Source organism: Brachyistius frenatus, unplaced genomic scaffold (assembly GCF_029030835.1).
Source record: "Brachyistius frenatus isolate BFR_SWC_R1_liver_20210118 unplaced genomic scaffold, ASM2903083v1 Contig_6, whole genome shotgun sequence".
Taxonomy (NCBI): domain Eukaryota; kingdom Metazoa; phylum Chordata; class Actinopteri; family Embiotocidae; genus Brachyistius; species Brachyistius frenatus.
The window spans coordinates 7,269,882-7,411,908 of record NW_027210605.1 but is presented as its reverse complement, the minus strand read 5'-3'; the positions used below and the strand labels follow the sequence as shown (position 1 = coordinate 7,411,908).

Below are 142,027 nucleotides of genomic sequence, written 5' to 3'. Positions count from 1 at the left end.
GAGCAATTACACAAAAGTTGCCACGCTAATACAAGAGTTTGTCTCACCAGAGTACTCGGGGTAGCAGATAGTGAGTGGACTCCTGCTGATCTTCTCTTCAAACAAGTCCTTCTTGTTGAGGAAGAGGATGATGGAGGTGAGAGTGAACCACTTGTTGTTGCAGATGGAGTCAAAAAGCTTCATACTCTCATGCATCCGGTTCTGAGGAAAGAGCACATGGGTTCTTACAGAGGACATGTTGACACGTCACCTGCTGAATTCCATTTAGCTGCTTTGCTTTCAGGGCCTGCGGAGCGCTTCAAAACCCGACCAGCACAGAGCTAGTTCGCTCCAACTGGTGTCACGGACACAGAAACACACATGCAACCAAAGACCCACTGTGGCACATACGCGAACACTTCGAGAACAAACAGCACTGTAACCAAACAGACTAATAAAAACATACTTTACAAATCTTGGAGAGGCTGAAGTCAAATGTCTGCCCCACCAGCTGTAAAATATAGCTCGTAGTCACAGTGTTTTGACTTCTGTCACACACACATTACATGACTTTAAAAGTCATCAGAGTGCTGTGCTCTTCACACTGCACAACTTTCTGTCTTGTAAATGGAAATCTTGGGAGTCAGTGTAGCACATTACATTGCTGATCGGCGGTCACACATTACAATTACATCTTTGGGCACAAAGATTCCCTGAGGACTGTCTGGTCTTCAAAGTACGTGAGATGTGACACAGGAAATAACGCAATAAAGTGCTGAAGACAGGATTTTAACATTTACAGAATTATTTTTGCTTTAGAACTATTAGGAAAAAGAAAGAAATGAAGACGAAGGTTGTTTTGAGTCACTTGGTCTGAAGAAATTAACTGCTCAATCTGTCTCAACTGCTCCCCCATGTTTCCCTGTTTCTTGCGTTCTCATTGGCTGTAGCTCGTTGCTGCTCTAATTAGTCAACCAGGTCACAACACTTTTCACAGTGCAAGGTTTGAACTCCCTGACAGGTCCAGATATTTAACCTGCTTGATATCTTTTGGGCATCTACGATTCATCGGCAAGTCTCTACGATGGCGTCTTTGAACAGTTCACACACAGCATTCGAGTGCCAATTTGGGAGCACTGAGCAAACACTCATTTGCCTCAGATCTCCAAAAACATGTCGGCAAGTAGAAAATTAGGGCTGAAATCATGTGGTGTGAACTCAGCTGGCACCTTTTAATAGAGCATAGCCATTGTTACTGTGATGAGCAACACCTGTGTCCTTCCTGCAATGACATGTAGATATTGGATGTTTTGCAGCAGACATTTTGACAAGATACAGACAGTGAACCATAAACACACTGTTCATCATTTACCATCTCCTCATCCTCAGCCAGGACGAGGTCGTAGTCACTGAGCGCCACACAGAAAATGATCGCTGTGACTCCCTCGAAACAATGGATCCACTTCTTCCTCTCTGAGCGCTGACCCCCAACATCAAACATCCTGAGGAGACACGCACGCACGCACGCACACACACACACACACACACACACACACACACACACACACACACACACACACACACGAAGAGAGAGACTCAGTAACTGCATAAATAAACAAGTGGGTTCACATCAGTTTTAATGTGATTTTAATTTCAGGGTTTTATAAGGATCTCAAATCCAGGGCAAGAGCATAAATACACAGACACACAGACAGACAGACAGACACACGCACACACACGCTCTCTAATCCCTTGTTTGTGTCTGCTGCCTCTGCCTTCACCTGAGCCCCTCGGAGGCAAACTGAATTTATACCGAGCTGCTCAACTCACACCAATGAAGTGACAGACCGCTGTGTGCTCCAACAACAATTCAGTTATTACACACCTCCAGACTTTGGGTATGTTTATGGCTATACACTGGCAGGCCCGGCAGGCAATTATAGTTAATGTTCCACCAATATTTATAAGTAAAGGAGCGAGACAAAATCATGTAAAAGGACTGAAGTGATGTGATTACATTAACTGCCATAGAGGTGGGTCGTATCGGGGTGAATTCCACCAGTATATCAGTTATAAATGAGGACTGAAAATCAGGGCTGCAATATACAAGCTGTCAAAGCAACATCAACCAAGCCGAATCAACAATCAATACCATGTTATTACATAAGAGACAAGCAGCATGTAGTCATTCCAGCCAGGACTCGAACCGGCTCACTGCTCAGAGCACATGGCTCATTCAGTATGAGCTCTATGGATAATGTATGAATAAATTTGAAATAATATATATGCAACATAATATAACCTGCCTCCATGCATGTATTTGCCAGTAAGATGTAGTTATTTCAAAATGTATTTTAAATAATTGAAAAACAAACTATCAAAGGGAAGGAAATGTTTTTTCTCATTCGTTAAATAATAGTGTTATTTCACTGATTCTTAACTTAATTTAAAGTTTAATATAAAGTGGTGCCTTCTTGCAATCAGTCATGACAATTTGCCTATAAAGAGATAAAAAAAAAAAAAAAAAACACACCAATGAGTGGAGAAAATCCCACAAAACAATCACAGTTTCTACCCCAGTAATAACTCCCAGGTTGGGGGTGAGGACCAATACAATGAACCAACTCAGGCTCCGACTGCCTGTTAAGGTTAATAAGCTGATTTTATGGCACCGACAGCCCACGTGAGGCCAGGGCCCTTCATGAGCAGATTACAGCTGTACTAACTTGAAGTAGAGATCTTTGAAAGTGAAGTGAGTTTCCACAATGCCAGTGGTCTTCACGCGAGTACGCAAAACGTCCTGCTGAGTCGGGATGTAGTTCGGCTGGCAGATCCTGTCCAAGTCGTTCAGGTAGCTGAGTGGCAGAAAAAATAGTACGTGAGGATGATCTGAGAGGAAATGCATTGTGATAATTTAATTTTATTGAAAACCCATGAGATAATCTACAGCACAGCCAGCTCCCAGTATGTTCTTTATTCAAATAACGTGGTAAAATTGTCTTACCAGCCTTACAGTGTACTGTACAGCAACAAAATGTCTGTCAGACACTTACATCTGGTCATGTGTTGGTCTTGTTCTGCATGCACACATCTGAGGACGCCACAGAATGATACTAAATATGGGCTCATATTTTCGAGGATAATAAACACGGGCTCCTTGTGGGTTGAGTAAAAACAGACTAACTCCACTGGTTCCCCTCGTCTCAGTGTGGACAGAGAGTCATGACAGCTCGGCTGTTTTCACAACAAAGAACATGCCCTTCACACTGAGCTACTTTTTCTTTCAGGATGAGTTTGAAGTAAACGCTACAGAAACAGAGATCCTTGAGATTTATCCTTGTCTGATTGGTCGAGACAAGACAGAACTATATTTAGCTCAAACCGTTTTGTTTGCATTTTTCTCTCAAGTCCATCAGACAGTTTCATTCAGTGGTTGACTATTATAACAAAATAAAACTATTTGGTCAAATCAAGTGATATATAAATGAATAGAAGTGGACAGAAACATTTTGCAGTTGTCAGTTTCTCCTTCGTTTCTCGCCTTTTTCAGGAATGCGATCAGCTGTGCAACAAGCTGACACAGGACCTCGAAGAGCAAGACACGTCTTGCTTCCTAATTGTTCCAGTAAAAATGTTGCAGACACGAAGTAGCGAAACTACTTTTACTCAGAGTTTGCACCCTCCATATGATGAAGAAAACAAGATGACAAAAACGTCTCTTAAAAAGTAAATTAAATAAAATTTATCATCAAACAAAACAGAAAAATAAGTACCCACTTGTTGACCTTTCACAGTAAAGAAGCTGGAACCTGAAATTCAATTTTTATGTATTGAATAGCTGCCAAATATCTATATATTGATACAATAATTGATGATTAGACTAATAATTGCTTTACAATCAAATAAAATCATTACTTGTGGATTATTTAACTTCTTTAAAAGAAAAAAATTGAGGCTGATTGCCACATTAAAAGTTAGTTTACTATTATTTTTGCAGACTTTTTTCTGGAAATAATTGAGACCGCTAAAGACCACAGTCATCTGCAAATCAGCTCATCTAATAATTGTTGTTGCGTTGTTGATAATTGTTGAGTCAGTGGTGCTCTTTATCTAAAGTGAGTTCTCACTATGCAGCAGAGTCGTTGAGCTGATATTCCCGCGATCGATCGAAGCAGGCCTGAACGCCGCTGTCGCTCCACAGCCTCCGAATCACGCCGGTCAGCTCTCCAGACAGCAGTCCTTCCTCTGCCGAGCTCGCCAGGGCAAACAGCTGGCGGGCATCGTCCTGGCAACAAAATCAATAACTGCTGACAACGTAAAATTATTCTTGTGTTGCTTCATGTGTCTCTTTGAATGTTTACATTTTCATGTAGAATAAGTGTAGTAAGTTTACCGCCCGCGTAGCATCCCCAAAATCTATCTTCAGCTGGCCCATCGCCCGGATGATTGCCATGATGGACTGGATTGTGTTGCTGTACACCACCACTTTGTACTGGTTGCACTCTTCTTCTGAGTAGCCATCTTCGTGAATGATTCTGACACAGAAACAAAATCCAAACAGGCTGTTCAAGTTCACATAAATATTTTTTAAGTGTGAACAATCGCCTTAACAAATGTGGGACAAATCACACTAATGCACCACTGTCATTAGGGCTGGAATTTGAGCTTCAGTGAGCATACAGCATGCCTAATGTGGGAACCGGGGGACTCTATTCAGGTCCTGCCAGGCTACAACTGGCCTCTGTGGTCATTGTTTGACATGTTATACAAAAAGGGGGCTTCCTCCTCAGCATGAGCAGAGTGAAACGAGGCTCCGACTCACAGCATTTCCACAAAAATGAACTCAACGAGGCTGCAGCTAAAACAGGGAGGGGGACTGTGTTTAATCAGTGCAATACAAAAATAGCATTTCTTACAGGATGTAGGAGTTTGATATAATATGATGAGCACTGTTATCAGGACTGTGATACAAGTTGTAACTTACTTCATCTGCTTTACTATTGTGCTTTTCCCAGATTCCCCGGCACCTGAAAAAGAGGGATTGCAGTTACATGAGGCCATCATATCTGGAGAAAGCACAGCAGTCACATAAACATGTCTTGCAAGTTTGCACCCTTCACATGGAGGATGGCTGATGGCTGAACTTAAACTGATCTCATTTAATCAAATATCATATAAAATTCCAAAGAAAAAGCTGCCATGTGATGAATTTCAGTGGCAGACATTTAAGTGGGGCCTGGAGGAGTACATACAGTCATTAAGTACTCCATCGCACGCTGCAGTAATCAACAATCTGATGCATGAGTCAGTGGTTTGAGTGCAAGAGCACATTTAATTTGCCTTAGTCAGGAAATACAGTGTCTTGTAGAGGAGTCAGATAAAATTTACTGCTTACTGTAAAATGTGTATAAGGCAGCTTGAAGCTAATGAAGTGCAGAGGAGAAGGGAACATAATGGGATGCAGTGTGATGACATCTGTGACAAATGATGAGTTGATGACTGGCACCTGTGATGTCAAAGCCTCACAATACCCTCGTTACAATAGAAGATACTGTAATAATGATGAGTAGGAGGAGGATTTCACACGAGCAACTTTTACTGTACTTCTACCACAATCAGCCCAAACAGGAAACAGTTGTCATGCTTCTGGCTGAAACCGTGTTTTTCCACTGGAGAGACAATCCCAAATATCAGGCTGTTCTGGGCGTCAGAGAGCAGAGGGGCCATAAAAATATCGCATATGATTCAAAGAGTATGTCAGCAATTTAAAGCCCCCTAAAAACAAACACCAACTTGTTCTATCCCAAACCCAATTCTGCAGCATCAGATAGGCCGGTCCCTTTACTTATCTTTTTTTTTTTTTTTTCTTTTAACATCTAACCCCCTTTCTTCAATGTTAATTGTGACATATGAAGTGTTGTGAATAAGCACAGCGCAACAAATACCAGAAAATATGCAATAACATTTTCTCATATTCACCACAACATTCAAATATGTGAATACGTTCTTTCTGCGGTCACTTTATGACCTCTTGTTTCCCTTTTAACAGAATCAGAGGGATTGGAACGACTTTAGTGACAACAAACCCGAACAATTTGGGTCCTCATTAGGATGTTGGAAGGCATTTGTTTTTTATCAGCCAAAAATGAGTATCACAGCAAGGACTCATGCTATCTCATCTCTCTGTCTTTTAAGAAAGCAACTTAAATGGCCATTAGGATTCACTACAGCAGTGACACTGAATAACACCAATAGCAATGACTTCAATCATGGCTGTAGGGTCGCCTGCAACTAACAATTGTATTTGTTTTGTTTATATATTGATTTCTCATTTAATTGTTTGGTGTGTAAATGTCACTACACAAATGTAACTCTTTCAAAAAACACAGAAAAGCAGAGTCATAAACTGGATAACTGATCAGTTCAGAGAAACAGTGACCTCAAAAATCAAATCTGCAATCTGGGTAACGTGGGGAGGAAATTCTGTCTGCAAAAGTGTACAGGAAGTAAGCCAAAATGCTGTTATCGCTGTAGCCTGGCCCTGTCCAAACAATGCTCACACTTTCAGTCTTTACCATGATAATAGTCTGGAAACTCTGCTTGCATTAAGGTTTTCTCAGCAATTGTGAAGGGTGGATCAATAAGCGACCAGTCTTGGTGGGTAACGTTGCAGGAGTTCCAACGATGGCGGTGGTAGAACAGTTTTGGTGCTGCTCCAAAAGTTTCAAAATGAACCCGAATTTTGTCTGGTAATACCCTCACTGTTTCCTTAAAATACATGTGTGATCCACTACTGGGATTTGAACCCAGGTATCTGTGGTAGCAGGTCAGTGCTTTGGCCCTGTGCTACCAGCTGACTCACTATAGAATCAGCGGTTTGCTGAAGTTTAATTAAAGAGGCATGAAAACATGTGTATACACTGGACCTTAGATGTCACTCTCAGACAACTGGTAAGAAGTTATTTCCATAAACATCCGGGCTGGGGCTCTACTGGCAGTAGAACCTTCTTTTGCTTAATGTAACCACAGTAATTATCAGAAACCACAGGATGAATATGTTTTCAACCTCTGGAATCTGAACTATGAATGAATGCTTCTTTGTTTAAAGAAGGGAGTTCAAGCCTTGATGGAAGCATATTTCAAAATACATTGTCTTAACATTGTTGATTGCCCTGAAGACACAGTCACACTTGACAGTCAGGAGTCCTCAGTGGATGGTTTTTGTCAAGGAGGCTTACAGCAGAGTAAAGTGTTCAGATGGCCTGCCAACACAAATTAAATCCATGAATTCTTTGGATAAGCTGTCAGCAGCAGAAGACACTTGTCACACAGACAGAGAGGAGAGGTTAATTTGTGTTTGTCTCTCTCCTCAATTTTGTCAGACACCAGTTCTCTCATTCATGCTATTTTTGGCTGATCACCAGCTGTGGCCTGCTGCCAATTCACAAACCAACTTTACACAGACATTCACGGTAGTCCAAACCCATGCAGGAGTCAGACTCCAAACCAAGCTTCATTTAACAAGAATCTCAAATGCAGATTTTTTTTTTTTTATGAATCACTGTTTGTGGTCAAACAGACCATTTTCATTGGAAGGGTGCATTGGCTCTAAACCTCTGTGGCTTTGAATAGAGAACGGAACTTTTCTTTGTTTTTCCCCTCTAACTCTCTTGTTGCAGCACAGACGGGAAGTGAAGGGCACTGCCTGGAAAAATCTCTGTGGTCGGAATTTGAAAATTAGATTTTAGCCTGCATTGTAGTATTGCACCATCACATGTATCAGCCTAAATTTATTCCTCATACATCAGTTAACTGCTGGCAGGATTCGGGTGGGTCCAAAAAAAAACACATGTACGTGACTTAATTTCAAATCTTCACTACCTAAAGTAGCTCATCTTCCACGCAACAATCCTGCTGTAATCTGTTAGCAGAAAAGTGGAAACACTCTTTTGCTGACAAGAGTCACCTCACTGTTGTGGGTACAAGTAGCTCGAAAATAATAGGAAGTATATTTAACTGACATAGTTTTGTTCTGCCATATCTTCTATGTCAAGCTAAGAGAAAACTCTCTGCAAACATAGAAGACAAACACACTGTTGGGAAAGCTGCCTTTCATTGAGAAAAATAACTCTACCAGGAATGTGATCCAGAACAACAAGTGAAAACAGGCAGGAAAATAGATAAAGAATTAATAAATCCATCACATATCTGGAGATTTGGAAAGCATGGAAATCATCTTCTTGACAACTTTGAGAAGTCATAGTTCCTGTTAGTGTTATGTTTACGTGACACTTTGTACTGATCTCTTCAAGAAAAATACTATCTTTAGCATTGATTATCCTGGTGATTTAGCTCCTCTGCAATCATAATCTGCAATTTGTTTCTTTCAGACATTTTTCACCAGTATTATAAAACCCTGTAGCTTGTAGAGACACAAAGTCTTTTGCATCGAATGCAAGCAGTGCATTCTGCTGCAATTTCTTCAGGAAGTCCTGCTGCACGAATTAATTTATTCCATTATATCTGTACGTGGAATCAAACATCTAATTACACACTTGATACTCTCATTGACTCTGGTAATATGTCTCAGGCCAGCTCTCATCAGATCTTATGAGATAATGTTACAGGGAAACTAAAGACACTCCAGGAAGAGCTCAACAGTCTTACATTTTCTGGTCAATCAATGCTCAGTTTATTTTCATCTCCACCAGACTGCTGCTCACAGTTTCAGATTGCTGTTATTACAGTCTGGAAACCCTGTTTGCATTCACATTAGCACAGCCACTTTGATGGGTTGACCAATCAGAGGCCGGTGTCAGTGGGTAAATGTGTAGACGTTAAAGTCAAGCGTTTTTTTCTAAATGTAGTTACAGCAGTGGTGGAGGTTCGGCCGGATACCACACACCGATTGGTTAAAGCTTTTCCAATAGTTAAAAAATTAACCTGAGGATTAACCCGAGGTCGACGCCCACCAGGATGGAACAACTGCAAATTATTTCCTATGGAGTGTACCCAGGCCCAAATATTTACACAATGAATTTGGGTCTGTGAACACTAAGCCATGTTTGAGTCCGTGTATCTTCATAATATACTTCTTTTGACTAGAATGGTAAAAATCCAAACCTGTATCAAAACGTAGTTCACACTTGGTGCAAAATATTTTAGAGGTGACGCATAGTTTATGTTCAGACCATTTTTACAGATATCTCAACCTTTGTGTTCTTTTTTTACTTTCAGCGTTGATTCACCCGACATGTTGGTAAACAAAAAACTGTGTTTAAGGGCTGGACTTCCAAAAAAACGATCCTTTTAAGGTGCTCAAAGAGAAGCTTTGGTAAAAGAAGGTCATTCAGCTATTACATTTTTTCCAGTGAATATAATTATATACATGACAAAGGTCAGTTGCAATGAAACACAGAATTGGGTTGCGTTTCATTGCAACTGACCTGTGGCGAACTGCCACAGCTCTACAATTTTTTTTTTCATCTTTCAGCTCATTTCTTTGGTTTTCTGACCAAACCTTTTCTGCTATGCTCCACTATATTTCCATAATGGTGTGCAGTTGTTTTTAGTAAAAAAGCTCTAATGACCTACTATAAACTAGCGAATGGAGCATTAAGCATTTAAAGTTCCAGATATTAAGCTAAGAAGATGGTGGAGAACAAAACTGAGCTAAATGTTGAACTCTGATTTATCAGTTTGTCAGTAACACAACAAATAAAGGCTAATATTTCTCTGTGTCTGCAGGATGTTTAAATAGACAGCTGTTTGCGAGCACACACGAGAAAATTATTGTGGGTTTAAAAGTGATAATCTCAAAGATTTCATTTAAACAAACATCTGTTAAGTCCCTATCGCAGATATGAATGCACATGTGAAAACCTTTGAAAATAATTAATGGCATAGAAACTGTAATAAAGTAATTCACCGTTTTCTTTACAAACAGTAAATCTGTAGTTTCACTGACAAAAACTGTAGATCAGGCCAACAGATGAACAGTGTACATTTTAATTAAACTTTCTGATGTTTGTTTGTTAATTTTTCAAAAAAATAGTCCACCATATATTGTATACAGTATTATGTTATATATTTGTGAATTTTGGACTGTAGGTCTGACAAAACAAGGAGATTTTAAATTGGCAACTCGCCTTTAGGTAAGTCTGATGGCATTGTTTTTCTTTTAGACATCACAATCAAATCATCTTGAAGGCAATGGGAAATTTAATCGATCAAAATAATCGTTAGTTGCAGCCCTAAAATAAACACATTTTTGACTACAAAATAGGGTTTACACTTTGATAACTTTGTGAAAATTTGATCCTTACATTTACCCTTTGAGGGACGTTTGCAGTAAAGGGCGCTAAACATAATAATGTTGAGAGCTGCTGGATTAAATGGATTTAATCCCCCTGGCACGTCTGTGCAGTCCACACCCACAGTGACAGTACTGCTGAGTGAGTGTCAACATTCAACAATATAATGTTAAATCACTGCAGGGGAGGTCTGACACCAAGTCACTGGTGTCACACCAAAAATCAAGACTCTTCACGTGTTTGGGGGGGAAGTATGATCTACCTGAAATCTGCAACAACTGAACTAATTTGATTAAAGGAAACAAACTCTGAACAGATGGAGTCCAGATGGATGAAAAACACTCAAAACCAATAGAGTTGAAACAATAAGTGGAGTAATTGCTTAGTTGATTAATTGAAACTTAATTGGCAATGATTCTAGCATATTGATTAACTGGTTATGATATTTTTTATAATGTGTGACAAAATACTATTTTTTTTGCCAAATATCAAAGATTTCCCTGTGCTCAGGTCCGTGTTGACCCAGAAGAGTGTGACCATGGTCAGTTTTAAGTTTGTCATAGAAGTAAAACAGAGTTACAAGCGCTTTGTGCCAAGTAACAACACTTATCAACATGCTCCCTCCATTTCAACACTGATAGAAAACCATGAGACAGCTCAGGACTTGCAGTTGCCCTCTGACCACCAACATCTGGTTTACTTCTGAAGTTCAGTCAGAGCAGAAATGATGAGCCACAGCTGCTTTAAAGCAACAGAAGGAGGAGGGGGAGGAGTGTTTGGAGACACTCAAACTAAACACTATCCTGCAGTGAAACAGTGAAAATTCAAAGTACCCAAACAGACTGGTCATGGCAGCTACAACAGAGTCATTAAAGAGAGCCAGTAAATGTAGTTCCTACCGAGCAGAAGCAGTTTCACCTCTCTGGACGATTTGTCTCTGTCCTCTCGCAGGTTTTTATCAATGATTTTACTCCTCTCCACTGCAGCTTTGTCTTCGGCGCTGATCGTGCAGCCCATTTTTGCTCTGGAACAACTTCTTGGTGTCGGATTGTAGTTTCAGCAGCTCATAGGTTGAAGGGAAACACCGTCCAGCAGCTCTCGGGGTCGGTGTGAGCTGAAGTTTCCCAGCCGGGGGACAAGCGGAGAGAGGGGAAAAGGCGTTGGCACCGGAGGCTCTGTCCAACTAAACCCACAGTCTGATGCTGCTGAGCTCACACAGCTGCTACCCATTCACTTCTGCAGGTGGTTCAGGATGGGACTTCAAGCGTAAAAACTTCGCCGAAATGGAAGTCAAAATCAATGTACACCTAACTTATTCGTAGTTTGGACGCACAGAATATAATAAAAGTTAAAAAAAAAAAAAAAGAAAAAGGAAGACAACACAATATTGAATGTAGACTTCTGTATAAAATTGGACGCTCAGTCCAGCGTTTTTAGAGCTGATGCGCAATAAAATAAATTACCAAATTGTCCCCGTTAAACTGTGTGCTGCTGCGCAGTGGCGAGTCCATCCAGCTGATCCAGCTGCAAACCCAGAAAACTGTAATGAAACATGAAGATTGACGCGTTCCTACGGGCTGATGGGAAATGTAGTCATCTCAACGATTTTCTGCCTATGTTGCATTTATATTGCTCACATTCGAGCAGACGTCAAAACATTCCTCTAAAACGTCTGCGACCTGAAGATTAATATTGTTTAAAACAAGCTGAAGACACATGTGCAAGTTTTCCCTGCAGTCCATTCTCGTTCACAGTCAGAAGAGTTTTGTGTGGTGTGAGAGTTCCCCCACAGGACTCACAGCTGAACTGCAGGTGTGGATTTGAATGACATCAAAATCATCCGATCTGCCTTTATAGATTTTTTTTTTTTTTTTTATGGTTTTAAAGGATTTGCACTCAACAGGAAATTTGTCAAGGTATTTCAAATATTGTATTTATTGTATATTGCTATCATTTGTATATTTATCATTTTGTTTTTGTTTTTGTTGTTTTAATTAGGGCCCGAGCACTGATGGTGCGAAAGCCCTATTGTTATCCAAGCGATTATGATTTTCCGTAATCAACTGCATTTTTGGCGGCTTTATCATATTCAAAAACTCCTGAAAGTTGGTACATCAGTCTCTCCAGGGCGAAAATTTAGTATTTTAGCGGAGTCGTGAGTGGGCGTGGCCAAATAGCTCGCTAGCGCCCCCTAAACAGATACCCCGGCGGCTCCATTTACCTACATGCACGAAATTCGGTGAACACGTGTATCACACCGAGACGTACAAAAAAGTTACATAGCACCATTACGTCAACTCAACAGGAAGTCCGCCATTTTGAATTTAGTCATCATTTTTGGCCATTCGCACATGTTGTACTTTTAAAAACTCCTCCTTCAGATTTTGTCGGCTGACTTGAAATTTCGTCTGTGCACTCTTAACATGTTTGGGATTAAAAGTTATCATAAGAATTTGTTTTCGTCGATCGCCCGTAGTGTGGCAGCCAAAAAGTGACCCAAAAGGCATGCTGTAGCACGTCGTCCAAAAAGTGACCCAAAAATGACTTTAGGGTCACTTTTTGCTGTATTTTGACTTCTTTTTTATTATTATTATTTTTTTATTTTATTTATTTATTTATTTTTTATAATTTGGATGACATGCTATAGTATAATTTTTTTTAAGTCATAACAAAGGGAGGAATCAAACCCCCACCTGTCTTACTGAGAGATAAAACTGCTAACTACTGTGCCACCAATCTTCCCAGGTGCATTGTGACAAATCTTTGGCTCACTGCAACCTATAACTCCACCGTCCACAAATATTCATTGAAATGGACCAAAATTGCCGCAGACATTCTTTGGATAGTAGATTTTGAATTTAGTCGCCATTTTTGGCGATTCACACGTTGTACTTTAACGAACTCCTCCTACAGATTTTGTCAATCGACTTGAAATTTAGCCTGTGCACTCTGAACATGTTTGGAATTAAAAGTTATCAAAATAATTTGTTTTCGTCGATCAGCATGCCCGTGGTGTGGCGGCCAAAAAGTAACCCAAAAGTCATGCTATGGCATGTTGTTCAAAAACAGACCAGCATTTTCAAAGTCAAAAATTACTTTTGATTTTTTTTAAATCATGACAAAAAGTGGGAATTAAACCCTTATCCTTCTAGTTGAGAGGCAGCAGTGCAAACCACTGCACCACCAATCTTCCTGAGAGTTAGACAGCATTGCTCACTGCAATCTATAACTCCACCGTTCATAAATATTCATTCAAATGCGACCAAAATTGCCACAGACATTCTTTGGATAGTAGATATACGTGTTTTCAAGGGTGTCTGCAGTGATATTAAATATCTTCCTGTAATGTGTAGTGTATGCAAAACTTTTTCAATTTCTCCAAACGTTTCAACTCCACTAAAAGTTGAATCACCATCAACAAGCCAAGGTGGAATTTGAACCATTAATAGCAACCTTGGTGAAGAAGAATCTTTTACCTGTTGAGTTAACCAGACTGTCGGCTGAGTTGCTGGAAGCTCTGAGTGAACTCATTTTCAATTTCTCCTGCCTCGGTTTGTCCTCTGGCGCCGAAGATAGTCCAGTGTTCTACAACACTGACACCGAGCTGGAAACGACCTCATGAAGACACGGGTTCGAGCTCTGCTCAGGTATCACTCATGGTTATGGTTTATGGAGGGCAAGTCCCCTTAATAAGCCACACAGTTCACAGAGAGCAAAATCCCTGTAAGGGTAAGCCACGTGGTTCACAGGAGGGCAAGTCCCTCTAAGGGTAAGCCACTCGTGTTTGTAGGTGCAGTCATACTAATACCAAACCAAAGGTCAACAACAATACAAAACTCAAATAAAAAAAAGTCCAAAAGAGACTTTTGTTTTTTTCATTGTGCACTGGTTAGAGCAGTTGCCTCACAGTGAGAAGTAACTTGAGTGTCAGTTCAGAAAAAGGTCATACTCCAAAAAGTGATAAAAAAAAGTCATCCAAAATATCCAAAGTATGTTGTCCAAAATATGATAAAAAAAAAAAAAAGTTATACTATGTCATCCGAAAAAGAAAAAAAAGTCATACATACATACATGTCCAAAAAGTGACATGCTCCATCTTTCTATCAGTTTGGGGGTCCTTGGCCTGAAAAACATTGAAGATCCCTGGTATAGAGTATAGAGTATAGAGTATATAGAATGGCCAGGGCGATGCGGCTAAGTTTGATGTTTCGCCATGACATAGGAAGTTGATGTTTAAGGTCAAACGATGCTCCAAACCTCATAAAACTTGCGTCAGGCACCAACTTTTGAAGATGTTAAAGCTGCCAAAAAAAGGCTTTTAAAAAAAAAGAAGAATAAGGAACGAGATTGAGAAAAAAAATTATAACTGCAAGGGGGAATATGCGGATTTCAGAGAAGTCAGGGTTTGAAAGTAAGTAAGAAATGTATGTGATTAAGTTCATCTCTGGTCCATTGAGGGAGACTTTTCACTGCCATCAGCCACCATACTATGTCTTGTTTTGTAATGTCTTGTCTGGGAGCTGTGTGCCTGTTTGTGGCATCTCATATGATCACAGTTATCTGTTTAAGTGTTTGGTTTGTGAGGAACGATCAACCTCATCCACCCAATGAATGTGTAGTGCACCCAGTGATCCTTCGTGTTGACATGATGGTGGCATCTGTCCGTGAGCATTTTTCACTGGGCGTGTCACAGCCTGTCACAAAGGTCAGGCTGTTTGAACTGTTTCTGTGCACCCCAGGAGGCGCCCTCCACTGCGCAACATGAAAGCTGTTAGTCACTCTGTCCGATGGGGTATGAAAATTAGGACGATCAGAAAATAGAGAAGTCTCAGATGGAATCTGTGTTTGGATGACAACTACAACTATGTTCAAAAACTAAAATATTACAGCTCCTAGCTATATTGAAAATAGGCCTACAGAAGATAAAAATCAAGAGGGCATAATGATTCACTTCAGCAATATACAGTACACTTCCCGAATTAAGTGAATGTTCCCAATGTTTGTGCATTTAGTGAATGAGTTGGGGTGTTAAATACATTATGCTGTACCTGAAGTTGTGGTAAATGGCATTGGTTCAGATATGGAGCGTTATAGTGACGAGCTTCAGCATCCCGCCTTCCTCAAAATGTCACTCCTCTTTCATCCTGCTTTCAGTGCTTCATTTCACCTCAGCGACACAGCACCCCCTACCTGCAACACGCTCACATGCAAGGACACAGAGATTCAGAGAGCAAGAGGCAGCTAGAGGGCAGGAGAGGAAAGAGATGATTGATTGGATCACTCAATTATTGATCTGAAAATGTCTGCCGCAACAACAACCACAACAACAACAACCACAACAATTCGTGTTAATCTTCTTTCTATGTCTTTAATAATTTCAGCTGATGGGGAATACACAGGGTAGTCTTAACAGAGAGAAAAACAGAACGAAATAATGAAGAATCCTAACAGTCTTTTTTAGCTCAGGCACAAAAAAAGATGAAACAGAGAGGAAAATGAACTGTACTAATGATTTACAATTAACAAATTATAGTTAACAATGTCCATGAATATTCCTGAAGCTGAAAATATTATCTGCCTTTCACCTTAAGAACAGGTTATTTCTCCATGCTCGTAATCAACAGATGGCAGCAAAAATAGAGCTTAAAGCGTTTAATGAGATTGGTCTGGGCAATTTTTGTCGCTGCGGTAATGGAAGTCCAGCTGATTGAATGGTAGGTTGATGTACACTCAGCATAATGACTGTGTGAAATATCAACGAATTTATTCCAGCATTGAACCATAAAAAGGAGATAATCAATAATGCTCAATGGGGAAGAGCTCAGATTATCTAAAGAGATTAAACCCTTGTTCCCAGGAGCTGGTGAAATAAATCAAGGCAGTTTTATATGAATTTGTGACATGAAATTCTCTAATAGTTTTATATTCTGTAGTTAAATTACACACGGCACTGAGGAGGATGGCAGCAATTTCATCTCACTAACTGTTCACCGTTGTTTTTGACTTTATGCCTAACTACATTTGGGCCTCACGTTGGTGCAAAAGAAACATTTTAAAACAAGACGATATGGCAACGCTGCCTGAAACAGTCTACAACAAAGCCATATCTAAGAAAATTAAGAACATTATGTCTTCCCCTGACAAAGGGACCTTTTTTTGTTCTGACTCGCAGCAAACTATGAACCTTCCCTGTTCGCCTTGTGTTGAGTGTCTTGTGATCATGCCATCCAGTATAAGGCAGTCCAAAATAGATGAAGGCAGCAAGAAAGAGCAAGTAGAAAAAGAACAAAAAAGGAGTATTAGTGAGAGATTTGTGCCTTGTAGTTTTCTTTGGAACATTTGTCACTGCTCGTGTGACTCGTGCAAACAATATTCCACCTGAGATCAGAGGAAGTATCACTAGTGTCTTCCATTTCTTGCTAAATAAGGCCAAAGGCAAAGCTTTCCATATGTAAGCATTGTCACACCTGTGTGCTGTGTGTAGCCACAATAAGCCTGGTTGTTTATTGCACAAACACTGGAGCGCTCGCACTGCTCCTTGTGTTTACCTGTAAACAGCACAGACATTGAGGGGTAACGGGGACTCGGCTGCAACGTCCCGATCTGTTCACACCGAGCCTTATTTCAACAGTTTTAATGTGCCGTAGCCTTAATCCTTAACACCGCCGCTATCAAACAAATGAAACCAATCACAATGTTTTTCTTTGAGAGGAAGAAGAGGGTGAAATCACGAGCCTCCCAATGTGAGATGATTTTGGTGAGGAGGTGATAATCACAAGACAGATAAACAGGATAATAACGTTCCTGGAAAATGGTTAAAAATACACCAGCCTGTTTATGATAAATATCACCAGCAGCACCAGCTGTGAAATGATCGTGTTCAACACAATGAATATTTAACACTGAGAGACTTTTTGAAAATGGCTCTGAATATTCCCTGCCATACTGAGGAACATTTTTGCATTAAATCCATGGTGGTATGAGATGTGCAATAAATGGAATAAATACATGATGAAACAGATTCTTTATTCACCAAACAAATTGGCAGCGTCAGCTACATTAACTCACTTTACTCTTAACTCCATTTTTCTTCCAACAAGCAGTTCTACAGACACTTTGTTGGTGATGTTTTAGTGCCTGATGTGTTTTTAATGATCAGATTGTTAGTTAAATCTGTAACAAAACATCTGTTTGGTTGTAAAGAACCTGTTGTATCACGGAGTCACTTTGAACTGATTGTCAATGGCTTTGTCGAGTCTGAAAACACAAACATGAGGGAACATTTTGTCCTGTAGTTTTAGAATTGAATTTAAATTGAAACATTGATTGAGAGGACAAAAAAGCATATGGAATTAAAGTGTGATGAAATAGCAAGTGTGACATGACAAATTGTATATTGTACATTGTCCTGTCATGTTTGAAGGAAACTAAAAGAGAAATGAAGGAGTAAACTAAATTGGACATGTCACTGAGAATTTGCCCATGAAAAGATCCTTTGAGCGGCTCCTAAAGTTTGAAATAAAACTATGAAAACTATGCTGCCCCTAAAGTTATGTTTATGTGACGTTGTCACTTCACTGAACTGTGATTAACACAACAAGGGTTCGTTATCTGTCTGCTGATATGACACAGAAACAGCCTGACACCGTATGGCTCTCAAAATGTGTGAAGCTGCAGCGCCATGACTGTAGGGGACATGAATGAGAGGATGTACAAGATATATTCAAATGTGTCTTTTAAAGACAGTTGAGTTCACCGGATTTATAGATTTAAAGCATGTTGTAGCTTGAACAAGAGATGAATTAATTGAAGAAATACTAGAAAATATCAATAAAACTAAGTGTATTTATTGGATTATTCGATGGCAAAAGAGACAGTACACGAGGCAGCTACAGCTCTGGTACAGTTTTGCAGCAGTTCTCTGATACATGTAGCTCATTGTTCAGCTGTTGCTGCTGTATGAACTCTGAGGTTTCCTCAAGGATCTGCCCTGGGATGTGGAAGTCAGCTGGCGTGTTCTGCTGAACAGCTGATTCCTGAAGGCCCTCAGTCTCTGGCTCCTCTGGGCTGACTCTGTCGTGAGAGTTGCAGGGCTCCAGATTGCATCCAGTGCCCTGGAGGAACTGCAAAAAGTTCTCCTCAATAGAGGCCTCACGGCTGGGCAGATGCTCCACTTCACTGGGCCCAGCCCGCTTGAAAAAACAAGTCAGGTGGCGACCTAGCTCCTCGCGAATCTGCCGGTTCAGGCAGCCATAGAAGAAGGGGTTGGAGGTGAAGCAGAAATAGCCAATCCATGTGACTACGTCCTCCAACTGGGCCAATGAGGAGGGAGAGAGTGACACCACAGCCGAGTAGAGATGAAAGGAGAAATATGGCAGCCAGCAGCAGCAGAACTGGCCTCCCACTGCCACCAGAACCACTGCGGCCTTCCCACCGCTGAAGGTCCTTTGAGGGGTGGTGCGTGCACCAGTTCCTCCCAGGCTGGCCGCCATGGTGGAGTGGCTGCTCACAGAGTCGGACCGTTGTCGTGGCGTATCCATCCAGGTAGGGAGGGGGCCATGCTGCATGGCGGCTACTCGGGCCACCTTGAACATGTTGCAGTAGACCACCAGAATGATCAGCATGGGGCACAGAAAATAGATTAACGTAAAGAAGACCATGAAAAGCAGGCGTGTGGTTCTGCCTCCAGTCCAGTGAAGGGAGCAGTGTCTCTGACCAGGAACGAGCACTGAAGGAGTCCCCAGACTCTGGTTCCCCTGGAGCAGCCACCCCAGGAGAGGCAGCAATGACATGACAACGGCTTTAATCCAGATTCCCACTAATACCATCACCACCACCCCCACTGTCATCTTCACCTCATGACGCATGGGGTGGATAATGTAGTAGTAGCGCTCCACGTTGATGGCACAAATGGTGAGGATGGCAGCACTCACTAGACACACACTTAAGCAGAGGTAGCTCCGACACAGCGCCTCGTCCACCAGGATGCGGTCTGACAGCATCCCCAGAGGCATCAGCACCAGCGCTGCCAGCAGGTCCACCAGACAGAGGTGGAACACGAAGGCAAACTTCCGCAGCTGCGTTGTTTTGGTGATGACAACCATCACGGCCAAGTTGCCCACCACTGCCAACACGTCCATGATGAGCATAGCACACAGCGCCAGGGACTGATTCAGATCTATCCCACCAGGGGTGCTTGTGATGGGCGGGGTCACGTCAGAGATGTTCAGCTGCAGTGAGGCTGGAAATGGGGAGAGAGAAGAGTTCCAGGAGGGGCTCGGTGTGACAGGGCGCTCCATGAGAGGATGGGATGAAGAGGAGAGAGTCCGCTGACTTTCACGGGCCCATCACCCATCCTCCCCTGTCATAGGGTGTCACTGAGAAGCTCAGGCAGGGGTTTCTGTCATGGCAGCAGGACCCGTGTAGGCCCTGACCCCCATAAACTTTAGCCAGGAGCTCTACAGACGATCACACAAGCTTTCACTGACTTCCATGAATATGCCACAACTTTCATTGAAGGCGTCCTGCTCTTTCCAAAAAGCCGTTCAGTTGGAAAGATCTGAAACAAAAGAGAGAGTCCAGTTAGGTCAGCCACTGGTAAAGATAAACATTAGAGACTTTTACACTGAGAGAAAGCCTTTTTTTATTTTTATTTTTTTATTGAAGTCTAACAATGCCTAATACTTGTTGTCTGATTCTATTTCAAAAGTTGCATGATATTCAGTGCCGTCTTAGAGTTTTAGGCAAAATGTTTAAATTCTTATCCATTATGCAATACCATAAGAGAGACACCTGATCAGTGCTATATTGATTCTGCAGCATGATATCAAACACAAACTTAGACCCTGAGTCATAAAGAACTATTTTCAGCTACAAAAATAGCAAGAAGTCCTGCAACAGTGTGGCAAGTTCTCCATGATGCTTGGAACAACCTACCTGCCTAAATAATGATCAGATTTCAGTTTTTTGGGGGGTCTTTTTTATGTTTGTATGAAGTTAACACATTACTAATTATTTACGGTATTATTTTTGAAAGCATCCGCACTTTACCTGCAGTTCCTAACATGTTTGCACAATACTGTATAAAGGAAAATGATTATGTATATGATCGAGATGTCGTTGAAATATAGATTGGACAATTTTATAGATTTGTCATTCTTAAAACCATCAAAAATAAATATTTTAACCCCCTAAAACTATTCCTTTGTCCATGTATACACCATAATCAATTCAACACGTCTCAGATGTATCAAAACGCAGTCCTTTGTGTTGCCATGATCCTTATCTGTCAAGTACAAGCAAAGTCGTGTTACTCTTGTTCTGTAGCTTTAAAGCTGTCAGACTGGATGCACTCTGCTCTTGCTCGTTGCCAGGGTCATAATTTGCAACATATTTGACATCTGCATCCTCAGATGTGTGATTTCAGGGCAACCGGCACCCCAGGGAGAGGCTAAAAGCACAGAGTGGACCATATGTCCCCCTTAACCGAGTGAAGAAGCAAATTGGATGAGCAAATAAACTGCAAAACTCTGCATTAAAGAGCTCCCCGCTGTCTGAAGTGATGGGAGGAAAAGATCAATAAATGTTCTTCATATTCGAAGCTTACAATCCTCCCATGAACATTTAATATGTTAAGCTTCTTATGATTTCCTTATTTATAAGAAAGCATTTTGAATGACTGGATGTGCCGATATGGATTCTTAACAGCTCACGGTATGAACTAATTCTGAATAAAAACTATGCAGCTCCATTAAATGACCTAAAATGTATGTAATGCTTGTGGAGCACCTTCAGCAGTGAAGTGTTTGCTGGTAGAGTAGGCCCTGCGTTGTGTTTACTGTCATAACCTCACCTGGACACAACCCCACACACTGTAAAAGCTGTGGAATGAACACCCAGCCTTTGGTACATTTCCATATGCTGCACACCTGCAGGTGCAAGTTTTCCATTTCACAAGTGTGACAGGCTTCATCCCTGTAAGGCGCCTCTTCTTTTCCTGCCCACGTATGCACATCAAGCACAACAATCACCTGACAGAAGCAAGTAGGTGGCCTTTGCTGAATAGGTCAAAGGGTTACAGTCACCTTCAGCCCAATTAAATAACCTATAAATACGTCCCAACAAGATGCAGCAACAGCTGTGGAGAAGCCCTTGGGGGATTCTTCGTCTGATCAGCATTGATTGTTTTAAAGAAACATATTTTCACTACCAACTCCCCAAAGTGAAGTGGTTTCAAATCTCAGAGGGTCTTTCATAACACAAAAATCCAATTAAAAAGCCTTGCCATTTTAAAATGCTCTGTGTAAACCACACAAAAGATTTTTTTTTTTTTTATTTTTTTAATGTTGACAGAGTAAAATAGGGACTTCCATACAGCGCAGTCTCCACGTAATCAAACCAATGACAACAATTCAAATGTATGTTTAAACTCAGCCTCAAAAGCTACAAAAAAATGTCACGTCAAGCTCCAAAATAAGGTCGTGCGGAATCTCGCTGCTGACTGGAAACCATATGACCCTATCATATGCACATGACACTGTGTTTACTGTGAGGCGAAAACTAGCCTGTTGTTCAAGTGTCTGCCTATTACAGAGCACTTTCACTCCTCGGCAGCAACATGCGAGCGACGAACATGATTCCACGTCAACAAATGTGAAACGAAGCATCTGCCTCCACATATGTTGTCCTTTGACATGGACACAGCGATACAGTGATGTGCGATTTGGTGAAAGAACACGCTGCCTCCTGAGTCAACAATCTGTCCAAGTCCCACCTTTTCAGCATCCTAATTTCCACCTAAAACTCGCGCGTCTCCCCACGCGCTCTGCTGACAGGGCAGCTGTGGCTGGAAATGTGTGTGATGATAAGTCGGGGACATACCTCAGTCTGGAGAGGGTTGCTTCCTCCTGTGCAGGTTCACAGAATGCTGAGGCAACGGCGACCTGTTTCGGTCTCTCCCACACACACACACACACACACACACAGAAAACACACACAAACACACACACACACACTGGCACCACGTCACGGGGGGGGGGGGGGATGGGAGGGAGGGGGGGGAGAGAGAGAGAGAGAGTGAAGGAGGAGAGGTGCGTTCCTGTGTCTCCTCCTCACCTGGCCTCTTTTATGCCGTCATCACGCTGACCCCCCCCCCCCCCCTCCCTCCCCTTCACATACACAACACACACCTCCGTCCACTCAGCTCTTTCCCAGCCTGGTCTCCGAGGTGGGAGAAGCAGAGCAGGAGCAGACAAATTTGAAACCAGAAATAAAAAAAAAAGAGGAGAGGGGGCCCTGTCTTCCAGAGTATAGTGCACAAAAAGGAGGACACTCTTCCACCTCACACTCACTTCCACAAACACGTGTATTGGCTTCGGCATGCGCCCAGAGAAACTGCAGAGCCGTGCCGAGCCGATAGGCAGGCAGCGGGCGGGCAGGCAGGACCCAGCCACCCTTGCTCTCCACTGGGTCTTAGTGCCTCGCCACCTTGTGGTCTACACGTGAAGATATGGCTTTGCTTTGCACCCCTCCCTGCAGGTCACATCAGGTCCCACTAATAAGGCCAGGAGTACCCAACAATTAGGAGAGAAAATCACTTCTATCCTCAGGATCAGCATTTCTCTAATTCTCTGTCTCCTTATCTCAGCTGGCCAAGATCTACCCTGATGCTCAATCCTGCAAAAGCTCTCTCACGAGGCTGGATTATTGATTTGTAGAGAAGAAAAGAATGTGGTTTATGTTAATGAGCCGAGATTAACATTTACTAGTGCCGGCCCACATATATACCCACATACTCACTGAGCTTTTTCAGGAGTGAGTTTGTTTACCACTGCAGTGTGTGAGAACAAGGACCCATTGGATTGTGCATTTAAAATGTTTGTTTATGAATTCTATATTTTTCAAATATTAGTATAAAAACAGTTATTATTTACACCCGTCAAACAATACAAAAAATAACCTTGGTAAAGAATAGTTGTGTTTTACAGTAGATTACTTATTTAGTATTTTTGCACAGAATATCTTTTGGAGTGTTTGTTGCTACTTGTGTTTTGGATATTGCAAGTAAAAAGTATTAAAAAAAAAAAATCAACACATTAACTGATATTGGTAATACGTGTTAGTTGGAGTCCTACAAGAGCAATAATAGCTTCGACATTCCATAACTTACTTTTGTATGACATGTTGATTCATTGAGGACATATACAAACTGAGGACGGTAAGAAAGATGAGACCTAAGACTGGGACAGAGCCTTGAGATGCATCCATAGACGTAGGCAGAAGTGTGAGAGGTAGTCATTGTGCATCCTCCTGGGTCGTGAAGGTGCAGACTGTACATTTTTATTTTAATTGTTAAAATGTTGTTATTGAAAAAAGTAAAAAAAAAAAAAAATCGTTATGCGTTAGGTAATTATTGGATAAACCCTAGCCATACTATTTCAGTAAGACATGGATATCCTTTTGCAACAGAGTAATTTGGAGTCTGTTCCTTCATGTTTCTATTATCTTTGTGCTTTAAATTCATTGGGTCAGTGTTGCTGCCTCTGGAAATGTCCTCTGCTGGGTTTTTTTTTTTTTTTTTTTTTTTTTTTTTTTTTGGGGGGGGGGGGGGAATTATACTTTTGGGAATAATAGAAGTGAAGCTCTATAAACCCTGATTAGTTAATGAGTCATTGCTTCTTTTCTGGTAAATCAATTGCTAATTTTAACACCTTCATCAATTGATCTAATTACTATATAACTGTTTATAAATTAAATAGTTCTGCTTTGTCTTGTATATAACAGGTTTTGTGTGCATTTTGTTACAGGTACAGTTTGGTGATCAGACTGGGTACTGCTGCTGCTGAGCAGCTGTGGTCACTTGTATGAACTGTAAGAAAAAGACAGTATCAGATATTCAGTTTTTCCCTAAAATGTATTTTATCAGTAAACCATGTTAGTGGGTACTGAGGCACAAACGATAACTAATACCCTGAGACTCTAATGTATAATAATCCAAGATATGATGATAGCACTACTACTGAGGAATTATCAGGAAGGAAACTGGATATAGAGGAGTCTTTGTTTGTATTTTTGTGTGTCTTGTGACTGAGCTCATGTCTGAGGTGTTGAATATTGACAGAAATAGCAGATACTTGCTCATGCCAGCAGCACCAATCACAGGAGAGGGAAATACAATGGTTTCCATGGCAACCCCGACTTTATCCTCCCTGCCTGTCCCCCCAAACCTCCACCCCACCCCACATCAACCTCAGGGCACAAACATTCACACTTTCATACTCACTGCATGCATTACCTGTTATTTGGAGTAGTGCTAATTGTGTTCTGCAACCATGCTTGGATGTTGGTTATTCTCAGATTCCCTCTTCTCTGTTTAACTGAACACAGGTGGGCTGATTCATGCTCAATTACAGCTGCTGATCAAATTCGGTTTTCCATTGTGATCTCAGATCTCATCAATAGGGGGAGCTCTCACATTTAACAAGTAACTGCAACATCTAAGATGGCTCAATATACACTGCTCAAAAAAAAATAAAGGGAACACTTAAACAACACATCCTAGATCTCAATGAATGACATATTCCAGTTGAAATTCTTTATTCATTACAGAGTGGAATGTGTTGAAAACAAAATAACATAAGAATAATGAATGGAAAGCAAAATCATTATCCCATGGAGGGCTGGATTCAGAATCATACTCAAAATAAAAGTGGAAAAATCAGATCACAGGCTGATCCAACTTCTGTGGAAATTCCTCAAGACAGGTCAAAATGAGGCTCAGTAGTGTGTGTGGCCTCCACGTACCTGTGTGCACTCCCTACAACGCCTGGGCATGCTCCTGATGAGATGACGGATGTTCTCCTGAGGGATCTCCTCCCAGACCTTGATCAAAGCATCAGTTAACTCCTGGACAGTCAGTGGTGCGACGTGGCGTCGGTGGATGGAACAAGACATGATGTCCCAGATGTGCTGGATTGGATTCAGGTCTGGGGAACGGGCAGGCCGGTCCATAGCATCAATGCCTTCATCATGCAGGAACTGCTGACACACTCCAGCCACATGAGGCCTAGCATTGGCATGCATCAGAAGGAACCCAGGGCCCACTGCACTAGCATATGGTCTTACAATGGGTCTGAGGATCTCATCCCGGTACCTAAAGGCAGTCAGGGTACCTCTGGCTAGCACATGGAGGGCTGTGCGGCAACCCACCGCCAAACCGGTCACGCTGGAGGATGTTGCAGGCAGCAGAGCGTTCTCCACGGCGTCTCCAGACTCTGTCATGTCTGTCACATGTGCTCAGTGTGAACCTGCTCTCATCCGTGAAGAGCACAGGGCGCCAATGGCGAGGCTGCCAATCTTGGTGTTCGCTGGCAAATGCCAATCGCCCTGCACGGTGTCGGGCTGTAAGCACAGGCCCCACTTAGGGCTCTGGCAGTGCTCCTCCTGTTCCTCCTTGCACAAAGGAGCAGATAGCGGTCCTGCTGCTGGGTTGTTGTCCTCCTACGGCCCCCTCCACGTCTCCTGGTGTACCGGCCTGTCTCCTGGTATCTCCTCCGTGCTCTTGACACTGTGCTGACAGACACAGCAAACCTTCTTGCCACAGCGTGCATTGATGTGCCATCCTGGATGAGCTGCACTACCTGAGCAACTTCTGTGGGTTGTAGACACCGCCTCATGCTACCTCTAGTGGTGAGGGCACTGGCAAAATGCAAAAGTGACCAAAAATCAGCCAGAAAGGATGAGGACAGAGAAATGGTCTGTGGTCACCACCTGCAGAACCGTTCCTTTATAGGGGTTGTCTTGCTAATTGCCTCATTTCCACCTGTTGTCTGTTCCATTTGCACAACAGAAGGTGAAATTGATTCACAATCAGTGTTGCTTCCTAACTGGACAGGTTGATTTCCCAGAAGTGTGATTGACTTGGAGTTACATTGTGTTGTTTAAGTGTTCCCTTTATTTTTTTGAGCAGTGTACTTTTATTCTGCACATCAACACCACTGTGCTCCAGAGCACAATGATTCATGCTTATGGAACAGGACTTTTAGTGACTTTTATGCATATATATAGTTGTACAACGGTGTCATCATCATAACCTTTAAATTAATGTTCCACACACTGCAGGCAAATGACTTAATCATTGGTCCAGGCAAATGCCTTCAGTTTGTGAATATATCTGAGGCAAAAGGTGCAAGATAGACTGTATTTGTTTATGACTGTATCGCTCAGTGCATTTTAGTCTCATGTATGATGCAGATGTGCAGTGTTCACACACATTCCAGCAAGAAGAGGTCATGTTTGGGGCTGATGTCAAACACACAGGGATAACATGATCTGCAAAGATCCTTTAGTATTATTCTATATGGAGCTGAACTGTTTCAAACAGGTTTTTTTTCCTTTACTGAGTGACATACCAGGTAGCAGGGCCAGGAATATATTGTACACATTATTATCTAAGGTAAATTATTGGCAAAATGAGTTATTTATTGATTCATTCATTTTCATTCATTCATTAATATCTGTATTATACATGTTTTCAATATATTTGGATTCTTTCCTCACCCTCTTTAAATCCTAAAAGTAAATCTATAAAATATGTGGGTAGCCAGTATCTGACCACAATTAAATCAGATTAGCTCCAGTTTTATCCTCCCACAGAAAACCAAGAACAACATCCACCTGGAAGGTCACATCTGACTGATAACTAACACCCCACCAAACAGGAGAGGGTGCACACACGTGATAAAACCCTCTGAGCTTCATCCTGACATATTTCAGCTAAACTAATCACAAATATACCAAATATAATTTGTGTAACTGCAGGGAGAGAAGCAATGATCCAAAGTAGACTTTTAGGGTGTGCTGAGTCAGTTTGTTTAAATTTGAGATGGAAAGAAAAAAATGTCACCAAATGTTGATCTACATGCTCCACTAACTCCTTCTGAGTTATTAGAGCATGTAGATCATAACAAATCTTATCCTGCCTGTTTTTAAACAGTTACTCTGCAGCACTGAGGAAACAGCACCTCACCATTTCAGACATTTAATTCCCAAAAATGTTTTTTTTTATTCGATTTTTTTCAACATATTTTCCTGCAAAGTTTTGATCACAAGTGAAATGTACTTTTTAAAGAGCTGACTGAACCAACATTAAAGATCATTGATGCAAATTGGAAAAGCTTGCTTGGACTCCAGGGACAACCTGTTCAGTGTAGGCAGCCAGAGAATACACTAATCATTTTGTGCTGTTTGATTTCCCAGAGTCATGCATCGGAGTCCAAACAGACACAATTAGCACTCTCCAGGTTGGCACCTTCATTGTGACACACTGAGTCACTGATGAGCACCGATGTCCCGAGCTGCTATCTGTCTGGGGATGTATGATAACACTGAAACTGAAAAAAAAAGAGCTAAGTCTGTTATAAAAAATGAAAAAGTGAGGATAATGTGGCCACTTGCAGGCATTTGAGTCGGAGTTCTTGCGGCTGCTTCCTCATTATTTTTTTTAAATTTTATAGTACTCTCTTAATCCCCGAGGGGAAATTTCTTCGCTACAGCAGGGGGGCTCTCAGGGGAGAGCTGCTGCAACAGGCTGCCACTGGCACGGTGCCAGGTAACCTGACCTGAGGTGCATGTTTTTGGATGATTTATTTCATTAAATGCTGGTAGTATTTATCTTATCTTTTTCAGAAAGTTAAGATTTGCAGTGATTCTGTGATTGACATAAAATGTAAATTTTTATCACGTAATTCCTAGAACAAAGAGGCTCAATGCTTCTTTTCCTGGTCACGCTTTTTACTGTGGGAACATCATGACTCACATCCAAATTACTGTTTTTCATTCTCTTCTCACAATCTGTAGTAATTGTGATGTCATTTGACAAATTCACTTTCTGATTATCATAAACAATTATCTTTCCAGTAAAGGATTCATGAATATGTACAAAACACAAATTTGCATTCTGACATCAGAAGTAAAAGTAAAATTCTTCGTTCTGACTTTCCGGAGGTGACAGCATTCATGAATAAGAACATTCAGTTGGCTATGTAGCATGTGGCTGGTTGTGCAGTGAGGTGAGATGTCCTTGGTTGAGTCACAAATGGCCTGCAGGAGCTTTGCTGCTTTAAAATGCGGCAAGACCCAACCATCATCAGTCAAAAGGACACGCAGCTCAGAACCAAACGGACCTGGTGGACCTAAAATACAGAGGAGGACACAATGACGTGAACACTATAATTCAAGCCAATAAATCCAACATAGGTCAAACTTTCCCTTTATTTTTGTCAAAACTACACCAGAGATGTGTGATTCTTTTGAGAACAGTTTGTAGCAAAACTGTACATGATTTGTTCCTATTATTTTGACCATTCCCTGTACTACATGTTCATTGGGTGAACAAAATAACAATGACTTCCCTGCCTGCAGTAAGCCTTTAAATAAATGTCTCTTAACCCATCTAAATCACCCACGCAATTTTAGTACACATTGTGGTATAATTAAAACATTTATGGTGTGTTATAAATTATGTTAAAAGCACAAGACTGTATATAAATTGAGACCTAACATGAATTTGTGAACTTTAGAGTCCCTTGATTGATTGTTTTGTTAAGGTTAGATGGAGCCAGGTTCGTGGTTTCCCTTTGCTTCCATTGGCTTGTTTTGACCAAGTCTAACTCAGAGCATAAAAAGACAACAAGCTTATTGGCTAAACTCTCCAACTGTTCATTTAAAGCTAAAACCAGGTGCATCACATTCTTCTCTCCATTAGCCTGAAGCAGCACATTAACACTAAGGTTATGTATTTAACTGCTGTCAGTCTCTTGTAAGAGGAAAGCACTTACAGTATAATACAAACAGCAAACTCCCTCAGCCGCAGTGTAATGTTCAGAGAAACCAATCAGTGCTGTCAGTCATCTGATTAATGGCTACATCATCAAGCAGAACCGAGGCCGTCACATCCCCGCCCTGAATTACCCTACAACATCACAAATCTCATCTCTGCTCATAAAGACAGCATAGTGTTTATTCTCGACCGTCTCTCCCCTATTTACCAGGAAGCTTGGACAGTATTAAATGTGACATCATAGCTGCCACAAATATGAAGCATTTCCTCTCAGTGAGCATCTACCATAAATGACAGCGCAGATGAGCCCCGGCAGGTCTTCACTTAGCCCACCTCCCAGTGTTTCGGCGAATCCATTTTGATAATATGGGAATGGGTGTAAACTGTAACTTTTTATATTTCATAAAGGGGATTCTTGCCTCTATCTCTTTAGAGAAAAGCCACTATATAACAAATCCGCTCATTCTTTAAAAAAAAAAAAATGCCTAAAGACCACTGACTTTATTAAATGAATATGTCATGTGTGTTTATCAATACCAACATGAAACTTTAACATGAATTAAAACATTGCTTGTTGAACAAAAATATTGAATCCATTTCAGTCAGCCAATTCTGGGAACAACTTATGATGTGAATAAGTACAGAGTGGATGGCTGCACCTCGACTCTGACCTTGAAAAAACATGAAAGGGTCAGCCTACAGAGAGTGAGGAGTGATGAACATGGAGGCTTGTAAGCTCAGGGCCCGCAGGTGGATGCAGGGGTGGAGGTGGGCTAATGAAACATTTACTGGAGCAGTGTTACTGCAGCGTTGGCAAATTAGCTGCTCAACAGCATCATATCAGCGCAAACTAGCAGATAAAACACAAACAACATGAAAAAACATTTTATGGCAAAGAGTGTATCAGATGAATGTTGCAGTGACTTTTTTTTTTATTATGCGAGTGTCAAGTTCTTAGCCTGAAGTGCAGAGTTTACTCTCTCTTCACTGATGTATGTGCATTTAATGTCATGGAAAAATATGACCCCACAGGTATATGTTTCCAAACAACATAATGAATAAACCAACTTTTCAAGAAATATGAATGCAGTGATGGAAAAAGAGTCTACAACAATCTGCTTTGTGAGGCTGCATAGTCTCAGCGGAGCTATGAGCTAATTGTTCATTCTCAGAGTATGCTGTTTATCATGTGTAGCTTAGTTAGCATGCTAACAATTGCTAATTAGCATGGCACTCAAAGTACAGCTAAGGATGATGGGAATGTTGTTAGTTGTGAAGGTATTTGGTAATAAACCAAAGTCATTTGATTTAATCACGGTCCTAAAACAAAATTCAGGTGCTCGCCAAACGTATTACAGTTCATACCGCAAGAAACATGAATGTCTGCTCATGAAGTCATGACAATATATTCTGTATTATGTGGAGATACAGTATTTCAGTCAAAACTTAAGAATTCAACCTCATGGTTGCGCTACAGCAAAATTCAGGGGATCTCCAAAGCCAGTTTGATTCATCTTCTGAGGTCCACAAATGAGTGTTCATAACAAAACAACCGATAGTTGTTGAGATGTTTCAGTCATATTACCAGCATAGCTGGCCCTATAAACATAGAGGCCATGATGTAATATGGACCTTTTTGTCAATTCTGATAGAACAAGAGTTTTTGCCATGACAGTAGACAATGCAGCAAATATGGGTGTTGCTGCAAAGATGCTACAATTTCTAAAATGTGGATGCTTCACACATCTTCAACCTGACAGCACAGGAGATATACACAATCAGCACCGTTTCAAGATGGACACCCAAGATTAGTTTCACCAGTTCAGTGTCTGACCAAATTAAATGTCACAATGTCACCTGTTCTTGAGTTATGGCATCACGTTTACAAGAATGAAACAAAGATTAGGCAACAGTGACCTTTGACTACCAAAATCTAAAATGTACATTCTTGAGTCAAAGGGATTTTTTTTGCAAAATTTGAAGAAAGTCCCTCAAAGCGTTCCTGAGATACAAGAATTCACAAGAATGGGATGAAAATGAGGTGCCACCAATTCAGTACTTGACCAAATGTGAAATATGTTTCTGAGTTGTAGTGTTGGACAGAAAAGCATTTGTGAAGAACATTTTGATGTCAAAGTGGAGTTGACCTTTGACCTTTTGGATATAAAATGACCTATTAGACAATGTGAAATTGTGACATAATTAGCATGTAAAATCAGGAGTGATGCCTTTTGTGAGGGTAACGTTAACTTTAATCTTCAACCACCAAATTGTCAACCCATATTTGATGAAAACTGACCATTTTTGACCAAGTTTGAAGACATTGCCCCAAGGCTTTCCTCAGATATTGCGTTGACAGCTATTGGGGAGAACTTACAGACAACACAAAAACACACAATGACCACAGCTGCTGTTGATGCAGAGGCATAAAAATGTTTTCATTGGAATGATCTGCCTTTTGTTGAATGACTATTAGACCACTTTGAAAACAACTGGAAAAACACTGTGAATAATAAGACTAATGACATGCCAAAATTTAAATGGTCACATCTTTTTCTACAAAGCTGTTAAATGAGATTAGATTTAAAATGGCAAGAATGCCATGTAGTGATTGCTGAAATAAAAAGTTATTGTGTGTCAATATCACAGTACAACACATTCTTTGTGGTTTGACAGCTGATAAATTACTCAGTCTAACTGTTGACATGAACATTAGGTAACAGAGATAGTCATGACATACATATTTATGAGAACATTACAAATGCCAGAGGTCTGCAAAAAGTGAAACATTGACACGACAGCACGTCACGTTTTCAGTGCAGTTTGTGAGATTTTCTATCAGTGTGTTGGGATGGAGTGTGCAGCTGCTGCTGCTGGTCTGGTGTGTCCCACCAGATCACATGAGACAAGGGAAATTCAACTATCAGGACAGACTGCATGTCAGAAACAGAACAGTACGTGGACTAGCTTTTTCTATTCTCAGACCTTATTTTTGCATTTTCTTTCCACTGCCCTCATTAGAGCCATAGTGCTGACTCCTGCAGGCAGGATAGGGAGGAGGAGGAGGAGGAGAAGCAGAAGGAAGGGGAGGGTGATGTTGTGAAATCCAGACAGATGGTGTGTGTTTAATAATGTAAGCCAGCTGTCAGCATTCAGAAGGGTGACAAACTGAAGATCAGCCAAGCAGCCTTCAAGCTAGTCGAGCACTCCGACGCAGTTGTTCATCAGCAACTAAAACACATTTTGACATCTTCAAAAGCAGCACCTTCACAACCTCACGACAGAGAGAGCTACAGTTCAACATGCATGGAAAATATGCATATTTGCTTTCTTGCTTATCTTAAATGATAGAAATGTAGTACCACTTTCATCTGTCAATTAACAATAAAGCTGCAGCCAGTTTAGATACAGGGGCTGCATAATGGGCCAGCATAAGATGATTAAAAATAATTTTGAACTGCAAATCATGCAAAGCTAATCAAGTCCCAGAATAAAAATTTAAAAAAAACCTGTAAATGAGCATAGTAGGTCCCATTTATCACGAACACTGTTATCGGGTTAACAAGCTAAAAGCTCTTAGATTCGTTCTTTATGGTTTTTGCAGGAATTAAACAAACAAAATAGAAGTGCTGGATAGCAGAGTTTTTGCTACTAGAAAGAGCCAGGCTTGCCGTTTGCCTCCGTTTCCAGTCTTTGTGCCAAGCGACGCTAACTGCTATACCCTTTCATTTTGTATACAGATGTACAGTAATATCAATCCTCCCATTAAACTCTCTGTCAGAAAGCAAATGAGTGTACTCATTGGCAAAAATTGTGCACCTATTCCTTTACTTTGTCTGTTTATTGTCATCAATCAGGAGACAAACACAAGATATCCATTAAATCTTTGTAGGTGCTGGGCAACAGAAATCCAAACAGATTAAAAAAACAACAACACCTGCATACTGCTCTTTTCTTCTTAACTCCTCTGTTTCATGTGCCTGTTAACTCAAAAATGATCATATATCAATTAAAGAGAAGCCAGAGCCATCTTTAAAAGTCATAAGCATAAATCCAATGATATAGTAAAACTTAGGATAGTTTAGTGCTTAAGGGAAGAAAAAAAAAACTTCAAATGTTGTTTCCATTGTGTGTTTGTGTAACAGGAAGAGTTGTATTCCAACTTATCACACAAGTGTGACAATGGCTGCGGGGACCGGATGGAATCATGATAATGACCCTGCATTAAACCCTGATTCCCAGAAAATGTCCGCAAACTAGAGAGAGCAGAGATCTGTGATTAATAGAGGCAACAGCAAGAGAAGCAGAGCCTTTTAAATCCCTTAAAGCTCACTACAAGACTGTTCCCAAAGCAGAAGATTATTATAGAATGACACAGGCTGGAAACAAATCTGTTTAATTTACAGTCATGCACTCCCTCTCAAATCGCCTATGGCACCAGGCTTTTTCTATTCATTGTGGCTGTTTTGGTTGCAGTGTGAAGGATGTCCCCTTACCCTGAGTTAGTCATTATCGTGATGCAAATGTCAAATCTGATGGTATCAGGATTGCAGTAGCTTTGAATGAGTCATTCAGTGAATCTCAAGAATGAAGAAATCTGAATATAATCACTGAAAAAGTGAAAATGGTGTGGATCAGCCAATGGTGAAACAAATACTGTATTCAGATCCTTTACTTGAAGAGTACAACAGTGTAGAAATATTATTTTAGAAGTAAAAGTTAAAGCTGCTCTAACTGATGAAGAATAGATCAAATGACTACATGTAATGTGAAAGGTCGACCGCAGTGATAAACTTGTTATCCAACCACACTATCTTGTGACTCTACAGTTCCTTTCAGCTCAACAGCAAACTGTAGCAGTTTTTTTTGACTCACTGTTCCAAACCTACCTTTGTGGTCGACTCTCTAGTCCACCTTCAGTGTTGTTTCAGCAGGAGGATCTAAAAATCCACCGTACGCTACTTACACAGCACCAAGTGGCACAGAGACAGAGTTAGCAACTAACTGGTGAAATAGTGGAACATTTGGCAGATAAAGAGCTAAATGGGGAGTAAATATTAGACATACATCTGTCAAACAGCCCAGACTCCAAATGATTGGTAATGTTGCTCCGTAACTGCTATATGTGTGAAGAGGCAGCTGTTTGCTGACATGTTGCCCGAATCAGCTTAAAAGACACTATGTCAGTTCTGTGTTCATGACTTTTTTCTGCAGCTCCCCAAAAAAACATTTAATGCAGGTTAATGTAAAATTACAGTATTATTGAATTATTTTATGTTCATTTATTGGATTAATTTTGATGCATTAGCATACTCTATAAGCAGCATTTTAATGTTGCAGTGGAGGTAATGCTAATTGCTTTTTTAAAGTAAGTATATAGTGTCAATACAGTTAATACAGGTAGATAATTGGCACGATGGAGCATTTATTTTATGGGCCCGATCTCACATCCTGAGTTTAACTACGACCTTTCGTAACGCTCAAAACTTACTATTCTCTCTTCCAATGCAGAACCGTTAATAGAGGAGTGTGACTGGACTCTTAATTTTGTATTGTATAGACATAGATAAAAGTACGTGTGTTTGAGTTTTGTTTGCTTTTCTCTTGTACTGTGAGATCTGAAATGTCCTGAATAAAGAGCAAACTAACGAGGCCTTTTTCATATTAGACATTTTGAGAATAGGAAAAATCTCAAACAAATCAGAGCTGAATTTCTTTGAGTTGGTTTAGTTTAAGGGTCAGGGTATACTGTTAATTCAGATTCACCATCACACTGTCATGGCTTACTTTAAATTTGACAGTAAATTGCGAAAGAATAAACTTGAATTTCTATATCTGAAACAGAGCTGCACAGTGCTGGAGGCACGGTGCACTGTCACGGCAAGCTCCCTCATCTCTCATGCTTGTGTGTCACCAGACCTGCTGACTGACTGTCCAGTATTTGATGTACATGATAAATTGGGCACAAAGGAGAGCACCTAAGGGTGAACCCACACCTGAATAATAGATACATGCTGCAGCACCGAAGGAACTGACTCATTCACTCCATCATTATAGACAGTCAAGGACATCAGCAGCCATTATATAATAACTGCAAAGGCCATGTTCCAGCTTAACAGGAGGCTGAGTCTGTCTGCCAGAGCTGCAGCTGACTTGGCTTTTTGGGCCAACTTCCTACCAGTGCATTGTGGGATTGAACAATCCACATTTTGGCAGGATAGAGCTAAGAATGAGGTGTGATTAGATAGGGGAAAGTCCAAAACATGTTTATAAAATCCTCTTACTCATATTGGAGTCACTGCAGTGCAGTCAGGCATGAGACATTGGTCTTATGCAATCAGGGCAGTCAGGTTTTGTTTTGGCTGGCACTGTGAAGGCCAGAGTTCTGGGGAAATGAGAAGTGATGCCAAAGGGAAACCTCATTCCTGTATCTGATGATAGTCAAACAGCTAATGATGGGAATCCAGATGGGCTGTCTGAGTGCTTTGAGCATGATGACTAATTTCAGAAGCATCTGAGAGAATTGATGTGTCTATCAATTGAAGAAGCGAGCTGTCTGGCTTGTTGAAATTTACATGCAAGTAAAAATAGAGAATTGTCTCCTCTCAGCTGGCTGTGTCTTCACCTCTGCTGATGGGGAACCTCCTCATGTGTGCTCCATTTTTATGATTGCATGCTGGTGACAGCCTTGGCATGAGGTATTACATTTTAATGTTGTTCGCCGCATCCTTGTGAGTGGGATATCTCAGGAACGCCTGATGGGAATTTCTTCAAATTTGGCACAAACATTCACTTGGACTTAATGATAAACAGAAAAGCTTTTGGTGCTCAAAGTTCAAAGGTCAGGGTCATTCTGGCTTCATGTCTGTCCCATGCTCATGAATGCGAAATCTCAAGAAGGTCTTGAGGGAATTTCTTCAAATGTGGCACGAATATTTGCTTTACCTCAAGAATGGACAAATGCGTTTTAGAGGTCAAAGGTCACTCTTACTTCATGTCCGTCCCATTCTTGTGAACACGATGACGTAACTGAGGAACAGAATTGGGAAGACTGTGAGCATATTTCACATTTGGCTGGATTCTGAATTGGTGACACTAATCTTGGGTGTCCACCTTGAAACTATGGTCTTCTGTGCTGCTGGACTGAAGATGTGTGTAGCAGCCATGTTTTAGAATTTGTAGCTTCTTTACTTGAAACATTCATGTTTGAAGCATCAACAACTTTGTGTTTAATCTGAATCAGATTCATTGACCAAATTCCTTTGAAGTCTTTATTACATATATTATACGAGTCTGGACAGTCATGGATGTGATCAGTAATGGCTGGCAGACGCAGACAACCATGAGGTGATAATTCTAGTTTTTTAAAGTAACTTCAGTTGTAAAACAATTAGCGGTGGAATTGAATAAATACACTTCATTAATTACCACCACAGGGCAATTGAATGACAACATATTTGTCCTAATCATAGTCCCGTAGAATGACCACAACAAGAAATGAGAGCACAACACACAGAATAAGTGGCTCTATTTGGTTCAAGTAACCTTTTTTTTTTTTCTCTTGGGCTACCAGGATAATCCAAACATTTGCATTCATTCACTTAAAATCCTTCTTTGACAAAGGACCTCTTGCAGTTCTGCAGATGATTGTATATGCATTACTTACATGGAGTCAAATGGTTCAAACATGTAAAATGTGAGCACTCCAAAGCCCCCCAAAAAAATTATTTTATGAAACTCAATACTCACTAATCTCTCTTCAAATGTCAGAAACTTTAAATAGATTTAGATAAAAGTACACAATTTGCTTCCCCTCAGCTGGCTCTGGCTTTAACTCTGCTGACAAGGAAGCTTCTCATGTGTGCTCAATTATTCACAGCCCAGAGATGAATAAATAAAAGGCACACAGTAAACACCCCTGATCTAATGATGCAACGGGACACTTGTCTCCGTAGCCAAAGGACATTCCGTCCAACTCTTACTCGCTTTGCCTCCCTTCCTTCTCTTCCCCTTAAGGATCTCTCCTTTCAGCACTGTATTTCTCGCCTGTCCTTCCTGGTTCCTTTGCGGCCCACCAAACATCGCTCTCCATCCTACTCGGGATCAGGCCACTGATTTGTGGCTTGTTGGACATTTCATTTTATGCTAAGGTGCAGAAGATTTATGTTTTCAGCCTCCTTAATCTTCTCTTTGTTATGACTCTAGAGGTATAGCCACTCAGCCTCTCAATTACACTCCCTTCCTGTATCATATAGTGCTGAGCCCATTATAATGTAATGTCTCTGTATTTATCTTTCTGAGGTTTTGGAGAAGTACATGTTGTCCAGTTTCATTCCTGTAAAAAGCGTCTGTATTCCATTTTGTTTTAGCACCATTATATTCACCATTCAAACTGATTTACTGCGCTACATGCGAAAGATAGTAGCTACGCTCAGTTCTAAAATGGAAAAAAATTGTATATGACCATAACATGATCATTTTCTGGAGAAATTCAGGACTGCACTATTATTTCTATGCATAGTTTCCTTTTGGCCTCATTACAGCGCTACACTCCAAAACGCAGATGCAATTTTCTGTCTCCCCTGGAGCACAATCATTGCCGTTTGACTGGAGAGCTGCAGAGAAGCCCTGTTAATCCAGGCTTGATGTGCCACCAGTGGCCCCAGACACAGGCACAGGAAAGTGAGGGGAAAAGTGCTCAGCAAACAAGCCTTGCAAGTCAGTGCTTTAACCTGTCCACTCAGGCTTGAAGGAGTTTTAGTAAAGATAACAAAAGGGACAGAGGATTTTACAAAGTGGGACAGGGGTTTTTATCTGCCAAGTAAAAGGTTCTGTGTTGATGGCTGCTGCAACAAAATGGCTCGAAAGCAGAGAGTTACAAAAGATGCTTAGTTAAATACTGAACATGAATGATGAGGACAGGTGCAGGTACATACATATAGACTTAAACTAATACTGTAATTTCGAAACAGCAGAAATTCCATTTGAGTTTTTGTTTCTGACACAAGGAGCCAAACATTTTCATGATGATGAGTCATTCAGACTATTTAGAGCTTTTTTCCTGCCTTCTCCAGGAGACCTCATCTCATTGGCCGAGTGCAGGGGCAAGGCTCTTATTGCAAAGACAGAGGATTATTATTATTTTCCTACCTAGTTAATTAGTTGAGAATCATCTGTCTCCTTTGGGAGCAACCGACATGCATCAACTCCTTTATCTTCGCCCTGAGGAAGGGCTTAATAGGTATTAGAGGCAGAGCCTGGGAAATGCCTGATCTTCCAATATCTCTCTCTCTATTCACAATATCAACTAACAAAATTATATTGAGTCATTGGTAGGATATTTGATATTTCCCACAAGATTTAAATAGATCTGTAATGAGTCGTGCCAGTTTCACCTGACAGAGGTAATTATGCCCAGTTATTACAGTAAAACTTATAACGGTAGTAGTGATGGCTGTAATTCGTGAGTGAAAACAGCGTGTGCCATGCCTTCTGATTATATCCATTGTTAGTGCTCACAGTGCCTCAGTGAAGGCAGACACCTGCAGCTCTTTCTCCATGATTTAGAGTAGTCTCTGCTATCAGAGCGCACATGGCTAAAGCATGGCCTGTTGCTAAGCGATGGGAGAACAAGACATGCCAAGATTACAAACAGCTGTGCTTTCACTGAAGCATGTGCCATCCCATGTGGGCTTCTTCTCTAAGATATGATTGTCGAGTGACCTTGTCTCATCCCTGCACTTCTGATCAAACACAAAACTCTACGTTTTACCATGGAAACCAAGAGCAGTCCAGACGTAGGCTAAACAAAGATAACGGTTATATTTATTTTTCTCTCTCTCACTCTCTGTCTCTCTCTTTCCTCGTGAGACCATTCCTGCGTCCACATGTCTGATTTTTTCTAGCTTTAGATCAAAGTGATACCGCAAGAAGGGCAACTTGACCCCTGAGGAGCTAAACACCTCACATAGCTACAGTTACCTGCGTCAGTCACACCACTGTTTGACCAATTTATTTACCTCTAATACAATATTAACAATGTCTTTAGGGCAAGCTGTCCTACTATTTGCCTGCATGAGCAACACCAGATGTATGAAAAAAAATTACACTTCAGCACAGTAACACCTTTAAGTGAGAAAATTAACCATAAATTCATCAGAAAGTCATTTTCAGTGTTTACTACACATCAGCATGAGTGCATTCAGTATTTCACACTTCACTTCCTTTAAAGCAGATTTAATAAAAAGTATTTATAATAGCAACGGATTAAGTTGAATGTAAAAGAAATGTGACAAAAAAGGCATTGCTTGTACTTATGCACCTACACATTATCACATTATGTCTGCATCTTACTGAGCATCATAGTGAGTTTCAGTTTATTGTTAAACTCTCTAGTCAGGATCTCACTGTTTTGATTCTCTCTCACTGCTCTCATATCTTTGTTTTCAGCAGTAGCAGGCATTTTTGTCAACATAAAAAGCTCTACTGTACGATACCTACAGACATGCTTACTAGGTGGTGAACACAGCGGAGCGTTTAGCAGCTAAAAAGCCAGATATGTCCCTGGGGAGATGGAAAAGACCAAACATGGAGCTCAACAAGAGGAAGGTGGACATAGACTACAAGTATCAGGTGGACATAAACACTGCAAGAAGAAATTTGCCATATTTAGCTATAAATGTCATTATTCAGAACTTTATTCGTCAAAAAGTTAATTATTGCACCTTTAAAAACTACTATCTTAACAGTTTGACAATGAGAGTAAGTAAAGTACAGGCAAATAACAAACCTTTGTATTTTGTCCTGTGCTGTAGACCCAGCTGCAGCTGCAACATGGAGTGTAGTTGCTTCCAATTGTGTGTTGTGTAAACCATTTGGCTCCGTGACAAGTGTGTGTGTTTATCATTTCAGCATAGAAGCCAGATGTAGCACAGGAATAGGCTGTTATGTAAATATCATTTATATTTGTGTGATCAGGCTATGAAATGAAGATTTCACTGATTCGTGGGCACAGAAGATTACAGCTCTCAGAGTTGTTCATGTTATCTTTTCTGAAATATGATCGGGTCATCTCAGGTAAAACAAAAGCTTACTAGTTTCTTTGAGTGCTGCTTACAAGAATTACTAAACAATTCTGCAGCCACTTAATGATTGATAAGTGGTGGGTTTCTGTTTCCCTTAACTGCCCACTTTGCAGAGAAAGATAGGTGCTTTGTCACATTTTTACACCTTAAATATTTGAATACATGCCGATAAGATAGTACATTAGGTAAACCGTGTTTCTCTTTCAGTGCCAGAGCTCATGCACCAGAGAGAGAGCCTTTTTTTTTTTCAGATATCGATACATCGAGCTCTGCTCGAAACCCCATATGAGCAGGTACATGCAAGAACAAGAGAAGGCAAGGCGACCTCAGATTTGCCACGGAGCCAAAATAGTCAACGAAAGGCCGCAGCAGTTGCCAGGCAACACTATCCCCATCACAGCAGGAAGTGGAGTCGAACAGAACATTAATCACTTTCAGCTCCATCTCACAAGAGTCACTGTGCTACAGCGCTTTGGCCAGACAGAGGTTTAACGCTATGTTCATACCTGTATTTCCTAAATCTTTCTATATTTTACATAAAACCTATATAATAAATAAAGTACATCTCAGAATTAAGAGTCTAATATGAGGGAGTGTATTGTCTAAACACTGTGTGGTTTGGAAACAAGTTAAACCTGTTTCAAAGGATATATCCCATGCTTGGAGAATGTATTTGGCACTGAATATCTTTAAAGCAATTCATGGGGAGTTTTTAGCTGCAATTCTATGCTTCAAATCAGTTTGTTTCACCTGCCAAAGCATATCTTTTCAAGGCAACTCCAGCTCCAACAGAGCTTCTGCAATTACACTCTGCTGGGCTTTACTGTCTCTCACAGATGGGATCCAGTTTTGCACTAAGACAGAAAAAAGACTGAAGCTAATGTCGGCCGAACAAGGGAAATCAGTCAAATGACAGCAAGTCACAAAAGGTTAAAAAAAAAAAAAAAAAAAAAGAAGTCTCACATGGTATGTTTTTTCTTCCATGTGCAATTGGACATATATTTTATAATGGTGTATTTTTTTTTAGTTTTTGGTGTACAGTACATGATTAATATAGACAGACAAAAGAGAAAAGAGTGAAATGGGGCACATACATGACAGGGATGCCATTCAAATTGACCCAAATTCCATCTGTCTTAGATATTGATATGATGTTATTAATTCATTTATTATAAATCAAATCAACAAGGACGCAACAGATGTGACCACATGATGCATTAATCTAATGTATCTCTATCTAATTTTTATGAACATGGTCACACATTAATATATCATTTTATAATGCGGTAATAATTCACATGACATTAAAATGATCACATATCCCTTGGTGCCATAATCTTTATACATTAAAATGATTTCTGGTGGCATTCCGAGTAGGAGGCTACAGTGGTGTAGCAGCTCATTGGCAATGCACAGGCTGTCGCAGCTCTGCCAAAGCTAAGAATCGCTGCAGCCGATCTGTGAATCGAGGAAAACCCGAAAGAAAAATCTCAAAAAGCAGCATGTGGGTGGATTCACTTGAGTAAAAAATGACAAGGTTTTCCCCACTCAGTCGGCACTCAGAAACAGACCTAATCAAATACATAAACAGAGCGTGCACACGAGTAAGAATAGTACAAGCTATGTGAGGGGATCATTGTAATGTTGGACAGGATGGTCATTGGCTGCACTCATGCACAAAATAATGCAGTGAAGACTAAATATGCACAGGAAATATTATTTGAAGAGTAGATCGTATATATTTCTTCAGTATTAAAGGCCCTCAAGGACTGGATATACAACTGAGCTGCCAGCGTTTACAGAGACACCTGGAGACATAGTAATGACTGTTGAATCACATTCATCAATCATATAATAGACAACACATCTATGACAAAGATTTGTCACTGCAGAACCAGAATAATCACTTGGATGTAGTCCACTGCAAAAAAATAGGAACCCACTTATATGGTGACAAAATAAAAATAGTAGCACTATTCAGAACATAGTCACTCCTAACACACTCAGCTGTCAAATGGTAAGTGCTGATGATGGACTGGAGTGAGGAGAGAAAAATGTGTGACAGCCTTGTATGGCCACATTCAGTCACGTGACTGAAATCTAGGTCTTATTTTACCAGACGGGAACATCCAGGCACCAAGTACTTATCTGACCATGTTGTGCCAAAAAAAAAATCTCACAGGAATTCAGGCAAATCATTTGAATATGTCACTTCTGGTTGACTGTGAGACTGCAATAGCATCTAACCAGAAGGGGAAGCAGAAGTCTGAATCACAATGACCAACAAAATTTCGATTTAGCACATGTGTTAAGAGCCTGTGGACAGAAAAAAATGTGATCCCTGTATCAGTGAGGGGTCAGGATATGAAGATTTATAGTTTGGCCAACAGTAATGATGGAGCTAGGGAAAAGTCAATATTTTCGTTCTGTGAGCATGAATGTGCATGCTTTGGGTTCGATAAATAACAACCTCAGTCCGAGTTGATCAAGTGCTAATGATTATTATGAAAAAAAAAACCTTATGATATTATAGATATTATAAACGTAAAACATGTTTCAGCTTGATAATATTTCATTTGGTTGGTTGGTTTGACTGATCCCTTTCCTCTTATGGGTTTTCAGTGCGTCTTTGAGTAAACAGCGCCTTCTGGGTTTGAGCGCGCTGCCTCTGCTGAGAAACACGTCAACCACTGCAGCAGCAGCAGCACTGCACGAAGACAGCAGCAGGCCCACAAGGAGCGACAGGAAGCTTGTCAGCTACAGACTGCCCATTCTTAATTATCTCCATGGCGGCTGATGAGACTCGACAAGAGCCGGACCTGCTCAGAATGCGCCAATTATCTGCAGAAGACGGATGTGCGGTCTTGTGTACGCAGAGCAGTATGTTGCGTTGAAATAAAAGACAGCTGATTAAAACGGGCTCGCTTAGCGATGTTTGTCATTTAAACGCGTGTTGTTGTCCGCTCTTTACGTAATCGTTTTGCGTAATTTTGGTGTTGGATGTCTCGTGGACCCGGATTATTTTGGCGAGGAGATCTCGAGAGGCTCTCCCTCCTCCCTGCATCCGTTGCTACCATCAACAGCAGACAGTCACACGGGGGGGGGTTATTTGTTTGTTTGCAGCAACATTGTACACAAACGAGGAGCAGTTTTATTGAAATTCAGCGCCGCTGCATCCCGGTTGAAGGTTAGTGTCTCTCGGTTTCCCTCTCCCATCTCTCGGCTCACGTTTCCATGTTGTGCTCGTTTGTTTTCCGACAGAATGGTGCAATGCAACGTTTGCACAGCTCTTCCACAAATGGACAAGGGCATCTCAGAATATGACATAACGTAAACATTTGCATTATTTTATATCTCTATCTTTTATTATTGTTGTTCTTCTTTATGCTATCAACTGTAGGTTATTTTTCTGTGTGCCAGGGAGATAAAGATGGAGAGACAGGAAAATGGGAAAAGGAAGAAAATCAGTGCCTGTCTTCCACGAGTGTTAATGCACATGGTTTAGCGTGAGTACCAAGTGTGTGCGTGTGTGTTTGCTTTAAAGGAAGACGCGCACTGTGCAAAGCACCAGGAGAAACTTTATGCTGTGTACAATATATGCGTGAGGACGATATGGGCAAGAAGGAGACTGTGTTTACTGTACATGGTACACTGCATGTTGATGCTGGTAAAGAGGTGGGAAACATGAGGACATTTACTCAGTATGCACTATGCAGGTCATTTATTGTTAATATTGTCATTTTGTAGGGATTGTAGCCATTGCAGTCACTATTTCAAATAATATAGCCTTAACAAAAAGAGTAATCATTTCTCTTGTCAAGTGTCAAGAATCTATAACTGAACACAGCCATGTTTTATGAGTATTACAGATGTAAACAAACGGCATCTGAAACCAGCAGAATCAGCATCAGTTGTCCAGTGTTAGTCCCTGTGTTAAAAGACCTGTCGTTCAGTGAGGAGGAGATGGCAAGCGGAAGTTTTTTAAATTGCTGGGGCGATCCTTTTGTTTACATGTGTCACAGATGGTCTTTAAATAATTTTTTGAATGCAAGATTTTCCATCGTGGTATTGTTGTGATTTGAATACTTTCCTCTGCTGCATGAATTTGTATCTTTGTGTCTACAAACAGTACACTTATCTAAAAATAATAGATATCACTCTGCTTTTTGTTTTTTTTTTTTTTTTTTTTTAGCCTTCAACCAGCGATGTGCCTGGGAATCCTCCAGCTGCTCTTCCATGCATTTTTTTCTGATAATGGGATCCTAGTAAACCTCTGTGGGATTTAGAACAACTGCTAGCATGTTGCCACCCTCCACCAGAACAGGTGACAGCCTGTTGGAAACATTACCTCACTGGAGTAAGTGGAAGAGATGGGCTCTATCCCTCAACCTCTGCTTGGCTCTCCTCTGGCTCCCAGAGGCAACAGGGTCCACACTGAACTGCCATAAGACATGCATCTGCGCCTCAAACATAGTGAGCTGCTCCAAGATGAATCTGACCACCGTCCCAACTGGTCTACCGCTCTACACTGCTGTGCTGGATCTCAGCTATAATGAGATAATGCGACTGCGATCTGATTGGACCACAGTCAAGCTCCCAAATCTGCATAACCTCCTGCTCAGCCACAATGGTCTCCACTTCCTCTCCTCAGAGGCATTCATATATGTGAAGCACCTGCGCTACTTGGACCTGTCCTCAAACAGCCTGCGGCAGCTGGACGAGTTCATCTTCGAACCTTTGGTCAACTTGGAGGTGCTCTTGCTGTACAACAACCAAATTTCACAGATTGACCGATCAGCCTTCATTGGCATGATCCAACTTCAGAAGCTGTACCTCAGCCAGAACCAAATCTCCCGTTTCCCTGCGGAGCTGGTGAAGGAAAAGTCCCGCCTGGAAAAACTCAGCCTCCTGGACGTGTCCTCCAACAAGATCAAGTTCCTGCCCATCGATGAGCTCCAGGTGCTGCCTGCCTGGATTAAAAACGGCCTCTACTTTCACAACAACCCTCTGCTGTGTCACTGTGATCTCTACACACTCCTGGCACACTGGTACATTCGAAAGCTCAACTCTGCCGTGGACTTTAAAGACGACTTCACGTGTATTCTGCCTGGCCCACAAAAAACCCAAGTGGGTGTTTTTGATCTCAGTGGTGACAGTATGAACTGCAGCACATTCAAGGAGGCGGATGAAGAGGCTTTCCTGGAGCAAACACTGATCCTTGGCTGCGACACCAAACACAGGTACATGTTAAAGACCTGGACAATGCCTGGTAATGTGCTGGTGACGTCTGGAAGCAACCAGACAGCCAAAGTCTTGCCAGATGGGAGACTCCAGATCAGTCCAGTGAGGTCTGAGGACTCTGGGACCTATACTTGTGTTGCCATGAGTGAGGCCTTCAATGAGACTATCTATGTAGTGCTCAAGGTTCACAACTTCACCATGAATGGGGGCGGGGAGTCCCTGAACACAGCATACACCACCTTGGTGGGCTGCCTGGCCAGTGTGGTGTTGGTGCTTATGTACCTATACCTGACGCCATGTCGCTGCTTCTGCTGCCCCAACAAGGGTAAAAATCTGGGTGAGGACAGTATCCACTCCTCGATGCTCAGTGTGACACCGACCCACGAGGACCCAGTACTCAAGGCTGAGCTGAACAGGCATGTGGCGTTCATAGACTCCAAGAACTTGCAGGGCCAGAATGGAAAGCTGAACGCCAATGGGGATGAGGACGATGATGATCTGGATGCAGAGGCTGGTTCTCTTATGAAGGTGAAGAGGAAGAAGTCAGTGGCAGAGTCCATTAGCTCTGTCTTCTCAGACACTCCCATGGTGGTCTGAGAGGAGACTGGCAAAGACAGTGGATGCCACATGACTGGATGTATATGATACGACATGAGCCATGTTTTAGGTAATGTAAACTGTGACTGACCGCAGAGGGACATTCATCTGTAGTTGCTGGCAAGTGGAAAGAAGGATCTTAAAGGGAATACAAAAACTGTCTTGTTGTCGAAAAAGGACAATAGGCAGGACTTTTCCAGCATTTTAATGTGTAGCACTTAATATTCATACTGTGAAGGAATGGCAGAGTGCATGGACAGTGGAAGCTGCAAGTCTTATGCGAGTAGACGATATGTTGTCAATGTCAGCACTCAGGAAGTGAAATATTAAACTGCAAAAGTGTGGGAAATACATATGATGTAATGCAGATTGAAATTAGATTAAAATAAACAATAGTTCACATCTAGTATATATTGAAACTGTGGCTGGCTCATACTTATATTTACTATGAAGGATTAGAATAGATTGCATCTTACATAAACATTAGAGCATAGATACATTTACTCCTCCTATAACAGGGACAGACACTTAGATTGACAGACTGACGTCACCAGGCAAATGAGTCCATGACATTAACCTTGAGTCATCTATAGTGAAACAGCATGCTATAAAACTACATTAAATGAGATCCCAGGCGCATCTAATGGGATAATGGAAATGTGTATTCTTTAGAGCCGCAGGCCATTTGAATCCTATTTCATACCGGATACTTAGTTGCACTCAGAGACAGTTTGTCAGACGGATTCTTTTTTATATTCGTAGTCATATGCAGCGATATATGATAGAGCTGTTTTTCCCTCGAACACTTTAAGGGATCAGTTTACATGGATAGATGTATGGGGCAAAACTGTAAACCAGCTCGAAGCAGATCATAGTTTAAAGATGAATCAAAGTCGTCACTGCACATCTACAGAGTAACTCAAAAGAAACTTTACAGCCTTAAACAATTACCAACCTGGAGTGTCTCTACCAGATACACATTAGGTGCCAGGGAAGGGTTTTCTTTAGACTGATTATCAACATATTGTCTCAATTCTGCATACAGACGGGTACCACAATACTTACAGGGACAAATCAGCTTCTGTTCGTTGTCCAGAGGTGCCCCTTGCTGTCGACTTTGACTCTTGGCTTTTAGCCTTATTTTCTGTTAGTTGCAACAAAAGCAAGTTAAACATCAAGCTATTGATAAAAACTGCTACGTTAATTTATTTGTTCTGTATGAAAAAATGCACCTCATAGATTGTTTAAAAAACCTAAACTGTATTAGAATGTCAGAAATTTTGTCATAGAGTTAAGTATTTATTTTTGCTCAGACGGACAGTTCATGACCCCTGTGTCACCCCTAACATGTAGCTGTTTACACTGTGGTAGTTAGAAAATATGGATGTTGTATTAGCGGGTGAACATTAGAGTCTGAATAACAGTAAAAACTTTTGGGTTCCTTCAGAAAATTAGGCTTATGAATGAAACTGATAAAGCTGTACCTTATTTGACAGCAAAGATCTAATAATAGTGTTTAAAGCAGCTGACAGCACATTTCCAGCAACACAGGGAATCTGAGATCTTTAAAAAAAAAGATCCCTTTGTCTCAGCATTCATTATTGAATCTATTGTAAATTGAATTTAACATGCAAGACACCTGGTGTGCTGCACATATTTCATTACCAATGCTAAAATATGAGACTATGTCTCGACAAACAAGAAAGCGATTTCATTAAATCTTCATGTCATAATACAAAAAGGCTAGCCTGTCGTAAATGCTAATTACCTCGTTTGATGGGTCTAGCTTCCCTCTGTTTTCCATGTCTTTGTCTCTCTGAGCAGGAGGGCAGTCGGTGTGTTATCATGAGTCACAGCAACACAAAGCCATTCCCTCTGCTGACAGCCTCATTTTAACCCAGATGTGTTTGCTTTGTTTGTGTGCCTCTGTCATTATGAGACTGCCCCTACTTAGGTTCAAAAGCAATTATTCAACCAGGCGCTGAATGTGATGCCCTGTAAGTAGTCTGCAGTTTGTTTATGAGGGAAACGGCTGGAGCTTTCATCGAACATGTGCGAAAGCTCCAGCTGTTTCCCTCATGCGTTTGGAAAAGTGCTGTATAATATAAGAACTTATCATGTTTTTGAGTTCCAGTTCAAAAAGCATCACATAAGAATACATAGTTATGTTAAAATCACAAAAATCTTGCTACTAATGATCAATTTAGCTTGCCAATGTTAAGATTTACACGTTTATCGGTGCAATAGGTTTTTACACTAAATTGGTGGAATATTCACAGCGGCTGCGTGCAGCGCAGCATTTCTTGTGTGGGTGAGAAAAGGAAGTCACACTTATTAGAGAGGTGGTGTGTGAATCATTCCACTCTCACACATTGGAATACCAGGTGGGGAAATAGAGAGCAGCAAAAATATCACGTGCTTAAATCAAGACACATTTAGCACGTCTGCAGACTGGTTGGATTGGGCCAAGAATCTGTCACATTTGAAAGGATGCTGGTTTTACATTTTACCCTCTAGACCTGAAGGATATGAGCTGTTCCCTGCTAAAACTCGTTGGATTTTGATGCCACACAGGACAGCATGAAAAAAAAAAAAAAAAAATCATACACAGATAATATAGCCATACTGAGTAGCTCACTATAAATTACCAGACCATTATGGAATAACATGTGTTTTCCCTACAGAAACCCAGTGTCAATCCAGTTAAATCTGCTGTGGCTGATGGGTGGTCTACTCCTCTCTGTTGTCACTCAAAATACAAGTTGCATTTCTGTGTAGAGAGAAACTAAGCGCTATTGAAAGGTCCTAACACTGAGGAGAAGAGTGGCATTGTTCTCTCCAAAGCAAATCTGCCTTCCTATATCTATATCTATATATAAAGTATATATCCATGTATTGAGACTCACTTTCTGTGTTCAGTATTGATTAGTTGTGTGCTGCTATGTTCTATCAGTGTACCGACTGTATTCTTGTATAATCCAATGTTGTTTTTCATTTTGCATTTCGTCTGCCGCTGTGCTATTCTTAGCTGTTTAAACATTCAAGTCTTGATATAAATGTTTATTTTTTAAGCAGGGTGGGGTTTAGTTTTTTTAATCAAAACAGGATGTATTTTACACTTGACTGGTGACGCACATGGTTAAACAGAGAATATATATGAACATGTATCACAAACTGTATTGGGAGAGTGACGGTTTTGACATAGTATAGACAGAGAGTATGTAGCCTCCAGTTATTTTCAGTCAGTATTTGACTTTGCTCATAAAGCCATAAGCAGATAAAAACAGTGCTTTTATCAGATTTAGGCAATATCAGATAATGAAGGGAGATGTTGGTACAGTAGGTGCGTTCTTAAACAGATTATGTTATGATAATTAAAGCAACGACTTTTCTTTTGGTAAAGAAGTCATAATTTTGTCCTTTTTTATGGAAAATAAAAGCCAGAGATGTTGTAAACTTAAGAGATCTCTCTAGCCACACCAATGAATTCCTGAAACACAAGGGTTCCGAGTGGTTTTAAAGACAGTGGGTAAATAATTCTTCTCAGGACTATATCAGTTCCAATGTAATATTTATGAAACTTGATGACTGCATTTTAAAGGTTTTCATATTTAAAGTATAAATAGGACAAAATACTTTGGTTTTAAGATCTGTGCAGTTTACAGGCTCTTTGCTATTTACAGTAATGATACATTAACTCAGCTTTCACAGATTAGGGACGAGAGAGGTCTCTCACAGCCCGGCACACATCTCCATTCATCTAACTTTGAAGTAGCAATTATAGGAACATCCATGAGGTGGTGAGGCTAAATGCTCGCTGTTTTAACAGAGTGCTCATACAAGTGACCACAGCACAGGAAGGGAGCTTTTAACAGCATTAAGAGCACTACATTTATCAACCACTGCTTCAAAGATGAGATGTTTGGTCACTGCTATAAAACCAGAAAGGTCTCCCAGCTAAAGTGGAATGGCTTTGCATGGTATGCTTAAGAGCTACTCACACTGCAGGATAGGTGCAAACCCGTAAGCATTACAGAAAAAGAATACTGATGTATCGTTTGACTCAATAAAAGATCAAGATTTACACTTTGTGCTGACTCAGGCTTTTTTTTACCTATCCTGCCTCCTACTTTCAAAAGAAATTGTATTTGAAATCTGCTGTTATTTGCATTTATGGATTGTGTCATATGGAGTTTACAGATTTACTATGTCTAATATTTAAAACTGCTGTACAGAATTACCCTTTTGCCATACTTGAGACATACTTATTTGCATTTACTTAATTAGTGAAGATCTCAGTTTTACCTAAGACCCCTTTATGGCAAAACACAGGTACACAGATGGAGGTTTTCATGTATAAGCTTAGATATAATGGTTTATAATGATTATCAGATTTAATATATCTCAGCTCATTTTTACTTCCTGCCACTTAAGCCGAGTATTATAGTATAGTATAGTATTTTATTTAAATGGCTAAGAGTTCATCATGCTGCTTCTTCTGAGCACCACTGGCGACTTAATACCACCTATTGGTAAAATTAGGTAGTGCACTAATGTAAGTAAATATTGACATTTACTTGCTTTTGAATAATTATAGCTATAATAATCATTAGATTATTGACATGTTTATTCAAAATATGTCACCTCTGTTTATACAACTGTTTGAAGTGTTGAAAGAAAATAGGGTAAGATCATGTTTTTCATATTGTCTACTTATGAAACTACTTTTAATATGGTGATCTAAAGTAGGAACAAATTATCCCCCCAGTAGACCACAGAATTAACCAATCAAATCACATTGTATTACAAATCAAATAGTGTCTTGAGTGCATAATTTTCCCAGGAAACATGTATTATGTTAGATGCCTGTCCATTCACTGCAACATCATAAATAAAACAACAAGCAGGAAATATGCGTGAAATGTATCACTTTAAAAAAAAGAAAAAAGAAAAGAAAATGGTGTACCTGGTTAATCAGGAAAAATCTGTCTGACTGAATTTTCCAAACACAGCAGAACACCTGTCTGTTACGCTAACCCTGGACTTACCTGGATGACAGCTTTGCTTCTTTTTGAAGTTTCTATACGACTGCATGACCTGCTGTGCGTTGTGTTGACTGATGAATCTGCAGGCTGTTCCTGTTTGCAGAATTACAATCTGTCTTTATTGTCTCCACAGTGCATGAATATCCCCTTTCAGCGATATAGCAACACTCAATTTAAGACACAACCAACAACCTTTAGTGCCCCAGGGTTCAAAAACGTTTTTCACTTCCGGGGACAAACACTTGACAACAGTCCCCTTCCTACCTATATACCTGAGCTCGAGATATGTGTACAGTGACACCCTGTGTACAAGTAAATTGTGGTTATTCCAGCCAAGTACTTGGCCTCTACCGCACCACCTGGTGTCCGAAAATCGTAAATACTTATCAGTTTTAATAATTTTATGAAAAGGAAACTGACAGTTTCAATTTTACTGAACTATCTTTAATGATTCATCATACAAAACCACTATGAAATAACAGAAAACAATAAAGGTTCAGAAATGTTGAATGCTTCTGCCATGAAATGTCTTTAAAATGTTAGCTTAGTCAGCAGACTGAGGTATATTTGTCCTCCCACAGATAATTAACTGAGACATTTAGTCATGTACAAAAATAGATTTTTTTTTTCACATACAAATATTTATTCCTGAAATCTTTGAATAAAAACACAAAGATAAATAAAGATGGAAAAAAAGATGTAAGCATGTGCATACACAAAAACATACAACCACCCACCCACCCGCCCACCCATACACACACACCCACCCACGCGCGCGCGCGCACCACACACCACACACACACACACACACACACACACACACACACACACACACACACACACACACACACACACACACACACACACACACGCACTCACTCAAGACACTCAGACACTCAGATACTCAGATACTCAGATACTCATCCGTTGTTGACAGCAGCTGTATACTGCAGCAGGCTCTTCTCCAAGAGGGCTTTTTAAGGCTGGCCTCTTTATTGGCAGCAAAAATGTGATGGTAACAATAACTGTCATTTACAAATGTGTTTACTGCTGTTAAAAAATAAAAAATAAAAATAAAAAATAAAAATCACTATCAAGTTCAAATTAAGAAGTAGAAATATACAGTCCCATTCACATTTTTTTTCTAAAATTAAAAGGGGACGATCCACATCATGAGAAAACTGATGGTATGCAGCGTATTGCATGATTTTACAATGCAGACAGCAACAGGGTCTTTAGGGGTCCGATCTTTTTTCCAAGCCCCAAGACAGCACATCCTCGATATTCCCTCCTTTCCAGGAGACGAGGCTGGAGCAGGACGAGGAGGACAAGCATGTATATTTGGAGGTTTTAGACAGTGAGGAGTTGAGGAGCAGTGACTCAGTGCTGCCTTTGCGCTTCTGGGCAAGACCCCTGTGGTCATAGCCCAGCACTTTCTGCTGAGCCCCCGGGGGCGTTGCTCTGCTGCGGGGAGAGCGGTGGGTTGGTGCAGGTAAAGAGGAACACTTCTCCAATTCTGACAGCTGCCTCTCTGTGGGCTTCAGGGGCTGAGGAGGGCATGGCTTCTTTCCACTGGTTGGTCCTTGAGAGGAGGCGATGTGTGGCGGACCCTTCTCATGGAGGGGAGGATCCCTGATGTATCTGGACGATTTGTCCTTACCGCTGTGTAACAGCTTGGCAGCTTTCTGTGCTGCGCTTCCATCGTGCATAAGCGCCACCTCCCTCAGCTGAGCCTTGTTGGCTCGCCCGACAGGGTTGCGCTGTCTGTAAGACCCGAGGCTCACTGAAGTGGTGCAATAAGGCGGTTTGGTACTGTGAGAGTTCTGCTGACTACTTTTGGTTTCCAATTGTCCAAATGAGGTAGACTCAAGGCCAAGGGAGTCAGTGGATTTGGAGGATCTATCTCTAGTCCTGACAGGTGATCCTACGGTTGAAGAGGTGACATGACGTGACCGGAGACCTGATGACACTTGTGGCATTTTCCTGGGAGTTCACAGAAAAACATGAAGCTGGTGAAGAGTCGGCATTTCATACAAATGAGGTGAAAACAAATCTACAATGCAGATTCACCTATATCTAAACTTCTGGTTTATTATGAGATAGATCATCCAGTGACTGAATCCTCAAAATATTGGCTAACATCCCGTGATGGAATATGACTGAGCATGAACAACTGACTCCTTAAGCTCAGAAATTCCCACCTTTAAGCTAAAGGTTTATCTTGAGTGTCTGTCAATACAGTGAAAAAATGTAACGTAGCAATGCCATGAATCTTACTCTCATTGTCGTGTTTTATTTCTGTAAAAGATCAGATCAAATCTGACCACAGTAAATCAAAGACAAGTGGACCTGTACTTTTTTGTACTTTAACGCACAGACAAAGACAACAACAACTGACAATTCTATTATCCAAACGATTACCAGTGAATTACCATGATTCGATTCATTTTCTTTGATTATGATAGATATGTAGATATATCAATCTCTGCAGTGCAGAACCCAGGTTCAGCTGCAGAACATTGCCCTGCAGTGGACTCAGTGTCTTACGTGTAGTTGATACTCACTTCCACAAGTTTGTGCCGACGTGGCGCTCCAGCATGGCACTCAGGGCAAACCGCAGGTGGTGCAAATGCCGGTCAAATGTGAAGATGCTGCAACCCAGTGTGCGACATCCAAAAGTGCACAGCTGCAAAACAGAAACAATTTTTTTATAAATACAGACACACTGAAATGGTTTTATAAAGGGACGAATTTCTACTCATGACAACAGTGACTTTAAAAGAAAATGCAAAATAAATGCAGCAACCCACTTTTCTATTCTGAGAAAGTCCCTGTTAATTTCACTCTATAGATTCGTACATCACATGTCCTCTCTCAAAACAGCAGTAAAAATACTTTTTTAATATGTCTGAATATCCAAATCTACTTGCTGCTGTGCTTCTGTATGTTTCTGACCTCACCCCAAGTGGTTTGGGGTGCCAGGGTGTAGCAGGCAGGTCTGTGGCTTCCTCCTGTTCATCTTCTTCATTATCCTCACTTAACAGCAGGTTCTGGTTAAAAGGGTATGGAGGGTGTACGTCCACTTCCACAGTGCTGTTCTTTTCCTCTTCTCGAAAGCTTGCTGATGGATTTCTGGACCTGCTTGACAGCAAAAATGTTACAAAATGAGAATGATGCACTATGCAAGAGCACCAAGTAGATCAATAGCAGGCTCTTAGTGTAGAAACAAATACAGTGAACCCTCGTTTATCGCGGGGGTTACGTTCCAAATAGAGACCGTGATAGGTGAAATCCGTGAAGTAGTAACCTTTTTTTTTTTTACAATTATTATACAATGAAATACTCCATAATACATTGAAACCAAAGAACAAAACCTTTTTACAGGCCCAAGCATTTGTTTAACAAATAAAAGTACTGTATAAATGTTTTTTTTTTTTACAAATAACTACTGTACTGTAAAATAATAATTTGAATCATCAATACGAACTGAAGGCTTCAAATTGCTGAGATCGGCACCGCCCCACTGCGACCCGAGTCATTGGATTAGAACGGGAGGAAATGAAAAATGATTATGAAAACAAATACAAAGTACAGTAGGACAAATAGTGACTCGTGTATTTCACTGCTCTTCTGACTGAGCCGCTGCATCCTGACTCCGCTCTGCAGCGGTTCTTTCTTCTAAAGCCGGCGGTGCAGGTGTGGTTTTTCGAGAGAAGAACATAGTTATCGGTAGTTGTTGTCGCTCTTTTTTCTTCTGGGCAAAAAGATTCTTATAAACCGACATGCCACCATCGATTATTTTTAATTTGGCAAGCTGTTTTACGTACGTGTACATATGAAACCGCAACGTTATTGACAAACAGGTAGAGAAGAAGCGGAGAGACTGTTTAGCCAATCAGAATGCAGAACACAATGCACGATGCAAATCCGTGAAGCAGCGAGACCGTGAAAGGTGAACCGTGTTATAGCGAGGGTTCACTGTACTCAGAAACACATTAACATCAGGATGGCACCATCTGTCACTGTCAGTTCTCTCTTTATTGTTTCGTCATAGCGAAGCAATGGTTGTTTGTTTTATATGTATAACGGTGCAAAATAAAACAGTCACAAGTAAAGGCTGGTTGCAGGGCTGGCAGATTACCTGTACCCTACATGTAGACTGAATTACATTAGCAGGTCTGCAGCTCTACAGCATGCCGTTACTCAGCATCACTGTACAACACTGTAAGAATGCAATCATGTTTCTTTCATGTCATTGGGACTTTGCTGCTTCATCTCTGACGATTATCTGCAGATATATCTATGTGAATCAAATTGACTTTAATATAAAAAATTGTATTTCATACCTGAGAATGTGGCAGTTACTGTTGAAGTTGTATTTACTGCCCTGAGTTGTTATTTTCTCTTCAAAAGCTTCCAAATGTTTCTCTTTGTGTTTTGATTTGACAAGAAGCTGCTCCATATCTCGACCTGCGGAGGTTGTTCTCTGCTCCGCTGCCGACTGTTCAGTGGTTTCATGCTTTCCCAACGCTTTCTGCTGCTGCTGGATGGAATCAGTCTGTGTAGATACAACAGCACAAAAGAGATGAGTAGGATTTCACATTTAATCTGAAGGAAAGGATCAAATCTTCTATGTTTATGTATGAAACAATGAAAAAAAGGAAGCTCCACGACAAAAGACTCATGTCTTCTTTAATATTGAAGAACATTAAAGATACCAGTAATAAATTTGGGCAAAATGCCATGACACTAGACTGAGAGTTTACATTGCATATAAGCTCCCGGCTGATCAGCTTCTTCCTTTCCGAATCCAGAACTCTGCAGTGTTTGTTCGGCTCACATTCTTTCTCTGTGTGAAAAAACAAGCAAACAGAGAAGTCAGTCAGCACCAGCACGACACAGGCAGTCAATAGGATCCATGCTGGCTGCAAGGAAACTGCACAAAATTACATTATAATTCATATACTGCTGTATACAGTATAGTATACCCAAGCTAACCCCAAATGGACAAGCGTTGCCAGTTTCGAGACATGTGGCAGGAAGAAACAGAAACTGAATAAACAGCAGGCTTACTGTTGATGTTTTTGTAAATCCGACTGTAGGTTCTCATTCCTCGCTGAGGACAGTGAGACTCAGTGGGCTGTCCAGCTGTCGGCTTCTGGACAGAGGGTCTCTCTGACAGAGAAGTGGAGCAGGAACTGTCGCCCGGCGGCAGGGGTGCCGAGTGCCATGGAGGAACCCTGGGGTGAGGCGTGGAGGACGAGTGGTTTGGGAGGGCAGGGTTTTCCTCGGGGAACTTCACTGAAGATAAACTACAAAAGCAGTTAGAGAAGTAAACTTTTGAATTGTCTTATCAGATTAATGCAAGATAGACTTACAAGTATGGGACAGAATTTATGTTGATTCAACTCCTACAATACAGAAAACTAAAAGGGTTTCTTGTAACTCGGACCAGATTACACAGCATTCTGTATTTAAGATGTTACTCTTTGTGTTCTCTGATGCTCTGCCAGCTCGACCAGCGACATACTGAAGTTACAAATAAACAGCACCACATTGCACAAGAGTTAGTCAACATATTGCTATCCCACCTCCTGGTACTGTTTCAACAAAGCAGCAAATAAGGATTGAAAAGGGGCTGAGTTCTTCAGTACAAGCTGATTAATTCACTCGAGCATCTCTTGAACTCAGCATTATTGCCTTTTCCCCGTCTAATTATCAAGTCACCAACCATAAACAGTACCTCACTGTCTCCTTGTGGACCTTAGCAGGCCTGTACTGGTGGCCAGGTAATACTGCTGAGGACACGGCGGCGCCCTCATGGCATCTACCATCCTTCTGCTTCTCTATACAAGACGAAACATTTGAAGGAGACCTGCTGGGACAAGGTCGCTGCTGAGGAGCCACAGCTGGGGACAGGCCACACATCTTCATGACAGATCCATGCCACCTTTCACAGTGTTTCTCAAAGGCTTGAGGTTTCACCACCTGACCACAGTGGCTGCACCCCACCAGGTAAAAATCATCATGTGCTGGGCAGTGGCCATAAATATGCATATCTGCAGAGAAGAATACAAAAGAGAGAAGAAATGAGATGAGGTGATACTGAATGAACTCAGACTTATTGAGCTTCATGAGAAGCAGTCCTCACCTTCTTTCCTGAGGGTCATGGTCTCAGAGCGGCTCATCCCATTCTTGCTGTCTTCAACATTAGACCCAGCTGCAGGCAAGGCAAACACAGTCGGCATGAAATCTTGGGATGGGAAGTTTCTGTAGCTTCTTCCAAGAAACAGGTTTACTTTACTTTACTTTATCTTAACAGCTTTGCTTGTTATATTATGGAGGCTTGACGACCCAACTAACTATTGAACAGAACTTTATTTGTGCTCGTGCTGCAGTACATCCTCATAGCATCTCAGCTCAGCACAACATCTACAACGTGACGTATACGTACTTCTTGCTTACGTCATCTCACATCACGGGTACCTGCAAGGCTCACAACCCTAATACATCACATCCCCCTTTTTAACATGCTTTGTTTTTGTTTTTTTCTTATGAGGGTTCGTTGTTTACCTTAGCATAACAACTGCAAACATCTCAATACATTCAGATTTATCGTTAAAACATTTAACGTGCGAGACTTACCAAAGCATTTACACACTGCAACTATTGGAAACTGCAAATTACATCTAGTCTTCACGCAGATGACTTTATAACTCAAACTTCATACCTGACATCTTAAACGGAAAAGCAAATGCTTTAAATGTCACATGAATACATTCAACCTACGCTCTGTATCTAGCAGGTAATCTTATTTGTCTGCCAGATCTGGTATCATATCAGAGTGTCTCAGGTTGTTCATGAGTCGTGTCATTTTGGTCTGCAACAACTATTTGCTCATCTGCTCGTGTGTGTGTGTGTGTGTGTGTGTGTGTTGCTTGTTTGCCTCGGCTTCAGGTCAGTGTCTTGTTCGTCTGCAGATGGAAAGGTTTTCTCCTCCGTCTTCCTCAGATACTTTCTGTTTCTCCTGCACAGTCTCCCATCTGGTGTACGAACCACAAAAGAACGCAGCTGTTCATTTTTGTGCAGGACCACGGCTGGCTGCCATGTCTCTCCTCTTTGCATCCCGACATTCTCTGTTGCTTTCAGGTCTGACGGTCTCTTCGTTTGTCTGTTGAAGTAGAGTTTTTGCTTGTCCCGCTTTTCCCTCAGCTGTCTGGTCACCTGGGCAGTTCCCTCTGGAGTAAGCAGAGAAGTTGAAGTTGGCAGTTTTCCTTTCAGCCGCCATCCCATTAGCAACTGTGCTGGTGATAATCCTACACTTTCCAAAGGTGTGTTTTGATACTCCGACAACGAAATGTAAGGGTCACCATTATTACACTCTGACTTCTTCAGCAGATGTTTAATAGTCTGTACTGTTCTTTCTGCCCGTCCGTTTGACTGGCCGTGACCTGGACTTGATGTGGTATGTCTGAATTCCCAGCTTTCCGCAAAGCCCTTGAATTCAGCACTGGCGTACTGAGGACCATTATCCAAGATGACAACGTCTGGAATGCCATGCCCGGCAAAGATCGACTTCATGGCAACTATAACACTGCTACTGGTGGTGTCTCTCAGCTTGGTGATTTCAGGAAACTTCAAAAAGTAGTCCACGCACAGCAGAAACTCAGATCCTTTATAGTGAAATAGGTCGGTCCCTACTTTCTCCCACGTCCAGTGAATGTCTCTTGGAACAGCACTTCTCTCATTCGGCCATCATGACAGCATAGTGTCTTTCAGTAGCTGCAGTTCAGGGTCCTCTGCTGTAGTTTTTCTGAACATTTGCAGCTTTTCCCCTGAAATGGGTAGCTGGGATGTAACAATGTTAACTTTCAACTGTTTTTTTCCCAGCAGATCTTCTTTCGGCTCTTTGAGGAATGCAATATGTAATTCCTTGCCTGGCCTATAGGTGACTTTGAGGCTGTATTTCTGCAGTTTTAGGAGCATCCTGTGCAGTCTCATGTGAGCTTGGTGCAAAGTTTTTTTTTTTAAAGACGCTTTCTAGCGGCTTCTGGTCACTCTCAACATGGATGTATTTTCCATAAACATATTGATGACATTTTTCACAACCATAGACAATAGCGAGCAGCTCTTTGTCAATCTGTGCGTACCTGCGCTGACAATCAGTGAGTGCTCTTGACCGATATGCTACTGGATGTCCATCCTGCAATACGACAGCTCCGATACCTTCTGAACTTGCATCAACTGAGAGTGTGATTGGGTTTTTTGACATCATAAAACTTCAAAGTTGGAGCTTTGGTAACAAGCTGTTTCAGTTGCTCAAAACGCCTCTTCTGTGTCTCCTTCAAGCTTTAATGGAGCACGATGTCTTGACAAAGTTAGGAATGAACTTCGCAAAATCCAGTATCTTGCCAAGTCATACCCATGAATCTCAGCAGCTCCTGTTTGTTCTGTGGTGGAGGTAGCTGTGTCACAGCTCTCACTTTTTCCTCATCCGGTCTCAGTCCACTGGCGCTGAGAGTGTGTCCAATGTACTTTATTTCGTTTGTCCTGATGAAACACTTGGTTTTGTTAAGTTTCAGGTTGTATTCCCTTACTCTGTCTAACAACTTTTTCAGCCTGTGGTCATGCCCCTCTTTGGAGTCTCCCCATACAAGCAAGTCGTCAGTGATGTTCACAACACCTTCCAGATCCTCTATCATCTCCCAGTAAAGCTGGAACATCTTCTTGTATAATTTCAAACTCAATGCTGTGCTTTTGGCCCTTATGTTCACATGTCAGTGTTCTCTTGCCCAGTGCAGCTTATTTTATGGCCAAAGGAACGCAAAGAGTTTTGTTTTGCTTGCTCTAAGCCGGCCTCGAACATCAAGTGCATTAAATGTTTTAACTGACATTAGATTGCAGTCTGTACCTGTGTCCAGTTTAAATGTCATCACGTTATTTATTTTCAGTCTCTAAATTCATTTTTCTTCCTCAGTTTTAGTCCCCGCAGCCTCCATCACTGATGTGTTTTTCATGCTCCACCTTGACTGTACCGAAGTAAATGTCATTTTCACTCACTTTGCTCCACTGCATGGACTCTCACTTGCACGGTAAATATCAATATCTTTTTCGAGTGTCAGATCTGCTTCTCTTAACAGTCTGCCTCTCACTTGGTCGTTAGTTATGCCACATACTATTCTGTTGGGTACCAGGGAGTCATGAAACAGTCCAAATTCACAGTCCTTAGCTTTGTTTTTCAGGTCTGTGGCATAGGCATCAAGTTTCTGACTGTTTCTGGGCTCGAGTGAAGAACATGTGCCTGATGTAAAGTACGTTTTTACTGGGCCCAAAATAATCCTGAAAATTCCTCTTCAGCACGTCTATCATGTCTCTTTCGTCGTCCTCAAAGTCAACAGTCTTACATAGTTTTATTGCACACTGCACTTAGAGCTGAATCCAGTTTCTCCAACTTTCTGCAAGATCACCTTGCAAACTCAGGCTCGGTGGAGGTTGAAACCGCGCCATGCTCTTATTACACTTTAACTTCTGACACCGTGTTATATTATGGAGGCTTGACGACCCAACTAACTTATGAACAGAACTGTATTTGTAGTCGTGCTGCAGTACATCCTCATCGCGTCTCAGTTCAGCACAGCAACTACAACGTGACGTATACGTACTTCCTGCTCACGTCATCTCACATCACGGGTACTTGCCAGGCTCACAACCCTACTACGTCACAGTTGAGGAAAACGTCTGTCACACCAATCTGTGCAGTTGATTTGATAGGGTTGTACGCATCGATTAAAAGGCGATTCAGTTGAAACCTCTGCTATAATGCATCATGCCAGCTTCTTCCTCGTTATCTGGTCCAGTCGGAAGCAGGAGAGTCAATTTAGCTGTTGGCTTAGCACACTGGACAAATCCTCAATTGATTTAGTGTTGTTGTTTTGGTGTAACAGCGTCGGACAGGCCGACATTAATGGTGAGTCCATCTACCGTGAGCACGGTGTTTACCACATGGTGTTTTCGCTGCATTACTTGGTTGTGGTCTGACAAACAATAACTTCAATTTGTTTTTTATTTGCTGCCACTTATTAGCAAACCCTCACTGCACTAGGACCCAGCGGGTCTTTTGTTTGGGTTGCGGTTTCTGCCGCTCTGTGTGGATATGGAACAAAAAAAATAAATCGCAGGACACTTGACATTATATCATGATGAGTATCGGGTGTGGGGCAGGGGAGGGCGACTCACCGTCAGACGATGAAACATTCACCCTGTCCACCCAGCAACTCCAATTTAATCCGACAAAATCGTCGAGATTAGGATTTCGCCGATCCAAAGCGGCCATTGCTGCTCTCGCGCGCTCATGAGACGGTAACGCCAGTTCACGCGTAACCTCGTGGCCGCGCTCAGCCCATAGTCATCCGCGTATGACGGTGTGGTCACGTGACGGCTCGGGGAATAGATGCGTTTTCTAACATGAATATACAGATTTGAATTTAAAAATTTTATATATATAAAACAAAGGAGAGATTTCCAAGTTTGTGCCTGAAGTGAAATAAAGATTGCATTGCACAGTTAGCAGAACAAGGTGTGTCCTTTTTACTGCAGATGAATCAACAATCAAAATATTGGCAGATCAAATGCAATAAAGGGGAGAATAGTGAAAAGAAAAGACGAACCAAATTTGATAAAATATTTTTAGTTGTCCTTGCTGGACATCCAGGAGTATGGTCAGGGTGGTGTGAACCAGACTATTTTTTTTTTTAAAGGGCTGTACCCTTTCCATCAACAGGGTTGCAATTAATGATTGTTTTTTAATTAGTATGTCTATCATTAATGGAGACCAAAAAGTTATTAAAAAATAGGCCTACTGTAAAGAAGCTAACACATACCATTCAAAGATGGAGAATGTGGGCAAATTGTTTTTTGTCTGAGCAACAATACGAAGATATTCAGTTAATAATAATAAAGACATAAAAGAGATTTAGATTACATTGTGAGTACAGCAACAAGAACAACAGATAAGTAAAAAGGTGATTTTTTTTTTTTTTTTCCATCTGATTTACTGACATGCCACAACATTGTGAGTTTACAATACAATTTTACTTTACTAATGAAGCTCAGGAGGTTAGTGTAACAAGATATATTTGAGTGTCAAACTGCACGGCATTTACTGGAACTCACTTGCTAAATGCCTAAATCAGCAGATTTTAATAAAAGTGACACTTCAGCTCTTAAAACCTTCAGACACTAACTATGGCGTGAACTCATGGTTCACCTGTTTGACTAACATATTATGTACAGTATGTGTGTTACCATTGAAAGAATCAGGCATAAAATCAGACATAACAACACACCCAGTTCTTTTTAATGGTGCACAGTATTTCATGTCTACACAATATCTTTTTGGATAGTGAAATGAATCCCAGTCTCATCTGTGAAAGTTTTTTTTTTTTTATTAACACAGCAGTGGATTAAGTGAGAAACTGTGAATCAAAATATAAAAGTGGAAATCACAACAATGCCAGAAATGAAAAACAGCTTGCATTCCCTTATAACAAAGAGGAGGTAGAAGCCAGGCAAAAGCTAGAAAAAAGGGATGCAGTTATTTAGGACTAGGTTAGTCAGTCAAATGTTTAATAATAATAATAATAATAAAAAAGCAACTAACATTTAGTTACACAAATAAACAGTAAAATGATACTTAATTACTGCACCATTGTTGGTGGGGAGTTTTCTTACAAATTCCTTAATTTAAACATTTTAAAGATGCAGGATAAAGACAAAAAGTAATTTTGTGTTAGGGGAAACATCTGCAAATTCAGGTTTAATAGTTTTATATGTAGAACTCAGAAAGAGCTAACATGTTCTAAAGCACCACATTCAACATAATATTCAGCCATTAATCTAAACTAGCCTGACATATTGAGATGATAAGGCATAACTTCACAAAAAGATGAAATAAAATTGCTTTTACTCATTTTATATATAATCTCACATTGGCGACTGAATCATCTTTACAAATGGACTACTATGTAGAATGTTTTTTAAGCACATTTTGGTGTCCTCTTAGTATTGGGCTGAAATTTTGTTTTGTCTACAATCTACACTTGTGTTAACAATAAATGCACTTCAAGTATAAAATACTTCGGTATCTTGTAATTCATACACTCTAGCCCTGAGTTTTTAAAGGAAATATGATGTCAGAAATGATGTATAGCACAGAAATATGATGCATCTGCAAAACCATTTGAAATACGGGACACTTAATTTTGGATCACTGGGTAGAAATATGGTCAAACACGTACACAAGAGCATCAATTATGACAACACTTCTTAGTTTTAGTACCTTCTGACATGTTTGAAATAATACAGCCCAGATATCAAATTAATTCTGAAAAAAAAAAGCAATTCGTTTTAGAAAGGTTTACTGTACCTCAAATGCTGTAAAGCTTTTACAGTCATTACCAAAATTACTCTTTCAATGACACTACAGGTTAGACAACTTTGAAAGGAGGAAGCTGTGCAGTTAAGATGGCCCAACTACCCCCATCTCATCTGCAGGCTGGTTGGCTGACTTGTGGAAAGGCGTTTCCTTGTAAATAAACCAGCAGTTGCCACCCCACAGGATAAGGTTAAGAAAACCAAAGATCTGCCAAAACACAAGACAAATGTCTCAGTTGAGACACGGTAGTTGTACACACAAGTTTTTAAAACATTTTTAAAATAAACTATTTAACAAAGCTTACCACAGAAGCATTTAGTTGGCCCATGTGAGGCATGGCCCCTGCGGTGCACTTGTTACCTTCCTTGCAAACATTAAGAAAATGCAGAATGGTTGCAGGACTGGTAGCCCACTTAATGTCAGACAAGCCTTTAGCCCAAGCAGAGGATGATGCCAACCACAGGAAAGCCAAGGCCCCCGTCACCAACAGGTCCTTACAGAGCAGCAAATAATAATAATCAGTATAACATTGCGGAGGGGAATCACCAGAAGCCCCACAATACAATATTATCACAACACTTTTGTCACAATACAATATTATTGTGATTTTAAACATTTTGCAATATGTAAAGTATTGCAAAAACATACTGCATATTGCTATATATTGCAATTTAATACCCTTTTTTAAACTGCAAATTATGTCACCAAAGAAAGGAAAACTTTGGAATAGTCTGTTTTATACAACAAAGTAAAGTTTTCATTCCGTTTATCTAACATCAATCATTTTCATTGCAGGGAAATAGGATTGTCAAGCAGACAGACTGTCCAACCCCGTCATAAAAACCTGTCTGTTGCTGCATGCAACTGACAAATTGTATTTATTTATTCATTAAATAAAGATAATAAATATATTTGGCATCCATGTATAAATACAATATTGCCACTCAAAATATCACGATACTATGATGTTTTGATTTTTTTTTTTCTTCCCCCCAGCCTGATATAAAACCAACAAACAGACATGAGTGGTAACTTCACTCAAGGGACTTTTTTGAACAGAGACTATTTAGTGCAGTATGTGCTTTTGCTGCTGGAAAACCACACCCTTCCCACTGTTTCATTTACACAACTCCGTTAGATGCACTTTCTCTGACCTCCAGCTGGACATGGAGTGAACTTCGAATCCAGCAGCTGAATATAAAAATATGAACATTGTCTGCACAGATAAAACTAGATCCAGTCACTAAAAACCAACATACGACACTGTCTTGCTTGAAATTTTCTTTGAATTGCACATTGTGAAGAGTTATCTCAATCTGTCTCTTGTAGGAGGGCCTAGATAAGCAAACACATTTCGCCAAAACAACTGAAAAATGTAGAGAATCCAGACAAACATACCACAACTGGGCCACGACTAGATTCTTTGTAGAAGTGCTGGTAGCCCAGATAGAGGACAAGTGTGGCAGTGCTGTAGAGGAAAGCCAACACTCCGATACAGACGTAAAACTGCGCAGAGGATGCATGGTCTCCAGTTAGGTAGTAAAAAGTGGTGGTGGTCTTATTGACTATACAGTCAGGGACATTGTAGGACTCCGCCATCAAGCTGTGTGCAAAAAGAGAAAACATCTTTAATTATGATCATCCTAAAAGTAAGCACGCTTTCCAGTGAGCTGGTTACTACCTGTAAAAAGGTGTGAGAGTATTTATGTTTGCTTCAACACACACCTGAATGGGTAGTAAAAGTTTGCATGTATTTCTTGAATGGGACCTTGATGGCACTGGACGTTGATGCTGGTTGTGCCTCTGTAACCTGCGGTTGTAGCAAAGGCAAATATGGAGAACACCTGCAGCCATAAACACAAGATAAGAAGAAAAGCCATTGGCAAATGAGGATGTGCAGTATTGAGCGCTCGTCAAACCATCACACGCGCACTTCTCTTTTTGTTTCAACATAACACTTGACAGGAAGTCTTAATCACAGGATGCCATCCATCACTGTGAATGTGGTACAGAGTTAAGAGTAACACTGCAGCTAAGACTACGTAGCGAGAATGCAATGCTTTATCCAAAAGGTGAAATCACAAACCACAACACTAACATGCTGGCAAAGGCTAACATACTGTATTATATTATAGTACAATATGTGGTTGGATGCTTACCAATGGCTGGGGCTCTGCTGGTTATCCGAGGTCTCAGCCAGTGACCAAAGGTGATCGGGCCTTTGCTGTTAGAGCCCCAAAACTGACAAGCCTGATAGATCACAAATTGGCTGCTGGTATGTCACTGCGTGGAAAGCGGTATGTACCGTTGTACGCCCCTCCTTCTCTACAAGGCGCCATGTACCGATCTCTGGTGGTATACCAACTCCTTCAGGGGTATGGACCCATCCTTGGATAACGGTGTTAACGTCAGCCTCGCCACCGTGAACAGTTTGACTGATCGATAACAGAGTCACCAATAGGCAAATACTTGTACTGTTTTTGACACGTTGAATTCGTGAATGAACACAATCGCACATACTTTCAAATCTTACTCCACGTTGTTCAACATTAACCGGGTACATGTATGGCAGAATATTTATAAATTGACCGTAAACATATTAAGTAACCGAATGCTATCAAGCATAAGGTCTTTACTACCAGCATAGATATTATTATTATTATTATTATATTGGCTAAAAGTAGGCGTGACAGCTACCAGCGCTGTAAACATTTTAACACACGGAAATGATTTATTGAGAAACTTACTTGTTACTCATGCTTGTATTTCATCAGGGGTCGAGTTTATACCGATCATAAACGGCAGAATTTTTTAGGAGACATGTGCCTTGATGTGTTACTTTATTAAGTGCCACATTGAACGTGCTAACACACATTAGCTTTCTGTATGAGTTATTGCAGTTGTTACCCAGTGGGCTGACATCTGTACTGTGCTTCATATAAACTGAAAATCCTCTCGTGAGTAAATGCATACCACATTTGAACCGGTGTTACGGTTCAAATGATGAGCTGCATGGCTGCTCTCGGCGTGCAGTGGGTCACAAGACAAACAACATAATCAATTTGAAAAGTATCTCTGCTATCAAGGATGGACAGCTGCTTATCTTTAAAAAAAAAAAAAAAAAAAACACACACACACCCTGCCATTGGCCATATGGTAAAAAGTTATAGAAAAACGTACCCATTCCAGCAAACGGATAAATGCCAAAGGCTCCTTCAGGGGTCCCCAGTCGAAACTAAATCCAGAAGACAGCACTTTCTGCAGAAAAATGAAGGTATAACATGAGAAATAGACCGTGAGGCTGCCATTCATCATACGCCATTAACTGTTCAGACTTTTCATGTCTGCGCCTTTACCTGGGCGACAGATTCCATTGTTTCTCCGCCGTTTTTCAGGATCGATAAATTGTGTGTCTTCGTTCCTTGGACTTTCTGCAGCTTTTTCGAGGCTCCTCGGTCTTGTCAAACTTTTTCAACAGCACCCAACTTCAGCAAATCGTAGCTTCTGACACGTGATCACAGGCGTAAAGACACCGAGGGAGGACGCTGCAGAAGGCTCCAAGTGGAGAAAATACCTTCTTGTAATCAGGTTCATGGTTTCAGTGCTGTGTTTTAACTCGGCTATACTGCACAGTATGTAAACCGGTGATCACATGTTAGAACGTTTTGAAAGGATGCATTTGTGAAAGACAGGCTTACCCAAACATGTTTACTAAAGTACAGAAATATACACAATACCAGATGTAAAAGTAGCCTACTAATTTCTAACAGCCCTTGTTACAGTATGCATGAATAAATTAAGGAAAGAATATTATATTGTTTTCCCTTTATAGTTCTCTTGAGCACCATTTTTTTTTCTCAATAAACACACTCTTATTTCTGTATGGGCTATAAATATAACATTTATTCTGTCATTCTTTTCATTACATGGACCACAGGCCTGTAGCTATATTTACAGTGGTAATAACCTCTATGTCCTGAGTGTCCCGTATACACAGTATGTGTCCCTTTGAGTTCAACTGTATCTAATGTTACTGAGAGTTTGAGCCGAATTCTTTACATGAAATATTCTGATAGATGAATAAGGTGATGTGATCTCATACAACGAATGATTTCAATGTGATGTAATACTCTTCACTGTCCTGGATCATATTCAATTTACTTTAAGAGGTCTAATGAAATTTGGCAATGCTTTTTTCTTTTAACCTTTGTGGAAAAGCTCTACACCTTCACTATTCCCGAGTAAGACCTCAATACATGTACCAAAGTATTTATTGCAGCCAAATAAATCTAGCAAATGGACTATCTGATCCCCTCTAAATAGATTTTTCACCTAACTTTATTTATTAATTTCCTTATTGCAATTGCTGTTAACCATATCAATTTGTTTACTTATTTTGCCAAATAATTGAACTGCCCCTTTTTCCCTTTTGATTCTTATACTCTAATTATATACTCTAATCTGATTAATTGCAACTCATTTTTATAAGAATTAGTGGCATCCTGATAGTTAATGAAGTCCTGTACCATGACCTAATCTTGTCTTGGTGTAGTTTAGAGAGGAACATGGTTATTTGAATTCATACTGCATTCATATAGTAAATATCCCTCAATAAAAATGTTCCCACTCAAATTATGATAAACTGGTGCAAACCTGGGTCCAAGTATAATCCCAGAAGTAGGCCAGAGGTTGGTTTAAGGATCTCTGGTTGGATAAATAACCCAACTTGTGCACTTAATGGACCTTGGATGTGACCTTGTACATATAGGCTACAATACACAGGGCCAGGAGGTGCGCATTACAAGATCCGGACTTTTCTTTTGCCCTTACATGTTAATCTGGTTATATCGTTCTTCCAAAAAATTTTATTTCTACTACTACTTCTATTACTTCTAAACTACAAAATGACAATTTAGAAAAATAAAAATCAGCTTGAAATGATTGTTACTGAATAAGCCTTTCCTGAAAAACAAAGTCCTCTCTCAGCCTCATAGACTTGTTGCATGAAACAGTTTGATTCATTTTAAAGGATAAAAAGTTTTTTTTTCAATGATATCTCATTTTGTAACAAACTTACACATTAAATTGGGGTTGCAGTTTGCAGAATGTAAAGAAGCAACTGAACATAGTGAATACAAAGTAACATGACTATTTGTTCTCTAGAGGTCGCCATTTCAACAGACACTGTATGTTGCATTATCAAACCGACCCTCTTTATGCAAAGCAAGCCATGTGCTTCTCATGACTCCCATCAGTGTGTGCTGAACTCATTCACATGCAGGCTCTTCATGTAATTCCCTCAGTTTGGATTAATGGAAATGGTTGTTCCTTGGCTTGTTAAGAAGGCAAATTTAGACAGTTCATCCCTTAATTTGCCTATCGGTCCTAAGCACAGTGTACAGCCAGGCAGGATTTTGATCCTTGTAGAAAGGCACAGTTCTCATTTTAACAGAGCGCATCTCGAAGGAATAAGAGTGTCTTTGTTCTCCACCTTTTAATAGTTGACTAGGCTGCCCGGGGGGAGGGAGTGCAGCTCTATTGTACAGTCCCTTTGTGGAGGAATGCTGTTCCACAGATCAGATTGTTTGGTTTTCTGAGTGTATCTGGGAATCAAGTCATGCATAAGTTTGGCTAAAAGGATATGCTTTGTGGTTAATGGCACACTGAAGCTAAGTTCCATATTTCAATTCAAGATTTTAGGGATATTGAAACCACTTCAACAGCTTTTTATTTCTGTGATGAGATGCCACCTTTTTCTATTGTTGATGGTGAAGGTTTGCAAACTTGTTGCACTAGTTGTTCCACACCAAGAGCTAAACATGAGAATCAACAAATATTCAGCATGACTTTCTGATCCGGTGCTCTCATCTTGTAGTTTTAGTTGGTGTGACAAGGCAACAACAGGATGTTCACAGAGCAAATTGAAATGTCTCTGGGGCCACAATTTCTGTTTCAGTTTGTTCAGGTTGGCCCCATGGCAGCTACAAGGAAAGCTATTTTTTCTGCAACACATGACCAGTAGTCATGGGTTTGTTATGACCATCTGTCCCATCACATGCACTAACTTAATCAATACAATATGACTGAGTGCAATAATTAAAAATTTGTTAAATATTATTTGAGAGTGTCACAGGCACTAGAAAGCATTCATTCTATTCAATTTAAAGAAGTTAAGATCACATGATGAAAAGGTTAATTTTCCTCCTTGACCCTGTTTTTCTCAACTGAGCATGATCATAAGATCACACTTCAGTTATCTTATAACTAAGTCTGAATCTGGGACATACAATAATTCAATTCTATTTTATTTTATTTTATTTTATGTATTTTATGATAGTATCAAATCAGAACATGTTATCTGAGGGGAGTGTAAGACTGAGAACTTTGATACGTTTTTAGTTAACATTTTGTACATTTTCAAGCTCAACCAAAAGGTCATTGAATCATCAGTCATCATCCTCACAAACAAAAGTTGATGAATGACATCTCAGAATTCAAAACACACGTTTACTTGGAAATCTGTTGGTTTTCATTTCTGACCATACAAAAAAAAAAAAATTCCCTGTTACTCTTTGACCGGTGACTAGGTAAAAGAGTGGGTTTACTTGTAAAGCTAAATGTATGTGGAACAAATAACATTTGGCAGAGATAACAAATATTAGTACGATGAGAAGAAAAAGGCTTTTGATCTTTTTGGAGATGAGTCCGAACGAAGTTGATATTACTTCACACACAAAGAAACAAAAACACATATCATTCCTATTTTTAAAATTAATTAAAAAAAAGTTGCAATTCCACTGTTATTACTGTAACTATGAAGTCATTGTAAATTAATAGTGGTCGGAAAAAAGCAAATTTTCTGCCTTAAGAAGTTCTGGCTGGATGGATCTGCATGATAGTATTGCTCAACCAATCTTGACAGCCTTTTGACAGCTAATTATACAGCTCCTCTTTTGGCACCGCCTTCCAAGATTTACACCAATTAGAAAAACTGATAGGTGGACCAGAAGGAGGACCAGCCAATCACAGGGCCCCTCTTTGCATAGATATTTCGCCCTGCACACACAATTTCTGTGATCGTTACACTGTATGATGTTGGCCAAGGAGTTGCTGTGCAAATAATTTTCTGTTAAACACCTCGTTTAATTTGCGAAATTGTGATTTTATTCCGTATCGATATTTTGTAGCTGCTGCGCTGTGAATTAGTCGGTGCTTTAAGGACGCTCCGTGTTTTCAAAGCCAGAAATAGTCGCTGTCAAGAGGACTACTGTTTTGTTGATGTCATCCGCGGCTGAGCTGTAGCGACCTTCAATTTCTAGGCAAGACCGGGATAAACAAAGACTCGTTTTGGGTTGTTGTTTTTCCCCCCCCTTTTTTTTTTTGTTTTAGTTGCCTGTGACACCAGCACCCAGGATGGGACTTTTGCTGCAAGGCATCCTGCTGTTATCTGTTTGCACTTTCACAGCCGGTGTGGATTTTCAGCCGGGATCCAAACCCTCCGGACAGTCGGTTTTTGCGAGGCGTTCAATCATTGAGGAGAAAGCGGCAAAAATCGTGAAGAGGTCCCTGCCGGCATGGCTGACCGCATCCTCACACCACAAGATAAAACGCAGAAGCACCGAGCAGGGCGACTCGTGCCAATCTCTTCAAGGATATGACACCAAGTTAGCAGACAACACCCACCGCGTAAGTTACCTTACTCAGGTCCTCTTACCACTTCTCACGTCTGACGAATAAACGAGTGCAGAGAAGACAATGCGCAGGTGCTAACCAGGTGCACGAATAGGCCTAATCAGCTGTTCAGTGTGCTCGGAAACCTAATGTGGGCTGTTTCCATTCACCTGTAAGCCCAGGATAACTGGAAGATGGAGGGTGTCACTGTAGTTTTCATCTTGTAAACAAAAACAAACAATTTAAAACAACAAATGCATCACCAGAAAAAAAAAATTTGCACTAGTCACATTACAAACTACACCTTTCTCCAAACATGATCATAAAGGTATCACAATGCCTTTCTTTTGGCTTCCACTTCTGGGCTGCCATGATTTCTTCTCTTTAGTATTTGGTGCAGTGTGGTGAAACTGTAACAACGCCTTTAAACCTGCGTAGGCTCCACTGCAGGACTACAAGACTAGTTTCCTCTCCAAAGGTTGCACTAATGGCCATGACCTATATCCTATTCTTTTCTAGCATGCAGTTGTATGTAACCATTCTACTTTTCTCAACCTGACTGAGTGAGTCTGCCTGCATGTTGACAGGAAAATTGGCTCAGTGGATTCCATGTGACTGGCTGTGTGGTAGTTATTTTGTAATTAAAAACTGTGTTTATGTGATAGCAGTTAGCCAGCATGAAGTTTGTTAGGATACACAGACTACAGTATTTAGTGTTTTTAGGCACAGGATTTAGCCAGGAAGAGAAAACACTAGAATTAATGGCACTTATAAAACATCTACATGGCTATGCAAAATAAAGTGGGACAGATTTCAGCAGAGTCCTGTGCTGCTTATTTGCCTGGCATTTCACTGCCATGTGATCAACTTTGCATTGCAGTCTTTGTATACTTGGCCTCAGTAATCTGAGGTCGACAGAATTCCTCGAGGCTCAGCCTCCTTGTTCCCCTGAGGTTCTTGCTGCAGGGCCCAGCGGCACTGGAGCTGCTTACATGATGAGCTGCCCAAAAAGACTTGCCTTATACGTTTGTGTGAAGAATTATAGGCCACTGAATGCTATTCCAGATTTAAGAATTTTATATCACATAGGAGAACTCTCTCTGACAAATAAAGCACAAGTTTTTGTTAGTGTCACACTGCTAAATTGATTTGATTTGCACAAAATTAAAGTCTGAAAAACAAATTTGTCATCTTTTGTGGGGCTGAGTGATTTTGACAAAATATCACAATAATTTTGACCAAACCACTCGATACATGATATGAGCTATATAAGGAAAAGACAACACGAATTACAATATCCAAAATCTAAGAGGATATGTAGGTGCACATTATGATATTGATGTATTTTGTAAAGCTGTAAGCTAAAGGTATTCAGTTGGATTCAATCTGCTGACAGCAACTGGCTTGAAGCCTTGTGTTTGCTGAAGTGCTCGTTTGCTCTGATAAGTGGTGCTTTACTTTATACACTTTGTCATCTATGCTTGAACACACGAGGAGGGGAAACATGCTGCCAATCAAAGCAAAAAATACACTGAAGGAAAAAGTTACAAATCGGCTTTGACTGAAGTTTATAATTGTGTTGTCAGTTTGTCCCTTTTTGCCAGCTGAAATGGTTGTTCCTCCTAAAATCATTCACACATCGGTTTAGACTCTTCAACCACTGCTGAGAGGTTTTAATATGTTTACATTTTGTGTTTCACTTATATTACCATGTGTTTGTTATTTTCCTCAGCATACCTTCAATGACCTGAGTGGGTCTGTGTCACTGGCCTGGGTTGGAGATGGCACAGGGGTGAGCGTTGCCCTTTACACTTAACATGTTTTTCATGCAGTGTTGTTCCTCTGTGACAAACATGGCTACATTTCTCAGTGAACTGGCTGTTAATGACAGAGTAGTGTGGCTAATAAGGCGTTCCCTCACATCAGGGTCTCATGCACATTAATAAATGATACATGCTCCACTTTCCTCAAGCTGAACCTTCGTTCTTGGCAGGTCATCCTGGCTTTGACGACTTTTCAGGTGCCCTTCTTCATGTTAAAACTTGGACAGTCCAAACTCTATCGAAGGTAAGTCTTATAATCTCACCAGTTTGAAGAAGTACATGGTTGGTTTTTGATCTGCATTTAATTTGGCTGAAACCACTTGTCTACCAGTGAGAACTACGGGAAGTCCTTTCAGGATGTGACCAACCTCATCAACAACACCTTCATCCGATCGGAGTTTGGCATTGCGATCGGCCCTGAGAACTCAGGGAAAGTAAGACATATCCAGATCATGTCGTCACTACATTTTACTTCCTAAAGAATTTTTACAAATGTAATACCCCTATAATGTTAATCTAAATAAACTTTTGCACTTTGGCTTGTAGGTGATCCTGACAGGCGAAGTGTCAGGAGGTCACGAGTCTCGGATCTTTGTCTCTGATGACTTTGGAAAGAGTTTCACCCACCAGGACTTGCCTTTCATCCTCCTAATGCAGATCACATACAACCCTGAGAATTCTGATGTGCTGGTTGTCCTCAGCAGCAGTGTATGTAGTAAACGTTAAAGACATATGTTCTGTTTGGAAAGAAACCATTTGGATAGTAAGTTCGTTAGTCTTTATGAACTCGAAAACTCAAGTTGTGCATGCGTGTATCTTGGATCGCATCAATACTTCATGCAAATATTTTAAGAGGGTGAGCGAGCTTCATTTTTGTGTTTGCACAGAGTACATTTATTGGAGTACATGGGTGTGGTGTTTATGAGCAGGTCCAGTTTATCAAGTTCTTTGTGACCCATGCAAACAATGAGGTCACGGCAGATGATCTGTGAGTTAGTATTTAATAATTATTTTCCATCCTCAGAATGAACTGTGGGTGACTGAGGATTTTGGCAGCAACTGGAAAAAGGTCCACAACATGGTGTGTCTGGTGAAATGGTAAGAGACAAGACCAACTGATATCAGCCCCCTTATCAGGTCCTCAGTGAACAGACACTAGTCACATTCAATGTTCACAAGTGTCAGGGAAAATCTTCTAATCAGTGAGATTAGGGCGAAGTGGACAGAACCCATTCTTACTTGTCTGGCATGTTTCAAAGATTTCAAGAAGTGATACACCATCTGCCTTTAGTTGTGGTTTCTCCAACAGCCTAATTATTACAGGAACTAGAAGAAAAGTAAAGTTTCATCTCTTTCTTGTGCTAATTTGGTCATCAAAGCAAAAATATGTTCAGACATGTTTGACTTGCCTAAAATGACACTATCTCTCCTTTGCTGATACTTAAGATCACGAAAGGAAGACAGATGATGTTAACAGTTCGAAACAAACATGTTAAAATGTTTCTCCCAAGATTTTTATAGTTGCTGCAACTTTGCCAAATAGGCAGTAAAACTGCATTGCAGTCAATGCCTGTTTGAATCACTGTGTTGTGGCCAAGCCCTCACAACACCTTGTTTTTTTTGTAGGCACTTCACTTCCTGGTATGTAATACTTAGTAACCTTGGCAGCTCTAAATATCTTCCAAGTTTCAGTTTTAAGGCTGTGTTGTCAAGGTCAATGTGTCTGTTAGAACGGCATGTACAAAACAGTCATCGCGAAACATCATCTCTTATTATTATCCAAAAAGAAGCTGATGTGAACAGACTTCAAGAATATAGGTCAGTTACAAGTGTGGCAGGAGTTTACTGAAGTCAAAACATGCCTCAAAAGAAAGTAGATTTTAAGGAAGTGCTTGGTTTATTTGATAAGCCATGGCATGTGACTTTCACAGTGAAGCAGTATTACAGGAATAAATCATGAATGCATAAAGGATACTGTATGAGACCGTGTTTGTTCCTTGATGCAGAAATGCTCTTCAGCATTTCCCTTCCTCACATTGTTCTTTGTAGAGTTATTAGCATACTGTTAGCATCTATTTTGCTTACATATCCTTGACTCTGTGCAATTTCTCCATACTTTTTGCTCTGCTTCTAGGGGATGGAAAAATACCATCTTCTTCACAGCCAGTCTCAATGGATCCTGCAGTAAGTGATTCCCTCTAAGGAAAACTGAAATGAAAAATGACCATGACCAACCTCAACCCAGATATACTTCGACCATATCGATTTTGTTTGTATATCTGTATGTAAATGACTGAGGAGCAGTACATGAAATATAAAGTTACAATAAAAGCATGTAGGCAAAAAGACTGACATGACAAATGGCATCAAGATAACAGATAATCTTGGCCAGATGAAGCAAAATATCTATATATTCATCTGTATTATGATGGTTTAGCCTTTTAGTCCTCTTAAATGATCCATTTACCAATTAGTTATACTTGTTTGTTTTGACACATTTCTGAGTTGTCAATTTTTTTCAGGTGATCGGGGAATGTTGGAACTGAGGAGGACAACGGACTATGGCAAAACCATCAAGACTGTCGGCAGTAAGATCTACTCTTTTGGCCTGGGTGGACGCTTCCTCTTTGCCTCTGTAATGACAGGCAAGGTCAGTGTACAGTAGGTTCAAACAACAGCCATATGGAAACATGATCAGGCAAAAATAGTGATTGTTTAAAACTTTTTGTCTGTTAGAAATTACATTTTGTAGTATTAGTCTATTGAGAATAGATCAAATCTCTCTTTGTATGGGGTTTAAAGAAGTTACTGAGTTTACATCACAATGGTACATATGAGAAAGTATAGTACTTATAATCACAACTGATGAAGAAATGCTAAAAAAAACAACATGATGAAAAGCACATTTATGTTTCTCTTTCTCAGCACAGGCCATATTTATTGAATTTGTCAGACGTTGCATATATAGCTTTCTAAATGTTGGCTTTATGACTAGCTCATGTAGATATCATTACACTGAAAATATGAAACTCTCAGGACATTTTGTTTACTTTCTTCATGTTGCTTGCATATTATGTAATAAAGTTAATTCGAACAAGGTAATCCGACTTCAAACTGATTCTGTTCTCATCTCCCCTCTGTCCTTCTCTCTTTTTCTTTCTGTCCCGCCTCTCTCTGCAGGGCACTCTGAGGATGATCCATGTTTCAGTGGATCAGGGTGAGACTTGGAACATGGCCCAGCTGCCTCCCGTTGGTCACGAGCAGTTCTACTCCATCCTGGCAGCGAATGATGAAATGGTTTTCATGCATGTTGACGAGCCAGGAGGTCAGTCCATACAGCAACTTACCTATCATTTCATATATTGAAACAGGAATGACATTTAGCAGCAGCAGACAGAGTGTTTTTCCATGTAGAGAATTGAATGTAAAGCTTGTTAATCGCATGTGTTGTCGGATGTGAGGTTTGAGAAGGAAGTAAATGTTGATTTGTGACTTGCATCACAGGTTTTGCACATGTTTGAAAATAGTCACTAATATTGATGATTGAAATGAGCTACAACACTAGCTAGACTGTGAGCCAGGGGCCTGTTTCATGAAACTTGTGACATTATATCATCCTCTGTATTGTTGATTTTAACACTTTTAACTCATCAAAAGAAACACCACACTTGTAAGTTCTCCAGTCCTCTGTCATGAGCATGCAGGGGGACTGAAGAACTAGTAAATTAATCTGCAATTTGCGAGTGACAATCATCTGTTAAACAGGATGCTGGCACCATTTGTGATGTGCACATTAGTAGTCCTCGCAAATCTCCTTTGTTAAGCAGGCTCCTGGCCTTATCACCTGGCTGATCTCAGTAATGCTCTATTGATGGAGGGGAAGTATATCTCTACATAACTCTCTGGTTTGGGTGTCTTTATACTTTTGGCAACTTAGTGAACTCTGATTGTATGAATATAAAACTTATATATTATATATCATACTGCAGCCCTTAAACCTTAATCTGAGTTTTATCTACTGTATGTGTTATCCTGTTTTTTTCCACAGATACAGGATTTGGCACAATCTATGTATCAGATGACCGGGGAACTGTGTACTCCAAGTCACTGGAGCGCCACCTTTATACCACCACGGGGGGCGATACAGACTTCACTAACGTCACCTCCCTACGAGGAGTTTTCATCACCAGCGTCCTGGCTGAAGGTAGCTCTATTCATGTGTCTGTGCTCAGAAAAGGAATAACACATGCCTGTACTCAAATTCCCCTAGAAACACACACACACACACACACACACACACACACACACACACACACACACACACACACACACACACACACACACACACACACACACACACACACACACACACACACACACATATGAGTTCTCCATTACATACCAGAGGGAGGGTGTTAGGTAAATATTTAATTAGCTGTTCAGTGTTAGATGTGTGGTCTGTTTGAAGCCACCAGCTGAAACAGAAATATCTCGCATCACCAGCTAAACGTTAACTTTATTTTTTCTTCTACTCCCTGTATTTTCTGTTGTGTCCCCTTTTTTTATATTTTAATGAGCTCTTTTTCGTTCTCCTACTTTTCTACATGGCCGTTCTTTGCTAACACGGTTTTAGCCAGCACAGTAGGGATCTGATCATTGCATTTATTTCACTTACATTCTTGTTCAATTTATCTTTATAGGATCATCCATTAAATTCCTACAGCTCCCTGCAATGTTGTGTCCCTCTATTGTTGTTTCAGATAACACCGTGCAGTCGGTCATGTCCTTTGATCAGGGAGGAGAATGGGTTCCCCTGCGGAAACCTGCCAACACCAAGTGTGATGCTACAACCAAGGACCCAGACAAGGTAAAGAAGAGAGGAAATCAGTGTGTCTGCAGAAAAAACTAAGTTAATCTGTGTTGATGAAAACTGTGTATGTCTCTAAATTACAGTGTTGTATTTCGTTTTGATAAAATGGATTTATGCAGTGTACATCTCCAGTGGGTGGTCTTCATGGTGTTGATACTTTATAAACCATATACCAAATGCTGCTTGTGTTTATATTTACAGTGCAGTCTCCACATTCACGCTACCTACAGTATTGCTATGAGGCTGAATGTCCCCATGCTCCCTCTGACTGAACCAAATGCTGTTGGTCTCATCTTAGCTCATGGTAATTTTCAGATCGGAGCTTTTATACTAATAATTTTAAGAAATGACAGATTAACTGAAAAGTATTCATTTTGGATAAACAAGAGGGTTGTTTTTTGCCCAGCTGAACAATTCTGTGTGTTTCATCAGGAAGTGTTGGTGATGCCATCTCCGTGATGAATCCTGATGTCTATGTGTCTGATGATGGAGGGTATACCTGGATAAAAGCCCTTGATGGACCCCATCACTATGCTATTCTGGACTCTGGAGGGCTACTGGTGGCTGTGGAGCATAGCCCCATCCAGCCTATCAACAAGATCAAGTGAGTTCCTGTTAAAAGGAACAGAGGACTTGAGTGATATAAATATATATATATTTATATATCACTCAATATATATTTTTTATATATATATACATAAATGTATTATATAAATACATTTCACAGCAGGCATTTTAACTAGCAAAAGCACAACTTTTAGTAATAACATGAATAATGGCTAAGTTCAATTCAAATGTCCCAGTAGGTCATGTCATGATCAAGCGAACGATAACAGAACCCTGAAACAAAAGAAGCTAAATGGAACTCAGCCATTAGTTATTTCATTTACAGCTTTACTTTTCCTACTGTGATATATTAAGATATCCTCTGTGAAAAATCCTGTTAATTTATCAACTCGCAGACCTCCACAGTAACAACACGTACTTTAGAAATTTGCTGAATTTTCCACAGACGGAATTATCCACTCCTTGAAATTATCCACATTGCATGTTAATTTCAACGCCATGGTTGCTCAAAGTCTACATTAATACAACATTTTAGAAGTAAATATAAAATATGTGCTGCATATACTGTAAGTCTAAACGCAATAACACTTGAGCTCGGCTTTGTGCTTTCTCTTAGCTTCTTGGTGTTACGATTTGCTGATGTTTGAACGCCTTGATGTCCTGACAGATTTTCTACTGATGAAGGACAGTGTTGGGGTGTGTACACCTTCACCCAAGAGCCAATCTATTTTACTGGGCTGGCCTCAGAGCCAGGAGCTCGCTCCATGAACGTCAGTATCTGGGGCTACAGAAACTCCTTCGTCCGCCAGTCCTGGATCTCCATCACCATCGACTTCAGGGATCTCCTCACCAGAGACTGTGAGTCACAAGATCGAAAGATCATTTGTTTCTGATTTTTCACATAGTTTGTCAACATCTTGCGTATTTAATTGAGATTATATGTAAGCAGAGTCCAAAATACTGATCGTTTTAGGTGATGACCAAGACTACGTGCAGTGGTTGGCCCACTCTGATGACATCAGCGACCCCAAGGATGGTTGCATGCTGGGATACAAAGAGAAGTTCCTGCGTCTCAGAAAGGACTCTGTTTGCTGGAATGGACGTGATTACGAGGTCAACACCCAGCCAACCCCATGTCCATGCACCCTGGATGACTTCCTGTGGTAAGACGTTGACGTTTGATGCTCAAACTGTCCAACTTCTTAACTCGGTGTCGTTAAATCAGATGTCATCAGATAATGTTAAACTTCTTTTGGTGCACTGTGCTTCTGTTGTGTATGAATACCAAAATATCCAGCTGAAGTATAAGTACTACTAACTGATTGTAAATATTGTTATCTGCGGTCAGATTTGTGTTGATAATTAGGTTAGGTTATGTTAGGTAGTTACTTTATTAATCCCCAAGGGGAAATGTTTTTCGCTACAGCCGCATACAGGAAGCAATAAGATAATATAGAATAATAAAAAGCAATAAAATAGCAGTAAAAAATATAAAATGCACAGTATATACAGTATATACAGTACAGTATATATCTATATATATTATATACAAACAATACAAAAAAATTAAATTCTGTTACTAGAGCACTTCCAAAATGTTTACTCAGACACTACAATAACTTGAAGTGTCTACGTTAAATGTGCCAAACTGACATCAAATAACGGTTTGAAGTATCCTGAGGTGGATTTTACTTCTGGCTTCAAATACAGTTCCAAAAGTGAGAACTGAGCTAAACAACTGGTCGATTACTACTACAACAACAAGAGTAAATGTACGTTATTTCTTCCACTCTTGGTTATTATCCTGACATCGTCATTGACTTTTTGCAGTGACTTTGGATACTACCGTCAGGAGAACAGCTCACAGTGCGTGGAGCAGCCGGACCTGAAAGGAAAAGTGTTGGAGTTCTGTCTGCACGGCAAAGAGGAGCAACTGCAGACCAGCGGGTAAGGCTCCAGCTTCAGCCGATCTCTGCTCTTGACTGTTGTTGGTTTATTGTTAAACATCAATTATTAACAATAATATTATACCATGAAGAGACAGTGTCTCTGTACCAACATTTATTAGATAGCACAGTGAGTATGCTCAACCTCTCCTCTGATCATCAGTGCCTCACGACTACTTGTTTGTAATTGTGTCGTCTGGTTGATAATTATCTTTATTTATTGTGTAGATTTTTACCTGAGGATTGATGATGATAAAAGGTTCTTTGTCGTCCAATTATTTATTTGCGATATTGGAACAGATACTATGTACAAATAAATGCGGAAAACATATTTTACACGAGGCCATCACCTACTACATTTCATGAAAGAGGTAGTAACAGCAGATCGTCCTCAGTGAGAAGTCAGAGGCAGAGGACAAAATGGATTAAGATTGAGGAAGTAATTGTCATGCAGTGAATAGCCAGAGGAAGAAGATAAGGGTGTTTTTCATGTTGTTAATAAGAGTGAATGCTAACCAAAAGTTCAAAGGAACTTTTTGGTGAGTCTTGTTTATCTCATAGCACACACACTGACTTAATAGAAAACTAGGAGGACACTCGGAGAGCGCCGCCCTTTGTCAAGGTCAACGGTCCACTCTGATATAATTTGTAAATCTGCAAACGCAACAGCTATATACAATGTGTGGATATATTTCCGTCTATTTATGAGAATGATGTCAACATATGTTTGTGTCTAGTTGAAGCCTCGCATCTCAGCTGTACATTTATTGTATACCTATTGATTAAAAGATTTTCACACACTTAACTTCCATTTGTCAAAACCAAAAAGCACTTTATTATTATTATTATTATCTACTTTTGTATTTTATTTGTGATGTTTCCTTTTCAAAGCTAATTGGATCAAAAAAATCCATTTGTGGTTTTAAGGTGAATCTGTTTATTAGTCAAAACCACATGCAAACCTGCAACAATCATCCACTCTTGATTGAGGGATCATTAAAATAATCTCTGTGCTCTTGGTCCACAGCTATAGGAAAATCCCTGGAGATAAATGTGAGGGAGGACAGATGCCTGAGCGTAAAGAGATCGACCTCAGTAAGAGGTGTGTGAGTGACCTGGTGGGCCCAGACCTTCTGGTCAGTATCTCTGCTTACTAAGACTTTCTGAAAATGTTATGAATATAAACATATTCATCTGTTCGTATGCTACCATTCTCCTACTTTTTTGTCTGCTCTAATTTTTACAGATAGACAATCACTCCTCCAAGTCTGTACCCATCGTGGTAACAGTCATCATCGTCATGCTGTTGAGCATTGCAGCAGGAGTTATCTTCGTCAAGAAATACGTCTGTGGGGGCAGGTGAGTGTCTTTGCACACATAATTATACTCAACTTTGTGACCTAAGTCTGTCTACTGGGGAATATGTTCAGAAAAACAAACTTTGTCATGTCTGAGATTAAATTATCTTTTTTTTAAAAAAAATTAATTTTTTAAATGTTTTGCATCGTGTTTTACATATTGGATATTTTTAAAAATGGTTTTGAGTGAACTGACAGTATTTTTAATGTGCCCCACAGGTTCTTGGTGCACAGGTACTCTGTGCTGCAGCAGCATGTTGAGGACAATACCGTTGAGGGAATGGACGACCCGCTGGAGACCAACCACACTCAAAATGGCAAAATAGAGTTCCATGATGACTCGGATGAGGTACAGTGGACATCTTGTCTTCCCTCATGCAAATTTATTGTGACAACATGGACACCAGGTTTTCCTTCAAGGACTGGGCAACACTCCTTGATACTTGAGACACATAATCTAGTTTCATAGGCAATTATGTTTTAATTTATTTCAGCAGCAGCAAAACACCACAATGTTGTGCTATCCAAAAAAAACATGAAGTTGAAGAATTAGGAAACTGAGTTTTTGCTCAGGTTAATGAACACAGAAATATAAGCCATACATGTCATGGCCTCATTGTAGGGCCATATTAAACACTAAGGGCCCTACAATGAAGAGAATATACCACTGTGTACAGCTTCTCTGCATGCAACTATGCAGGTCCACCACCTGCTGCAAGAACTAAGGTTTTATTATATTAATGTGTAAAAGCGAACAGAACAACATTATACTGGCCACGTATACCAGAGCTTGATACTGATAAAGTATTTTTTAGTTTTCAAACATTAACAGTTCATTAGCATAAAAATGTCATTCTTTTAACATAAGAGAAATACTTTGAAGTTTAAAAAAAAAATCATTTAAACTGTCAGATGTGTTTTGAAATAATGCTGATCAAGTTCTCCAAGGAAGTCTGCAGAGATTATGTTGGGTATAAGGTTAGGTTCAGGTTAAGGTAACGGGAAACACCTATTAACATTTAACAGACTTCACTTGCCCTAGAACTTACTTTCGAGCATTGTTATCCAACACCAACGTACAGAAATACACTAAAAAAGCTACTATAGACATGCATTATTCTCGTGTGGAAAAAGGGTGTCTAAGTCAGTGGAGTAACCGAGTTAGGTGTGTATGTGTAAACAATAACCATAATGGTTTCTTGTTTGCTCAACTGTGTTGGTCTTGACTTCATCGATATGCTCTTCACTTCTCTTTGCACAGGATCTGCTTGAATAGCCAGCTCAAGCTGTCGTGCAGCTGAGCAACAGGCTTCCAGTCCACCCCGTGGCCGGCTGCTGTTCCTGTCACTCTTTTGTCTCCAGTTACTTCTTCTTTTCACCTTCTAGTATAAACTTTGGCCTCAGCTACAGACAAAGAGTCTGTGTCACTCTGCTGTCATCAGTGAAGTATAATGAATGTACAGAGGCTTTCTGGGGACTAATGCCACAGTTGAGGAGAACTATGAAGCAGGTCTCGTAGTGTTGTGCTTCGGTTCTGTTGAGCGAGTCTGAATCTCAAAATTATTTATTTTATAGAATGAAGAACTGATGCAGTAAACTGAACTGCTGACAGAGCCACAGTAATGGGTTTTGAAAAGAGTTAGTTGTCTACCGCCACTACGTTACGGGTCCTGCCTCTCCCTTCACCTGGGAGTGCTCCTGGAAATACTTCTTCTCACCTTTGTTGAAAATTTGCGTCCTTTTCTCATGCGCTTGTACATAAACCCGTTTTCTTTGCCATTTTTGTTGTGATATCAGTTTGGTTTAGTAGGTGTTAAAAAGGCCAGAGTTGGTTGCTGGTTAATAATCCCAAACCATTTGAGTCTTAATCCCCGCTTTTAATCAAGTATTTGTTTGTCTAAAAGTGCCCCAGATGGCCAAGAGTATATAAACTTGAGGTTTTTATCCTCACTGATTTTTAAAATCTTGTTTTATTCTGTACCTGATGTGCAGGCCAGCAAACTTTTGGCACAGCTTGGCATCGGGGTCCATGTTTGGAGTAATAAGGCAGAAGTGGAAATTTCCATTTCCATTAGGTTTGATAGCAATAACATGTTTAAATTTAGTTTACTGTCCATGCTCGTTAACTGACCCTATTGGCACAATGTCTCTCATTGTCTTCAGTTTTTTTTGTTGGATGAATGGAGACGTCATTGCGCTTAAACCACTATGCGTCAATGTCGAGGGTGGTGAACTGTGTCTGTTTCAAGACAGGATTGGTTTCAAACTTTGTCTGCAGTTCAAACTGCCTAAAGCACAAGGTCCTTTGTAAGCTAAGAGTTTGTAGTGGAACATTTTTCTTAAATGTGACCTATTGTGATCCGACTAATAATCACTGTAGACATATATATAAATCGTGTTTGTAATAATTAGAGCAGTTTTTGTACTAACCAACTTTTACAAATTACGTAACAAATGAGAAATTGTGGTTGAAAAATGTCAGAAATTATAGTTTGATAGTAAATATCTCCATGTTTTTTACAACACCGATAACCAAATAAATCAATATAATTTGGTGACGGAACATGAAGAAACTATTCAATCATGTAAATGTTGTATAGCATAATTACCATTGTAGCCTATGAATTAACAGAAATGTTTGGATAAGCTGAAACACTGTGTAAGACTGTTTGTTTGTTTTTTGACATTTGAGGTGGAGCCAATTCTCTAAAATAAGAGGGTGATTGAAAGTTTCTCATCTGTGTCTTTTACACTGAACTGCTGGTTGTTGTTTTTTTAATCATTCTCCTCAGCAAATCTGTCTTATGATGTTAAGTTTTTTTTTTTTTTTTTTTCCTAACATTTGTTGCACAATTATTTGTCTGTCTTGTTTTCATGCAGGTTTAATTTATTTGTGACTAGTTGGTTCAGAGTGCAGTAAATTGGATGTGGTTATACAAGTGCCTGGTGTGAGCATCTAAAGTGTGGCCAGCATCTATTTACTGATAACTATATCAACTAATATGTACCCAGTTTCCCCACAACGTCAGAGACACCCCTAAAGGTGATTTGTTGATCTGTTTCATGGGCCCCCTCTGAACCGCATGTTAACTCTTAATTCTGTTAAGACTTAATTCTGGCTGCGCTCCTTTGACAAGAGAGTCAACGCAAATAAATAAAAAAAAAAAACAGTAGATACAGGGTTATTGTATAGCTGCTCTACACTGGGCGAGACCTGGCGAGTTCTTAATTAATCAGTTTATTGCATTACTTGGGGGTAACAATTTTCTTACGGTTTAAAACTGCTGTGTAAATTAATAAGTCATTGGGATGGTTCTGTAAATATACAAGGGTACACCTTTATATCTGCTATGTTCTTCTTTTCTGTATATTTGAGGCAATTTTATTTGAGTTTGCCAATAAATTCTTATGTTCCTCTATTTTTGTTGCGCAACTCTTTTTCTCATGAACAGCAGTTTAAAAAAAAAAAACGTTACTATGACTGACACGTTATGTGTGTTTTGTCACAGCTTGTCAGTGGGTGACACTTTCACATCATTTTCAAAGGGATCAGTTTTGGGACAGTAACTGTGGGGCAATAAGTGTTCCTCAATTCTAAAATAATTTCAACTAAGTTTTCTTTTTCACTTTAAAAAAAAAATCTGATTTACATTTATATATATATATATATATAATTTTTTTACAATAATGTTTATTCTGAATTTATTTTTCTATTATCATTAAAGTTTCTGCATATTAATTCCTGATTTTGTTTTTAAATATACAAACAATAAATACAGATATTGACAAATCAAAAGATGGGGGAATAAAGATGTGACAAAGAACCATAAAATAGTTAAATAGCTATTGTAAATATAAAAACATTTTATTTGCTTATTTACATTTTTTTTTTTTGTGTGCCTTTCAGAGCCTACATAATCTGGTCAGAAAGTACATTAATGTCAGCCTGAATATCACACATGTTCAGCTGACAGTTCAACACAGGAAGTCTTCAGATTCTGTACACAAAGTTGCCCTCTGCATCAAAGAAATCATTCCCAACTTGCACCACAGGAGAGGGCTTTTCCATTTTCATAAACTCCTCAAGTTCTTCCTCTGTCAACACCCGTCCATCCCAGCTTTCCTCGTCTTCCTCGGTGGGAATGGTGGCAGTAGTGCCATTGTCTTCTGTTGATCTCATCATTGTGGCGTCTTTACTAATAACGGCTGCAAACTGGGTGGGCAGAACAGTAACAGAGACGGGACTCTTAGCTACAGATCCTGAGCCTTCACCCCGAATCATTGGAGTCTGATCAGCCACAGAGACCAAAGCACCGTCTTTTCTTCCAGATGGGAGTGTGACTTGTGTGTGGTTCTCGAGCAGTTTAAGCCTGTCCTGCTGTGTCCCAGCACCTGAAGGCAACACCTGCTGGCCGAGGCCAGCCATTACTTTAGCATTCTGCTTGGCTTTTCTTTCAGGAGAGGGGATGAACTTGCTCCTGAGGACTTTCAGGATGACATCATGGGTGACGGAAAAGCCCTCAGCCAGATGCTCTACTGTCCACTCTTCTGGCTGCTCTTGCTTCAGGTATCTAAAAAATTGAGAAACAGTTAATTTGCAGCTTTTTTTTTTTTTTAAAGTGAATGGTAAGCATTGGTTTAGTTCAGCTGACATGAGAACTCCCTCACCTGATCTGTTCAATAGCATCCCAGGTTAACTTCCTCTCTGGAGCTCCTGAAGGAGTCATCTGCCTCCTCATTATGTGATACTTCACAGTCCTCTGCCTTTTCCTTCCTTCACTGAAAACCAAAGAAAGAAAGAATAGTCTAAATAACAGCATGCACATTTTATTACACAGTATATTTTTTACACAGGAATATTGTGTGATCAGTCCGGTTGAATCTTACTGAACCAAGGCGTCAAGCTTGTCCTCCACATCCTCTAGTTCATGTTCTTCATCGGACGGCTCGTCCCTGTGTCTGTTTGTTCCTCTGTGCCTGTGCGCATGACTCTGTCCCATCCAAGCCTTGCCGGCACCTCCGCTTGCAAATCGACAACTGTTGGTGAAAACCGAGGTCATCCCTGATAGAGCATCGAGCCTGGAGAACACCTGGAGAAGTCGGGCCATGCTCATAGAGTTTGTTCTCCTTCTTGTGTTTTATAATCAGCTTGTTGACATAATAACACGAGCCTTGTAGCCGAACTGTCCACTAACTCGTTTCGATCGAGTAATAGTCTCTTCTTCTAATGCTAACAGGAGTAACTTAATTTCCTTGTCCTTACTTTATAAAAGAGGCGAGACCTTGATCAAAACCAGATACTATTTCCACAACCATGATGCAGACCCGTGCAGGAGATACTTCCGCAAACACTCGTCTCACAGCATCACTGTGCGGTGCTGCCACCTAGCGGCATGGAGGTGTTATAAAGGAGTTTCACTTGTAAAACAGCGCAGTCGATGTCTTTTGTCGCATTTTCAACTACTATTGGTGACATTTTAATTCCCGATAATACAATAAATGGGAGCGGTGGAAAGAGGTCCTTTACTTAAGTAAAATAACTAATACTGATACTAAAAGTCCTGCATACAAAAAGCATTTGAATATTATCAGCAAAATGTAGCCTACTTAAGGTATCAAAAGTACACACTTTCCATTAATTGGTCCCTGCAAGTGTTTTGCTATTACGTATGATGTTTTTCGATTGATATAGCTGTTGAATTAATGTGCCTTTTATTGCTGGAGTTATTTATGGTTGTCCTTATTTTAACTACTTTATGCACTGTTTAATCGACAGTAATGCATCATATCCCCTAAGATCATCATATGTTTTTATTAGGTTAGGTTAGGTAGTTACTTTATTAATCCCCGAGGGGAAATTTTTTTCTGTTCTGTAAAAAAAAAAACACGTATCTTTAGCTCAGAAAAAAAACCCCACTCTATTTCCAGAGAAGTGGGTTTTAACAAGCGGGAGATTGTTATCAACAAATAAAGAATGATCTCGTGATTTATCCGAAAAATTTAAATTCAACACCAACAAATTTGGAGATATGGTTTTCACTGGACAAAAAGGGTATGAGAAAACTGCAATCTTAAAAGTAACTAGTAACTAATGCTGTCAAGACAAACGCAGTATTTAAATATAGTTACGCAATAAAGTTGCATGAAAAGGAAACACTCAAGTAAAGTACGAAAAGCACATGTCAAATTTGAACTAAAGTACAGTAAATGAGTAAATCCACTCGGTTACGTTGCAGCACTCACGACACAGTCCAGAGGAAACGTGCAGCCGAACAACAACGAGACTAAATGGCGACATCTGCCGAGGAGCGTGTGACGTCACGCAGCTGCGCACCTCCTCCCGGGCGCCGTTGTTTCATTTGCGCCATTTTGTCCGCTCACTTTGTTGATTGGGCTTTAGCGAGCTGTACTGGAGCCAATCAGAGGGAAACCGGACAGGCGAAGATACGGTAAAGGGAGTCCCGATTGAAGGCATTGGGTAGTTGTTGTCAGCACGGATTGGTTTGTCATGGACCAACCACATTACTAACCCTGCTTAAATGCAAAAAACTCAAAATGCAGCGTGTTTTCGACCGCTGCGTCCCGAGCTTGTTGAACGCTGCCGGCAGCTTCTCGTCCTCGATGTCGGCTTGAAGAGAAGGAGACACGATGTCTGCTCGTCCCCGAGCTAGCGATGGCTAGCTGAAATACTCAATCTCAAACAAAGACACGGTGGATAAGACCGTCGCCGTCCAGCCACCAGCGAAAAACGCTGCCTGGCACGTTACGATCGGCTGTAACAAACAAACAAACAAACAACAACAACAACAACAACCCATTAGACGGCCGCTGTTTACTAAAGATAACGAGCTTCCGTGTGTGCTTTCTCGCATTTACTACGCTTTTAAACGAGCTAACCGCTGCTAGCATTGCTAGCTCACTCACGGACATATTCTGTTGACAGAATAAAAGTGCGACAGCTGACCCAGCTTTGAGCTCTCGTGTAGGTCCTTGTGTCACCTCTACATGTTTAACACGACGCCTGTTATTTTATATGACATATGTCAGCGTATTGAGCTGAAATTAAGGTAACCATTAAAAGGGCCTCTCCTGTACTTGCATACCGATAATAAGAGGACAGTAATGGGTGAAAATACGACCTTTAAAAAAAAAAACATATATATGGCAGAAAGGTCTGTGTGTCACATCTAAAATATATTTTCAATGATAAATACCTAACGTCAATACTGTGTGTTTTTGTCTCTAGAAGATTGTGCCAGTAAGAAGCTATGGAGCAGTACACCACTGCCACCACTACTACTGGGGAGCAAATTGTTGTGCAGACTTCCAATGGACAGATCCAGCAGCAGGTGAGTTTAGAGTATACCCAGATCAGTTTAGTGAGGAAAAGTTAGCCCTGCTACCAAAACAATCCAACATTATGCAGTACGATTGCAGGCAACAGAAAGCCACAATGAAATAGTTCAAGGGATTCCAGGTCCAATCTATTTTCGCAGTAGTCACTTGTCTGAGAATATACTGTCCTGCCTTGCCTGCAGACACAGGGCACAGTGACGGCTGTGCAGCTGCAAACAGAGGCCCCGGTGGTGACGGCCTCAGGCCAGCAGGTGCAGACACTCCAGGTAGTGGTGTCATCTCCGCCCTGTGTCAAGTGTCATGACAGCTTTACAGCTTATCAGTTTGCATGCTGTAGCCAGGGCTGTTTTCCATTGACCCATTTGTGGTGTCCGGTTCATCATTTCCCCCACAGCATGTCTCGCAACTGCCTGAACTGCATGTTCCTCGGCACAGTGTGTTGTGTGTCAGCCTCTGGTATTTGCTTGTGCTCACACGGCTGTCAAAAGATTGCTGTTTGTCTGAGTTGTGTTTGTCTCTTACTTTAAAAGCAATTTTAAAGAACCAGATGTTGTCCTCGTTCTTGAGGACAATAGCTGTTGGGAATATGCGTCATGTTGATGTGTTTTGTAGTTTGAACCCTCTGGTTTTCAGCATTGAACGGCATGGATGCCTTTACAGGCTGTCAAGTCTCATCATCTAGCTATACTTTCTTGTTGTGTTGTTGCAAAATGACAGTGAGCTTCTTCCCCCTGGCATTTTCCTCTGTGGTACAGCTGCTGCCACATGCTTTCAGTTGTCCATTGTGGTCACTTTATGAATGCAAGTTGGAACATTAGCACTTGTCAAGTTGCACAAGTGAATGTAAATAAATGTGATGGCAGCATCTTGGGTGTATTTATGTGCTTTAGGTAAATTAACTTCATGTAACCTCTTGGTTCAGCAGCAGTATCCCTGTAATTGCAAATCCTAAAAACTGAATAAAGAGGTTTTCTGATTTGAAATTGTAGCTCTACTTCTTGAGAAAAAGGGCTGAGGATATATTGTACAAACTGGCCACAGATTGGGTCCAATATGCACCTGCATGGTTACATTGTAGTATTTCATGTTTCTGAAAAACAGAAAGAATGAACAGTATATTGGCAAATCCTTGTATACACAATGTGGTGTCCACAATTTCTCTGATTTGATGTTACTTATAAGCGGCCCTGAAAGTCCCATGTAAGTGATACGGAACTAAACACTATTAGTGCTTCTATAACAGTTTCCTGTGCCTCTCTATAGGTCCAGGGACAACCCCTGATGGTTCAGGTGAGCGGTGGACAGCTCATCACATCATCAGGGCAACCCATCATGGTGCAGGCCATGTCAGGGGGTCAGGGTCAAACTATAATGCAGGTCCCTGTATCTGGAGCTCAGGGACTACAGCAGGTAAGGAACGAGGCTTTGGTTCTAGATTACAATCTGTATTCCGATTTTATCACGATATCCTGGACAGCAACACTTTTATTTTCATCATCAATTCCTGGAGATGTTGCTTATATCTATGTGACGATAAATACATGTGTTGTAAAGTGTAAATGTTTCCTGATTCAAAGGGCCATATAAGTATGTTTTCTTGCTGTTTATTCTTTAAACTGTTTGCAGTCACAGCAACGATGTGAATTAGTGTTTGTCTTATTGATTAGTAAATCAGGACTCCCTGTTGTGTCTGTGTGTAGATCCAGCTGGTGCAGCCAGGTCAGATCCAGTTGCAAGGTGGTCAGACTCTCCAGCTCCAGGGCCAGCAGGGTCAGCCCCAGCAGATCATCATCCAGCAGCCCCAGACTGCTATCACCGCTGGACAGAACCAGGTGTCACAATTCAAATGACAAATTCATTTAATCAAATTAATCTATTTTCAGTATGATAACTGAATATCTTGTACTCTCATTTTGGGGAAGGAGAGGATTGATTTGATCTGTTTCCTGGCATCACAATTTGATACAGAATTGATACAGTAATGTTTGTTAATGTTATGCTGTTGTCTCAATTAGTGGAGACCAATTTCTCTGCTGTAAGTTTAGTTTGTCCCAGACAAAGACGTCGTTATTCAGAATGCTGTATGGGTGCAGGTATTTTGAAACTCAACATACTATATTGACTGAGTATTTTCTTCACACTGCCAGAGTTGGTTTACGTTCTGTAATTCTGCTGCAGTATGTCAGATATGTCAGTCTTGGTTATTAGTGAAAGATTTCAGCGCTCTGCTAACATCAGTCTATTGTTGATGGAGTATTAAATATCCCCCCAAAAAATCACCTTCATCCTGCAAAGCAACATATTTTGTCATTAAATTCAAAACACTCCCAGAGTTTGCCTTATTCAAAGACAAACTGTAAAACAAATTTGGTATATTTACGCTGATCTGTGAACATACTAATGTTATTACAGATATCCAGTTGCCATTTGTGAATCTATTCAGAATCGTACGAGAAGGGCAATTTTTAATAACCTCGGGTTTTTCTTTTCATCCACTTGTACTTCAGGGGCAGCAGATCAGCGTGCAGGGCCAACAGGTGGCACAGACGGCTGATGGACAGACCATCGTCTACCAGCCTGTCAATGCAGATGGGACTGTCCTGCAGCAGGGTAACTTCAGTTTTCTCCTCCCTCTTGTGTTTTACGTCTGCTTTGTAGACTTTATAAACAGGAGCATCATTTTTTAATAAGTCTTGTGATGATCATCTGTTTGCAGGAATGATCACAATCCCAGCTGCCAGCTTGGCAGGTGCTCAGATTGTACAAGCAGGGAGTGCCAACACCAACACCACCAACAGCGGCCAAGGCACTGTGACCGTCACCCTGCCCGTCTCCGGCAACATGGTCAATGCAGGTGGAATGGTCATGGTAAGACCCTGTGCAGAGGTACCCAGCATCTTATTACCCTTTAAAGAAAAAAAAAATCTAGACTCACACAAAGGGTGTGCGGTGTGGAGAAGGTCACAGAACTTTTAAGACCACCAAATGTAATTACCATTCATTCGTTTGCAAACTAAATGTTTACTTGCTCGGTGATATTAGTTCCACTAGTCTGAAATATACTTTTGTGATCATCATCACTGAATGCAGAGTTCAATGACCTCAGCTGTGAATAAAACTTGACTAAGAAATTGCCAATGTTAAAATATTTACTTAAAGCCCCTACACACTCATGGGCCATCCACGCAGATGTTTTCTGTTATAAGACCTCTTCCCAGGCTGTAATACTGTCATTTCAGCATTAGCGTGTTAATGATTTGTAAATGGTATTCACATCAACATTCATGTCATAATTAAGATTTTCTATTGATCTAAAAGTCCCAGTATTTCTGTTTTGGTGCTAATGATGCTGAAAAGCACGAATATGAATGCCTCATATCAGCTAAGACCATCCACATAATTAAACCCAAATTTAATGGTTGTAGTGTTTATTGTCAATACAATGTATTTTAATTTTCACAAGACAAACTCTGTAAGCATACATCTGTCCTGATGCCATGAACGGTCAAAAGTTTTTAATGTCTGAGTCTGTCTTGTCTCTGAGGGCTGTGTGGGTGTATACAGCCTTCATGTCTCTGTCAATTTACTGTCGATGTTTGGGATGGGACAACTTGTGTCTTTGTTATCTTTACTAGTTCAGGAATTTCGGTGTTGAGTTGAGGCTGAAAGCACCTGTCTGCATGTACAGAGCCTCAAACATAAGACTAAGACGTTAAAGGTGAAAGGTGTATTTTGATGTACTGTAAAGGCGCAGTGATTGTGCAGATTAACAATGGTTTAACCATTTTCATTTTAACAGCTTGTTTGTGTCAGTATATTCTATTATTTGCTTTCCATGCCAGAGGTTCTAAGGGCTGCGTGCCTGTTTGTGTATCTCCATCTGTCAGATGGTGCCTGGAGGTGGCGGAGTTCAAACAATGCAGCGTATCCCCCTGCCAGGGGCGGAAATGCTCGAGGAAGAGCCTCTGTATGTCAATGCCAAACAGTACCATCGCATCCTGAAGCGAAGACAGGCCCGGGCCAAGCTGGAAGCTGAGGGCAAGATCCCCAAAGAAAGGAGGGTATGCCATATTTCTCATTTTTGTAGATCACGCAGACCTGTAATCTAACTGCACATGTAAACAAATATTGTGAACACTATGCCAGTGTTCACAGTATTTGTTGTTTACATGTGCAGTGTGGTTGTTAACCAGTGAAGCTGCTAGCTCGCCAATCTAGTGATTGCATGATGTGAATGTTGGCTTTTAGTGAACATAAAAAAATGTTCAGTAAAAGATGACTAACGTCCAGATTCTAGACGGAGAGAAAAAACATTTAGGTTTCTCTCCCAGCCCACTAAAGTAAAGTAAATTTTAGCCCTTACTTATTTTAGCCAAAACTTCCTATGAATATTATGTTGGTCTTTTTTGACTTGCAAAATGATTTCCTTTACCAGCTACTTATTTAATTTGTCCACAATTGAATTGTTGTCTTTTTCTGTATTCACCGTGTGTGGTGGGTTGTGACTGCTACTGATTTTATTGAGATGGTTTTTCGTTGAGAGCCAAAATGATGAGCTGAAAGCTGCATAGAGCTACAGACTGATGTGTTAATTGTCAGTGGGACAGGCAGCACAACCCTTTCACATAACAAAGGGTATTTTAATTTGAAGACAGTGTTAAAAATATTCCTGATTTTACTTTGAAGGAAAAATGTGAACACGTTACCACAAAAAAAATACTCAAATGAGTGAAGGAAGCATTAAAGTGGTACAGCAGTGATACACGGCCATGGACAAAGACACCTGCTTTCTCTCCGGCAGAAATATCTACACGAGTCTCGCCATCGTCACGCTATGCAGCGTAAGCGGGGAGATGGAGGACGCTTCTTTTCTCCTAAGGACAAGGAGGAAATGGCTCTGGCCCTAGCACAAGCTGTAAATATACATAGTAACTCAATCCTACAGTTGTGTTGTTAAATTCTCAACTAAACACCTAGAATTGCAAGATTTTGTTTTAAAAGGTGTTCTACCTTTTGTAATTTGTGTGTTTTGAATAAGTGATATCTCATTTAGGGATGAAACTCCTCATAAGTTATTATTGAGACATCACTGATGCTATTTGCCCCTTTGATGCAGCAGCAGCAGGACGTTGCCCAGGCAGCAGCAGATGAGACGGTGGCTCAGATGATCCGAGTCTCGTAGCACCGTCGCAGACATCATGACCTGCATCTGAACTCTACCCTGCCTGAGACTCTTCATCCCAGCTAAACATCTACCACGCCTTCTCCTTCCATTTGTGCCCCCCTCCCCCTTGCCCCACCGTCATACACCCAACCACAGCGCTGGCCCACTGGGGCTTTTCTGTTATTTCTCTACTTCTACAAAAGTCTTCTAGGGAGATCGTTGTGTGGCTGCTAAGCCGGTGGACTGTTCTTTTTTTTTTTTTATCTTCATAAGGATTTTTTTTTGGACAATAATGAAATATTAATTTATGGGTGACCAGGGCCAGCCACACAGACGAAATGACAACCAGGAAGCCATACTCTGTCACACCCTGGATGTTAAAAATATGAGAATTTGTCACCAGTGGATAATTTTTTTGTAAATAATGCCAATTTTGTCTTTTTTGAGAGACACTTATTAAGCATTTATGCTACACTGCTGTTCTATATCTTTGATGTGATACCCCTTCTTTTGAAATCTTTTTTTTTTTACCCCATGTTCTGTGGGTATGGACACAGCATCTTTAGTCCAACCTGTGTCCACTGAGGAAAAACTGAAAGGTGATACTAATGTGAAGATATTGTACAGAAAGTGTTTTCTTCCCCAGTGTGTTTGGATTTGCATCACTTTGTTCAGTTTGTAGTTAGATTTAGTGTTAGTTGGAAAAAAATAGATCGCTGGTGCATCACATCACACACTATCCATGTAGTCAGTTCTTCATCGGTCAGTCCACCTAAGTGTTTGGGTTTTTTCATTGTAGATAATTGATTTTTTTTTTACCCATCAGATGCAGTCCGACAATATTATTGTTTTTATATTGAGAAAAAAAAAAGAAAAAAAGGCTGGACATTGCATTTATGAAACTTATGTCAATTAAATTTTATTATGTGACTCAAGGTTATTTGTTGTTCCTTTTTTATTCCTGATTTTGTCGAGTTTAGACTCTTATCACTTCATCTTTGATTTATATTATTCGTATTGAGAATATAGCATTCACATGGAAGATGAGAAACCTGTTTTTTGATTACAACAGCATTTCGTTTTCTGATAATCTGTATACAGCTGTGCATTGATTTTTCAAATTTAAGCCACTATGTTCTTTGTCAGTAAAGAATTTTTAGAAACCGGGAGGTCTTTACCTGCAATAGTAAACTGGTAGTAATGTGTACTCGGTGAAGTTTGTGGTAAAGGGTATAATGATTTTGTTGATTTTTTTTTTTAACCATATATTTACAAACTATCCAACACGCTATTACTCAATTTATCCATTACCAATTTTAGTACCAATTTTATTATTATTAATGTATCACATTTTATCATTTTTGTCCATTTTTATTCTGCAAAGTAACAATTGCTGCTAAATAAATGTATTGTTGTAATCTTAACAATCATTACATTAATTATGGTAAAAAGGGCTCTTATTTCAAAATTGCACTAATAGCTGCAGTCATGTAAAACTTTTACTGGATTCTTTTTGTGATAAAAAGTAGTTACGATTACAAGTGTATATTTACACAAGATATTTAAACGGTGAATTTAATTTCTTTCAGATATGGCAAATTGGACGGAGGATTTTCCCTGAACAGGACCTCCCAGGTTAAACATTGTGATTAGCAAGCTCAGCCAATCAGAGGTTGTAGATTGTAGCCCTACTGCCACGATGAACCAATCATAGCGAAGAAGGCGGGGCTTGCACTCAGGAAGCTTAACCCAGGATAACACGAATATTGCGGCTGAGGAGACAAAATGTCTCCGCCTGCGCAATTTCACATTTCAAGTAACGCAAGTAACGAGTAAATTATATCAATACTTTTTTGTATTAATAACGAGTAACGTCCAGCTGGTACTTGTACGTGTCCCTCCACCGGCGCTTGACTGGACGCTCACCGCCTACACACTGCCCACTGGTTCAGGTGACAGCCTCAACAATCCGCTCCCCCTCCCCCCCTCCCCTCCCCTCGGAGATGTTGCTGTCTGTGGATGACAGAAGACCTGCAGGACCGAAACAGTTGTCTCCGCCGCTCTGTTAAGAAAGTAGAGACGCCGGGAAAACGAGATAAACCACCCTCCTACTAACTGCTCGGCTCTGAGGCTCGCTCATTTTAATCCACGAAGCTCAAGCGAGGAGATACGGAAGGCAACGGGCGAAGCTGACGTCAGCGTGAACTCGGTTCTCGCCAGAAACAGCGACAGCCTCGCTTCGGATGCAATGACAGACTCGGTTGTGGACAGCAAAGCGGAGGTTAAACAAGCCACGAAATATGTCAAAGAAACCGAAAACGTAGCGGAGAAATACTCCGCGTTGACCGTCAGCAAAAACAGCAGTGATGTGAATATGAACGTCGGGGAAATGCCCTCCGCAGCGTTCACCGCAGTCCCCACTCTGAAATCCGTCAAGAAGGTAAGAAACGTGATGCTCGCCGTCAGTCACAGCCATTGGACCAGAGACACTGCGCGCTGCAGGCAGGCACATGTGAGGAGGATAAACTCACGTTGATACGCAGTGTGCTGCAGTGAAGAGCCACTGTACGAGCAAGGCAGCAATGTCCTGTAGATTAGATTAAAAAAAAAAGGTCAAATTTGAATTTTCAGTCTCTAGTTATCAACTGAGATTTAAAAAAAAAAAAATGTTATTGAGCTTTAATGCAATGCTGGATGAGGGATCACTCCATCCCAAGTAAGGGTGTAAAGTGAAAATGTTTTATCTTTACCATTTAAAATACCTAGATTTAACTGAAGAATCTAAGGAGTCAGGCGAAGAGGGAAAGCTTTTTTTCATTGTCTCACCTGGGGTGTTTGACTAATCATAGCTTTTAGTGTTATTGCTTTGGTAAAAACATATAATTTTATAGGAACTTTCATTAAGAATGGATTATTCCTCAAACCTGCCTTCGTGTAGACTTCCTGTTTGTTTAAATTACAATGTCAGACATAATACCAACATCCTGTAGGTAGGGAACAACGACAAGCCAAGCTGAGCTCTTAAACTTCTGCTGTAAGGCCTCAGCAAAGTGAGGAAATACATGAGCTAACATACCTGAGCTTAGAGAGGGGGTCTCTACACTAAGTATCAGCATCAACTGCTGTCACACAGCTTCAATCTCTTTAAAGGTGTAGAAACATAGAAATCAAATCCAGATCACTTATATGATATTTAGTGAAGTCAGCCTTTGAATGATATCAGCCTTGAATTTGTTCAGGTGGGCGTGTGTGTGGGCATCGTCATGCTTAGTAATAGGAGCAGCTTTAAAACAAAGTTATAGCAGCACAAAGGTGCACCTGTGAGAAAAGGCCTTGCATTTCTTGGCTGTTATACAAAGGCACAAAACAAGAAGACGCTATTGAGGTGGCTTTTCACATCAGTACAGATCCACCACTGTGTTACAGCTGGCAACAAGCAGCGGAGAAATGTGAAACAGACAGCTGGTTAAAAGCTTCTTTTGTGTTTCTGAGAACACTGCAAAACCTGCTCCGATTTTGAAAAGATAACTTTTCAGACTTTTTTTTAATCTTACATTTTTTTTTCTGTTTTTTTTTTATTTATTTTTTTACTTAATATACTGTGAATCTCTTGATGTCACGTGTTATGATTAAAGCATAGTATTGTTAAGTTTTGGCAACTCTATTGTGAGACATTTGACATGCGTCAAGGTGACCTTTGACTTGTGACACCTGTACTTTTTACTGGTGCACTTTGCCTGCATTTGATAACATTTTGTCATGATTTTAAGAGCCCAAGCTTAATCCATACAACAGTGTACACCAACAGTATGCCCTTATATTAGCTTTACACCATTGAGTATTGCCATATATGTATGTCAAATTATTAAGAAAATGAAAATATCAGCACATAAATGTCTAACGAAGAGTATTTTATCTCTGTTTACTCCTTATTTCTTTAACATTAATGTATTTTAGTTGTTGTAGATATTTATCATCTCTAATGATACTGAGGCAAAAAAAAAAAATGTATTCACTGTTGATGTAATCTTGATACCAGCCTCATAATTGCAGCATCTCTTGGACTCTACATGACACATGCTGAGTTGGGCCCCACCTCCTGACTTTTTGCATATGATATATTATGTTAATCATGATTCTGTTGCCTTTTTCTTGCCTTATTATGTAATTTGAAATGTTTGTGACATCTTTCTGAAAGTTGGCTGACGTTGCCTTAAAACTCACTTAACAGAGTGAATCTGAATGAATACTGACTGAACTACACTTAGCTGAGTATTTGCTAAACAAAAATCTAAATTGCAAAATTAATAATTGACATTCATTTGAACCAACACCTAAGACAGTCTGAACCAAACAAAGAATGATGAGCTTTTCCAAACTGCTATTTGCAGTTGTTGTTGGTTGTATCATCAAGAAAAGACATTTGAATATAAATAGACATTTTGAAAGAGTAAATTCCTTTTTGTTTATCAAGACACTGTCTTAGATAATAAAAATATGAATCTCTTTTGTACAAAATGGAAGTCACTGCTCCCGAATATACAAATATGAATCTCTTTTGTACAGTCACGGTTTTTGTCTTGTTAGATTAGTGGCATTTGTAAATAAACTCCTTCAGTAAGTCTGTTTTTTACATGTATATGTCGACAAGAGGTGGACAAAATAACTGGAATAATAAAACGATCCTTTTTCCCAGCAGCAGGGCTCGTACACTACAGAATATTAGCTCAGACCCCCTGTCTGACACGGCAATAATGTGTGGACTGTGAGCCACCTCAGGGAGCCTGATTGAAAACATATTGGATGGTAGGAATGTGCACTGTGCTTATGAAAACAAAGCAGCGTGTTATGAATAAATGTGAGAGCCCGGTGTCAAACTGAGCCACCTGCTTACTTGAAAGAAATGAATTGGTAAAAAACAAAAAACTATTGCAAATGATTGGAAAAAAGATAAAACTCATTATAAAGCCCAGACAATTTCACACATTAACAAGTTGGATGTTTGTTGAACTGAGGAGGCAACTGCATTGTCACATAATCAAAGGAAAGATGCATTAAGTAAACATGCAATGCAAGAAATAAAAAATGAGTGTGTGACTGCAAGTGTTGGTGAGTCAAAGAACACCACTACTCGGCCTCCTCTCTCTCTGAATACATTCAGCAGTTATGCAATACGCCCCCTAGGAGTGGGACTCACTCACTGTGAATTTGTTCACGCATCATCATTTTTCTCTGATCCCCGTGGGCTGTTTTACATATATTCTGAAATGGGTTCCTACCTTATTTTTGCCATCTCATCTTGTTTGTCTGCCAACATTATGGAAGAGATTCATGAAGGTCAAATGCAGGTTTCCTCCCTTTGGCAAAATCAAATGTACAGCTCCTACAGTATGTGTAGTATTTAAAATGTGTGAAAACAGGAATCACTAGGGTTGTCCCACAGGTACAATCTGACCTGGAGACACTACAAATTTTCAATAAAGAAATTGAGATGAGGAAAATTTGGAAAATATTGCATTGACAAAATATACATTATGCATTTTTCATTGTGGAGTTTGAAGTCCAACGAGCTATATTTAGAAATAACACTGACAACAGCTTATTTCTCATGTTTATTGACAGCCTATCTGCCATAGTCTACACAAGTTACATACTGTGTTTGTTGAACAGTTATTATCAATGGAGGGGAAAAGTCACCATAAGCTGAGAAATATAACACATCCATACTGACTAGTTTCATTGTTTTCCAACTGTAGTCTCAGGTTTGCCCTCGGTATTTATGTAGGATCTCTCCAGTTTAATTACAGTATTTGTTATCAGCATTCTGAATTTCTTATTTCTTAATATTTACCTTCTCATGTTACAATTTTGGGAACAATATGATCATGTCAGTAAATAATTGCAAGACAGTAGCATTGTATTCCACTGTGTTTATAAAATGTGGCTGTGCATTATAAGTACAAGTTATAGTTTCTGCTAAAGGTCACATAGTTCTTGAGGAAGGATTAGCAAAGTGTATGTTTTTTTCACAACACTGTGTAATCAGTGATGCACGCGTTGATCTAAACAGGCGCCTTTGCAGACCAAAGGAAGTACATTGACCTTACAACTACACCTGAACATCTTTCTTTTGACTTGAACATTGCTTTGCAGTCTTGCACTCATTTAAATCTTTAACAAATTCTACAGGCCATGTGTCTTTGACTTGTTGAATGTCAGTACGGTATATGCAGATCTGTGAGGATTTAAGTTCAATGGTGCCTAGAGTACTTGTGGTGTCTGTTTGCCAAGTTGTTAGTGTCGCCTTATGTCATGCCCACATTGAGCCCTGACTGACAGTCACACTCTACAGCTTAAGTCAGTGACCTGGCCTGCTATCTAAGAGAGAAAGGGTATTTTTAGCTGTAGGATGGGACCGGATGGGACGCTTATTGATGCAGCAGAAGGCTAATGGGAACAGGGTTTAATTCCTCCTGTCAATCCCCTTTTATTTAGTAGTCCAAATCAGGAGCAAAGGCTGAAAGTAAAAGCTGCAGCAAATGTATTTTTGACATAGTACACATTTCTCGAATGTGCATCAGATCCTGTCCGGCTTTGCAAAATGTTCCGTCATTTGCTTTCCTAAGCGCTTAAAAAAAAAAAAAAAATCACCATTAAATGCAACCTACTGATTCTAGCAGCTGGTTGTCAAGGGCAGAACCAGAGAGACTGAAAGAGAGAGTGAGAGAGAGAGGCTCAGTCGGGATCGACCTCCTCTTTCTGTCTAGGCCTCTCTTTCTCTCTCACCAGGTTGGCCATTAGAAATCACGATAATAGGTGGGAACCTCCCCCCGGCTCTGCCTGGGAGTGTTCTGGGATAACAGCATCAGGGACACCTAGTACCATCACACAGAGGACACACAGGCACAGGGAGGTAGGCTGGAAAATTGGGAGAGACCAAGCATTGACTGGCAGCCATGGCACACAAACATGGGCACGGGAGAGAAAGGGTGAGTTGCTGCTAATGCATCACAGGGGACTTGTCTAGAATACTTATTCTTCCCACACACACGTGAGGCTGAGTAACTTTTCCTTGTCACAAGTTTTCTGTCTCCAATTTGCAGTTAAACGTTTTCTTTAACTTGCAACATAAACTTGAGTTGAAATTCAGTTAGAAGCACAATTTCTCCTCAAAAGACCAAGGTTATTCACACTATCCACCTTTGAGGCAGCTTTTTATGAGAGTAGCAGAAACATAATGCAGTAATGAAGTAATTCATCATTAATTAGATTAAACTCTTGTTTTCTTTAAAGCTGCCACCACGAGAGAAGGACTCTCTGCGTCTGATGTCTACGAATTGAGAAAGAACAATGCAGAAATTCAAGAATCTGTGCAAAATGTCTGCTGAATCCTCGAGAATCCAAACTGATGCAAAGTAAACATAAAAGTACTATTTTGCAAGCATATGAGATGGGCCACACTCTCAGTCATGAAGAGAGACATGCAGAGATCTCCTCAGTTTCCTGTGTTTCACAAGCTTCTTGAGTTTCCTTGTACTGACACATTAGGTTGTTTAGGCCCAGATGTCACTGCCCATAGAAAGAGGGATTTTGAGATATAAACATTTAGTGAATAAAGGTACTATTGTTTGAGGATTTTCTGCCACAGTTCGTCAGTTTAAATAAACTGAGATCAAAGCAGCATTTATGATTTTTAACAAGAAGTAGAAGTATTGTTATACATTTTTGCTAGTGGTCATATATTCTGCTGGTACTGGCCGTATGAACTCCATTCAATCAGCCTCAGCTTTCACTTATGTTTGTGTGGGGGCTTCGAGGCCACCCGTTGCACCCAGCTGTGAGGTTACAAAATATTCTCTCAGCATTTTGTTTGATACTGGACAGAATTTCTGTACATTTTGTGTTGATTCAATGTGGTGGCATTACTCTTTAATGTCATAGTCAACAATACTAGTCTTTACCTGTAAGATCACTGTTGTTGGTCTGGCATTCGTGTGTTTCCGGATTCATCATCTGTGTTGTGTCAACTCTGTCGGCCTGCTCGTTAGTTTGTCGTGCAAACAAACGATATGGACATTTAAAATAAGAGCACAATGAAGTGTCAATGTACTGTCACATTGAATGAAGACATTTGAAAGTATGCATACTGAATATTGAAGAAAGCGAACGATGCTGTGTGAAGATCTTTCCTGCTAATTGACTGTAACCATGCATTATAACACCACCATTATAGAGAGGTCAAATAATCAGTAATTGAAAAACCTAAACTACAAGAAAGCCTTTAAAAGGATGTCATGAGTTTTGAACATACTCAACCCATAAAAGCACATGTAGAACACACTCCAAAACATTTTCACTCAACAGTCGGACAGAATGAAGACACCAAGGACAGTACACAGGAAAAAGTAATAAAATAAAAAGCTTCAAACCCTCCTACATTGACAATAAGTGTGATTGCATGACATTATGCAATATTATGACATAATGTAGTGTTGTGAGAAAGACAAGCGGCACAACATCAAAGGGTGATCAGGGATTTTAACACTAACCCACCCAAAACATTGGTATTCTTGGAAAGGCAGACAAAAAGACAAGTATATAACTGGTGCCTTCACAGCATCGCATCAGGCTTTTATCAAGGTTGAGGCATCATTACTTTTTAATGTTTTATTTTAAATGGAAGGTAATGTTAATACTTCAACATCTTCTTAAACTTCCGGTAGCAGATCTGCTGCCATCATCAGTCAAGAGTGATATACAGGTCAGTCAAATTTCTAAGAATAGGGTCTAAAATTAAAGGACATCACAATAATGCCAAAGACTTGATAGACTTAAATCTATAATATTTTACTAAATGCTGGGCTAGAAACTAGCCAAGCTGTGCTGTGATCCAATTTATGTGTTTCCAGGTCCTTGATCTTGGGCCCTTTGAAGGGTTGGAATGACACAATGAATCATAACCAACAACAACTGAGGCCTGTGTATTTTAACAAAGCATAAATCACAGAGCAGGAGGGAGCATCTAAAAATAGGCGTCTGCTCCCTTCTTCCTGATCCACCTGTGATTTACTGAAACAAGCTGATTTCCTTTTTGAGAGAACGGTTTTAATGGCTGAAACAGCACAATGAGTCCAAATATAAACTAACTGTGAACTCATTACGTAAAGCATATGTCATCGCTGTTTTGTGTGATGACGATGGCCCTTTTTGTTCCTCCGACTGTCAATTTCATTGTTGACACTTATTCAGTAGCTACGTACAAGAAAAAAACAAACTCTAATGTTTGGATTGTTTTGCATGTTGTGTTTTTGTTGTTTAGATCCAGTTTGCGAATACAGAGGACAAACAGGAATTCAGTAAGTACCCGACCAAGGCGGGCCGCCGCTCCCTCTCACGGTCCATCTCGCAGTCCTCCACAGACAGCTACAGCTCAGGTACAGCTTATCTCATCAGAGTTTCACTTCACACCCATGAAATGTTAAAACTAAATAGTTTGTCTGGTCAAACAGAAATAATTACCAATGAATTTCATACATATATCTTTCAAAGTGCACCTACTGTAACATCCATAAATACAACACATATGCAGCGCACTGGTACATGCAAGTTTATGTCTATAAACGCACACATACAGCAAATACATAGGCAAACGAGCTCCAGCTTTTACACAATGGGTTCGCAGTATAGATTTCAGAATTGGATCTTTTACATGCTTTATCACAAAGTGACCTTCCATGTTCTCCATTTCCCAGCTGCGTCCTACACCGACAGCTCCGATGATGAAACCTCCCCCCGGGACAAAGCCCAGGTCAACACCCACGGCAGCAGCGACTTCTGCGTGAAGAACATCAAACAGGCTGAATTTGGCCGCAGAGAAATTGAAATTGCAGAACAAGGTATATTGAACCTCACCGGCACAGTGTGAGCATTCAAAGACTTCTGAATTTCTTTCCATCGTTAAATATAAAATAGGACACAACATGAGGATAAATGCCTTTTGATTAATCAGTCTCTGCACTTTGATCAAAGTGGACTTGAATGTGGAATTCCTTTTTCCACTCGGGTAGAGTAGATGCTGTAGGAATTTTAGAAGCGGGTTTCACAGATTCTCTGTGGTTTAATTATGATATAGTCAAATAATAGACTTGCCATCATTTCCATTCAAACAGGGAGAGGTTTGAGCTACCTGTTGTGACTTTGTTCCCAGATACTGCGTGTATCACATTGCATCTGTCTAGCTGTATAGACGCTATTTGATAAAGGCCCTCTCCTCCTGATTTCAAAACAGTTTTTGACCCAAAGCCGGGGCAGTGTCAGTGTTTATTCTGGAAACATGATCAGACTTCTTTCCCTCAGTCCTATTCATCATTTGTTAAATGGGTTCTTTTCTTCTCAACTCTCATCATGAGCTTGTGGGTTTTGTGGACTCTCTCTTCTCTCCCCTGTCTCTCTGGCTGTTTACACTGCCCATGTGAGCAGTAAGTAGTCATGAGCGAGGACAAGTGTTCTTCAGGCTTAAAGCCTAGGTGGCAACAGCTGTTGCTGACATTGTTGTTCAGTCATTCGACATTTTACAGCCATTTACTTCACATCCACTTTGTACAAAGGGTTTGTCATTCTTCGCTCTCCCAAAACAAAACTTGACCTTTATGTCCTTTCAGTTACATTTAACTGGTGCTCAATCTGTTTCCCCTCAGACATGTCTGCCCTGATCTCCTTGAGGAAGAGAGCCCAGGGGGAGAAGCCACTCGCTGGGGCGAAGATAGTAGGCTGTACCCATATCACTGCTCAGACCGCTGTACGTCCTCCCATCCCATTCACTGCAGGTGCCTTTGATGTTATGTTTTTCTCTTCTTAGCTCCGCTACCTTCTTAAGTATCTGCCTATTCCATTGTTCCCTCTTAGGTTCTGATTGAAACCCTGGTAGCCCTCGGAGCTCAATGTCGCTGGACTGCCTGTAACATCTACTCCACTCAGAATGAGGTGGCTGCTGCTCTTGCTGAGACAGGTGAGATCCTCTCCCGGTTTTACATGTGGAAACTTTTCATGCGGGCAACATGGAACCAATAAGGGCACTATTATCATGTACTATCAGGGTTTTCATGGTTTGTGGAGGCAAATTGGAAAAATTATATGTATTTCTATTACTTGAAAATCCCTTATTTAACTGTCTAAAAACCCCAAAAGTGGTTTTGATTCTGTTTAAATATTTTGGAAAGGAATCTTGAGACAACATCAATCAATTTGCACCTCTCCTCTCACTGTCTAATGCACACTAATGGACCTGTTGCTCATGCTGTCTTTGCACTTAGTGTGTGGGCTTTGTTCCCTGCAGGGGTACCTGTGTTTGCATGGAAGGGTGAATCAGAGGATGACTTCTGGTGGTGCATCGATCGCTGTGTCAACACTGAGGGCTGGCAGGCCAATATGGTATCAACTGGACATGATCAATTTAACACCAACGTTAATGTCTGTTCTTGTTTTGGAGGTTATCTTTAATGCTGTTTACTCTGATTTGTTTCTCATAGATCTTGGATGACGGTGGAGATTTAACCCACTGGGTGTACAAGAAGTATCCCAGTGTCTTCAAAAAAGTGCGGGGCATTGTGGAGGAGAGTGTCACCGGGGTTCACAGGTGAGATGGGACTTGGATCTGATGGGGTTGGAAGTTTTAACGTAAGTGGAAATTTGAGAAAAAATGTTTGAGGGAGAGCCTGTGTCTGTTTTTGTATTCAATTTCCTCTCTGGTAACATTTTGACTTGTGGGACACAGGCACCCTATTTGATGTTGATGTTAAAATGTTGACGTTGGCCACAGCTATGACTGTTGGCAGTAATTGCAAAAATGATAAGAATAAGACCCAGGTTGTGTCCCTCTTTTAGCTACTGAAAAATCACAGCATTGACACATTTGTGCCATAGCTAATGGCGGCTATAGCTATATGATGGCCATTTTGTGTCCTGGGATCTTTAGTCCCTGAGCTAGAAGTAAACCAAGCTCTTAGCTAAACCAGTTCCTGAGGAGTGACAAATACTGTGTCAGCAGAAGCAGTATCAAATGCAGTTATACAAGTCATATAAGTATTAATTCACACTTACATTGCGGATTGAAAAGGTCACTGGCCTGATTTGACTGAAGTCTATTTAAGAAACACGACAGAGCTTGGCCGCTTGTCACCGCATCTCTACGTGTACAACTCTCAATGGACTCAATTAGCCAGACGCTCCGGAAAGTGTAAGGTCACACAGGAGTGATCTCAGTGTGTGTGAATATGTGCGAGTGTTGTCTGTCTGAACATGTTTCCCCATGTGGCCTCTCAGATTGTACCAGTTGTCCAAGGCTGGCAAGTTGTGTGTCCCTGCAATGAACGTCAATGACTCAGTTACCAAGCAGAAATTTGACAACCTTTACTGCTGCCGTGAATCTATCCTGGATGGGTGAGGAGAATTAATCATTGACAAAGCTTGATTGTTTTTTTTTTATCATGTGAAAGATGGTCCGAGGTGGTCATAATGTGTCATTGTCTGTGTCTCTGCCAGCTTGAAGAGGACCACAGATATAATGTTTGGAGGAAAACAAGTCGTTGTGTGTGGTTATGGAGAGGTTAATCATAATTTAATTAAAAAAGTTATTTCTTTAGAATGACTGGATTGTCACTGGTGCAGCAGACCTTTTAACTGCCTTGTCGTGTGGTCCATAGGTGGGGAAAGGCTGCTGCACTGCTCTAAAAGCCCTTGGAGCCATAGTTTGCATCACAGAGATTGACCCCATCTGTGCCCTGCAGGCATGGTGAGTCACTAACATTATTATTCAGCTCTGCTCTGAAGGTAAATGTTCTCCCCTAGCTTTTGTCATTATATTGTGCGTTAAATCATCTATAATGTCAAACAATCACGATATTATTACGTGTTTTAAGCGATTTTCACTCTGTCTTGCTCCACACAGCATGGATGGCTTCCGAGTGGTCAAGCTGAGTGAGGTCATTCGGCAGATGGACGTGGTGATAACTTGTACTGGTACTGTGCCCCATGCAGTGACATTCATTACTTCTGCTTTGATAATCCCAGTGTTTCCAGCATACAAATGCACGTCTCACTTATATATTCCAGTCTAGGTCTCTGGGTGAAAACCACACTTTTCATCTAAAAACTCATATGCTATTTGAGAGCAATCTCGATGCCAATTTACTTATTTAATAAGTTATAACAGAAACAGATTTTCAAATTTCATATTCACCCTGTGCAATTACGGCTTACTCCCACTATGACAACACAGGACTGTTCTTTTTCTTTGAATATAGGCAACAAGAACGTCGTCACCAGAGAGCAGCTTGACCGAATGAAGAACGGCTGCATTGTCTGCAATATGGGACATTCCAATACAGAGATTGATGTGGTAATGTATTTTGTAAATGCCTGCATCTGATTTTCTACTTAAATTGATAGTATTATTTTAAGAAAGCACAAAAAAACCCCGCACAACAGTGGATTCAAAGGCGTCTCAAGTAATACTCTGAATATAAGAGGGAGGGAGCCTAAAACTGCAAAAAAAATTGAAAGATTATAAGAAGCCTAGCGTGTATACGAATACAGGCACTAAATGTCATATAAAACATGGAAAAGAGTTGGTGCAAAAAACAAAAATCCTGTTCTGTGTTCTTTGAAATCACATTTTATCTAGACTCTTCAAAAATGGCTTCATATCTAATTCCTCATTTAACCTTCTCTGGCTCTAAATTCCAAATTTAGAAAAATCCAGGATATCTGCCTCTGAAAGAGAAACTTCTCTAATCTCTTTAATAAAACATATCTGCTCAGTTCCTGTGCATTTAAAAGAAAAGACTGGATGATTCCTTTTCATGAAATGTGCTGCTACTGGATAGATCTCTTTTAGTTGTATCTTAAAGGGCTTTCAAGTACTGCTATTCTGTTTTTAAGTCCTCTTGATGTTAAGTATGTCCACATAGAAGGCACACATGGACATGTCTTCTACCGGTATTTACTTCTTATATCCGCAGGCAAGTCTGCGCAGCCCTGAGCTGACCTGGGAGAGGGTTCGCTCTCAGGTTGACCACATCATCTGGCCCGATGGAAAGAGGGTTGTGCTGCTGGCAGAGGTAATGTCCCATTACAACCCTACAAAACTGTGTCCTTAAAAATCTAAGATAACGGCTTGTGATACCACACTTAAAAAACAAAACGTGCCTTTTAAGTGTGGTATGACAACATGGTGCATTTATTTAGTTTCTGTGTATTTCATATGCTGTATGTCTTTTTTTTTTTATTCCTCAGGGTCGCCTCTTAAATCTGAGCTGCTCCACAGTGCCTACGTTTGTGTTGTCCATCACAGCTACAACTCAGGTTGGTAGTTTTGTCCTGCAGGGCATGTCATCTCCTGACATTGCTTGTGAGTGTTGTAGCCATTGTGTTGTGTGTGTTGTCTGTAGGCCCTGGCCCTGATTGAGTTGTTCAATGCTCCAGAAGGACGCTACAAACAGGATGTGTATCTCCTGCCCAAGAAAATGGGTAAGAATCAGTTTTGTTTAACAGAAATGTATCTTCTTTACTTTGTCTGATAAATGATGATAGACAGTATGTAACTGTGTATTGAAAGAGTGCACTTTTAAGGTTGTGCAGTGTGGTCAGTTTGCACTGCGTCACTTAAATGTTGCTCATTGTTGCCACCTCATGGCTTTGTCTGTAAATTACATCATATAGTGAACCACAAATGACGTGCACTTCATCCAGACAGAGTGGATTTTAATCTATCTCTTTCTTCCAGACGAGTATGTGGCCAGTTTGCACCTACCAAACTTTGATGCCCACCTGACCGAGCTGTCTGACGAGCAGGCCAAGTACATGGGCCTCAACAAGAATGGCCCCTTTAAGCCTAATTATTACAGGTAGGTCTCACACTGGTTTATATATTTTGCAATCATTTATTATCTACTGGCCCTTATGTTTGCACTACAGCGTGTTAGTGTTATAAACTGGTCAAATCTACATGTGTATGGTAACACTGTATTTTGTTCACAGGTATTAATGAGAATGCCTGATCCTCAACGCAGTTACCCTGGGATAAACAGAGATATCTATTTTATTTTCTAAATTGCTACAAAATGGAGGAATTATTTTACTTATGCTGAATGTAACTTATTAATAGCACTTAAGAAGTAGAGTTAAATATATATATATCTATATATATATAAAAAGAGTAAGACATGTAGAAAACATATAATGTATTACCAACTAACATTTTACATGTCTTGTCATGTGTTCAAAGAAAACCCTACTTGCATGCTTTGATGTGTATGTATGTATTTAGGTGCTACTGATTAAGTTACTAGATCGCAGAGCTGTTGATTTATTTGTTTACCCTATTTACGCACAGTGCCAAATGATGGCCGCAAGAATGAAACTGAAGGGACCCTTTAAGTTTTGTCTGTCAGTGACATCAAGACTTTATGAGTACATTCCATGAGCCAGAGTTTAGGCTGCGCCAAAACAAAGTCTGTATTACAATGTACGTTATTTTAGAAATGTTTGTTTTATATGCGTTAAATGATCTCACTGAATGGTATCTGCATACATGCCCTAAAAGGTAACATCCAGTCACCCATTTTATTACAACAAACTATAGCGATGAAATATAGCACTCATTATATAAACAATATCAACGAATGTTGTTTATTTCAAGAATTTATAATAGTCTGTGAATGTCTGAGTACATTTTAAATTCCTGACCTGTGGAGTTGGCAGCCAACACTCACCCTAAAATGATCATAAAACACTCAGAGCTTCTCCTCAATCAACGCAGAGCAATGTAATTGTGCTAACAACAGATTAAGATGTTTTATTACATCTTGGACTGCAGTACATAATAAGATGTATGAATTCCCAAAAAAGGAAGTTGGAAAACATTTAGAAGAAGAGCCTGTAACTGGCCTCATTTACCACCAAGCTTCCATTTGCTCACTTAAAGTCAAACAGATCTGCCTCGCTGAAGAACTTTTTGACTGGATAATGCCTTTAAGGCCATGGTATGAATGTGCCTTTTAAATTAAATGCACCAAGTAAATATCAGCACTGACCTTAATTAAATGAATCATTCCTTTTTGTAAAATTACATGTATTAGTGGTGCATTTACTGTCTTCCTTCCACTGCTTCTGGTAGTTACTGTAACTCTAATGTATGAGCTGTGTTGAGAAAAAAATATTAGGCTTTATGTCTGGCATATGATTGTCGCTGTCTTAATTTGATCCAACGGGGTCACCTAAAGTAATATTTCATGTGATCAAAATTACATAAGTGTATGCTATATATGTAAATGAATGCATTAAATCAGCAATAAAGCAACTCTTTTTAACGGAGAAAAGGAACTCTAGACATATCAAAGTGTGTTTGAACTGAGAAAAATGAAACCGCAGAATGAAAGACAGAAGCTTTTGTGGTTTGGTAGTGATATATTTTCCATTATTTTGGGAATAAAGCTGACTTTCATGGCTGCTTACACTTCCACATGCCTCCCTTAATGTGCCTTACCGCTACATTCTCGACACTGTGTTCTCTCACAGTCAGACCTGCTGGCTGAGCGTCAAACTGCTGTAGAATATTCACCGGCCTTCACCCACCAGGTCAGCTGCATTAGTTTGTAATATTAACAGTACAGTCACTGAGCTCGGAGGAGAAGAGGGAGGGCCCGGGAGCATTCTGGCAACAAAACGATATAAGCAACGGGCCTGAGTCAGTCCAGGCATGAGTTCAAGAAGACAGCAGGGAAAAAGCTGATACGAAGGGAATGACTCAGGGGGATCCTTCTGTACTTCTGACCAACAGAGAGATCATCACTAAGAGTAAGTAGCAACAATTATCAGAATATAAACATATGTGGATACAAATTTTGATTAAGATTTATTACTGTTATGTCTGTGATGGTGTAGGATGTATTCTCGGATTATTTTAATCCACTTGTTCCTGAAAAGATTATATTAAAACATACCCGTACCAATGCTGCTTTTAATGGTATTTACTAAGCATTGATGGTAGAAAAATGTACCCCTCCCCCCTCCAGCTATGTGGCCTTTATTGACACAGAGAGGATCATTGGAGATGCTGCCAAGAACCAAGTTGTCATGAACCCCACCAACACAGTCTCTGATGCCAAACGCCTCATTGGAAGAAAGTTCACCCACCCAGTTGTCCAGTCTGACATGAAACTCTGGCCCTTCAAGGTGATCAGTGATAACGGAAAGCCCAAAGTCGAGGTGGAATATAAAGGGGAGACGAAGGCGATCTATCCTGAGGAAATTTCCTTCATGGTCCTAGTAAAAAATTAAGGAGATAGCTGGGGCCTACCTCGGACAGAGAGTGTCTAACGCAGTCACCACAGTGCCAGCGTATTTCAGCGATTCACAGAGGCAAGCCACCAAGGACGCTGCGTTCATCTCTGGGCTAAATGTTCTCAGAATCACTAATGAGCCCACAGCAGCAGCCATTGCCTATGGCCTGGATAAAGGTTAAAGAGCAGAGCGCAATGTGCTCATCTTCGATCTAGGTGGAGGAACCTTTGATTTATTCATCCTGACCATTGAGGACGGCATCTTTGAGGTGAAAGCCACTGCATGAGACACACACCTTGGAGGGGAAGACTTTGACAATCGAATGGTCAACCATTTTGGAGAGGAAATTAAGAGAAAGAACAAGAAGGACATCAGCCGGAGTAAGAGAGCAGTGAGGAGACTGTGTACTGCTTGTGAGAGAGCCAAGAGGACCTTGTCCTCCAGCACCCAGGCGAGCATTGAGATTGACTCTCTGTTTGAGGGAATTGACTTTACACCTCCATGACAAGGGCTCGGTTTGAGGAGCTCAACTCAGAATTTTTTTTAGGGTAACACTGGAGCCAATTGAGAAAGCCCTGCAAGACGCTGCGCTGGACAAGTCTGAGATCCATGAAATTATCCTGGTTGGTGGCTCCACAAGAATTCCCAAAATCCAGAAGCTCTTGCAGGACTTTTTCAGTGGCAGAGAACTGAACAAGAGCATCAACCCAGATGAGGCTGTGGCCTACGGTGCAGCAGTCCAGGCTGATATCCTCATGAGGGACACTTCAGAGAACGTCCAAGATTTGCTGCTGCTACTGGACGTGGCTCCCCTCTCTCTGGGCATTGAAACCGCTGGTGCCGCTATGACACCTCTAATCAAACGAAACACCACAATCCCCACCAAGCACACTCAGATCTTCTCCCCATACTCAGATAGTCAGCCAGGTGTGCTGATTCAGGTGTATGACGGCGAGAGAGCCATGACCAAAGACAACAACCTTACGGGAAAGTTCTGCTCTGACAAACTCAGGAGGGGCTTCACAGGAACACAAACAGTGGTGTGGAATGTATGCAAGTACATTTATCCAGGTACTATACTTACATTTCTTACTTAAATATAATTTAAGGTACTTCTGCATGATCAAGTTTCAAATGTATGATCATTTATATTTGTACTTCACTACATTACATTACGACTGTTTTATTTTATAATTTATTCGTCAGTTACAAATAAAGGCTCTGCAAATCCACACAGGTTGTTTTCAGTTCAATTTAAAGAATATATCTATAATCATGTGCTTGTTGATAGGAGTTGTAATTAAATACCAATTGTCACCAAACTTGGAACTAATATATCATATCAGTGAAAGTTGTGGATAAGATTGATGTCAATCAAGAGTTTTAACACGGTCCTTGGAGAGGTCTGACAAGTGAAATGGGTGAGCAGGATTTATATACCTTTATCTGAAAATTCCAATTTACTGCTTTATTCCTGTTAAAAAAAATAGTTCAACCGATCAAGAGATATCTAATTGTTTACTACCACACATTTTTATTCCATGTCAAAACCCTCATGCCTACATTACCCACAATGCAAAGTTCCCGCCTACAGTTAGGTTGGACATCCAGGTGCTATTAGGAGCTAATGCAGCCTCCAGCAGAGATGAGGGGTGGACTGCAGAGGTCTGGTATTAGAACACTTCTTTTTTTTACTCCATACCCCCAATTTCAGACATTTTCAGCCATAAAAAAGGTTTGTACAACAATTTGCACATATGCAGTCCAAAATCTGTTAAGGGACTCTAATGTGTGATTTCAGTGTTTCCTTTATGTCATATTTGGAAAATAATACTTTTTCATTAAATAAATTACTCTGAACACAAAGAGTCAGAACACTTTTCCATTAGTGATAATACTCTGTAAATGTTATGTCTGTAACATTTGGGTTCCTTTGAACATATTGTTCACTGAATGATCCACTAGGTGGCAACGTCAGGTTGTCTGTTTTCTGATCACGCTTGAGGCTGAACAGCTACCTGTTGGATCATACTTTTTAGTTTGTAAATAGTGATAATCATCATCATCTTGATAATGACCTGAAGCAGTCCCATGCAGTAGCCATGCAATAAAAGGTACATTTCAGTACACAACAATTCACATATTTCCCTCAGTGCTGTTTGCATTTTTTGCCATTGATTATATTTTTGACCTCCTAAATTTGAAGCTACATAATTACAAATATTGTAAGCCACCATAGTGCAGGTCAGTGTGTCCCCATGACGACTACTCAGGCCTGAATATGTACAATATAGCCTACAAAGAAGTAAACAGGCTTAATTAAGAGCATATGTATCTCTCGCTCTCTCTCTCTCTCTCTCTCTCTCTCTCTTTCACACACACACACACACACACACACACACACACACACACACACACACACACACACACACACACACACACACACACACACACACACACACACAAGATCCTCTCGGTATAATTAGAGGGAGTGGTTCAATAATGCGCCAACCTTCAGCACCCAAAGAGTTAATCTGCCGAGCCTGTTGTTGAACGCACCATCCAACCGGGCTGTGTCGCTAGGGGAAGATAGGCTACTTGTGGAGAAGCAACAGATCCCCAGCTGGAAAACAACCCGACATCTGGCACGTGAGATGAGCATTTTCAACATGAAGAATTTGTGACACCTTTCACTGCCTGATTAAATGCACTGGAACACTGGACCATATAGCAGGTTATGTCGTTATGAGTGGAGAAGAGAAAAGTTGACAAGAATAGTTGTGGATTTTGGCGCTGCAAAATTTGGATACGATTTGGTTAAAGAGTGGTAAGGAGTGTCACATTACTTCTGTTGCTACATATGAGCGTGTATGATAATACGGTTTTTTTAAAGAATTTTTTAATTGGCAGCACCTTTGTCTTTATTTTTTGTATCTATTCGTGGACATGAATTCAGTGCAACATCTGGAAGCATCAAATTAAGTCACCTTGCGCAAACTGCTAGAAGGAAACATTTAAAACCAGCGAGTCTGATTTCTGCGTTTTGCACCGGTCTGAGTTTTGTTACAGGTGGTTTTCACAGAGCGCCTCACTTTGGCGCTGTCTGGAGCTTTTTTTTTCTTAAATGTGCCACACAGGTCATAAAGGGCTGGGATCTGAAATGAGGACGCACTTTGCGTTAATTTTTTGATTTTTTTTTTGATTTTTTTTTTTACGATTGGAAAACAGTTTGAAACAGAGGGGCGAACGGCCAGAAGGTCTGCTTCTAAATGATAAGCTCGGTGTGCGTTTCGTCTTACCGAGGGCGCAAGTCAGGCAACAAACCTGCGTCTAAATCATGTCTGAAGGAGGAGATGGCCAGAGGGGAAGATTCGGACAAAATTATCATCAACGTGGGCGGCACCCGACATGAAACCTACAAGAGCACCCTCAGGACCCTGCCGGGGACGCGCCTGGCATGGCTGGCAGACCCAGAAACGCAGGTCAGCTCCGACTCGGACGCTGCGCCCCCGAGTGCCACCGAGTTCTTCTTCGACAGACACCCCGGCATCTTTGCCTACGTCCTCAATTATTACCGGACCGGCAAGCTGCACTGTCCGGCCGATGTCTGTGGGCCGCTGTTTGAGGAGGAACTGGCGTTTTGGGGGATAGACGAGACCGACGTGGAGCCGTGCTGCTGGATGACCTATCGGCAGCACCGGGATGCGGAGGAGGCCCTGGAGATATTTGAACCGCCTGACCCGGAGGACACGGACGATGACAGAGAGATGCCGAGACGGTTCGGCATCGAAGACTGTCCCGATAGGTCGAGGGGCTGCTGGGAAGTTTGGCAGCCGAAGGGTTGGGCCCTGTTTGATGACCCTTACTCGTCCAGAGCAGCCAGGGTGAGTCCACCAGCTGTTTTCTCCTCTGGGCCCTTTAATGGTCATATGTCAGACTGAGGCCATAAAACGTGTACAAGTGATTTTCCATGCAGAACAAAAGGCACACCTGTTGTCCAATTCAACAGGTGTCCTCACGAGTTTCAGCCAATCAGACTGCAGCAACAGGTTTTAATATATATATGTGTTGTTCTGTGTTTTTTCAGCTTTTAAATCAGTGCTTTCAGAATCCCCCCCTCCACACACACACACACACACACACACACACACACACACACACACACACACACACACACACACACACACACACACACACACACACACACACACACACATACACACACACACAGTTATGCATTCCTCTCTACCACATCTATCTGTTTCTTGGTTAGTCTGGAAGAGTGAGCATCTAATCTTATTTTCATTCACTTTATTTCATCCACTTAGTATCAATACTGAGTGCTCCTGGGTCCATATCCACCAGTACTCAATAAATACCATTAAAACACATTGAAATGTGAGCAACATCCTGTAAAGTCAGCCAGTCAAATGAACTGTTTTTTTTTTTTTTACTCATCAGCCTGTGGTTGTTCTCTTGTTTGTAACCAAGAATATTTCATTCAGTATGATCCACTGAGTGTAGAAAACTTCTAATCGCCTTAAGTTTCTGTCATTGGTGATGTCAATGTGACTGTTAATTTCAAGTGTTACAAAGTAATTGTTGAAGATTGATTAGATTATTTATAAGGAAAGAGTGTTCATATCTTCACATCTGTTTCATCGACTGTTTCCAGGAACATACAGAGTGGGCCATGCAGGCTTTAAACATCAACTTTCTAAATTTTTAAACATCAGGTTTAAAGGAAGATTGCATAAACATGAGTCTGACTGCTTTATGATTAGTATTGAAAATCTGTCTCCGCTGTTTATGATTGTAAAAGCAGACAGGTGGTGGGTTCCTCTTTGTGAATGTAACACAGAGCCGAAAAAAAGTCAAAGGCATGATTAATGTGTTAACCCATGGAACGACAAAATTAACTAAATTCAAAATCACCAAAGCATGCCAAGTCATTCCCCTATAGAAAATAACTGCGCATGCAGTCACATTAATGTTTCTTGTGTTCAAGTACAATTTTGAAGACAGATTAAAACATGTGGCCAAAACTGGGTGAACAGCCCTGTCCCTGTGCTCAAAGCTAGGTCCATACAAAAACAGTTTTCCCATTTTTAGCAGTCCAGAGCTTTAACCTCAACTCCATCCATCCAACTAGTACCCAGGCCTTATCACCCAAGATCAGAGTCAGACCTCTCTGACACTCTGGTGGCTCAGTGGAGGAAAATCTCTGCAGCCATGTTCAATGGTGGAAAGTAACTAAGTACACATACTTAAGCACTGTACTTGAGTACAAGTTTCCTATGTTCTGCTACTTTATACTTCTACTACACCACATGCAGCAAAATATTGTTCTTTTTACTCCTCTAAATGTTTCAACAAGTCTAATACTGCTTAATTTTCAGAAACATTTAGTTTTTTATGTTAATTAAAAATACTTTGCAGTTTTATAGGCTTGTCATCCTTCATAATAACTATCATAACAAAATCAACCAATTTCCTTGTCTTAGAATATATTTTTATGCCACCAAGGCAGCCTCCATCTGTCTCTTGCTCCTGAATGCATAATGTCAAATTTGATTTTTATGTCAAAGGTCACTGTGATCTCATGTTGTCCTGTTCTTTTGAATAGGATATCTCAAGAAAACCTTGAAGGAATTTCTTCAGTTGTGGCACAAACACTGACTTTGACTCAAAGATGAACTGATTCGATTTTGGTGGTCAGACATTAAAGGATAGGGTCCTTCCGGCGCTCTCCATTTCTGTTTTAGAGATTGGAGAAAACAAAGAGTCACAAACATTGTGTTAAACATTTGTTTTTGAGTCTGAAGCTAAAAACAGAATTCAGCCACCAGGAAGAGCCAATTCACTGAATAAACCAGAATGCTCCTCGAAGCAGACGTTTAAGTATAATTTGCTTTGAGAGTGCCTTAGGCTTATCTTAGTGTACATCAAACTGGCAAATTTGTGTATTTACTACCATTAAATGCCAAAAACGAATTCCCAGGCATACACCGACAGTGTTATAAGACATGGTCACCTGCGTTTGGGATCAGTCAGACCCCAGACAGGTTTGACTCTCTTTTTTCGCAGGAGGTCTAACACTTAAAAAAGGATAGGGTTGTGTAATAAGTAAAAAGTCATTACGTATTACGCTAATACACCTTTACTGTGCTTTTTTTGAAGACCTGTTGTCTCAAGGATCCGGCTTCTTACCGGGCACTCAACACATTTGTGTTGTTGTTCCATAAGACATACCAAATTTATTTATTTATCTCCACAGGTAATTCCTTTTTTTTCTTATTTGAAATTTCAAGGCCAGTACTCTGTCCAGGCAACCAAATGTCTTTTTCAATCAATGTGAATATCAGTTTTTCAGCTCTCACTCAGATATAGGTTGTGAAATTGTAGCAAAAATGCTGTAAACAGAGAAAATGCAGTTTCATAACTAATACAGTGCTGCTGAAATGTTCCCACACATATAGGCAAAAGAAAAAAAACTAACCATCCATTTATAACAAAATTAAGAAACATGGTTGTACTTGGCCCACTTCGAAGTGTTTCTTGCAATATCATCTCATGATGTTTGCTACAAAGACATCTACATCATGTCACAGCTTGTGTTTTTAAAATTAGAACATATACTGTAAAATCGCCACACAAAATAATGTGATTCCTCATATTTTATTGAGGAACCAGATACATGCATGCTTTAGAGCTACGATGATGCTCCTGTGTTGTAGATTAAAATTTGATTTGCTCTCATTCCTTTCATGAGGGATATCATCCAGCTGTTAGCATTTGAAAGTATGCTCTGCCTAATGGCTCAGCAACAAAAGCAGAGGAGTGCTTATTGAAGTAAATGTGAAAGCAAGTATTAAGTGTCACTAGGAAGAGTTGTCAGGCAAAGGGCCAGAGGCTTTCATTGGGAAAAAAAAAAAAAAAAAGCATTTGGTTCAGAAAGACCGAGGCTCACGCTCAGCCTAATTTCTGTTTGTCTCTTTGTGGAGTTGAATGGTCTATTCAGACTCCCTCATGTTGTTGCAGAAGTATAATGTTCCTACTGCACACCAGTCACACTACAAATTGTGTTTATTTTAGGTTCTCGTCCAGGTGGCATTTGAAGGCTGTCGCTGTGGAACAGCCGACATCTCTGAGTCACAGCTGCCACTGCGTCAGTGTCGTCTGAAGATGACCTGTGCCGCTCCTGCCACTTAATCACGTCTGTCTCTCACCAATGAATATTTGTAAATGATTTAATTAGGATTTGTGAAGTTCTGTGAAAAACAGCAGTGAAGATGTGAATATTGTAGAGTGAAGGCAGATCCATATTGACCTGGTCCATTTCCTTTACCAGCCAGTTTATGTAAGTATGTTTACTCTATGTGCGTTCTGAGAGCATGCTCTCTGAAAGGATGCAGGAGTGCATTTTCTCATTACATTTATGGCCTTTTAATTTCAGAGAGCTTCTGTGCGCATCTCGGGTAATGTGATTCTTGAAAGCACGGGGGGGAGGGGGGAGATTATTCTGTGCATCATTTAAGCCACATCCTCTCCATCGACCAAGACTGGAGGTGCAGCTCTGTTAAAGTCAGCACGAGACCCCTATAATGATGCTGGCACTGTCTAATCAGTGATATGACAGGATCATATAGAGCTGCCAGCCTTACATTGCAGTCAGAGTAGAACGCTAAGTAGGACATTAAAGGCTCTCTACTCTGGCACATTAGAGTTAAAACAAACATTGACATTTAAGTGCCAACTCTCCATTTTAATCTTAGTGTGTTTACATTCACATCAGATAAACTTTATTTGAAATGTAGAGGGTTTTGGCCACACTAGGTTGCAGGGCTTTAGGAATATCTGTTGATCTGTTTGTTGGTCGATCACTTTGATACAGGCTGGTTGATCACTTTGATACAGGCTGGGTCTATGAACAGTACTTCAGTTTAAGGGGAGGATAAATGAACAAATTAAAATAACATGACATGTATCATAATACAGAGGCTATGATTTAATATATTGGGTTTTAGGAAAATTGTCATAGTATAACCATTAGTGATGCGTCCCTCGCTACTTCCTGTCTCAGTTTCTATTGTTACATTGGAGAGGAAAATTCAGATTGCAACATCGCTATTTAGCAGTTGGGAATTTTAACACAACTCAAAATAAACCATGGTCTTCCACAGGTATCTTTCATGTAAACTATTTAATTAAATTTATTGATTTGAGTATCAATAGAGTATCACAAAACATAATATTGTAATACTCAAGTGTATCAATATTTTCTTACATCTCTAGTCTTAAATCATCCTATTTTGATTCTCTATAGAATCACAGATCTGCTGCATTGTCCTAAATTTGAGAGGCAAGTGTCTCTAATTGGTAACCAAATATGAACATGAACATTCAGACAGTCAGAATACTAAAGGTCGCTGTAAGTGTAAAATCATACTTCCTTTCCTTTTTATTTATTTATAATGCAGGGCTTGGTGCTATACACACTGTAAAAGTGTTAAAACACTCAGTCCACGGAAAAATGCACAGAACCCTGACTTTTTGTAAGTTTATGATGTCACAAACTCATACTGATGTCATGTGTCCGTCCTCAGCATGGCCTACTGTCCAACCTTTTACATGGAAGAAAACAGAGCAGTCTTTCTTTCATGGGGCTATAAACTAAGTGGCAAGCTGATTTGCTTGGATGTGCATCTCTCAGAAAAGCGTCAGCCAACCAGAAGAGAGGGTCCCTGATATGAATGCACCTTAAAGACAAAAACACAAAACTACCGGATCTTGGTGAAGCTCAGGAGAGAAGATTAAGAGAGGAAATGTAACATTATATTGAAATGGTTTTTGGTGCTTAAAGCCATAAAAACATCTTCTGAAATATCAACACTGCAAATAAAACACCACAATTATGGCACCTTTAACATTATAGTGATGGTTTACTTTTTTAATTCAGTTTGCTGGTGTACAGAGCGAAAACAACACATCACTACTCTCATAATAGTAACATGGAAATAAGCAAGATGTATGAAACACATTGGGTTAATTAAAATAAATACCTAGCAATATTCCAGTTTATAAACCTGTAAGGCTTCATGGTACTGATACAGCACTGAGCTTTGTAATGTCACCTGTATTACTTGTGACAATTAGATTTGACATCAACATTAAGCTCAGACCTTTGTGCTTTCTAACCCAGTGCAATATTTCATCAGTTCCTCAGCCCTGCTGCCTGTAATTAATCACTGCTGTGGTAATGGGCTGCATCTTGTGATCAGTGGTGAGCAATTAAAACTGCCTTTCCCACAGAAAAGAGCAGCCTATCTTCTCTCACACAGAAGAAGAAACATATTTATCTTTGTTATGAGACCAAGGCATTGACTGATGTGGAATTCTTGAGGTAGGACGCATATTACATTTCCAAGAACCAGTCTGTTTCACAACATAAAAGTGTCTTTCTTTTAGTTTTCTTCCAGTCTTACATATACTTGTCTACTGACTAACATTCAGGTTATTTCATACAAAATGTATCAACTGGTTTGTATCAATTTTGTTGAATTTTTCACGAATCAGCTTGTTCATTGTTAAGTTAGAAATGTTGACAATAAGAAGTTCTTTATCTTACGAGCCAGGATTTTAGTGATATTGATACTTTTGTTGAATATTAAAATTGGGTGGAAAGCCTACCCCTAATAAGAATTTAAATATTGTATTATAGAATATTTCACATTTGGTCATCAGGTAATTTTGACAATACATCTGGTGTTATTTATAATGTCACCACATCTTTATCAAAACCTAATTTCGGCTTGTACAGCTAAGATTATGTTCAGCAAAACACTGACTTAAAAAGAGAAATATTGGTCAATATTAATAAGTTGCTTTGCTTAGAGACATGGTCTTTATGTGACACCCAGCTGATAAATAATAAAGTTGTCAAACGCCTATGTTTTCACAGGGCTGACACCTCTCTGTGCTGCTGTGTGAATGAAACACAGGATGTAATTTTTTACACTTCATCCAAGCAGCACAGCTTCGTTTAGGAGATTTTTATAACGCTGAAGGCTCAGTGAAGGAGAGGTATAATCCTGCGTGATTCTGTCTGTTGTTTATTCTGCTCGGTTCTCAGCTGTTCGCTGAAAATAGTTCGGCATCATAAAGTCTGCACACAGTACAGACTGTGTTTTGCAGACGCATACAAAAAAATTTATACACATTAGTGACATTTTTATCTATCTTCCACGTTACTCTGAGAAATTACGACGTTGTTTTTTGTTAATGTGATTTTTTCTTTTCTTTTCAAGGCCTTTTTAATAAAAAGAAGTTTAGATGCTTCTCTGATTGAAATAATTGGAAATTAATGCATTCAACTGAAATAACATTTTCATCAGTGTTTAAGTTTGGGCTAGTATCTAAAGGATATCATAGAAAATATACAGAAAATACTCCATCACACATTGTATATATTTTTGTGTATATATATATATATATATATATATATATTTTTTTTTTTTTCCCACTGGTTGCCATATGATGACATTTAAAAGGGTTTTTATTGATGATCAGTAATCTAGCAAATATTCAATGATTGTTTTTCTACATACTCAGATTTCTGGCTTGACTTTCTGGCATGTATTTTGTTTCAAAGCAAAACTGTCCACTTGTAGGAATTTCAAGAAAACATGCACCACCAGACAGAAGTTCAATGCTGTTTTAATTTCAGCTGTTTGGAACCAGCTCAGTAGATGTTTTTGGATTTGGACAAAATAAAGTCTTAGCTAAAGGCTTATTTCCAGAGCTTTCAACCACATCTTACAGTCATTAATCAAGATGGAGATGTTTGGCTCTTTGGTCATGTGATAACAGGTGCATGGGCGTTGGGTGGGTGGTTGTCAACTGGCTCCTGATTGATTAACTTCTACCTCTTTGCAGTCGATGCAGTGATTGGTTTTGGTCTGGTTTTTGGTCTGGTTTTCACAGACAGCTGGTACCGTCTGAGTGTTTCAGGTGTTCATTGAGTCTCTCATCCAGTTTTCCCCGCAGGACATTCTGTCCTCCTGAATAGTATGTGGTCGGTGCTGACTCCTTGGAACTTAAAAACTCTTCTCTGTAGCGAGATGTTACAACAGTCGAGCTGTATGAGTGAGTCCATCTGGGAGGTTTCTGGTGGTCCCAGACGATGTAGCATCGTCTGTGCTGGTCTCAAGGACTCTTATCATCCACTTGTTCTCCTGTTCTTCCCACCTCCTCAGGAATAATACATTCTGCTCTGTGTGGGATGCTCCTCACTGAACTTTTGTTAAGTCCTGACACACTTCTCTGATACCCAGGAGAAAGATGTCTGACAGTCTGAGTAGTGGAGATTAACTCATTGTCCTCAGATGTGGCGACTCAGCCATGAATCGGTGTGACATGATTTCTAAAAGAAATCATCACTGGCTACTCTTATTGGCTTTGCAGATGCTGACTGTTTATTGTTGTGGTTCTTGCGTATAGCCTGTCTGTGTTAGTAACAGAGCATGATGCTCAACAGCTGGAGGTGATGACTGTGATGGGACTCCTCAGCTGCTGCACACTGATGCACAGCCTGCTGCCTGTTGTGACTCTCGCTTCGCTCCTCCCTGCTCTGATTTTCCCAGCTGGGGTCGGGCTGCTGTCCCCCCGGGGACATATGCTCTGTCTGAACACTGACACCTGCTGACCTTGGATTGATGTCTTTTTGGCACTAGTCGTGTCACATATCATTGAATACATCACTATACAGCACTACTGTAGGCAAAGTACACATGTAGATCATTAACTTCGAGCAACTAAAATCAATATTTTTTTAATTGAAAATGGATCAAATGACATAAATATGAAGCAAATCACTTGCAGTGACAAACCCACAAATTATTATTACCATCTCTCCAGTTCCCTTAGGTTTTTACAAAGCTCTGCTGTGTCTTTCATTGTTTAGCTGTCCAGCTTGCAGAGCTTTACAGTTCTGGCTCACTGTCACCATAGTGTAGTCCTCGTACGCAGCAGGCAGCTGTTTTTAGCCAAAAAACTCTGGAATCGACCAGACAATCTGACAAAATTAGCAACAGGCTGGTAAATATAAAGGAGTGTTTATAGTGTTCCTCTGTGTTTGTTCACCAACAAGTTCTCCATATAAACTTTTTAAGAAAATTCTATATCAGCATTGTGTTTACAGCCAAAAGTAGTTTTTGGCGGCTTTCACGGACACTGTAGATACTCTTACACGTTGGGAGGGTCAGGGCCAGGCGAGGGGTGTTCAGTTGGTTGCAATGTTCAACCTATATACTACATACCACTAAATCCTCCACACTGCTCCTTAAAATGAAATTATTATCATTAAGATGTCATTATTTTTGTTTCTTTGTGCGATGTATCGGCAGCTCTGTCAGATCATCAGGCAGACAACTAGCATTAAGAATCAGCACAAACTAAAAACACAGAAAAGTACAAGTACCTCAACACTGCACAAAAAACATGCAAATATACTGTAATAAAATCTAAGATACTTTATCCTTATTATAGCCACACAACAGACTGTAGTGTTGGCATCGGCTTTAAACCTTAAAAAGATTGTAGAAGCAGCATTTACATTCCCAGGAAATATAAAATATAAAACTCTGTGTTATCATTGACTTGGCCACACAGTCATTTCTGCTTGTATAACATCAGAAGGCTCAGCTGACCAACATGGAAATTCTCTTCAGTGGCAAAGAGACATTATGGCAATCACTCCAACACTGTGACTGTGTTTAGAGTTTCCACTCCTGAGCTGTAAACACAATGTTGTGGTCCCCCTTGTGTTAGGCCTTAAATAAGCTCTACGGAAACATTTAAATGCTGCAAGATTTATTGAGCAAGACAAAGACTCAGACATGGACACGCATAAACAATGAAAATACAACCAGCTGCAGAGACAAACACTTCAGCACACAGGAGAAGTGTCAGTCAAGCAGCTACCGTCAGACATGTTCACACAGGTGTGATGTCAGGCTGTGTCCTGTTATTGTTAGACATTTGGGTTCAGTCTTTTTATGAGTGGAGCAAATTGTCCCTGTGTGTGCCAGGACCTCCAGCACCTGCACAGTGGAGATGCCCCCAGCTGCAGATATCCAGCTCTGTTTAGTTCTGGGATAAACCGTTTGGCATTTCAGTAAACTGAATGCTGTCAGGATCTGTTAGGCCCATCCCAGCCTTCTGAACAGCAACACTGTTTTTATTTTGTGGCTGCTGGTCTGTTGTTGGACCAGAACTCAGTCCCCCCCTTTCTGTGTGACATGTTTTTGCCAAAACCAAGAGTGAGATCATTTGTTCAGCTGCAATAACATGTTTATTTATTCTCATTCAAAAGGATTTGGTCATTGTAAATGGGTGCTTCAGGTCAATAGGGATCTGACTGATGATGAAACATGATGTTATTCATTTAAAACCCCTTTAAGTGGTAAGGATTTGTTTAAAGAAAGTAGGAAAGAAGTTTTGTCATCTCTCTTTTTTCAAGATAATCTAAACTTTCTTTTGTTTTATTATCAAAGTAATTTTCCTATTCAAGTATACATTCATACATAGATTACTGACCAGTAATCATTTCCTGCAGGGTCGTTCTGTAATGTTTTTCCTCTGATGTTTATACCGAGCTCCACCATTTAGTTTATTATTCAAGCTGTCGTGCAACAAGTGCAGAGCCCACAGTGGGACTTTGAAGTGTAGAGGGGCTTGATAAAATGTGGCGGCTATTTTTTATTAATTGACTTTGGAAATTGAGGTGCTGCAGGAGAGGCCGGACTGTTTGGTGGAGAACAACTTAATTATCTGGTGCTGACAATATATCTGGCCCTTTGTTAGCATAGCTTTCCAATACCCAAAAAACATGCACCTTAGGTTAGATGGCGCCGCGCCAGTGGCAGCCTGTTGCAGCAGCTCCCCCCCGAGATGCTGCGGTCGCGAAAACATTTCCCCTCGGTGATTAATACAGTAAAAATAAAATAAAATAAAATAAAATAAAATAAATAAATAGGAAACCATGGAGGAGAGGACACAATGAAAACAATATTTAATATCTGTGTGTATGTGTGTGTGCTGGATGCATGAATGCATTTAAATTAGTACTGAATTTTCTTTAAATAAAGGCTATTCAAAATGCATTTTCAAATACACACATATGAAAGTAAGAAATGATACCAGCAGATGCCGTTTCTGTCTTGAGCTCAGTGTAGTCAAAAAAAGCACAAAAAAAAAAAAAAAAAAAAATGGTTAGGGGCCTCAGCTTTAGCCTTTATATGAGCTAAATTAATTGTTAATAAACCCATGTGCTTTAGTTGTTGCATCTAGTTAGTTTCCCTATGACTCCTGACACACTCACACTGTGTGCACAGTGAGCCCTGATGTCCATGCAACAGGGGGAACTCTGAGCTCCTCTTGGGGCAGAGTTGAGGCTTCACTGGCTTCCCTCTGAGCACCACAAAGCTCTGCAGGGACAAAGTTGAGGGAGGTTGTCATGGCTGACAGATGCATGTTACCTGGTGCACTACAGCGATATGAACAGTAGAACATATTCACAAGTAGCTCTGTTATTGCAGTTTTGAACATTGAATGCAAACTGTCAGTTCCTTTTATTCCAACTCAGTAAACTTCATTAACTTTCTTATTTATTTTGTTTGTTCCACTGTGAATTAGTGTCCCCATTGAGCATTACATGCTTTATTTGTTTTTTCTAATCATAGGTCCAAACACTATAAAGCTGAATGATATGTGAAAATCCCCGAGGGGGTAAAATGACTAAGTGCATGCAAGTTAAAGGTACATGTTTATCCAGCTGGAAGATTAGAAAGGTTGGAGGGACATTACAATTAGTCCAGGCTTCAGTAAACTACAAAGACAGATCGGGTACAAGTAAGCACACAGTGTTAACAAAAACACACAGGCACAGCCATTGTGTTGGATCAGGTGAATTCCACGCAGCCATATCGTTCAGTTTATCTCTCAGGAGTTTAGAGCTAGTTTTTCTGTCTGCTCATCGTATGGGTTTCTATTTTCAACACAAATCTTTTGTTTTATATTGTATTACAGGGAACACTGACAGCAGAGATGTTCCACTCCCTCAAACAAGACTGATAAACCGATCTGTATGTGTTTCATTGACTGGAGCCTGTCCTCCTTTTTTCCACATATTTTTGTTGTCAAGAGGCTGTTTTTTTTTTTTTTTTTACAGAAAACAATAACGTGTTGATACCAAATTAACCAAAAACAAGTTTTTCAAAACAAGTTTTTTTACCTCAGATATTTGAAAGACAGTTCACCCAGTGGTCCCATGCTGGTTTAGTAAATCAGTGTTGGTACCATGTGAGCGCCCCCTGCTGTCTGTGACTGACAGATCCCGTGTTAATGGAATCAAGTTTTCTCTCAGCAAGATTCAGTCTCTTTGGTCATGGGAGTAATTGGTTTGAGATTGGTCTGTTTTCTCTGAGAACATTTTCCTTGCTCTCCCGTGGAAAAGAAATTCCAAAGAAAAAAATATCTTTACTCTAATCTTCAAACTAGAGTGGTAATGGACAATCACAACGATGACTTATTTTCTGGCAGGTATGTCGTGAGGAGGCTCAGTGGTAGCAGAATGAATTTGATGGTTTGGGATCCCATTATCAAAGCACATAAAGAAACAGCAGTACGTACTAGGTCTCTTACTGTCTTGTTATGAGCTTCCAATGAAAAATTTGCTGATTATTTGATTTAATCAACTGTCACTGTCATTGTTGTCATATGATGGTAAATCTATTTAATTTCGGTTTTTGACTGTGTGACAAAGATGTTACCTTGGGCTGAGGGAAAATTTATGTAATTTTTTTCTTACATTTTACTAATAGTTTTAAGATTAATTGAAGAAAAAAATTATCCTCTTAATCAATAATGAAAAAAACTTGTTGAGTCTCCAGCTGGCTAAAGAACAATTTTAGGAGCTACTGTATGGCTCCATTTTACATTTCAGACTAAGAAATCTTTTAAGCAGTGACTCATTCTTTCCCACTTTACTTGCTGCTACTTTTATCTAATTTTGGTCAAGTAATTGTGTAAATCTTTCTTTCCCCGTGCTCCTCTTTTTAAAAGAAAATGTTATTTTCTAGATTTGTCACAGGGGTCAGTTTCTCCACCCCTTTCTAGTTTCTGCACACAGTCAGAGACACCCAGGCTCATTTTCTTTCCTTGGCTACATTTTATATTTCTACATGCAGACAAATTCCACAGCCAACGATCATTAACAATAAATCCTCTCCTTGATGTTTTTGTCATATTTCTTTGTGCCCGAGTTTCCCAATATCAGTCTGTTCATTACCTTAGTCTTTGCTTATTGTCAGTCACCTGACACTCACTGCCTCCACCACAAAATAATCCCTCAAAACATGACACTTTAAAGAGTTGATTGGCATATTCATGTCTTTCTATTGATGGCACTGGGAAGTTTTAACATCAGACAATGTAATTCTATACAATGTGGGTTGAATACTGGTTTGCAGAATCAACATAACATGGAGACAAAAGTTTTATTGAGTGCCTTTTAATTGTGGCAGGACGTAACATTGTACTGGTCTAACAATGATTATCTGTCTCGTCTAGGGAGTTGCGTTTACCTCTCTCTTCTTCATCTTGGTGTCCATCACCACCTTCTGCCTGGAGACCCATGAAGCCTTCAATGAACTGCGGAACTGCACGGACCTGGTTGTCACAGGCAACATCACACATGAAGTGGAGAGGAAGGAGATGGTTACCAAGCCAATCCTGATCTTGGTGGAGGGCATCTGTGTAGTCTGGTTCACGTTTGAGTTCCTGGTGCGTATCATCTGCAGCCCAAACAAAGTACTCTTTATCAAGAACACACTCAACATCATTGACTTTGTGGCCATTCTGCCTTTCTACCTGGAGATGGGTCTGAGTAGTCTGTCATCCAAAGCTGCCAGCGATGTGCTGGGCTTCCTCCGTGTGGTGCGATTTGTTCGGATCCTCCGAATCTTCAAGCTGACGCGGCACTTCGTGGGGCTGCGTGTCCTGGGTCACACGCTGAGGGCCAGTGTCAATGAATTCCTCCTGCTCATTATCTTCTTGGCACTGGGTGTACTCATCTTCGCAACCATGATTTACTACGCTGAGCGCATCGGAGCCAGGCCCGACGACCCCACTGGCTCCAACCACACTCACTTCAAGAACATCCCCATCAGCTTCTGGTGGGCAGTGGTCACCATGACGACGCTGGGCTATGGAGACATGTATCCACAGACGTGGCTGGGCATGATGGTCGGGGCGCTGTGTGCGCTGGCTGGTGTGCTGACCATCGCCATGCCAGTTCCCGTCATTGTCAATAACTTTGGGATGTACTACTCGCTGGCTATGGCAAAACAGAAGCTGCCAAAAAAGAAGAAGAAGCACAACCCGAACCCAGATGCCACGACTGACTCGGCCTCATTCGGGAAGTCAGAAACAAACTCACACAGAGACAGCACTCAGAGTGACACGTGTCCGCTGGCTGCCGAGGAGAGTGTCAGCAGGAACCGCTCAGGTCAGGCTGCAATGCAATGTTAAAGGGTCAGTTCACCCAAATTACCAAAGCATTATTTCTCACTTACTTTTTGTAGTGTTCAGCCGTGCAGGTAGTTGTGTTTTGTTTGCTCAGGTTTTCAAAACAGTGGCGGTGAGTGGAGTTTTATTTGCGAGGCTTGCTGCTTTGAAAAGTTACCATTAAATGTCCATCAGTAACATGTGTCCTACTTGCCTAAAATAGGCCACAGAACTAATTATGAACAGTTTTCTTTGGATATATTTTCTCTAAATATTTTCTTTGAAAATTAAGCTGTAACTGTTTTATGTAAATTATTGTTCTCTGTGGATTATTTATAGAGTAATGGGGAGAATTTTTATTCTGAAATTTTTTTAACCCTCACTAACAAAATATTGATTTACTTCTATTGTGTTAGAGGAAATCTCAGACAAGAAACCAAAACTGTATCTGCAGCTGCAGTTGGATAAATACTTCTATTTGGAGAACTGACCCTTTATGCTAATGTCACTGACAATTGTAATATCCATTAAAGTTTTTGATTTACAGCATTACGCAGTTTATCATTTCATAATGGGATCATTCATCCTTTAAAGCCCACATGATACATATTTGAATGGTCTGGAGCCTACTGTAACACAAAGAGACAATATGTTTCTCGTGTTATATTTTCTGTGGCTATTCAGTTTGCCTGACAGACGAATGATGCACTTAGTCATAAAGACGGGAACACACCAAGATCAAATTACTAGTCATAACATCTCAGTCAAATTGGATTTCATCACAGAAAAATACAGATTTTATACAATATACCTGTGCCTTTGTCTGGGCCCTCGGGGGAGTCTCAGTAAAAGCTTTGGCATTTACGTTGCCGTGTGGTTTTGTCTTCCTGTCAGACTCCAAACAGAACGGGGATGCAAATGTGGCCCTTTCAGAGGAGGAAGGCTGCAGTTTGACCCAGCCGCTGTCCCCCAGTGAAAAGTGGTCTCTGAGATGCTCACGAGGGCGAGACAAGAATAAGAAAGAGGGCACATGCTTCCTCCTAATCTCTGGAGACTCCAACATCCATACTGGTAAGATACATAAATATTTACATAATGTACATGCATACTTGCTGCATTTTAACCAGTATGCGAAATATGGGGGATCTCAAACCACCAGGGGTTGACCTGGAAAATATTCCATAACTAAACAAACAAGATATGACATGTTTCTATAGTGAGCTTTATAGGTGATTCGGTGGAGGTTTTTTTTGGTGTGTTTTTTTTGCTACCTCTACACCAAGCAAGGTTTGCTGTTTCACCCTGTTTCCAGTTTCTGTGCTGAGCTAGCATAAGATTTAGTTTGTGCCTGTGTTTGGCATAAATATAAGCTCAAATACAAATACAGGCCTGCTCACATAAGTGCTACAGCCATGCCCTGCTGTCCACTAGCGTACCTTGAGCTAAATGCTAACATCAGCATGTTAACGTGTTCACAGGGACGACATGCAAATGTTTTGCAGCCATAATGCCACATTCTGCAGTATCTGCTAATTAGCTCCAAACACCAAAAACAGTTAAAGCTAAAGGGAATATCATTTGTTTTGCAGCTATTTTGTAAAAAAAAAAGACTTTTTTTGGGGACAAATTAAAAGTTGAACCTGATGATGGCGCTAGTGAGAATCACAGGACCACCAAAATTGTAATCATCTAACCTGAAGGGAACATAATTATGTCCTCTCATCCCCTCTTAATCCAGAAAATGTTGAGATGTCTGAAAGGCCCAAAAAAAAGTCCCTAAATGATTCAAAAGTGAAATTTGACCACCGTCCAGGATGTTGTTGGATGTCACCTGAACATGAAATATACCCATATACACAAAAAAAAACTGCAAGTCTCTCAGCTGATAAAATAAATATGCAGTTATTATTATAGAAACACAATCAATACTGACATGCAACCAAATTTAAAAAGGATAACCAAAACAAAAAAAGGTGATCATCACAACAGCTGCTTATGGATTATCTAACATTTAATCAAAACATGAACCATTTTCAGCACATCCAATGCACTTTGCTCCAGTTTCCATTGAGGAGCTGCAATTGGCTAACTCCAGAGCAGTCGCTTACAATCTTCATGGAACTGCAGTTTTGGCTCTAAATCGCTAAAGGTTAAAAACAAGGCTAAAAATTGGCCCAATCTCTGCTCCACACACATGGCTCTCTCCTCTTATTGAAACCAAGGTGTATTCTTTCGGGAGTGTTTTAAGGGACCAATGGATGTGGAAAGGACAAATCAATGTCACTGTATGATCACAAAGGTTCATAATAACATAATAGCCATTCAAATAAGAACCAAACATGTTTACATTTGTAATACATGTATGTGCAGTTTTGTTACATAAATAGGTTTTTTCCTTGATTTTCATAATTTCGGTTTTCTGTCTATGTCGCAATCATTGCAGTTTGACCAGGCACCTCCAATTGACCAGAGGCAGTTTTTAGTAATTTTGTACCCTTTAGATCAATAGAAAATCAATAAAAGAGCTTTGTAGCACTAATTGCATCATCTATCTGTCTGTCTGCACTCACTGCTTTCTTTGCAAAGTGATGCCAACCTCTTGTGTCTAAATATGTAAGAAAAAGCCCCACACAACAAGGTATTTAAGTCCAGGTTCAAGGTGTCAGTTTGATGAACTCCAGACTGCCTCAATATACAGACAGGATTGGTAATATATACTATTTTTAACATACAACACCAATATTCTGTAATTATGACTATATTAAACAGCTGACGTGGACACAAACAAGAAGTCAATGTTCTCTCAGTTAGCATCCACTGTCCGCCTGCCATCTCTCCCTCTCTCTGCTCGAACAGCCGCTGGATCTCACATCTGAGCTTCCCAAAGTACCCAAAAGCCCTTTGTGAGAAGAGGCTCTATATTTGGCAGCTCTGGATTCATTCCTGACATCCTGAGCACAAATCCCACCCAGTCAACATCCTGGCTCTCATCTACAAACAGCCCAACGACACTGAAGGTGTTTTCCTGCAAAAACTGCACTTGGCCGAGATTCATTTCACCACCAGAGCTCATTAGCACATCACTGTCGAGCAAAAAAACAACAACACATAAGTGGGGCACTGTACCTCTGTACCTTGTCTCCTGTGAGAGTAAATATATCCCCATGTTTTTTTCAAATTGTATTTGAACATATTTCCTGAAAGCCTCGTCAGTTCCTGAATGTGTTGGATGATGTAGATTGGTGCAGGATAATGGCATGTTGTCACACGCAGATGAAAAAAACAAAAACACTCTTTGTTAGATCTCTTCAGATAAATGAGAAGAGGGGAGGTTTGTGGATGTGTATTTGTACTCAAGGGAGGAAATAATCTGTCAGTATAATATTGACAGCCTCACAGTCACAATGACAGAGACACCAACCGTCCACAGCCTGCTCTCACGCATTCTAATTCTAATAATATGCTTAATGATCTGGTCCGCTTATTATATCGCCATTTGAGCTATATTCAGATCGCAGAGACAAAAGCAATGGAGAGCTGAGCAAAGCCAGAACACCTTAAAACTAATCTCTGAGGGAGAGGGGAGGGAGTAATTCAATCCTGAGCCCTATATTTGGTGCATGTGTGCATAATGACACAGGAGAATATCACGCATACACATTATCTGCAATAAGGGTTCAGTGGACTTTCAGTGTTTCTGAACAATGTTAAAAACGTCACGTCAAAATTCAAAATTGAAAATACTTAATGTTTTGGCCCCGCATGCAAAAGGATGCCTCTGTGATTTGAACTGCTTAGATAGAAATAGATTGTGACTTAGTGGCTCTGCTCTTTAGAGCTATGCCTAAAGGGGATGGTGTTGGTTGATTCCAAGGTTACAGGGTAAAAGGTATGGTGATATTATAGCGGGGCAGTATGGCAGGAAACGGAGAAAAGGACAAATGGATGCAGGTCCAAAGATGCTCAGATGGTTATCAGCGACAGGAAGCGGTCGCCCACTCTGCAGCCGGAAGAAAACGCTGAAGTGATTAAGGTCGTCGCAGGGAGCCTGCGGTAGTATTACCACTTGCTGTCACAATTCATACGTACAAAACACTGTCCAAGTCAAAAGCGCATTGTGTCTGAATGTGATAACCAGCAGCTCGTTTCATTGTGCATAATGTGCATAATGGTGTGGCAAACTGTTCAAGTGCTGTGAGAAGAGGCAGCAGGCGGATATGCAGACGAGTAGAGGAAAGGTTTCCGAGCTTCAATGAGCCTTCAGATTCCCAAGTGACTCCCCTGGATGATTGCTACTAATAGGTTTCTGTTATCGACATGGATGGGCACAGCAAAGCAGCTGGACTCTGAAGTTTAAATCTACAGGATTTCTCTGTCTGTGAAAGAGACTTAAAATATGAGTTAATTAATCAATTCGTCTTTTAAAACAGCAACTTTTATAATCACGGAATTTAATGTTAGTCATTTATTAAAACATTCAGTGCTTCTGCTTCTCGATTATTAATGAATAATGAAAAATAATCATGAGTTGCAGGCCTTCTGTTTTTAGTTTAGTACAGTTACAGTACAGTTTACGAGCTCCACAGGAAGTTATCATAAAGTATTTTACTCCAGGTCGTTTCTCACGCTCTCATCATAATTCACTGTGTTTCGTTGTATTTCTGTCCTTTGTGTTTCCTAACAGAGAGCTGTAAAGACATCCTCGCTGCCACTGGAAACTACGCTCAGCCGGAGGTCACTACTCTAACCTGATGCTGATTGGCTATGAAAAGGATAAAGAACATGAATTTCCCGGTGGTCTCTGCTTTGGCCTCTGCTTTTTTTTTCCTTCCTGAATGAACTGCTAAACAGATTCATGTAATTCAGGATGACATCTTTTTTGTGTGTGTGTCTTCGTACATCTAAAACTCTGTGGTAGAACATCAGTTTCATAGCAATATTACCATTATTTATACTCATGTACATGTTACAAAGCATTTTGCATGTATTGCATGATCGAGCATTGTATGATGAACTACGGAAAAACATAGCTGCCATTCATATCATATTACTGAACATGTTTCAAAGACCCTGAATGTATTTATTTCTCAGTTAGCATCCTGTTATGTTCATCAATACACAATTTTCCTCCAAAGTCTGAAGTTTTGGTTAATTCCCATTTTCCCCCTCTTCATACTGGTTTGAAGTGGGTGTGGCTTACTTAAAAAAAAAAAAAAACATGATGTCACTACTTCCCACCAATCAGGATTTAGCAACCTGTCAATTGGAGTCTCATGACAGCTGGTGGATTGTTTGGTCACTATCAATTAAATTTAATAAAACCGCATCCATACAGCCCTGATGACACACAAAAACTGAGTTTTAAACTCTCACCGAAGAAGTTTTTAGTTGACTTTGACTGTAAACTTATTTAGTTTTGAATATTTATTGTCATAGAGGGAGATTTAATATTTAAATTAAACTTTTCAGAGGCTCTGTTCTGAATTAAGTCTGTTCTTAAATGTTATTTTTGTTCATGAGGTATTGTATTTCTTGGTTTGTTTCCTATTTTCTTTTTTCATATTTCAGTCATATGTACTGAAACAGATTTTGGAAGTCAAACACGTCGCTGTCATTTGCGTTCAGGTCTATAAATATCAGAGTAAGGACCCCAAACACTTGTAAATATGGGATTGTACAGCAAAACGTTACTGTGAAATAGGACTAGATGAAAACTTGAAATCATTGTTTGATCCTCAACAAAAGAGAAACCTTTGTTGATATTCCAGTCTCTGCCTTCTATCGTGCCGCTGCTTTTTAACACTGACCACAGGGAACATGAAGATATTTTGTCAAGAAGACCCAGCGTGGTATGAATACTGCTCAGGCAACACATTGTTTGTAAATCCTTGTGCAATAAGAGATTTCAACAAAAGACAAAAATAAAATCAATGGAGCAGTATTGTCTGTCTATTACATTAGCTGTATACAACTGATGCATCATTACTGGTTGAGTCAGGACCAAATGTAGACTCTATTAGATTACATGGTAGCTGGTAGGTTTTCAGTACATGCTAGTAAAAACACATACAGTACAACGCCATCAGTTCCACTTGTGCCTCATGTTGAGCAATGGAGTTTAAATGTGTGCAGTAATGTAATTGGATTTGTTCGGTAACAGTTCTGCTTGTGTTGGATCTGTAGAAACCCTGTTACATGTTTCCACGGAGAGAGAAGCAGGAGGAGTGTGGTTTCTTTCGCTCATGACTTGTAATATTATCCTCATGGTCTACCATAGTGGCCTTATGTTTAATAAACAAAGGGGAATTTCAGTTTATTGTCATTAAACTATTTCTATTCTGACCCAGAGGTCTGTAATTATGTACAAGCACAGCTGTATGTATGTAGCACAGTACAATATTCAAGATCATTAACCTCTTTTCTTCTCTGTGTATGACATGTATGCACCATGAAATATCTGTTAACCAACTATGAAAGATTAGTATTTTGATAATTCACCTTTTTAGCCTCATTTCCTGTTTCCCTGTTGTATATACTCAAATGTGATGGACAAGCACATCGTACATCCGTGTAATAGTTCCCCTTAGACTGTGTATGTGACTGTGATGGATTTCAACTCAGTCAAACTGTCAGATGTTGTGCGTGTATGTGTGAGGGTGTGTGTGCGTGTGGTGTTATATCATGTAGGCATGTGTTTCTATGCAGAAGTAAAAAATAAAATCCATTTCTTCCCTGTGTTGAAGATAAATGGACTCCTTAATGTTATGTATATTCTCTTTTTTAATCTCATTCACAGCTTTCATTATGGAATCAATATTTTGTCCATTAACTGCACAGTTTGCAGCCTATACAGTGCTGCTGCTGTGTTATCTACTGTATGGCTATTTATAGATCAACCACCAGACTACACAAGTGTCTGGTTCGCATTGTGCTTGCTCAAAGTGGTGTAACGGCAGTCACAGTTGTGCCTCCTGCTCTCCTGTGCCTCCATGATTATGTATCGAAGGTGTAGATGACATGCAGAACACATCTCCATGGAGATTTGGGCTGACAGGCAACACTAATTACTCCTCAGCTGCCTCCATCCCCCACTCCCTCTGTTTGTCACATGCAAAGAAACGCCGCTCTGACTCACGCATACATCCTCACAGACACACACATGTTCACCTCAGCATGCATGCTCAGCATGATCATCATGACTGTCGTTGCCCATGAGAAATGTTTTGATGTTCAGGGATGTATTGTGCACTGTGGCGATGAAAGTTGTGGAAGATGTCAGAGGTGAGTCTAAAACATCAATACCACATGTTTGGGAAAGACACCATGTGCTCACACAAAAGCATACTGAGTTTAACGTGGACTGATAGACTGTTTGGTCAGAAAGAAGCAAGATGAGGAAGATGCTCTTATAATGAGTCAAAAGAAGTATTTAGCTGCATGAAATTAAGTGTTAATTTAGGGAAGGGTGTAAACCTGTCTAGAGAACTATTCAGCTCATCTCCACAAATTGGTAGCTTACAGGAGTTATGTATATGTATATAACTTGAAGCAATGACACATTTGTTTGTTTGAATATCTCTGGATATGGTTGAAATGTATTTTAAGACACTGAACATCTGTTTGACAGGTGAATCCTGCTTAAGGGCTTTTTCAGAAATGAGATGCATTAAACCTTTAAGGATGATTGGGTAATTATTCCACTCACCAGAGATATCTAATCATACAGACAGTTTTGAATTTGTTTCTTAAGGTTTTGAAATATTTCCCTCAAAGCTTTGTTATTATATGTTTATTATTATACTCACTATTGATTTTTGTTTAATACCCTCATACAAATAAGTTTAAATGAGTGTTGATATTGCTTTTTTTTCCCCCTTTGGCTCTTTGTGCATCATGAATGATTGTTGTGTCCTATTCAAGTTGTGCTAAATATAAAAAGCACAAATAGTTCTATAAGACAATTAATACAAAAAAACAAAACATCTCTCTCCGGACTCACTATTATACAGTGTGCTTTTTAACACGATTTTATAGGAGATGCTTCTTCGGTAAGTCGTCCTCAGTGTTGTTCAGTAGTTCAATGCAGATAAGTATTGCTCACCTTGCACTTATTGTCTCATGTTTGCATGTCATAACATGCCTCTTTTGTGATGCGTTTTTTTTTTTCTTTATTAGTTTTGCCTGACACATGCCAGTATACAATAGTAAGGCGTCTGGATACAAAAGTCATCAAAGTGTAGAAAAAGACAAGAAAAGTGGCCCATCAATCTTCAGAGACATACAGTCAGGGTATATGAAAAAAAAACTTACGTTAAATAATCATCAACTTTATTTGGACTCAAAAGATATAGGTGGCGCTATTTACCTCATCAGTACATATTTTAATATTACATCATTCGCATGAAAGATACAATACCCAAAATAGAGGAAAAGCAATTAAAAAAAAAAAAAAAAAAAAAAAGAAGTCCAACACAAAGGACAGAAACAGCAATATGATTTTTTTTTTTTTTTTTTAGAAATGGAGAAAACTTAAGGAGAGAAGAAATAGAAAAAAACATAACTTACTAATTATATAACTTGGAAATATAGGTAATGAACATAATCCAATTTCGAGGAGATGAACAACTAAAGTTCTGGTTAAATAATAAAGTGTTGTCACCATAAAGTGTAATATCAAATATAGAAATGAGCTTATGAGAAAGTGACAGATGTGAGATACTTTATTGTTACTTGAGATTTCGCATGCAACACCTTTCATAAATAAGAATTTTTCAGCAAAAGCATCAACAAAAAGAGCCAGAGACTCAGAGGCTTGAAATTTGTGGAGTTAGTGGCGAGCATGTCAGCTTTCTACCTGGATTTAATTAAACTTGTTTGGTCATTGTGAATCAAAAACTGCATAATGTCATTTATAGGAGAAGATAAGTTTCCCAGGAACACCTAGAGGAAATGTCTTCAAATTTGGGACAAACGTTTACTTGTTCACAAAGATGAACTGAGAATATTTTGGTAATCAAAGACTAAAAGTCAAAGGTCACGATGAACTAACATAACACGTTTGTGGCTATAATTGAAAGATTCCATGTTAATTATGACAACATTTTATACAACTGTCTGAGAGAATAAAAAGACAAAATGATGAAGTTTTATATCCAACTTCTCTGTGACATCCTGATGTTGCAAAAACACTTTTCCGTCCATTATTCAACACAATAACTGAGGAACAGAAGAGCAGAGTGTGACCATATCTTGGTTGTCCATCTTGAAACTGTGATTATTGTAGAGGTCTTCTGTGCTGTCAGGTTGAAGATGTGTAAGGATCCACAGTTTATTTGAAGCTTTTGTGCAGCAACATCCATATTTGAAGCATTGTCTTTTGTCATGGGCTACAACTTTGTGTTTCATCAGAATCAAATTTATTCCTTCAAAATCTTCACTGCATATAGTGTATTATAGGAAAGTGGAGAGACATAAATGTAAACTGCCGCATGACTAGTTGGTGGAGGCATACAACCACGAGGTGGTAATTCTTGTTTCTGGAGCAAAGACATTACAGCATGTTTGAAGTAGGTAAGTATGCTCTTTTGTTAACAGAGGATTTTCACACATGGCAATACCAGTAACGTCTACCACAAAGCAATATACACTTCAGATGCATTCAGCTTTAGAGCTCTATCTTCTTACTGGATGATGGACAGTGCAGTTCTTCCAGAGAAATGGGGACATATAAAACCAATTGATTTAGCTGACGATGTGGGTAACATAACATCAGATAAAAAATAAATAAATCCATCCATTACAGCTCTATTGCATTTTCCACGAGTCATGTTTTTGATCAAGGGATTTAAAACAAGCAAACAATTTCTACAGAGTCTGTAGTGATACGGCATTCTGGTGTTTTAGTTTCATTTCATTTCATTTGATCTTAAATCAAAGGAAGCTTCTGGGATGTGCATGTTAAAGATGGTGGTGCTGCATGCTATAAGAAATTCAGATTGTGGCCTCAGCCTCACATTTAACAACTTTCTTTCATTTTCATCAAGAATACTTGAGGAAGGTTCTTGGATGTAAACTGTTTTATCGAATGCAGCTCAAGTTGAAAACCACAAATTTCCTGTTTTCTTGTTTTTGTGTGTGCAAGGGAAATAGTTTCTTAAACTATTTTAAATAAAACATTTCACTAAAAAAAAAAAAAAATCCCGAAAAAAAATTACAGTTGTTCAGAGACTTAATCTTTACAAAGTTGTTTGGTCTTGAGATTAAATGTAAAGTCCTCATTTTGTAAAAGTGAAAGATCAAAATGCTCGCATTTTACCACTTGTGATTTTTTTTTTTTTTTTTTTTTTAGGAGCAGAGAACAATTGGTTCTGTTCCATCTATATGACTTCATTCTGTTTGAAATTATGTAAATCATTTATTTCACTGTGTGAAACATATTTGCAGTGATATCACCTTGACTCGTTCAGCAACTGGAAGAAAAAAACCTTGTGGGAGGCATTTAGGTTGTGATTTCGACAATTAGAATAAAACACCAGACTTCAACACGTTTGTAATAAAGATGCTGCAGTTCAATTTTTCTAACAGTGGGTCAATAAACTGCCTTTGTTGATTCATAAATATGTTTCTACATAAACTGTCTTGTGACCCTGGTCATCTTTGCTTCACCGCAATTTTACTGTCGTGTTCAAACGTAACAGGTATCATCGTAATTACAACTGAGGCCACCTCAACAGTGCAACAGCAGCACCGTACAACACAAGTTATCACACTACCTCCTCAGGGAAATACAACCTTAAGATTTAAATTCACATTGCACGTCTCTATGCTCAGAGGTAATAATTGCCCAGCTGGTTTCATTGATTGGGCTGAATGCCATATTTTGATGAGTCTATCAGCACAAAGCAGTCATCATGCTAGCAGCTGATAGTTTTCCACACTTGAATAATTCCATTTGTGAAACAGCATCACCTGCAGGGGGCCTGCAGAAAAAAATGATTGACAGATTTGTGAGGATGTGATTCATGAAACAAGATGAGCTCAGAGCGGAGGAGAAAGACGCGGAGCTGGAAGTTCAGAGAGAAATCTATCAGGGCTTGTTCTGTCATCCTTGACTACTCCCTTTCATTGTTTCCACTCTTTCCTTTTTTAAAAAAAAAAAAAAAAATTCTCCTCTGTTGAAGGTTGTCATGACAATATTGAACACAGTTTCCATGGAGAAAGGCTCAGCCCGAGCTATTTCACCATTTGATTCACTGATGCGACGCTGTAGAAAAAGGGACATCTTGATTTATCTTGTCTGGTGGAATATAAATGTTCACTTATTTATGGCTTATTGAAGATGTGTTTCAGAAGGTGGCCAATTATGTAGCATTGACATCCACCTGCACACAAAAGACAAAAGGCCTTTATATTATACATAAATTATGCTCCATTATCGGAGAGTCAAGGCCTGTAAATTCTGAAAGCACTTGGATGATTAATATATGTACAAAGAGAGAGCTGGATCAATTGATTGAGCTCATCCTATAACAATAACACTGTTGACTGTGTTTCTTGGTTGTTTGTATATAATATATATAGATATATATACTGTACTGTATATACTGTGCATTTTATATTTAATATTTTTTACTGCTATTTTACTGCTATTTTATTGCTTTTCTATTATTCTATTATTATCTTATTGCTTCTGTATGCTGCTGTAGCGAAAAAATTTCCCCTCGGGGATTAATAAAGTAACTACCTAACCTAACCTATCCTGTGCAAGTCATTCCTTTCAGAATAAAAGATCATTATTATGTTTTGCAACACGATTGTTTTTCTCATGAGTAAGAAGATGCTTTCAAACTCTAAAGATAAGACTTGGCTTTTACTCATCCCTTCAATTAAAGAGTTCAAAGGAAAGTAGAAACGATTGTTTGAAAGCCTTTAACAAGCAAAATAAAAGTCAACCAAACAGTAAAAGAAAATTATGGAAAAGATGGATTTAAAACATCAAATGCATGCAATGATGTCACATCAAATATGTCAGAATCTTAAACAAACAATGTCTGTAAGTGTTCTCAAGGTCCAGCTCCATCAGTGACAGATTAGACCAGGGAGACAGCAGAAGTGCTGTATGGTTGATGGAGATAAAGCTTTTGTTTGGGGTTCTGCTTTCTTGTTTTCACTTTTCTCTCTCCACTTTCCGAGTTCTCCATTTGGAGAGAACCTCTATTAGCCTCCAGAACTTGGGTGGATGTGGAGCCACAGGAGCTCTTGGCTGCCGTCATTGTGGGGAAAAGAAGAATCAGTGTCAAGTTGACTCTGGTCTGAACTCAAAACTCATTATTAGGAATGTTGACTTTCACATTTTTCACACATCAAATACTGCACATAAAGTAATTGCACTGAGAAGAAATCTCTATATTTACTGACCCTCATTTTAAGATATAAAAGTAAAATGTGAAATACAAATTCAAATCAAAAACACCCACATCGCTGTAACTTTATTAAACCACTCACTCACACGGTCTCCTGGGAGGCTCGAAGCGATCAGAATAATTTCCTATGACAGCTCTCACTGACTTTTTGAGTTCCTCATGTTTCTGCAGTTGACGCTGTCAAACGCTTATTTTCACCAGTCAAGAATTTATTTCCTGTGTGGCAGCAACACGCATGACATCACATCAAAAACTCTCAATTTGAACTCGGCTTCATAAGGACTGCCCATGAATGGACTTATTTGAGCAACATTTAGGATACAATCAATCCATAAGGCATTGTTCTCTACATGGAAGACAAAACCTGTTGTATCGTATTGTTTCATGTATGATGATAATAATACTTTATATTTTA

The 142,027-nt window shown here is 40.1% G+C and overlaps 11 protein-coding genes across 30 annotated transcripts in view; 6 read left to right on the top strand and 5 right to left on the bottom strand.

Moving 5' to 3' along the window:
- gnai3 (guanine nucleotide binding protein (G protein), alpha inhibiting activity polypeptide 3) overlaps positions 1-11,802 on the bottom strand; it is a 15,643-nt gene extending 3,841 nt beyond the window's left edge. For both annotated transcript variants that reach the window (XM_069688955.1, XM_069688956.1), the window contains exons 1-7: positions 11,192-11,802; positions 4,964-5,006; positions 4,373-4,514; positions 4,107-4,264; positions 2,706-2,834; positions 1,352-1,481; positions 48-201 (exon numbers count right to left, since the gene is read on the bottom strand). In XM_069688955.1, coding sequence (XP_069545056.1) covers positions 48-201; positions 1,352-1,481; positions 2,706-2,834; positions 4,107-4,264; positions 4,373-4,514; positions 4,964-5,006; positions 11,192-11,309 — 874 coding nt within the window. In that variant the 5' untranslated portion in view covers positions 11,310-11,802. The remainder of the gene's footprint in view (positions 1-47; positions 202-1,351; positions 1,482-2,705; positions 2,835-4,106; positions 4,265-4,372; positions 4,515-4,963; positions 5,007-11,191) is intronic.
- Positions 11,803-15,655: 3,853 nt separating this feature from the next.
- gpr61 (G protein-coupled receptor 61) lies at positions 15,656-39,674 on the bottom strand. 2 transcript variants are annotated; one of them, XM_069688953.1, is made up of 3 exons: positions 39,643-39,674; positions 22,173-22,305; positions 15,656-19,851 (listed from the first exon to the last, which is right to left on the bottom strand). In XM_069688953.1, the coding sequence occupies exon 3, from the start codon at positions 19,589-19,591 to the stop codon at positions 18,182-18,184; it is 1,410 nt and encodes a 469-aa protein (XP_069545054.1). In that variant the 5' UTR covers positions 19,592-19,851; positions 22,173-22,305; positions 39,643-39,674; the 3' UTR covers positions 15,656-18,181. The 2 variants fall into 2 exon arrangements, with proteins under 2 accessions (XP_069545054.1, XP_069545055.1); XM_069688954.1 differs by lacking the exons at positions 22,173-22,305; positions 39,643-39,674 and adding an exon at positions 25,095-25,155.
- Positions 39,675-42,911: 3,237 nt separating this feature from the next.
- On the top strand, positions 42,912-50,136 carry amigo1 (adhesion molecule with Ig-like domain 1). Of its 5 annotated transcripts, none has more exons than XM_069688952.1 (3): positions 42,912-43,401; positions 43,635-43,720; positions 44,407-50,136. In XM_069688952.1, the coding sequence occupies exon 3, from the start codon at positions 44,514-44,516 to the stop codon at positions 46,050-46,052; it is 1,539 nt and encodes a 512-aa protein (XP_069545053.1). In that variant the 5' UTR covers positions 42,912-43,401; positions 43,635-43,720; positions 44,407-44,513; the 3' UTR covers positions 46,053-50,136. The 5 variants fall into 5 exon arrangements, with proteins under 5 accessions (XP_069545053.1, XP_069545052.1, XP_069545050.1 ...); XM_069688951.1 differs by having other exon boundaries at positions 43,615-43,720; XM_069688949.1 differs by having other exon boundaries at positions 42,912-43,544.
- A 1,749-nt stretch (positions 50,137-51,885) lies between these two features.
- atxn7l2b (ataxin 7-like 2b) lies at positions 51,886-61,436 on the bottom strand. 2 transcript variants are annotated; one of them, XM_069688946.1, is made up of 9 exons: positions 61,334-61,436; positions 57,249-57,317; positions 56,841-57,156; positions 56,171-56,409; positions 55,864-55,946; positions 55,444-55,655; positions 54,058-54,235; positions 53,662-53,783; positions 51,886-53,080 (listed from the first exon to the last, which is right to left on the bottom strand). In XM_069688946.1, exons 1-9 carry the CDS (start codon positions 61,428-61,430, stop codon positions 52,333-52,335), a joined length of 2,064 nt encoding a protein of 687 aa, XP_069545047.1. In that variant the 5' UTR covers positions 61,431-61,436; the 3' UTR covers positions 51,886-52,332. The 2 variants fall into 2 exon arrangements, with proteins under 2 accessions (XP_069545047.1, XP_069545046.1); XM_069688945.1 differs by having other exon boundaries at positions 56,171-56,337; positions 61,334-61,431.
- Positions 61,437-62,431: 995 nt separating this feature from the next.
- Positions 62,432-67,039, bottom strand: sypl2b (synaptophysin-like 2b). The gene is made up of 6 exons (XM_069688944.1): positions 66,887-67,039; positions 66,711-66,788; positions 65,256-65,374; positions 64,929-65,133; positions 63,835-64,023; positions 62,432-63,737 (listed from the first exon to the last, which is right to left on the bottom strand). The coding sequence occupies exons 1-6, from the start codon at positions 66,902-66,904 to the stop codon at positions 63,615-63,617; spliced, it is 732 nt and encodes a 243-aa protein (XP_069545045.1). The 5' UTR covers positions 66,905-67,039; the 3' UTR covers positions 62,432-63,614.
- A 3,563-nt stretch (positions 67,040-70,602) lies between these two features.
- On the top strand, positions 70,603-85,184 carry sort1b (sortilin 1b). Its single transcript, XM_069688943.1, has 20 exons — positions 70,603-71,216; positions 72,934-72,993; positions 73,195-73,268; positions 73,356-73,458; positions 73,571-73,732; positions 74,049-74,122; positions 75,159-75,208; positions 75,547-75,674; positions 76,205-76,349; positions 77,073-77,228; positions 77,785-77,891; positions 78,096-78,198; positions 78,327-78,498; positions 79,129-79,319; positions 79,435-79,624; positions 80,292-80,408; positions 81,435-81,543; positions 81,654-81,766; positions 81,985-82,114; positions 83,027-85,184. Exons 1-20 carry the CDS (start codon positions 70,944-70,946, stop codon positions 83,039-83,041), a joined length of 2,472 nt encoding a protein of 823 aa, XP_069545044.1. The 5' UTR covers positions 70,603-70,943; the 3' UTR covers positions 83,042-85,184.
- A 427-nt stretch (positions 85,185-85,611) lies between these two features.
- On the bottom strand, positions 85,612-87,589 carry ngrn (neugrin, neurite outgrowth associated). The gene is made up of 3 exons (XM_069688942.1): positions 86,653-87,589; positions 86,434-86,544; positions 85,612-86,336 (listed from the first exon to the last, which is right to left on the bottom strand). The coding sequence occupies exons 1-3, from the start codon at positions 86,877-86,879 to the stop codon at positions 85,757-85,759; spliced, it is 918 nt and encodes a 305-aa protein (XP_069545043.1). The 5' UTR covers positions 86,880-87,589; the 3' UTR covers positions 85,612-85,756.
- A 534-nt stretch (positions 87,590-88,123) lies between these two features.
- Positions 88,124-95,220, top strand: nfyal (nuclear transcription factor Y, alpha, like). Of its 11 annotated transcripts, none has more exons than XM_069688934.1 (10): positions 88,124-88,214; positions 89,015-89,114; positions 89,304-89,390; positions 90,385-90,531; positions 90,822-90,953; positions 91,629-91,731; positions 91,838-92,007; positions 93,009-93,182; positions 93,923-94,036; positions 94,238-95,220. In XM_069688934.1, exons 2-10 carry the CDS (start codon positions 89,034-89,036, stop codon positions 94,301-94,303), a joined length of 1,074 nt encoding a protein of 357 aa, XP_069545035.1. In that variant the 5' UTR covers positions 88,124-88,214; positions 89,015-89,033; the 3' UTR covers positions 94,304-95,220. The 11 variants fall into 11 exon arrangements, with proteins under 11 accessions (XP_069545035.1, XP_069545033.1, XP_069545037.1 ...); XM_069688932.1 differs by having other exon boundaries at positions 89,012-89,114; XM_069688936.1 differs by lacking the exon at positions 88,124-88,214 and adding an exon at positions 88,271-88,747 and having other exon boundaries at positions 89,012-89,114; positions 94,241-95,220.
- Positions 95,221-96,119: 899 nt separating this feature from the next.
- ahcyl1 (adenosylhomocysteinase-like 1) lies at positions 96,120-110,802 on the top strand. 2 transcript variants are annotated; one of them, XM_069688928.1, is made up of 17 exons: positions 96,122-96,725; positions 103,605-103,719; positions 104,038-104,181; positions 104,983-105,083; positions 105,191-105,293; positions 105,621-105,715; positions 105,814-105,920; positions 106,607-106,723; positions 106,826-106,889; positions 106,987-107,075; positions 107,232-107,302; positions 107,587-107,681; positions 108,304-108,402; positions 108,578-108,646; positions 108,733-108,811; positions 109,068-109,188; positions 109,322-110,802. In XM_069688928.1, exons 1-17 carry the CDS (start codon positions 96,534-96,536, stop codon positions 109,326-109,328), a joined length of 1,668 nt encoding a protein of 555 aa, XP_069545029.1. In that variant the 5' UTR covers positions 96,122-96,533; the 3' UTR covers positions 109,329-110,802. The 2 variants fall into 2 exon arrangements, with proteins under 2 accessions (XP_069545030.1, XP_069545029.1); XM_069688929.1 differs by lacking the exon at positions 109,322-110,802 and having other exon boundaries at positions 96,120-96,725; positions 109,068-109,192.
- Positions 110,803-110,876: 74 nt separating this feature from the next.
- hspa1b (heat shock protein family A (Hsp70) member 1B) lies at positions 110,877-112,722 on the top strand. The gene is given in 4 exon segments (XM_069689174.1): positions 110,877-111,613; positions 111,615-112,119; positions 112,122-112,162; positions 112,165-112,722. Coding segments are annotated over 4 exon segments (1,392 nt in total). The 5' UTR covers positions 110,877-111,325.
- A 2,136-nt stretch (positions 112,723-114,858) lies between these two features.
- kcnc4 (potassium voltage-gated channel, Shaw-related subfamily, member 4) lies at positions 114,859-135,932 on the top strand. Of its 2 annotated transcripts, XM_069688925.1 has the most exons (4): positions 114,859-115,509; positions 128,255-129,191; positions 130,085-130,261; positions 133,875-135,932. In XM_069688925.1, the coding sequence occupies exons 1-4, from the start codon at positions 114,895-114,897 to the stop codon at positions 133,940-133,942; spliced, it is 1,797 nt and encodes a 598-aa protein (XP_069545026.1). In that variant the 5' UTR covers positions 114,859-114,894; the 3' UTR covers positions 133,943-135,932. The 2 variants fall into 2 exon arrangements, with proteins under 2 accessions (XP_069545026.1, XP_069545027.1); XM_069688926.1 differs by lacking the exon at positions 133,875-135,932 and having other exon boundaries at positions 128,255-129,217; positions 130,085-130,163.
- Positions 135,933-142,027: the final 6,095 nt, after the last annotated feature.

What these genes read in the sequence shown, in the direction of transcription:
- gpr61 (XM_069688953.1), bottom strand. Translation starts at nt 19,591, where the DNA reads ATGGAGCGCCCTGTCACACCGAGCCCCTCCTGGAACTCTTCTCTCTCC.
- amigo1 (XM_069688948.1), top strand. Translation starts at nt 44,514, where the DNA reads ATGTTGCCACCCTCCACCAGAACAGGTGACAGCCTGTTGGAAACATTA.
- atxn7l2b (XM_069688946.1), bottom strand. Translation starts at nt 61,430, where the DNA reads ATGGCCGCTTTGGATCGGCGAAATCCTAATCTCGACGATTTTGTCGGA. An exon ending in GTCCACAAGGAGACAGTGAG is followed by an intron (nt 56,410 to 56,840) that starts GTACTGTTTATG and finishes CTGCTTTTGTAG; the next exon opens with TTTATCTTCAGTGAAGTTCC. An exon ending in AGTAACTGCCACATTCTCAG is followed by an intron (nt 54,236 to 55,443) that starts GTATGAAATACA and finishes GCTGTCAAGCAG; the next exon opens with GTCCAGAAATCCATCAGCAA.
- sypl2b (XM_069688944.1), bottom strand. An exon ending in TTATCCGTTTGCTGGAATGG is followed by an intron (nt 65,375 to 66,710) that starts GTACGTTTTTCT and finishes TTATGGCTGCAG; the next exon opens with GTGTTCTCCATATTTGCCTT. An exon ending in CTAGTCGTGGCCCAGTTGTG is followed by an intron (nt 64,024 to 64,928) that starts GTATGTTTGTCT and finishes CTGCTCTGTAAG; the next exon opens with GACCTGTTGGTGACGGGGGC.
- sort1b (XM_069688943.1), top strand. Translation starts at nt 70,944, where the DNA reads ATGGGACTTTTGCTGCAAGGCATCCTGCTGTTATCTGTTTGCACTTTC. An exon ending in CAGTCCAAACTCTATCGAAG is followed by an intron (nt 73,269 to 73,355) that starts GTAAGTCTTATA and finishes CTTGTCTACCAG; the next exon opens with TGAGAACTACGGGAAGTCCT. An exon ending in TGGTCTCATCTTAGCTCATG is followed by an intron (nt 78,199 to 78,326) that starts GTAATTTTCAGA and finishes GTGTTTCATCAG; the next exon opens with GAAGTGTTGGTGATGCCATC.
- ngrn (XM_069688942.1), bottom strand. Translation starts at nt 86,879, where the DNA reads ATGAGCATGGCCCGACTTCTCCAGGTGTTCTCCAGGCTCGATGCTCTA. An exon ending in AAGCTTGACGCCTTGGTTCA is followed by an intron (nt 86,545 to 86,652) that starts GTAAGATTCAAC and finishes TTTGGTTTTCAG; the next exon opens with TGAAGGAAGGAAAAGGCAGA. An exon ending in GATGCTATTGAACAGATCAG is followed by an intron (nt 86,337 to 86,433) that starts GTGAGGGAGTTC and finishes TCAATTTTTTAG; the next exon opens with ATACCTGAAGCAAGAGCAGC.
- nfyal (XM_069688934.1), top strand. Translation starts at nt 89,034, where the DNA reads ATGGAGCAGTACACCACTGCCACCACTACTACTGGGGAGCAAATTGTT. An exon ending in TCACCGCTGGACAGAACCAG is followed by an intron (nt 90,954 to 91,628) that starts GTGTCACAATTC and finishes CTTGTACTTCAG; the next exon opens with GGGCAGCAGATCAGCGTGCA. An exon ending in AGATCCCCAAAGAAAGGAGG is followed by an intron (nt 93,183 to 93,922) that starts GTATGCCATATT and finishes TCTCTCCGGCAG; the next exon opens with AAATATCTACACGAGTCTCG.
- ahcyl1 (XM_069688928.1), top strand. Translation starts at nt 96,534, where the DNA reads ATGACAGACTCGGTTGTGGACAGCAAAGCGGAGGTTAAACAAGCCACG. An exon ending in TGCTGCTCTTGCTGAGACAG is followed by an intron (nt 105,294 to 105,620) that starts GTGAGATCCTCT and finishes TGTTCCCTGCAG; the next exon opens with GGGTACCTGTGTTTGCATGG. An exon ending in AGTGTCACCGGGGTTCACAG is followed by an intron (nt 105,921 to 106,606) that starts GTGAGATGGGAC and finishes GTGGCCTCTCAG; the next exon opens with ATTGTACCAGTTGTCCAAGG.
- kcnc4 (XM_069688925.1), top strand. Translation starts at nt 114,895, where the DNA reads ATGATAAGCTCGGTGTGCGTTTCGTCTTACCGAGGGCGCAAGTCAGGC. An exon ending in TGTCAGCAGGAACCGCTCAG is followed by an intron (nt 129,192 to 130,084) that starts GTCAGGCTGCAA and finishes TCTTCCTGTCAG; the next exon opens with ACTCCAAACAGAACGGGGAT. An exon ending in AGACTCCAACATCCATACTG is followed by an intron (nt 130,262 to 133,874) that starts GTAAGATACATA and finishes GTTTCCTAACAG; the next exon opens with AGAGCTGTAAAGACATCCTC.